Source organism: Bos javanicus, chromosome 29 (assembly GCF_032452875.1).
Source record: "Bos javanicus breed banteng chromosome 29, ARS-OSU_banteng_1.0, whole genome shotgun sequence".
Classification (NCBI taxonomy): domain Eukaryota; kingdom Metazoa; phylum Chordata; class Mammalia; order Artiodactyla; family Bovidae; genus Bos; species Bos javanicus.
The window spans coordinates 49948546-50085566 of record NC_083896.1 but is presented as its reverse complement, the minus strand read 5'-3'; the positions used below and the strand labels follow the sequence as shown (position 1 = coordinate 50085566).

General features: G+C 59.9%; 5 protein-coding genes across 25 annotated transcripts; 4 read left to right on the top strand and 1 right to left on the bottom strand.

Annotated features, from left to right (window-relative positions):
• Positions 1 to 49290: 49290 nt before the first annotated feature.
• SYT8 (synaptotagmin 8) lies at positions 49291 to 54362 on the top strand. Its single transcript, XM_061407422.1, is given in 11 exon segments — positions 49291 to 49437; positions 52012 to 52121; positions 52222 to 52388; positions 52734 to 52788; positions 52791 to 52831; positions 52942 to 53316; positions 53402 to 53507; positions 53602 to 53735; positions 53846 to 53903; positions 53906 to 54031; positions 54034 to 54362. Coding segments are annotated over 10 exon segments (1200 nt in total). The 5' UTR covers positions 49291 to 49437; positions 52012 to 52027; the 3' UTR covers positions 54078 to 54362.
• A 1775-nt stretch (positions 54363 to 56137) lies between these two features.
• On the top strand, positions 56138 to 58228 carry TNNI2 (troponin I2, fast skeletal type). Its single transcript, XM_061407423.1, has 7 exons — positions 56138 to 56160; positions 56334 to 56340; positions 56868 to 56909; positions 57001 to 57129; positions 57274 to 57363; positions 57753 to 57929; positions 58040 to 58228. The coding sequence occupies exons 1-7, from the start codon at positions 56153 to 56155 to the stop codon at positions 58133 to 58135; spliced, it is 549 nt and encodes a 182-aa protein (XP_061263407.1). The 5' UTR covers positions 56138 to 56152; the 3' UTR covers positions 58136 to 58228.
• Positions 58229 to 66944: 8716 nt separating this feature from the next.
• On the top strand, positions 66945 to 107588 carry LSP1 (lymphocyte specific protein 1). Of its 7 annotated transcripts, none has more exons than XM_061407395.1 (11): positions 66945 to 67188; positions 92511 to 92648; positions 95489 to 95659; positions 97237 to 97432; positions 97785 to 97874; positions 98079 to 98122; positions 101634 to 101715; positions 102437 to 102571; positions 102848 to 102925; positions 103034 to 103136; positions 107164 to 107588. In XM_061407395.1, exons 1-10 carry the CDS (start codon positions 67121 to 67123, stop codon positions 103121 to 103123), a joined length of 1092 nt encoding a protein of 363 aa, XP_061263379.1. In that variant the 5' UTR covers positions 66945 to 67120; the 3' UTR covers positions 103124 to 103136; positions 107164 to 107588. The 7 variants fall into 7 exon arrangements, with proteins under 7 accessions (XP_061263379.1, XP_061263380.1, XP_061263381.1 ...); XM_061407396.1 differs by lacking the exon at positions 66945 to 67188 and adding an exon at positions 79945 to 80541; XM_061407397.1 differs by lacking the exon at positions 66945 to 67188 and adding an exon at positions 83420 to 83487.
• Positions 103573 to 110180, bottom strand: PRR33 (proline rich 33). Its single transcript, XM_061407393.1, has 2 exons — positions 109835 to 110180; positions 103573 to 106231 (listed from the first exon to the last, which is right to left on the bottom strand). The coding sequence occupies exons 1-2, from the start codon at positions 109997 to 109999 to the stop codon at positions 104627 to 104629; spliced, it is 1770 nt and encodes a 589-aa protein (XP_061263377.1). The 5' UTR covers positions 110000 to 110180; the 3' UTR covers positions 103573 to 104626.
• Positions 110181 to 111762: 1582 nt separating this feature from the next.
• TNNT3 (troponin T3, fast skeletal type) lies at positions 111763 to 127463 on the top strand. Of its 15 annotated transcripts, none has more exons than XM_061407403.1 (18): positions 111763 to 111871; positions 114941 to 114973; positions 115084 to 115097; positions 115503 to 115520; positions 116617 to 116634; positions 116773 to 116814; positions 117793 to 117813; positions 118015 to 118029; positions 119539 to 119571; positions 120175 to 120193; positions 122709 to 122754; positions 123355 to 123471; positions 123589 to 123666; positions 123914 to 124027; positions 124105 to 124214; positions 124301 to 124391; positions 125283 to 125323; positions 127264 to 127463. In XM_061407403.1, the coding sequence occupies exons 2-18, from the start codon at positions 114957 to 114959 to the stop codon at positions 127316 to 127318; spliced, it is 849 nt and encodes a 282-aa protein (XP_061263387.1). In that variant the 5' UTR covers positions 111763 to 111871; positions 114941 to 114956; the 3' UTR covers positions 127319 to 127463. The 15 variants fall into 15 exon arrangements, with proteins under 15 accessions (XP_061263387.1, XP_061263386.1, XP_061263388.1 ...); XM_061407402.1 differs by lacking the exon at positions 125283 to 125323 and adding an exon at positions 125928 to 125968 and having other exon boundaries at positions 111764 to 111871; XM_061407404.1 differs by lacking the exons at positions 115503 to 115520; positions 125283 to 125323 and adding an exon at positions 125928 to 125968 and having other exon boundaries at positions 111764 to 111871.
• The last annotated feature ends 9558 nt before the right edge of the window (positions 127464 to 137021 follow it).

Below are 137021 nucleotides of genomic sequence, written 5' to 3'. Positions count from 1 at the left end.
GGCGCTGGTCAGGCAAGACAGTGAGAGGAAGTGGGCAGGTCAAGGGGGTGCCGGGCGGAGGCCCCGGAGAGACTGGGCCCGGGCTGGGTTGGGAGGGCAGGGCGGCTGGACTCGGGAGGCTCCAGGGCTGAGGGCCGGGTTCGGGGCGGCTCTGTTCTTCCACAGTCTGCTGGGCTGGGCTGGGCTGGCTCGGGCTGCTGGTTTTCGCTGCCGACTCTGTGTGTGTTGGGAAGAGTTGAGCAAGGTCTGTGGCTTCCGCTGAGTACTCATGGGCCCTCCAGGTGCCCCGCAGAGCAAAGATGGGCAGAGGGACCCACCCGAAAATCTGCACTCACCTCCACCCCACATGTGGCCGGGGCCCATCCATCAGGCAGCTGGCTGCGGCCAGCCTCCACCCACAGCCCCACCCTGGGCCAGCTTCCCCTTAGGAGGGGCCCAGCCTCCACACGCCCCAGTCCACCTGGAGATGTCCTTGGAGCAGAGCAAGGGGGTGCCCACATCGCTGACTCCTCAGGGCAGGGCCACGTGACCTCCTGGGTGGGGGCACAAGTGGAGGGGAGCCCACCCCCCAGGAGCCACGGTGTGGGCTCCCCCCTCCAGTCCCAGGGCTGCTTGCTCCTGAAACACACCATACCGCTCTTCCCAGTGCCCCCACCCACCCTTCGCCCACAGCTGTGCAGGTCCCAGTGGTGGGCAGGTGGTGGGTGGTCAGTGCCCGCCCACTCTAGGGGTGCCAGCTCCTCTGAGGTGCCCACCCCTCCCAGGCAGCCGGACAGACAGGCCCAGTGCTGCGACACCCACTGACTTTGGAGCGGTGACTCAGCAGAACAGGGCTAGTGGGCGGGGTAAGGAGGCCCCCTCTGTCCCCAGAACAATGCCCTGCTTCTTCCAGGCCAGGCTTCAGTCGCAGGGACTCTGGACGATTCTGTCATGGCCAGAGTGCAAGCTGAGGGGCCGGAAGCAGGGACCTCAGCCCCACTTGGAGACTTTCACTTTCAATCCTGGAGGGACTGGGAACTGAAGACTCTGACCCCCACTCTGAGTGGGGCCCCGGGGTGTCCTGGCCCTTCCCCAATTAACTGCCCGCGGGAGCCCGGATGAGAGCTGACGCCTCCCCAGCGCCAGCCCTCAGAGTAGGGTTCCCCAGCCTCCTGTGCCTCAGTCTCTTGTCTGTAAAGTGGGGTCATGTTGCAGACTCTGTCCTGCAAGGAGAGGGCCCAGGGCAGGGGTGTGTGTGTGTGTGTGTGTGTGTGTGTATCTATGTGGGGGGTGGGGGTGGGCAGCTCACCGTGTAACCCACCCACCTCTGTCCCCTCTGGTTTGCTAGGTTAGGGTTAGGGTTACAGGTTAGGGGTTGGGGTTAGGTTAGGGTGGGAGAGGCGGGGGCTCTGGCTAGAGCATGTGGGGCCTCTGAGCTGTGGGAACTTCACGGGGCTGTGAAGCAGAGGGCACCTGGTGTGGCCAACGTGGAGGAGGGGAAGCAGGAAGCCCAGTCAGGAGAGGAGGGGGGAGGCTGGCAGGATGGGCTGGTGGAGGGGAGAGAGGGGAGGGGCCAGGGACACCGCCCAGAAGATGCCCCCACGGAGGAGCATGTCTGAGGGCACGTGTGAGACACAGCTGCAGCCCCGTCGGGTGCCAGTGGGCAGTGGGACCCCAGGTCTGGGGTCCGAGGAGGCCCCGGCTCGGTGTGCACTGCGGGGGCAGGGACCCCCCCAAGGAGGAGCGGGAAGAGCAGAAGGAGACGGAGCGGCTGGAGAGAACTAACAGGAGCGGAGAAGGTCCTGGAAGCCAAGAGCAGGCAGCGACCACCCTGGAGCGGCTGTCAGCCTGGCCAATGCTGTGATGCCACCAGGGGCCCGGGCTGGGAGGCACCACCGAGGCTGCCTGTGTGGCCCTGGGGACGGCCAGGAGCAGCTCGGAGTGGTCCCACGGAGGGTGGAGACGCGGGGGTGTCGTCCGTCTGGGAGGGTGGCTGCAAGCTTGGGCGGGGCAGTGGCAAAGGCTGGTCCCTGGGAGAGCTCCGCAGGGAGATGGCCTCGGGTCTCAGGGGTTGAGGGGGGTGCAGGGCAGAGGCTGAGACCAGGGGCCGGCCTCCCAGGATGGGCCGGGCAGCTGGATGCTGCCCCCTGCCCCATGCCTGACTGAGTGCCCGCGGGGCCCCAGGCCTGCTGACCCCTAGCACATGACAGCCCTTCCTGTGCGGGGCAGGCCCGGCCAGCAGCTTCCTTCCCTTTCTGCTCGGGGTTCCCGCTGTCTGTGTCAGGAGCCACGTGAGGCTGCCTTGAACTCAGGTTCCGCCCTGCTCCGTCCGGGCGGAGGCAGGGGATCAGCCCATCTGCTCTGAGCAGTGCCCCCAGCGCTTGCCCACAGACCAGGCATCTCAGCCGGACGGAGGCCTGTGGTTCCTGCTGCCCCGGCAGGGCCCCTGCCCTGCCCAGGGTGCCCCTCCTTCCACCTGCTGAGACCACGGTGAGGGCGCCCCCTTGACCTGGGGTGCCCCGCTGGGGTGCAGACACAGAGCTGTTATTGCTGCGGGGCTGGGGCTTGCAGGCAGCCCAACTGACACCCAGGGCAGCAGGCCGGTGGCTTCCAGAGCGGGGACCTCTGGCCTGGGACTCAAGCTGACAGCACAGAAGTCCCGGGGACGAGGGGTCAGGAGACCAGCGTGGGGCCAGGATGGGGTCCCAGCAGACAGGGAGCAATGTGGGAGTGGTGCGGGGGTCCCAGAAGCCTCTGCCTGCAGACGAGCGGCCAGCGTCCCCACAGCCCCGCCCCTGGCTTCACCCACAGGCCCTTCCTCACCTCATCCCGTCCATACACTCGAGGATGCCCCCAGCCCCGCTCTTGCGGAAGCCCCCAGCCCTGCTGGGGTGACTATCAGGGTCCCCTCCCTCCAGAAACTATAGAGCCTCCTTGCTGTGTCCCTGGGAAGAGAGCCCCTCCTCCACGGGGACAGAGGTCCTTGCCGGGCAGAGGGCTTGGGGCCCACTCTGAGCTGCCTTTCTGGCCACCCCTCCTGCCACCTAATCCCCCACGAGGCAGCCATGCCTGTGAAGGTGAATCTTCTGTGTCAACTCGACTGGCCCCTGGGGGTCCCAGATATTTGGTTAAACATGTGTCAGGGAGGGTGTTTCTTGATGAGCTGCTTGCTGTTCAGTCGCTGAATCGTGATTGACTCTGAGCCCGTGGTCTGCAGCACACCAGGCTCCTCTGCCCTCCACTGTCTTCATGCCTGACCACTTGAGCTGGGACTTGGGTCCACACTGCCGCAGACCGGAGCCGCGCTGCCTGCTCTGGGGCCTCCAGCCCGGAGACCCTAGACACTGGGACTCAGCCTCCGTAATCGGGCGATCAATTCATTACGAGAAAGGAAGGTAGATTGGGATAGTCAGATATCCTATCGGTTCTGTGTCTGTTGAGAGCCCTGAGCTGTACAGCCTCTGGGTCCCCAGCACCTGGGGCTGTGTGACCCCATGTGGTGAGGGGACGTTGCAGACATAATCAGCAGAAGGATGCCACGCACCTGGGGCTGTGTGACCCCACGTGGTGAGGGCACGTTGCAGATATAATCAGCGGAAGAATGCCGCCATGTGGCAATGATCTTGGATGAATGGGGACGCCCTAAAGGTGATCACAAGGGTCCCACAAGAGGAGGGCAGGAGGGTCAGAGTCCGAGAGAGTCTGGAAGTCTCGACGCCGCCACCTTTGAAGATGGAGGAGGCCATCCAGGCTGCAGGCCAAGGATGCGGGACCTCTAGAAGCTGGAAAGTCAAAACGGGTTTGCCCTTGGGGCCTCCAAGAGAAGCCAGCCCGCGAGACCTGCGCTGGATGCCCTGCCCTGCTGTAAGGTGTCGGACCTGTGTTAAGCCTGACATTGGTGGTAACTGGCTCAGTCCCTGCAGCAAAGTGACCCAGAACCCCGGGCGGGTGACCAAACACCCAGTCAGCCGGGGCTTTTCCTGCTTTAAAAGCGAGAGCGTTTTCTGGAAACCGCTCAGCCCTGGGGCAGCGGGGAGGCAGTCACCCTCACTGGCCCCTCACCCGCGAGTCCACAGGCCGAGGGATGAATGCATCCCTGTGTGTTTACCACGCCAGGGCAGAAGGTGGCCCAGAAAGCTCACGTAGGGAGCATCCGGCCTCTGAGATGCTTTGAGAGATGGAGCCATGATACCATTTCACAGGCATCGGAAATTTCACCCCACAGGCCGGCAAGCCCTGTGCCTGCCCCGCTCAAGACCCAAGAAAGAGCCCAGAATCAGTGAGAGAGAGACGCGGGTGGTTTAATGGACTAGGGGTGGTCCCGGAGCGACCGGCCACATGCAGTGGGCTGTGGTGGGGAGGTTACAGGTCACATACCTGAAGCTGACGTCAGGCTGGCTCCCGGGTTAGAGGGAGACCAGCAGAGGGGCGTGACCCCCCTGCCCTTCTGACGATGGTCGCAGTCGAGATAGTCCTGGCCTGTTAGTGAGGATAGCTCAGGCCTCACTCACTGGCCCCGGGGACAAGTATGTAGACCTGCACCAATCCAGCTGTATGATCTGAAGATGAGACCAGTCCTCACTTGCTGGGGCCGGGGTCAGGTAGACCTGTAGGGATCAGACTCTATGACTAAGAGGGAAGTTCAGCGAGGTGAGTGGGTGAAAGTGAGGTGGTGACCGGTCAGCAGGAATGTACTGAGGCCAAGAGAGCGGCCATCGTGGGCAGCCCGAGCGCCCGCCATGGGAAAGGACGGAGGCTCGGACAGGTGACGTGAGGAGCTCCTGAGCGGGGGAGTCAGGACTGTCACCCCGGCGTCTGGCTCCCAGGGCTGAGCTCCCCAGGACAGAGGGGCCAGGGGCGTCTGTCCAGCCTCCGTGCCCCTCTCCCCCCACACAGGCCGGGGACAGGGCCTTCAGCCCGGAGCCCTCCTGCTGTGGTCCCCGCATCAGAAGCAGCCTCCCAGCGTCGAGTCCTCCTGCCCCTCCTTGGATGGACTCATGCTTTTGTGTTACCAGCTTTATGCCCCTTGTGATGAAGGCCAAGGGTGCTCAGAGGTTGTTCAGTGAGCGTCAGTGTGGGTTCCCTGGACGGAACCACAGCCTGTGGGCTTACAGGGTGAACACTTCCTGTCTCCCATCCTGGAGGCTGGAATCCGAGACCCAGGTGTAGGCTGGTCCTCCTGAGGCCTCCCCCCGGGCGTGCAGACGGCCGTCTCCTCCCCGCGTCCTCACAGGGTCGTCCCTCTGTGAGTGTCTGCGTCTTCGAGGACTCCAGTCCTGCGGGATTAGGGCCCAGCCCCGTGACTCCATTTTACCTTAACCCTGACTTTAAAGGCACCACCTCCAAATTGTCACTTTCTGGGGTGCTGGGGGGGTCAGGACTCCAAACGGTGACTTTTGGGGACGCGTCTCAGTCTTTCCCCATCTTTCCTCCCCCGAGGCGCCCCGCTCTGTCCTTCAGTAGATTCTTGCTACGCTCCCCTCCATGTTTCTAAATAACAGCTTGTTTCCAAATAGCAGCTATTTCTAAACAGCAGCTGGTGTTCGTGCTATTTCTGTCTGGGTCATGTGCTGACTTCCCAGGACGGAAGACAGAGCTGTGCGTTCCTCCCCGCAAGTACTCCCCTGCGCCCCTTCTCCCAGGCCCACCCGGGGCCTGCCAGTCCTCTGCTGTGCTCCCTGGACCCCCAGACTCGGGGGCTCGTCAAGGGTGACTCCGCCTCCTCCCCCTTCCCCAGCTGTCCTGTCCTCCAGAAACTCCCCGAGGACTCTAGAGTACTTGGAAACAGAGCCAAGTTCTACTTGGCTCTCCCCAGGCCTTAGGGCCGGGCCGTCCCTGCAGACCCATCCACCCCAGAGACCCTCCCCCTTGGGCCCGGGGGTGCTGGCCCCTCCGCCCTGCCCCACTCCTGTCCGCAGGTGCCACTTCCGATGCCACTCTCGCAGAAGCTTGCTCACCCTGTGAGGATGCCCTCGCGTTCCTCCTAACCGTTCCCACACGGCCTCCCCTGCAGCTGCTCGTGACCATCCAACAGGCTGCACCGTGTCCCCCTCCCCGTTTTATCTGGTGCGCTTGGGACCTGCAGGAAACCACATCTTTTTAAAAACCCTTTTACCCTTGAAATCCTTATCTTCCTTTGTTTTTCAAAAGCCTTATTTATATATTTTTTCTTTTTTTCAAAATTATTTCTAATTGCTTATGGAGCTGCACGGGGTCCTTGTTGCAGTAACGCAGCCTTCGAAGCAGCCTGTGGGATCTAGTTCCCCGACCAGGGATTGCAGCCCGGCCCCTGCAGCGGGCGTGAGGAGTCTTAGCCACTGGACCCCCAGGGAAACGCCTGTTTATTTTTTAACTGGAGTACAGCTGCTTCACAGTGCTGTGCTGCTTTCCTCTGCATAGTGAAGGAAATCAGCTCCATGTGCACTCAGATCCCCTCCCTCTTGGACCGCCCCTGCCCCGCCCTCCCACCCGCTAGGTGAGCGCAGAGCCAGCCGCTGTGTTGGACAGCAGCTCCCCTGGCTGGCTGTCTCCCTCACGGTGCTGCCTGTGCGTCAGCCCTGCTCCGTCAGTCCAGCCGTCGTCTCCGTCTCTCCTGGTGCACAAGCCTGTTCTCTTGTCTGTGTCTCTGGTCCTGCCCCAAACCACGTCTTCCAAGCGCACACCTGAGCATTTCCTTCCGCGGCTGCTCTGCGGGCCCACCTTGGGTCCCATGGTGTGACCCCACCACAAGCGTTCCACCGTCCTGAGTCCCCTCTCCCCTCCAGCCCTGCTGGCTCCAGGCCTCCCCGGGTGGCCTGGACTCCCGGCCCTGCAGACACGCTCCTGTCCCAGAGGCGGGCGGGACGGGGGTCAGCTCGGGGCCCTTCCTCTGCTCCCTCTGTTTCTGCATCATGACTTGGAGATTCAGGTGCCCGCCCGCCTCCGTTAGGGAAGGAGGTTCCTGCTGCTGCAGCAGCAAAGCCCCGTGTACCGAGCGGCCCGAAACAACCCAGATCTAGGACTTTGCGGATCTGGAGGCCAGAGGTCTGAATCGGGTTTCACTGGGCCTGAATCCAGGGGTCACAGGACCAAGCTCCCTCCGGGGATTCCAAGAGAAAACCTGGATTCTGGCACTTTCAGCTGCCGGGGGCCCCCATTACTTGGCTGGCGGCCCACCTCCACCCCTAAAGCCACCACTGGCGGCGGCCAGTCCCCAACCCACAGCAGTCAGGCAGTCACACGTTCCCCCCATTTCCGTCTTCTCTCCCTTACCCACTTGTAAGCCCCTCGTGATCACATTGCTCACTTGAGTAATCCAGATAATCCCCCATTTTGAGGTCAACTGCCCAGCAACCTCAATTCCCCTTTGTAACTGCATGCGATCACAGGCTCCGTGGGTTAGCATGTGGGTGTCTTTGGGGAGCATTGTTCTGCCCCCACGATCAATCTCATTAGTTTTAAAACATTTTTATTGAAATATCTTGGATCTACAACGCTGTGTTAGTCTCAAGTGGACAGCAAAGTGATTCGGTTGTATGGATTCTCTTCCATTGTCGATTATTGCAAGATGCTGGGTATAGTCGCCTGTGCTGTAGGTCTCTGCTGGTTATCTATTTTGCATATAGTAGTGTGCACGCTTTAATACGAAACCCTAATAAATCTGTCCCCCACCCTTTTCCCTTTGGTAGCCATAAGTTTGCTTTCGATGCCTGTGACTCTCTTTCTGTCCTAGGAATAAGTTCGTTTGTATCATTTTTTTAGATTCCACATATAAGTGATATCATACACTATACATTTGTCATATATCATATATAATAGATCATATGTTTGTCTCTTTCTCATTTGCTTCACTCAGTATGATAATCTCTGGTCGTGTCCACGTTGCTGCAAATGGCATTATTTCAGCCTTTTTTGTGTCTGAGCCGTGCTCCGCGGTGCACAGGGCACGTGTTCTGCGTATGTTCTTTGGCTGATGCTTGCTTGCGTCGTCTCCGAGTCTTGGCTTTTATGAGCAGTGCTGCCTGAACACTGGGGTGTGAACGTGTATCTTCTCAGATACGCATTTGTCCATGTCCGCCACCAGGAGTGGGACTGCTGGCCGTATGGTGATCCCATTTTTGGTTTTTTGTGGAACATCTATACTTTCTGCACAGTGACTGCACCAGCTTCCATTCCCGCCAGCGGTGCAGGAGGGCTCCTGCTTTTTGTTGACGTGTACTCCCCTATACTCGGGGCTCCCCAGGTATTGCTAGTGGCAAAGAGCCTGCCTGCCAACGCAGGGACATAAGTGATGTGGGTTCAGTCCCTGGGTCGGGGGGTCCCCTGGAGAAGGAAATGGCGACTCACTCCAGTTTTCTTGCCTGGAGACTCCCATGGACAGAGGAGCACGGTGAGCTACAGTCCTCAGGGGACAGGACTGAAGCGACTGAGCATGACTAGCCCCTATAAGAAGTTGCTGTCCTTCCGGGTAAGTGTGGCGGACCCTTGGTGGATTCCAGCTGAGGGCCGCGTCATCCGAAGCTGCGGGGACGCTTGTTGCGGGCGTTTGCGGGCACGCCTGCTCTGGGTCCTGAGTAAGTACGCAGCAGTGGGGCGGCTGTGTCAGATGCTAAGAGTGGGTAGTTTTTAAAGATGTCTTCCAGCGCTGTTTGCAAAGTGCTCGCTTCATCCTCCACGACCACTGGCCTGCGCGAGGGGTTCCGTGGCCCCACAGCCTCACAGCCCTTTTTGTGGCGTGCAGTCGTCATCTTAACTGTTCAAACAGGTGTTCGGCGGTTTCTCCTGCGGTTCCCGTTTGTATTTCCCTGATGACTCAGGAACCAGGGCATCTTCCCAAGTGCTCACCAGCCATTCCTTCTCTGTGAAGTGTTCACGCACATCTCTGCCCTGTTTCCTAGTGGGTGGTCTTATTATTGAGCAGAAAGACTTCTTTATGTATTCTGGACACAAGTCTTTGTGTTTTTGCAAAAAAAATATATGCATCGTAAGTATTTTTCCCCCCATGCCTGTGGCTTGTCTTTTCACTTCTTGAACAGTGTCTTTCAAAGAGAAGTTTAAAAAAATTAATGTCAAGTTTATTGGTTTTTGTTCCTCTTATGCTCTTTTTAACACGTTTTATTCAATAAATCTTTCCTGACCTTGAGGTCAGTAAGATTCCACCTATTTTTTTCCTACAACTTTCACTACTTTCTGTCTTGTATTAGGTCCATGAATTATTTCTCGTTTACAATGTGAGGTAAGCTGTGTTGTCTACCTTATGGCGACCTAGCTGTTCCAACACCTTCTGTCTAAAAGGCATATAATCCATTCTCTATTGAATTTCCTTGTTAGCCATGTGTGCCTGGGTTTGGTTTTGGACATTAATCTGATCCATCTACCTATGTGTCTATTTTTATACCAATATCACATGTTTGGCCTTTACTGAAGTTTATTTTAATAAACCCTACTATTTTACAGGTAGGGTAAGCTGTTCATCAGTGTTCTTTTTCAGGCTTATTTTAGTCATCTTATGTCCTTTGCATTTTCATATAAATTTTGGAATCAGCTTGTCAATTTCTACAAAAAATATTCTCCTGGAGTTTTGACTCAGATTGGGTTGAATCTGTAGATCATTTGGGGAACAACACTTATTTCACTTTTTTTTTCCTATTCATGAATACTGTATATCTCTGTTTATTTTATAATTTCTCTTAAATATTTTATGGTTTCAGAGTTCAAGTCTTGGTCCTCTTTAGTCAAATTATAATCTAAATATTTACTATTTGCTTTCTCTTGTGCTTGGCATTCTGAGACTTCCGTTTCTGGGGCTTCCCTGGTGATCCAGTGTCCTGCCCTTCCGCAGTGTCCTGCCCTTCCGACGCAGGGGGCATCCATTTCTGGGGCTTCCCTGGTGATCCAGTGTCCTGCCCTTCCGACACAGGGGGCATCCGTTTCTGGGGCTTCCCTGGTGATCCAGTGTCCTGCCCTTCCGACGCAGGGGGCACAGGTTCAGTCTCTGACTGGGGAACTAACATCCCATGTGCCCTGCGAGGCAGCCAAAAATTAAACAAAATAAAAAACCCAGCCAAACCCCTTTGATTTCCAAGTGTTCATTATTAGTGAGTGGAAATGAATCTGAATGGGGCCCTGGGAGGCTCCCAGGCAGAGAGGCCTTTCTGTTCCCCCAGTTCTTGTAGGCAAGACTCCAGTCTCCATGACCTACTTTCCCTGAGTTCGAAGTGCAGATTTGAACAGTTGATACTTGAGGGAAGAGCAGCCATGAAACCAACTGATGAGAGATAAAAGGGAGAAGAGAAGGTCATCAAGATTGGGAGACTGACCGCCTGAGAAGAGATGAATCTGTCAGTTGCCAAGTCGCGTCTGACTCTTTGACATGGACCGCACGCTTCCCTGTCCTTCACTATCTGCCAGGGTTTGCTCAGACTCCTGCCCGTCCAGGTGGTGATGCCATCCAATTGTCTCAGCCGATGAGTCAGCTCTTTGTATCAGATAGCCAAAGTATTAGAGCTTCAGCATCAGTCTTTCCAGTGAGTATTCAGAGTTGATTTCCTTCAAGATCGACTGGTTTGATCTCCTCGCAGTCCAAGGGACTCTCAAGAATCTGTGCTAGCACCACAAATAGAGAGCATTCATTCTTCGGGGCTCAGCCTTCTTTATGGTCCAACTCGCATCCATGCATGACTACTGTAAAAACCATAGCTTTGACGATGCAGACCTGTGTCAGCAAAGAGATGTCTCTGCTTTTTAATACTCTTTCTAGGTTTGTCACGGCTTTTCTTCCAAGGAGCAAACAGCATCTAATTTCATCGCTGCAGTCAGAGGGGAGCGCAAGCCCAGTTCACACACCGATCTTTTTAGACTCCACCTTTGACCCACTGTTATAAAAACCCTCACCAAGTTCTCTGGGGTTGAGACATAGTCTTTCAAGGCAGAAGCCTGGTGTGTCTCCCTTTGTCTTGAGAAGCAATAAAGCTATCCTTTTCTACTTCATCCAAAACTCTGTCTCTAGGATTTGATTCGGCACCAGTGCACAGACCGTTTCATGGCCAACAGATAGGGAGAAAGGGGAAACAGTGACAGATTTTATTTTCCAGGGCTCCAAAATCACTGCAGATGATGAATGCAGCCATGAAATTAAAAGACGCCTGCTCCTTGGAAGGAAAGCTAGGACAAAGCTAGACAGCAAAAAAACCAGAGACATCCATTTGCCGACAAAAGTCCATACAGCCAAAGCTATGGTTTTTCTAGTAATCACGTACGGATATGAGAGTTGGACCACAGGAAAGGCTGAGTGCCAAAGAATTGATGCTTTCAAACTGTGGTGTGGAGAAGACTCTTGAGAGTCCCTTGCACTGCAAGGAGGTCAAACCAGTCAATCCTAAAGGAAACCAACCCTGAACGTTCATTGGAAGGACTGATGCTGAAGTTGAAGCTTCAATACTTTGGCCACCTGATGTGAAGAGCTGACTCATTGGAAAAGACCCTGATGCTGGGAAAGATTGAGGGCAGGAGGAGAAGGGGACGACAGAGGATGAGATGGCTGGATGGCATCACTGACTCAATGGACACGAGTTCAAGCAAACTCTGGGAGGTGGTGAAGGACAGGGAATCCTGGCGTGCTGCCGTCTGTGAGATCGCAAGGAGTCGGAGACGACTCAGAGACCGAACAGTGCAACAGTGGTGTGCAGAGAGGCCGAGCTTTTGGTAACAGAGACACAGTTGATTTTTGCCTAGTGACTTTCTGTCCTAAGATCCTGCTCAATTCTCACATCAGTCCTAGTCACTCTTGTAGGATTTCTACAAAGATATTCATGTCTTCCCCTGATAAAGCCAGCTTTATTTCCTTTCCGATCTGAACGCGCTTTTCTCCTCTCCCTCACCTCACCAGCTGAAGCCCCAGGCTGCGTGGATCAGCGATGGTGTGTGCAGGCGGTCTCACCCTCCTCCTGGCCCCAGGGGGAAGCATTCAGCTTTGCACACTAAGGATGATGCTGGCTGCACATTTTTGTTGCTGCTGTTTTGGGGCCTTGGGACTTGCGGGATCTTACTTCCTGGATGAGGTATTGAACCTGGGCCTCCACGCTGAAAGTGCCGAGTCCTGAGCCCTGGACCACCAGGGAATTCCATGAGAGTTTTCCATAGATGCCTTATGGAAATTCCACAATTCTGTGGTAGAAATTCCCTTTTATTCTGTTTTTGGGATGCTTTCCTCATGCATGGAAGTTTGATTTTGTGCAATGCTTTTGGTGCACTTTTGGAGAATTGCATGGTTTTGCTTGTTGGTCTGTTAACATGGTGAATTAAACCCACTGGTTTTCAAATGTTTAAACTACCTGGCATTCCTGGGATATGCCCCACTTGGTCATAATATGGTACCCTTTTATAGATTTTGGAATTTGGTTTGCTAACCTTTTGTTGAGGTCTCTTGCCCTCGTGTTCACCATCTGCTGCTTTCTTTCCTTCCGATATGCTTACCGTTTGTGGTGTCAGGGCAACGCTGGCCTCAGAGGATGAAGCAGGAACTGCTTTCTTTCTTCTCGTCAGTTTTATGGAACTGTTGGTGTCGAGTTAGTACTACTTCTTCTTTTAATGTGTGGTAGAATCCAGCAGTGAAGACATCCGGTCCTTGAATTTTCTTTGAGGGAAGGCTTTAAACTATAGTCTCAATTCTTTGACAGATATGGGGCCGTGAGGCATATCTGTCTGTCTGTCTGTCTCTTTTTTTTGTTGTTTAATCTTTATTTAATTTATTTGACTGTGCTGGGTCTTAGCTGTGACATTTGAGGTCATTTAGTTGCAGCATATGGGATCCAGTTCCCTGAGCAGGGATACAGGAGTCTTAGCCACTGAGCCCCGGGGACGTCCCCGTCTGTACCTCTTTCCATGAGCTTCGGTGGTTGGTTCATTTCATCTGAGTAGCTGAATAGTTGGTTGTCGTTCAGCCGCTCAGACAGAACTCACTCTTTGTGACCCCAGGGCCTGCAGCGCTCCAGGCTTCCCTGTCCTTCACTATCTCCCAGAGTTTGCTCAAACTTATGTCCACTGAGTCGATAATGCTATCCAACCATCTCTTGCCCTCAATCTTTCCCGACATCAGAGTCTTTTCCAATGAGTCGGCTCTTCATATCAGGTGACCCAATTTTGTAACTTCAGCTTCAGCATCTGTTATTCCAGTGAATATTCAGGGTTGATTTCCTTTAGGATGGACTGGTTTGATCTCCTTGCAGTCCAAGGGACTCTCAAGAGTCTTCTCTAGCACCACAGTTTGAAAGCATCACTTCTTTGGCACTCAGCCTTCCTTATGGTCCAGCTCTCACATTTGTATGTGACTAAAGGAAAAATAATAGCTTTAACTAGATGGACCTTTGTTGGCAAAGTGATATCTCTGCTTTTTAATAAACTGTCTAGGTTTGTCCTAGCTTTTCTTCCAAGGAGCAAACATCTTTTAATTTCATGGCTGCAATCACCATCCACGGTGATTTTGGAGCCCAGGAAAATAGTCTGTCACTGTTTCTATTTTCCCCATTCATTTGCCATGAAGTGATGGGAACAGATGCCATAATCTTAGTTTTCTTTTCTTTTTTTGATCTTAGCTTTTTGAATGTTGAGTTTTAAGCCAGCTGTTCCACTCTCCTCTTTCACCTTCATCAAGAGTCTCTTTAGTTCCTCTTCACTTTCTGCCGTAAGGGTGGTGTCATCTGCGTGTCTTGGGTTAGTGGGTGAATGCGTTGGCATAACTTGTTCATTCTATCCTCCTTTTTGAGGTAAGAGCAGCCATTCTGGGGGGCCTAGGCCTGGCCACAAGGCTTACCCTTGAATGGGTCTCAGGAATAATGATCTAACGGGAACAAAAGCAGAAACTGTAGCCTGGCAAGAGAAGTAACAACATCAAAGAGGAAAATTCAGCTGTAAAAGCTCGGTTCTGCTTCACTGGTGACGCTGAGCATCAAGTCTCAGCCGCCAGACCTGCTGGTCCTAAAGGGGTGGAGATGACCTCCTCTGACCCTCCTGACTTCAATCACGTAAGCCTTGGACTCCGGCGGGAGACAGTGCTTTGGGAAAGGCCACCGGTGTTCTCCTTACGTGCTCTGAATAACAAACCCTTGCTTCTCTCCATCATTGGCTTGGTTGTGCCTTTTGGCTCACCAGCTACCATGAGGCCAATCCAGTTTTTCAGGCAACACCCTTATTCTTCTCATTTTTGGAGGATCTCTTGTAACCACCACTCATTCCGGATATTCCTGATGAGTTGCGTCTTCTCTCCTTTTCTGGATCCATCTGTCTAGATTGAGTTTTATCAATTTTTTTGATCCTCTAAAAAATATCAGCTTGCGCTTCATTAATTTTCTGTTTCTTACTTCATAGATTTGTACCATTTCCCCCCTTACTTGTTTTCTTCCACCTATTTTAAATTTAGCATGTTTTTCTTTTTCTCTTATTTTCTTAAAAAACTTGAACTATAGTTAATTTACAATGTTGTGTTCGTGTAAAGTGTACAGCAAATAATTTAGTTTTATATGTATATATACATTCTTGTTCTTTTCCAACCCCAGCAGCCACACACATCAAGACTTTTACAAGAAAAATAAATCTACTTCATTAACCACTGTTCCTTGGTCTTCTGTTATTTGTATTCAAAAGCAGTTCCAACCAACCTATAACTTTCTTTTCATGTGTGTCTTCTGTGAATAACGTCAATTTGGTTGTTTCAACTTAATCCGAAAGTCTGAAAGAAGAGAATGGCTATCCACTCCAGGATTCTTGCCTGGAGAATTCCATGGTCAGAGGAACCTGGCTGGCTACAGTCCATGGGTCACAAAGAGCTGGACACGACTGAGCAACTAACACTTTGACTTGAGAAATGTCTTCCTTTCTAACGTCACTGAAAGCTCCTGCTCTGTGCACTGGTGCTGAATCAAACTCCGGAGACAGGGTTTTGGGTGAAGCAGGGAAGGACAGCTCTATTGCTTTGCCAAACAAGGGGAGACTTCTACCTTTAAAAACTACATCTCAACACAAGAAAAAGTGAGAAGGTTTTTATAACAGTGGGTCACAGATGGAGTCATGGTAAATACCCTCTTCCAACACCACAAGAGACAACTCTACACGTGGACATCACCAGCTAGTCAATACCAAAATCAGATTGATTATATTATTTGCAGCCAAGGACGGAGAACTCCATACAGTCAGCAAAAACAAGACCGGGAGCTGACTGTGGCTCAGATCATGAGCTCCTTATTGCAAAATTCAGACTTAAATTGAAGAAAGTAGGGGAAAACCACTAAGCCATTCAGGTATGACCTAAATAAAATCCCCTGCGATTATACAGTAGAAGTGAGAGATAGATTCAAGGGATTAGATCTGATAGATAGAGTGCCTGGTGAACTATGGATGGAGGTTCATAACATCTCGCACAGGAGGCAGTGATCAAAACCATCCCCAAGAAAAAGAAAGTCAAGAAGGCAAGTGGTTGTCTGAGGAGGCCTTTCAAATAGCTGAGAAAAGAAGAGAAGCAAAAGGCAAAGGAGAAAAGGAAAGATATACCCATTTGAATGCAGAGTTCCAAAGAATAGCAAGGAGAGATAAGAAAGCCTTCCTCAGTGATCAGTGCAAAGAAATAGAGGAAAACAACAGAATGGGAAAGACTAGAGATCTCCTCAAGAATATTAGAGATACTAAGGGAATATTTCATGCAAAATGGGCTTAATAAAGGACAGAAATGGTATGGACCTAACAGAAGCAGAAGATATTAAGAAGAGGTGACAAGAATACACAGAAAAACTGTACAAAAAAGTTCTTAATGACTCAGATAACCACGATGGTGTGATCACTGACCTAGAGCCAGACATCCTGGAATGTGAAGTCAAGTGGGCCTTAGGAAGCATCACTATGAACAAAGCTAGTGGAGGTGATGGAATTCCAGTTGAGCTATTTCAAATCCTGAAAGATGATGCTGTGAAAGTGCTGCACTCAGTATGCCAGCAAATTTGGAAAACTCAGCAGTGGCCACAGGACTGAAAATGTCAGCTTTCATTCCAATCCCAAAGAAGGACAATGCCAAAGAATGTTCAAGCTACCACACAATTGTACTCATTTCCCATGCTAGCAAGGTAATGCTCAAAATCCTTCAAGCTAGGCTTCAATAGTATATGAACCATGAACTTCCAGATGTAAAAGCTGGATTTAGAAGTGGCAGAGGAACCAGAAATCAAATTGCTACCTGTTGGATCATAGAGAAAGCAAAGAATTCCATAAGAACATCTACTTCTGCTTCATTGACTACAAAAAAGCCTTTAACTGTGTAGATCACAACCAACTGGAAAATCCTTAAAGAGATGGGAATACCAGACCACCTGACCTGTCTCCTGAGAAACCTGTATGCCGGTCAGGAAGCAACAGTTAGAACCCACATGGAAAAATGGACTGGTTGCAAACAGGAAAAGGAGTACGTCAAGGCTGAATATTGTCACCCTGCTTATTTAACTTATAGGTCAAGCACATCATTCGAAATGCTGGGTTGGATGAAGCACAAGCTGGAATCAAGATTTCTGGGAGAAATATCAATAACCACAGATATGCAGATGAGACCACCCTAAAGGCAGAAAGCAAAGAGGAACTAAAGAGCCTCTTGATGAAAGTGAAAGAGGAAAGTGAAAAATCTGGCTTAGAACTCAACATTCAAAAATCCAAGATCACTGCATGGAGTCCCATCACTTCATGGCTAATAGATGGGGAAACAATGGAAACAGTGGGAGACTTTATTTTGGGGGGCTTCAAAATCACTGCAGATGGTGACTGCAGCCATGAAATTAAAAGATGCTTGCTCCTTGGAAGAAAAGCTGTGATAAATCCTTGTTGTTGTTCAGTTCCTCAGTTGTGTCTGACTCTTTGTGACCCCATGGACTGCAGCAGGCCAGGCTCCTCTGTCCTCCACTGTCTCCCGGAGTTTTGCTCAAACTCAGGTTTATTCAGCTGGTGGTGCTGTCCAACCACCTCATCCTCTATTGTCCCCTTCTCCTCCCGCCTTCAATCCTAGACAATTCTGACAAACCAGTGTATCCTAAAGGAAATCAATTCTGAATATTCATTGGAAGGACTGACGCTGAAGTTGAAGCTTCAATACTTTGGCCACCTGATGTGAAGAGCTGACTCATTGGAAAAGACCCTGATGCTGGAAAAGATTGAGGGCAGGAGGAGAAGGGGACGACAGAGGATGAGATGGTTGGGTGGCATCGTGGACTCAATGGACATGAGTTTGAGGAACCTTTGGGAGATACTGAAGGACAGGGGAGCGTGGTGTGCTGCAGTCCGTGGGGTTGCAAAGAGTCAGACACTACTTAAGTACTGAACAATGAGAACAACCAAATTAAATGAAAACTGTTTTAAGACCCCCAATATGGTCTCTCTCGGTAAGCACTTTGTGTGTGTTTGAAGAGGCTGCGCGTCCTGCCGTGCGGTAGAGTGCTCTGTGCAGGTCCTCGCGCTGCTTCCATCGGCAGCGGTGATCGAGCCTCTTAGCCATCCTGATTTCTGCATAGTCGTGCTCCGTATCATTGGCAGAGTTGCTCAGATCTCCTAGTATATGTTTGCAGAGTTGTCTATTTTTCAGGGCCCTAATTTTTGCTTCATGGATTGGGAATGACCGCCCACTCCAATATTCTCGCCTGGAGAGTTCCACGGACAGGGGATTGTGTGCTTTAAAGCACTGTTATTAGGGGCATTCACATTAAAGATGCTGCTCTCTTGATGAATGGACCCCCTTTATCACTATGCAATGAGCTTTTTTAAGTCTGGTGATACTCTTTGCTCAAAATGTTCTTTGTACTAAGATAATACAAGCAGCTCTGATACTTTCCCACTCGTTTACTTTTTTAAAAATCAATTTTCATTGGAGTGTAGTTGCTTTGTGATTTTGAGTTAGTCTCTCCTGTACAGCACGGTGAATCAGCACACGCACACACCCGCTCCCTTCCGGGCTCCTTTCCGGTCGGCTCGCCGTGGAGCGTCGGGTCGTCCCCGAGCTGTACAGCCGGCTCTTGTTACTTGTCTCTTACACACAGCGGTGTACACACGTCAACCTGTCTCCCAGTTCATCCCGGCTCCTCTCCCTTCGCCCTCTTGGTGACCGTATGTTTGTTCTCTGTATCTCTATTTCTGCTTTGCAAACAAGATAATCTATGCCATTTTCCTAGACTCCACACGTATGTTAATACATGGTATTTGGTGTTTTTTCTTTCTGACGTACTCGTATGATAGGCTCTAGGTCCATCCACATCTCTGCAAACGGCCCAGTTTCATTCCCTTTTGTGGCTGAGTAACAGTCCACGTGCAGGCACCGTGACTTCTTTCTCTTGAATTAGTTTCTGTTGGAGCACAAAGGTGCTGGCAGTGCCGTGTTGGCTTCTGCTGTGCAGCAAAGTGAATCAGCTACACGCGCGAGTCCACTTGTTTTTGAATTTCCTTCTTAGTGTACCGCATCTTCTTTAGCTATTATGCAGATGGACACCAGATGGCTTCCAGGTCTGGGCCACTGAAATAGTGTTGCCGTGCGCATTAGGGTGCTTGTGTCTTTTGAGTGATGTTTCTCTGGGTGTGACCCAGGCGTGGAATTGCTCGGTCACACGGCAGTTCCACTTTTAGTTTTTAAGGGGCCACCGTAGCGTTCTCCATGATGACTGTACCAGTTCACGACTGTTTTCTCCATAGAGACTGTACGTTCTCGCTAACTGTGTAGGAGGGTTCCCTTTTCTCCACAGCCTCTCCAGCATTTGTTGTTCATACATTTTTCAGAGATAGCCATTCTGACTGGTGTGAGGTGGTACCTCGTTGTAGTTTTGATTTTCATTTGTCTAATAATCTGTGATGTTGAGCATCTTTTCATGTGCCTCTTGGCCATCTGTATGTCTTCTTTGGAGAAATGTCTGTTAAGGTCTTCCTCCCATTTTGGGGTTGGGTTGTTTGTCTTTTTGATCTTGAACTGACGAGCCATTTGTATTTTTGGAGGTTAATCCCATGCCAGTTGTTTGGTTTGCAAATATTTTCTCCTATTCCAAGGGTGTCTTTTCATCTTATTTATGGTTTCCTTTCCCTGGTGGCTCAGAGATTAAAGCGTCCGCCTGCAATGTGGGAGACCTGGGTTCGATCCCTGGGTCGGGAAGATCCCCTGGAGAAGGAAATGGCAACCCACTCCAGTATTCTTGCCTGGAGAATCCCATGGATGGAGGAGCCTGGTGGGCTACAGTCCACGGGTCGCAAAGAGTCAGACACAACCGAGCGACTTCACTTTAATGAACTTTTCTCTGCAAAAGTTTTCAAGTTTAATTAGGTCTTACTCCTTTATTTTACTTTTGTCCTCATTAGGAGGCAGGTCGAAAAAGATCCTACTGTGATTTATGGCAAAGGGTGTTCTGCCTGTGTTTTCCTCTAAGAGTTTAATAATAACCGGGCTTACATTCCAAGTCTTTGATCCACTTTATCTCCATGTAGGTGTTAGACGGTGTTCTGCTTTCATTCTTTCACTGTAGCTGTCCAGTTTTCCCAGCACCGCTCACTGAAGAGACTGTCTTTTCTCCATTGTGTCTTCTTGCCTCCTTTATCTCAGATCAGGTGACCACAATACATGGGTTTATCTCCCATTCATTCACTTTTAATGTAGTAGTGTCTTATGTTTGAAGCAAGTTTCTTGTATGGAGTATATAATTGAGTCTTGATTTTCTTTTTTAATGTAACCTGACAATGTCTACCTTCTAATTAAGATTTTTAGATCATTTACATTTAATGTGATTATTAATATGGTGAATTTAAATCTATCATCTTGCTACTAGTTTTCTATTTGTTCCATATGTTCTTTCTTCTTCTTTTTCTCGTCTTCTTTTCTTTTTTTCTGCTGAATCTACTTTATTTCCTTCAATTATTTCTTAGTTATAATTCTTTGTCTTGCTATTTTGCTGGACAAGTCAGGGCTTATCTTGCGTATTTTGAATTTTTCTCTGTGTACCCCCAAGTGATGTTATGCTACTTATATGTAGTATAAGAGCTTTACGATAGCATGCGTCTCCTTGCCTCCACTCAGCTTTAGTGCTAATGGCATACATTTTACTTAAATCACATTATAAACCGTACATTATACTGTTCCAATTTTTACTTCGAACGACCAATTCTTTTTTAAAGATATTTCTGCCTCCATGTATATCATTTCTGGTACACATCATTGCTTCAGGTGGATTAGATTTCCATCTGATGCCACATTCCTCCTGCCTGAAGGATTTCTTTGAAAATTTCTTGATGTTCAGGTCTGCTGCTTAGTAATCCTTTCAGCTCTTTGAAGTCTGAAAAAAAAGGGCTTTTCTTTGCCTTCATTTTTAAAGGAATTCTTGCTGAATATAGAAATTCAGGTCTACAGCTTCTTCCAGAGCTTGCTCTCCTGTATTCTAAGTTGAATTGTCTCTGGTAATGATACCGAGCAGGACCCTGTGGGGCTCCTGGGCACAAAGACTTTCTGTGTCCCCCTCATTCCTTTGGTTATAGGAAATAGGCTTCCTGCAGCCTCCACGACCTTCCCTAAGGTCCAAGGGGCAGACTCAAGCAGTTTCTGTTTAGGGAAGGGAGGGGATGTGAATCAATGGAGAAACAGTCCAGAAAAACAGCAGTTGCACTTTGGGGCAAGGTCCTGGTTCCCCCTCGAGCGATACACCTAGGGATATCTTTGAGCTGTTTGGCTGATACCGAAAACCCCTCCAGGTGGGAGAAGTTAACTATTAACCATGGCAAGCTGCCCGCAAGCATGTAGACCCCAGGCCAGTTGGAACCTGCAGGTTAATGGCTGACGCCTACTTACCTCACCACCAACCCATCAGAGGAATGCGAGACTGTCACTGCTTTGATCTTTGCCACCAACCCCTGAGCGTGAGCCCTGACAGTGAGACCGCTCCCTGTTCCCCAGGGAGGGGCAGTTTCCGAGGCGCTAGCCTGCCGTGTTCCCTCTGGCCTGGCACAGACATAAGGCCACTCTTTCCGTTTCCTCCAAACCTCTGCTGCTATGTTCCTACTCAGCATCAGTGCGCAGAGGCCACGTTTCGGCAGCAAAGCCTACTCGCATTGTTACTTTGTCCTCCTACGTGCATTTTTCTACAGATGCTTTGAAAACTTTCCCTCTACTCCTGGCTGCTGGTTTTAATCATGAGAAATGGAGTATTTCCTGCCATATTAGTAAACAAAGGACGGTACAGTCATCGGCATTTGTAGCCACCACTGGAGAGCCCCAAGGAAACTCGGGATGTGGAAATACAGGATTCCGGTGGATGGGAAAGGAACAACTGCGGTGAGCCCGGAGTCCACGCCCCCGCATAGAAAAGTGCTAAGCTCCTCAGCTGAAATATCTGGTTTTCTTTAATTTATAAATACTTTAGGAGTTCAGAGTCCCTGCCCTTTATTGAAAACGTCTATAAACCCTCGATCATCTCCTTGTCTCCCAGGAGAAATCTCTCAGTGCACTTGAGATACTGTCTCCTGGGCTTGAAGTCCTAAAAATTCCCACTGAGCAGAACAACTCTCAGCTTTCAGGTTGTGATTGTTTTTTAAGCCATCGCGGGTCAAGGGTGTCTGGAACGCTGCTCAGTAAGGATACAGGCTGAATGGAGACACGGAGCAAGGTCAAGGTCGTCCCGGTCGGCTGGTCTGCAGGGGCCGCGGGTCTGCTCTTCTCCTGGATCTCACTCAGAGGTCTGAGAAGCGATGGAGCGGACCCTGGGCGGAGCCCTCATGCTCCAAACCCGCTTTTGTGTTTTACATGAGACCTGCTGATGGATTAGGTGAGGGTGTGTGGGGAGGGAGGTCAAGGTGTGTGGCCTGAACACCGGAAATGGTGGAACTTCCGTTTGCTGAGCTGGGAGATGCCGGAGGGGAGAGTAGGTTTGCTGGTTGGGGGCATGTAGGGTTCAGAGGGAGGCATCCCAGGGGTGATGTTGACCAGAAAACCGGATTTGTGAGTCCAGCTCAGGAAAGAGGTCTGAGGTGGACTTCAGCATTTGGGGGCCGGTGTGTCATGGAGTTTGAATCAGCTCCCTGGGGACTGAGGGTTGCCGACTCGTAAGACATGCACAAGCTAGAAATTAAGAGTTGTTTTATTCGGTGGGAATATTTAGGACTTAAGCCTGGGAGACAGCATCTCAAGTGACCCTGAGAGAGCTTCTCCGAGGAGGCAAGAGTGGGAGCCGGGTTATACAGAGGTTTTGCAACAAAGAGCAGGTAGTCTGAATGTCAAAAGTGTGTTGTTAATTACAGAAAATCTGACATCCCAAGTTAAGGAATTCAGCGCTTTTCTCAGTGTGGGAGATGCAAGCGTCTGGGCTCCCTGAAACCTCTCCTTTGATTCGCACCCCAGCTCTCCAGTGCCCGGATCTGTGCTTTCTCACCCTGAGTTCCTCAGGACTCACCAGCTCGGACATCCTTGGTTTACCAATGTGGCAGCAAATACCCTGCTTCTCAGGTGCCCAGAGCAAAGGTGGAGGCTGGGTTAAAGTGTAATTTCAAACCAGGGGACGGTGGAGTGTTGGGGGAAAGGACCACACACTACTATTTCACCCCGAGAGGGGTGGGGTGGGGAATGAGCCTGTATCTCCCCACCCCCAGTTAAATGCCAGAGGGATCCACGATTTTAACAACAATAAGCGAAACTGCGAAAGCTTCCAGTGGAGCAGAGTGGGTGAAGCTAAGGCTCTGAGGCCATCCCGGCTGAAGCAGGTGCGAGTGACCTCTGTGACCCTGTGAAGGTCACTTAGCCTCTGCACCTCCTGTGCTTGTTTAAAATGAAATGACGGCAGAGCGAGCTGGTAGCTTAAACAGGTAATAGGTGTTAAGCCCTTACAATGGCTGGCACTTACGACTCACCAGATGGGAGTGAGCTGTCGTTATCGCCATTATCCTCTCTTCTTATTGTTACTTTAGCATCTTGATGTGGGGAAGGTGTGACTAAGCATGACACTAAACCCAGAATTTGGTTGCTTTCATTAAAAAAGTTAAATTAGTTAAACATTTTTTTTCAATGTTTTATTGGGTAAAGCCCTAACTGTTGTTGTCGCTAAGTCCTGTCCGATTCTTTTTCGACTCCATGGACTGTAGCCCACAAAGCTCCTCTGTCGATGAGGTTTTCCAGGCGAGAATACTGGAGCAGGTTGCCATTTCCTTCTCCAGGGGATCCTCCCGACCCAGGAAGATCCTTGCCTTTGGCAGGCAGATTCTTTACTGCTGAGCCACCAGTGAAGCTCCAAACCCTAACGGGCCATGTCACAGGCTTCTGATGAACTCTGAATAAATAGCAGTCACAGAGAAAGACTCGTTGCTCTAATGCACGAGGAGCTCCTACAAATAATAACTTAAAAAAAGAACCTGATGTATCACAGAGTTCAAGTTCACTCCACTCACCACACCACAGGCCAGTTGAGGCAAGGGATGAACTGTATTCAGAGAGCCAGCTGACTGGGAAGACGGTAGACTAACGTCTCAGAACAGCCACCCTATTCAAGTCTGGATGTCAGGTTCTTTTATAGAACAGAGAGGCAGAACAGGTGAGGAAGCAAAGCAAAAAGGCCAGTGGTTTTGCTTGCCTTGGCCAGCATCTTGGAGGGGATGGACGTGTGTAATCCCTTCTTCTCTGCCGCCATTAACAGGTGGGCAGTGTCAGAGTGTCTCCTTGTGAGCCGGACAAAGGGACTTTAGTTTAACAGTCAGAGGGGCAGGGTTCCCGGAGGCGGGCCATTGTGTACTCTCATAGCTTATGAAGACAGCAGCCTTTTAGAGATTTCAAAAACAAAAGCCACGGAAAGCAAAGCTTAAAGTAAAAGAAACAGGGAGTCAGATTTTGCTTTTCTGTTACAAATTGAGACTCAGGGAGAGCAGCGAAAATTCAAAAGCAACGTAGTACAATTGACCCTTGAATGACGATGGGGTGGGGGTGGCGGGGGGGTGCCCTGACCCCTCTTGCAGTGGAAAATCCATGCATCACATTTTATTCCCCTAATCAATAGAATTAACTACTAATAGCCTATTGTTTATTTCCTATTTTCCAAAATCTGAAAGTATGATAACTCATTTACAGGAGACTTGGAAAACACAGGACCAATTGTCAACTTAAAGATATAATCACAGCCTGAAAGTAGAGAGGGATTTAGTTTTGTGGGAATGTTTAGGACTCCGGGAGACAGCGTCTCAGTAGCTCTGAAGAAACTGCTCCAAGGAGGCAGGGGCCGGGCGGAGGCAAGTCAGGCTATACACAAGTTTGCAACAGAGGGAGCAGGCAGTCTGAACACCAAAGATAAGGTATCAAGTTAAGAAATTTAGCATTCTGTGTGTGGGAAAATGCACGCCTCTGGGCCCCCAGCTCCTCAGCAAACACCATGAGGGGGGCAGCATCCGCTGGATCGTGTTTGGAGAGCCCTCATTCACATTTAGAGGCTGGAAATCACCAACGGCAGTGACGTTTCTTATTTATTAATACGGCAGGAGATATTTTCATTTCACTATATAATTCCACTATGTATTACAATTATTTTTTTAAGTAGATAAATTAAGATTTTTTAACTGGAATTCCCATATCAAGCTCTCAAAAATTAATAGAATGAATAGACAGAAAATTAGAAGCATGTAGCAGACCTGAAAAGCACTGTGAACAGATTCAATGTAATTAATATTTATACAATTTCACACAGGCGGAATACGAATTCTATTCAAGTTCCCATAGACGATAAACCAGGAGACATTGGGACATGTCTAGGGACATGAGACCAGGTGTAATAGCCTGCTGTTGACCGGAAACCTTATGGACAACAAAAACCGTCAGTTCCGTGTGGTGGGGGGCGGGGGGGGGATAAGGAGCTCTCACTCATTGTGCCCTCTCTGTAGTTTATACCCTGTGAACATATTATTAAGTCAAAAACAGTAAATTAAAATTTAAGCAAGTTTCAAGAAACTCCACTAACAGCCACTATAGAAAACAGTATGGGGAGTCTTCAAAAAATTAAAAATAGAGCCACCATGTGGCCCAGTGATTCCTCTCCTGGGTGTTTATCTGAAGATGATGAAGATACTAATTTAGAAAACTCAGCAGTGGCCACAGGACTGGAAAAGGTCAGTTTTCATTCCAATCCCAAAGAAAGGCAATGCCAAAGAATGCTCAAACTACCGCACAATTGCACTCATCTCACATGCTAGTAAAGTAATGCTCAAAATTCTCCAAGCCAGGCTTCAGCAATACGTGAACCATGAACTTCTGGATGTTCAAGCTGGTTTAAGAAAATGCAGAGGAACCAGAGATCAAATTGCCAACATCCGCTGGATCATCAAGCAAGAGAGTTCCAGAAAAACATCAATTTCTATTTTATTGACTATGCCAAAGCCTTTGATTGTGTGGATCACAATAAGCTGTGGAAAATTCTGAAAGATGGGAATACCAGACCACCTGACCTGCCTCTTGAGAAACCTATATGCAGGTCAGGAAGCAACAGTTAGAACTGGAAATGGAACAACAGATTGGTTCCAAATAGGAAAAGGAGTACGTCAAGGTTGTATGTTGTCACCCTGCTTATTTAACTTCTATGCAGAGTACATCATGAGAAATGCTGGGCTGGAAGGAGCACAAGCTGGAATCAAGATTGCCGGGAGAAATATCAATAACCTCAGATATGCAGATAACATCATCCTTATGGCAGAAAGTGAATCTGCCATAAAATCAAAAATTTCACTCTTGATGAAAGTGAAAGAGGAGAGTGAAAAAGTTGGCTTAAACCTCAACATTCAGAAAACTGAGATCATGGCATCTGGTCCCATTACTTCATGGGAAATAGATGTGGAAACAGTGTCAGACTTTATTTTTGGGGGCTCCAAAATCCCTGCAGATGGTGACTGCAGCCATGAAATTAAAAGACGCTTACTCCTTGGAAGGAAAGTTATGACCAACCTAGATAGCATATTCAAAAGCAGAGACATTATTTTGCCAACAAAGGTCCGTCTAGTCAAGGCTATGGTTTTTCCTGTGGTCATGTATGGATGCGAGAGTTGGACTGTGAAGAAAACTGAGCGCTGAAGAATTGATCCTTTTGAACTGTGGTGTTGGAGAAGACTCTTGAGAGTCCCTTGGACTGCAAGGAGATCCAACCAGTCCATTCTAAAGGAGATCAGCCCTGGGATTTCTTTGGAGGGAATGATGCTGAAGCTGAAACTCCAGTACTTTGGCCACCTCATGCGAAGAGTTGACTCATTGGAAAAGACTCTGATGCTGGGAGGGATTGGGGGCAGGAGGAGAAGGGGACGACAGAGGCTGAGATGGCTGGATGGCATCACCGACTCGATGGACATGAGTTTGAGTGAACTCTGGAAGTTGGTGATGAACACGGAGGCCTGGCGTGCTGCAATTTGTGGGGTCACAAAGAGTCGGACACGACTGAGCGACTGAACTGAACTGATGTACCCCGAAGTTAACGGAAACATTATTAATCATAAGTAAAGTCCGGAAGCCACTGAAGTGTCCACTGGCAGATGAATGGATGGAGGTGTGGCACACACACACACACACACACAATCGAGGACTACTCAGCCACGAAGAACCAATGTCTTGCCACTTCCAAGCATGGTTGAAGTGGAGGCCATCATCCTAAGTGAAATACGCTGTGGGAATATCCTAGGTGAAGTTAGAGACAAGCACTGCCTTGTATCACATCTATGTGGGATCCAAAAACAAGATGAACAAACAGAATTGAAGCAAGAGTCATGGATACAGACAACACACAGATAGAGAGAACAAAGCAGGCAGTTGCCAGAGTGTGTGGGGATGAGGGCAGGAGAGAAACAGGTGAAGAGACCGAACTGGCGTGAACTGTCAGTTACAAAATAGGTGAGTCACAAAAGAAAAAAGCAGTGAGTCACGAGATGAGCCGGACAGGGAATGTGTCCGTAATTATGTAATATCTCCCCGTGCTGACAGATGGTTGCTAGACTTATCTTGTGATCGTTTTGAAACATATAGAACATTGAATCACTGCATTGTGTAACAATCACACTTCAGAAACAGGCGAACAGACTCAGCGAAAGAGACTGGATTGGTGGCTACCTGAGCTACCTCAGGTTCTGAGATAAGAAGCTGCCAGGGATGTAAATACAGCATGATTAGTGTAATTGGTTCTGCTGCATGTTATACGTGAACCTTATTGAGAGCGTCAATCCTGAGTTCTCATCACAAGGACATTTTTTTATATTTCCTTCATTTTGTGTCCATATGAGATGAAGGATGTTCACTAAACTTACTGTGGTCATAACCGCACGATACGTGCAGATCAAGCTGTGCTGTACACCTTAAACTTCTACAGGGCGGTGTACAATTCTATCTCAATAAAACTGCAAGAAAAAAGTAAGCAATATTGCAACAAATTCAGTAAAGACTTCTTTAAAGATAGAAAAAATAAAGTTTTTTTTTTTTTAAATATATAATTGTATTATTTATTTACGGCTGTCCTGGGTCTTCACTGCTGTGCGTGCTTTACTCTCGCAGCGAGCAGAGGCTACTCTCTAGCTGCAGTATGCTGGCTTCTCATTGCGGAGGCTTTTCCTGCTGCGGCATGTGAGACCGAGGGTCCCAGGCTTTGGTAGTTGGGGCTCCCAGGCTCGAGAGCACAGGCTCAGTAGTTGGGGTTCATGGGCTTCGTTGCTGCACAACAGGTGGGATCTTCCTGCATCGGGGATCAAACCCGTGTCTCCTGCATTGACAGGCAGATTCTTTACCACTGAGCCACCAAGGAAGCCCTAGAACAAAGGTTTAAAATTAGGTACATAAATTTCCACCTGACGAAGCTGAAAACAAGGAGAACCAATAAAGCTGACTTTGGTAGAAGAGCTAAAGCTAAGAGCAGAAATTGACAAAAGGCAGAAAAGCGAGAGAATAGTTAAGAAGCGTATAAAATTCCCAGCTCAATTAACCAAGGGAAAGAAGAGAGAGAGTACACATTACCACGGGCTGGACTCTGAGAGAGGGTGAGGGGAGACCACCCTACGTGGGTTCCCCCTTCTTTTTTTTTTTCTTTTCTTCTTGTATTTTGGCTGCATCAAGCAGCTTGTGGGATCTTAGTTCCCCAACCAGGGATCAAACCTGGGCCCTCTGCAGTGAGAGTAGAGTCCTAGCCACTGGCCCGCCAGGGAATTCCCAGGCCTCCCCCTACTCTCTGCACACTTTCTGTGTTGTTCAGTCACTGAGTCTTGTCCGACTCTTTTTGAGCCCAGGGACTGCAGCATGCCAGGCTTCTCTATCTTCCACTATCTCCTGGAGTTTGCTCAAATTCGTGTCCATTGAGTCAGTGATGCCGAATAATAATGTCATGCTCTGTCATCCCCTTCTCCTCTTGCCCACAGTCTTTCCCAGCATCAGTCTTTTCCAATGAGTTGGCTCTTCGAGTATTCAGGGTTGATTTCCTTCAGGTTTGACTGGTTTGATCTTGCAGTCCAAGGGGCTCTCAAGAGTCTTCTCTAGCACCACAACTCAAAAGCATCAATTCTTTGGCATTCAGCCTTCTTTGAGAGCTTCTTTGAGCCTTCTTTGAAGGGCTTCTCAGGTGGCTCAGTGGTAAAGAATCTGCCTGCAATGCAGGAGATCCCTGGGTTGGGAAGATCCCCTGGAGAGGGAAATGGCAACCCACTTCAGTATTCTTTCCTGGAGAATTCCATGGACAGAGGAGTCTGGTGGGCTACGGTCCGTGGGGTCACAGAGAGTCGGACACAACCGAAGTGACTGAGCGTGCATGCACGCAGTCCAGCTCTCACATCCAAACGTCACTATTGGAAAATCCATAGCCTTGACTAAACGGGCCTTTGTTGGCAAAGTAATGCTTCTGCTTTTTAATATGCTGTCTCGGTTGGTCATAGCTTTTCTTCCAAGGAGCAAGCGTCTTTTGATTTCATGGCTGCAGTCACCGTCCACAGTGATTTTGGAGCCCCCAAAAATACAGTCTGACACTCCTACCACATTTTCCTTTTCTATTTGCCATGAAGTGATGGGACTGGATGCCATGATCTTAGTTTTTTGAGTGTTGAGTTTGAAGCCAGCTTTTTGACTCTCCCCTTTCACTCTCATCAAAAGGCTCTTTAGTTCCTCTTCGCGTTCTGCCGTAAGGGTGTGCTAGACTATTCTTCTAAGATTCTTTGTAGAGCAAACAGCCTTGAAGATAGTGCCTCCCTGTGGGGCAGAAGGCAGATTGTCAGAGGAACACAGATACTGTCTAGCTGTAGGGTTTTCTAGCAGCTCCATATAAAATACTGGGGTTTCCTAAACTTAGAGGCCTCAGCTGGGATGCAAACCTATTTCATTCAGGAAATGGTGCCAAGAAGGAAGATAAAATCTGCAGAAGGAAACAAGAAACCTAAGTGGAGAGATGAACCATCATATTCAGTAACTGGAAGTCTCAGGGGTTGTTCAGATGTCAGTTCTCTTCAAATGCATCTATAGATTTAAGACAATTCCAATAAAAATATCAGCAGAATTCTAAAACACATGGAGAGAAAAAGGAGCTAGAAAAGCCAAAATAAAAGGTAAAATAAAATAAAAGCCAAAAGGTAAAAGTTGGAGGAATCTTACGGGGGTGCCCAGACTCGCTCCAGGGCCCCTGGGACTGAGGCCACGTGGGTCTGTAATGGACGCACCCCCCCGGGGTCAGTGGGCTAGGGACACGTCCAGAGCAGACCCGTGCGGGGACAGTCGACTGAGTTTTGACAAAGACACAGAGTAAGTCAGCGGAGAAAAAATCATCTTTTCAAACAGTGGTGCTGGAAACACCAGGCACCACCTTCAACCAAAGCAAATCAACAGCTGACCTCAACTCACGCAAAGATTAAGTTAAAGTGATCGCGGACCGACATGTAGAACGTGGCACAATTTTTACACTTTTTGAAGTGTAAAGCTTTCCGAAGACAGCACAGGAGGGAAGCCTCGTGAACGTGAGTGAGGCAGATCTGAGGGTCAAAGTGTAATTTGTAAATGAAGTAAGTGTCGTGGACTTGGAGAAACCGCCGCAGACTGCGTCTCCAACAACGGATTCATATCCAGGGTCCCAGAAAGCGCTCGCATCTTAAAAAACAAACAAACAACAAAGATACCAAAGGATGCTCAACCCCGTTCCTGTCCTGAAGATCCAAGTTAAACCCTGGTGAGTCCCCACCCCTGCACACCTGTGAGAGCAGCTGAAATAGAAGAAACACAATACCAAGTGCGTGAGCTCTCACACACTGCCTAGGAGCCTGGACACTCTGAGGCTGGGATGAGATGAGGGTCAGGCTCACACAACTTGGGTGGGAACCTTTACAGCTGCATCGTCTTCATCACGAGATGCTGTAAAACTCCCAGATGCCTTTCAACATGGGAAGCAATCAGTATACTGAGATATACGCGCAAGGGGACCACCCCACTATGTAAGGAAGACCTAGTGATCCGAGGATGAACCTCAGACGCACCAGTGAGAAAAGCCAGATGCGGAAGGCGACACGTGCTGCAGGCTGGAACATTCTGGAAGTGACCAACCTGGGGCCTGAGGCCTCAGTGGGTGCTGGGGGCTAAAGAGGGAAGGATGGACGGCACACAGGATGTTGGGGACAGAATGGTCCTATCTCTGGATTTTGGTGGTGGTCATACAGCTCTTGACCAAACTCACAGAACTGCACACAAAAAAGTGCAATTGGCTGTTGTAAAATCTAAAATGCATTAAAATACGATCCACGGGCTTTACAACGTTGCCTGTCAGTCAGCCTCCAGCAGCCTTGAACCTCGCTCTCTCTCCTTCCCAACGTGTTATCAGCAAATATTCTATTTCCACTTTTTGAAAATCCCTACAGATAAGCTCTTTATTATTTTAACATTTGCTTACTTTTACCTCAGTGTTCACCAGTTAATTAACCCATCATTTCTTCTTCTTTTTTGTTTTTTACTTACTATTTTTTTTGCTTATTTCTTCAGCTGTACCAGCTCTCAGTTGTAGCACGTGGGGTCTTCTTTTCTTCTTTTTTTAGATCATTTTATTCATTTGTTTGTTTCTGGCGGTGCTGGGTCTCTGCTGCTGCGTGCACCCTCCCCCGTTCGCAGCGCACACGCTCCTGAGTGCGGCAGCTTCCCTGTGGAGCACAGGCTCAGCAGAGGTGGCACACGAGCTGAGCTGCTCTGCAGCCTGTGGGGCCTGCCCGGGTCAGGGGTCAAACCCATCGATGGTACAACGGATGAATAAACGTGGATATTCGTACAGTGAGCACTCCACAGCAGTGAAATGGATTACAGATGCAAACAGCATAATGGGGTATCAAACAGGCATCCATGGGTGTAGGATGTGTGAGCTGTGTAGACGATGTGTATCCACGTATGGACACGTGCACATATGAGTGTGCATGTGCGCACATATGTTATCTACTCACTGCACATGCATATCCAGATGCATGTGTGCTTATGTAGGCGTTTTATATATTCTGTACACCCACATGTGTGTGTACACGAGTGCACGCATACATGTACACACACGTGCATATCTGTGCACACACGTGTATGTGTCTTGTGTGCCCGAATGCACATGCATGTACGAATGTGTGCGTGTATGCATGCACATGTGTGTACACACGTGGACAGACATGTGTGCATTGCATTATGTACACATGTCTACCAACGGGCATGTATGTCAACTAAAGGGCTTGTATGTTTGTGTGCCTGTACATTCATGTATACACACGTGTGCATTTACGTGTGCATGTTGTATATGTAGTGTACGCGTGTGTGCATGTATGCACACATAAATGCACATGTATATGAAATGATCAACACTTCACAGAATCTGATGTACACAGACAGTATTTTAACAAGGCCAGTGGCTTTCCCAAGTGGATGCACAAATTAGCACAGTCCCAGCCACATATGAGCCTGTCTGAGATTCCACACCCTTCCCAGCACGTGGCGTTTTCAGGCTTAAATCATCACCAGTCTGATGAGTGTGTAATCATTCATTGTTGTAGTTGATACCACTTTTCCTTACTGCCAGTCAGCACCTTTCCATGTGTTTACTGGGAATGGTGTTGTTTAGTCGTGAAATTGTGTCTGACTCTTTGCAACCCCATGGACTGCAGCCTGCCTGGCCCCTCTGTCCATGGAATTTTCCAGGCAAGAATACTGGAATGGGTTGCCATTTCCTCTTCCAGGGGATCTTCCTGACCCAGGGATCGAACCTGTGTCTCCTGCATTGGCGGGTGGATTCTTAGTCGCTCAGTCGTGTCTGACTCTTTGCGACCCCATGAATCGCAGCACACCAGGCCTCCCTGTCCATCACCAACTCCCCATCAGGGAAGCCCGTTATTGGGAATGTGGACGTGCTACTCGACCAATATCCAGAATTATCTGCCACTGCCACCTCGGTTTTCAACAGAACTTTTCAGTATACACATGTGGAGTAGTATCTTCTCCAGAGCCATAGTCTCTTTTCAGTGTTCATGAGAAATTACTGTATCAACTTTATCAGCATAGAATTAAAATGAACACAACAGTACAACTAATTTTAGAAATGTGTACACTCGCTGAATTCTGCATTAGGACACAAAACCCCCCTTTTCTCTGTAAAATCCTCCATCCGTTCACACTGAGGTGTGACTATCGTCCTTAACGCTGCTGTCAACATGGGCTGCAGCCCCTCCCCCAGATCGCATTTTGACTTCCCTTGGATCTGCATTCAGAAGAGGGCCTGCTGGGGCGTATGGCAGCTCTAGTTTTAATTTTCAGAGGAACAGCCGTACTGTTTTTCCTAGCGGCTGCATCGGTTTACATTCCCATAGAGCTCTTCTGTTCCTTTCTTTTAAATATTTTATCTTCCACTTGACTAATTTTCTTTTGAGCTGCGCCTAATGCATACCGCATCCATCTAACTACCACTGAGGTCTTTGTATTTCCAATTCTAGAATTTTCTTTGTACGCATTTTTTGTAGTCTTCCTGCCAAGTTCCTCCATCTGGTTGTTAGATTCTTAAACATCAGAATCGAGCTCTTACTAAAGAGACGTGAACATTCCAGCACCTGAGTCCTTGTTTTTACTCCGCTTGGTTCTTGGGCCTCTGCTCTGGTCTCCTGTTTTTCTGGGCTTGCTTGTTTCTGATTTAGGAGCAGACCTGTTACACAAACATGCCGGGAGATGGTCAGAAGCGCTGGACGACGTCACTCTCCAGAGCGCGTTTCCTCCTGTGCCTGCCAGGTGAGCAGGCCGACAGGGTGGTTACAATTCACTCGAGAATGAAGTGGGTTTCAGTCTTTACGAGGCAGGTGGCTTCCAGCTCCCCTTCCCCACTCGAGCGTGGGACTCCTGGCTCCCACCCAGACCTCCTGGGTACCCACTGTCCTTCCAGCAGTGGGAGACGCAGAATGTCCCTCAATTCCTCCAACTCTCAGCTGCTGACATGGCTTTGCTGCCGCTGCTGCTGCTAAGTCGCTTCAGTTGTGTCCGACTCTGTGCGACCCCATGGACTGTAGCCCACCAGCCTCCTCCGTCCATGGAATTTTCCAGGCAAGAGTACTGGAGTGGGGTGCCATTGACATGGCTTTAGGAATGTCTAATCTAGGCCGGAAGGGACAAACATCTGCCCCCACCACGCTTATCTCCTCTCTGAATCTTAGACAAATAAATCCTCATGTCCTGCTAAGCCCCTATTGTCTTCAAAACCCTTTTTTGATCTTTTGATGTTTCCTCCAGTCGTTCTCATCAGGAGAGGTCAGACAGTACAGCCCGTCACTCCCAGAAGCCCGAGTCCTCCTCCCCTTTTTATTATGTGAAAACTATTATTATTTTCTGGGAAACTCAGAGGACTGTTTTACAAGCTCATTGTTGGGCATGTCTGACTGTTTTTACGGGGGAGATAGTGAAGCTTTCTATTCTCCAGGTCCCTGTAAACTGGATCTCTGTCTCTTTCTTAATTGCTTCCCGGAAGAAGGCAGAAAAGATGTTTACACAGTGCTGGGTCCCTTTGGGAGAAGGACAATCAGGGAGACATGCTGTCTCGGGGGGTCAGTCTGGGTGACAGGTCAGCAAGTGCGCCGGGCGCCCTTGGAGCCACTGAAAGCAAAATTTTCTCTTTTCACTTTGACCTGAGTCTGAACGCAGTCCTGCCTGCCCTCTACTTGGCCACAGGTGCCCCCGTCTGGGGATTCCTCTCCAACCCGGAGACCAGGGAAAGCCAGGCTCCCAGCACTGAGTGGAGCAGGACCTGGAGGGGCGGGGGCTCCGGTTGAGGAGCGGGGAGTCCTGACGTCTGGGCACACTGTCCCGTGGACCCTGGTGCTGGAGAGCCCGCCAAGCGCCAGTGACGGCCACAGCTGGATGGGGCTGTGGTGGGGCTCACAGGGCAAGTCCCGGAGCCCGGGGCAAGGCGAGGCAGCCTGCGGCTGAGTCACAGGCCTGTGCAGCAAGAGTGCCCGTGCTTCCCTGGGCTCTGCCCATCACTCCTGCCACGGGGCACTCGGTTCTGCTCTGCGCGGCCTCGTGGCAACAGTGCCTGGGGCCAAGCCCAAGCAGGACCAGGATGCACGTGCTCACGGCACAGCCAGCTAGTCCAGAGCCCCGTGTGTCCCGGCCGCTTGTCGCCCCCCGCCCCGGCCAGGCCCACGGGAGGGTCCCCGGGGACCAGGTAAGCGGAAGGAAGAAGCTTGTGCTCTGCTTCCCGACAGGCTGGCCGCAGCGCGCCCCAGCCACAGGTACCTTTGAAGACACTGAAGGACAGTCACCACATGGGGAGGCTGAGAGCCGTGCACCCGCCTGCCCACCTGCGTAGGGGGGGAGTGGCCCAAGCTGAGAAAATGCAGATTCCAGGGCATGGACTGGTGGTCTGGAAGGAAGAGCCCTGAAGGTGGGAGATGGGAGCCCCTGGGGAAGACGTGCGGAGGGGCCTGAGCATGGGGCCCGCTGGCGGTCAGGCAGTCCACGGCGTGGAGTGCGGGGGGTACCCTCAAGGCGCCGTGGAGGCCTGCCTGGGGACAACACGGAGGAGGAGAGGCGTGACGTCCTTAGGGATTCATGGTGTGCACCCAATCTGACACCCCGCCGCATCCGCACTAAAGGGCTTGTGAGTTCAGGAGAAAGGGTGGGGTTGGTCAGGGTCTCTAGAGAAACAGAAGCAACAGGCTAGAGAGACATAGGAGTGTTCTCGTCTTCTGACTGCTCTGCAAGGCTGGGGGGGCTTCCCTGGTGGCTCAGATGGTAAAGAATCTGCCTGCTATGTGGGAGACCCAGATTCGATCCCTGGATGGGGAAGATCCCCTGGAGGAGGAAATGGCAACCCACTCCAGTATTCTTGCCTGGAGAATCCCATGGACAGAGGAGCTTGGAGGGCTGCAGCCCATGGGGTTGCCTGGGGTCGCCCAGAGTCCTGGATGTGACTGAGCGACTAACATCACTTTCACATCACCACGAGGCTTGCAGGCTCTTAGTTCCCTCACCAGGGATTGAACCCGGGCCATCTGCAGTGGACGAGTGGAGTCCTAACCCCGGACTAGCAGGGAGGTCCGCAGAGGCCTCGGCTCAGGCCGTCACGGAGGCGGAGAAGCCCCACGGCACGCTGGGGAGCGGGGAGTGTGGGGTCACTGGGGCCACATCCGAGGGCCTGAGAAGGTGGAGGAGGGCAGCGCCTGAGGGCGGGAGAAGTCGGGCGTCCCCGCTCGAGCAGGGAGCTCGTTTCCTCTGCCCGCCTCAGGCATTCAGGGGCTGGATGACGCCGGCTGTGCTGGGAAGGGCATCTGCCTCCCGAGTCCACCCCGTCAGAGGCCGACCCCTCCCGGGACGCCCTCAGGACAGCCGGACCACGTGTTCCCAGCTCTCTGAGCCTCCCTAGGCCAGCCGAGCTGACACACATGTCAGAGAGTGGGGGCAGCTGCTGGCCGTTGTCCCCCAGGACCCCCAGGGGCTGTGTGCTACCTGGACCCACCACTCTGGGCTCGGCACAGGTCAGAGTTCTGGTCCCCAAAGGGGGCGCTTGCTTTTGCAGGCACGCCACGTGACCTTGGCATTCGACCTTCCAGGAGGCCTGCCATGCCACCCCCGCCTCCCACCCTCTGCAGCGGAAGAGCTAAGATGACTGAGTTCTGGCTGCTGGTGGCAAGCCTGCGTCCAGCAGCTTCTGGAACCTTCCCCAAGAGACAGACGTTTTGGCCTCTGCCCTCTTCTTCACCTTTGCCTGATGCTCAGAGCAGGACTCGGCCATCTTTGCCCATGGTGTGGGGGCCTCAGCCTGGGGACGACGGAGTGCTGAGGGCGGGCGCTGCCCTGTCTTCAAGAGAAACTCTTAAGCTGCCAGTGTGTTACAATTGCCACTCACGCCTGCCCCTACGCTTGCACCCTGGACCGAGGCCAGTGCCAGAGCCCGCCAAGGCCCAGCAGTGTGAGCCGGTGGAGCCCGTATCTCGCATAAACACTTCCACACCTGCAGCAGCGAGCTTGGGCGGCGGAAATGCCTGCAGTTTTAACCACACTCACTGTCACCCAGGCCTGGGGCAAAACTTCTTCTTACAAGGACCCTGGTCACACTGGGTTAGGACTCACCCATGACTTCATTTTGCCTTAATCCCCTCTTTAAAGGCCCAGCTCCAAATAGCCACATAGTCTGGGGTCGACTTCACCATGTGAACAGGGGAACAGCATTCAAACCACCGATGACTGCTCAGCACTCATGCGTGCATGCACACCCGCATACAGGCAGGGGTGAGGGGACCCCTGCACCCTCTGCCACCCCCGTCACACGCAAGGGCACAGTGGGGCGCTCACCCGGGCCGGCCTCCTGGAAGGCTGCAGACCTCTGGAAGAGGTCAGGAAGTGGTCCGGAGCTCAGCCTCTGGGGCAGCCCCCACCTTTGCCCACCCCCAGTACGGGCCCAGCCCCAGGAAGAGGGGACTGCACAGCGACAGAGATGCTGCTGTTTCAGCGTTTTATAAATCATATATGACCTTCCACTTCCTCCTTGTTTGGCTGGGCTGGGTCTTCCCTGACCAGAGACCGAACCTGGGCCCCTGCATTGGGAGCACGGAGTATCAGCCACTGAGCCACCAGGGACGTCCCAGCTGCTGCTGCTGAGTGGACCAGGGAGGCGTGGAAAGTGGCCCCCGGGGCAACCCCACCAGGTGGCAGGGGCGCCTGTGGGTGCGGGTCGGCTCCCAGCGCACCTGCCCGTGCCCCCCGCCCCAGCTCCTGGGAAGGAGACCTCCCTTCCCTGCAGACACAAGCCAACTCCTCCGTGGGCCGTCTCGGGGGGCCTGCAGAGCCCAGCCCTGGAGAAGGACAGCAGGACGGCTGGAGGCAGGGTCCCCGGCCCCCCAGCCAGGAGTTTGGGTCACCCATCTTGCCTGGTCCTTCCGGTCCTTCTTGAATCCTGCCTGCTGCCCCTCCTCCCCAAACGCTCCTCTCCTTTTCTGGGGCTCCGGGTGGCTGGGCTGCTTGTTACTTGTTGCTGGAGAGCCTCACCCCAGGCCCGGGTCCTGCGATGATCATGCTGGAGTTTTCCAAGGGCCATGGGGCCGGGAGGCTCTGAGGCCTGCCCGTGGCGGCCCAGTGGCCGGGCTGGGCGGGGGTGCACACGGCCGGCCTGAGTGAGCCTGGGAGGCCAGGGAGGCCCAGACCCTCCCTGAGCTCTGCCTTTACCGGGAAGGGCCTGCGGACAGCTGCGCTGTCTCCATCCATGAGCAGACGCAGGGCAAACCCACGTCCCCTGCTTCGGAAGGTGGATTCCTAACCACTGAACCACCCGGAAGTCCCAAGATGGCGGATTTTGTATGTATTCCACTACAATAAAAATAACTGAAAAGATATGAGTGTGCCAATTCTGTCCACTGAACAGGCCTAGAAACGATGAGCACAGCAGCAGCAGCGAGCACCCCAGGACCAGAAGTGGGAGCCCTGAACACCCGCGGAAGTCCCTCTGGGAAGGATCCAGGACCCCTGGAGAAAAGGTTGGGATGGGGCTTCTATAAGGTGAACGAGGACCTCGGGTCCTGCCTGAACGCACGGAACCTTCGAGTATCGAATCCTGCCACATCGCTGCAAAGTGGCACACGGGCAAACACGGTCCAAGGTGCGACCCCCTGCTCGCTGGTCGGGGTGACAAGTGTGACAGGCTGGACTGTGTCCCGCTAGCGTCCAGAGTGACGCTGTGAGTCAGGCTTTGACACAGCCCACGTCCTCCCCTCAGCAGAGGTAGGGTCAGTGGCTGGCTCCTGACCCCCAGGCCAGGGCAGAGGCGCAGAGGTTTTCAGAGGTCACTGAGCTGACTGAGGGCGGCTCTTCCCGGTGGGCCTGACCTGCTCAGGGAGGCCCTTCCTAAGAAGCCGAAGCATCCCTGCGAGGATAGCGTCCTTGTGTCCTAATTTAAGTTTGTGGTGATTTGTTCCAGCGCAGAAAATGCGCACGGTGGCTCCAAATGGCAGCGGTGCCGAGGCTGAGCAGCCCATCCCAGGCAATGCTTTTTTTCTGGGAAGGTCTGTGTGGTAGTTGCTCAGTCGTGTCTGACTCTTTGTGACCCCGTGGACTGAAGCCAGCCAGGCTCCTCTGTCCTTGGGATTCTCCAGGCCAGAATACTGGAGTGGGTAGCCATTCTCTTCTCCAGGGGATCGTCCTGACCCGAGGATGGAACCCAGGTCTCCTGCATTGCAGGCAGATTCTTTAGCAGCTGAGCTGCCGAGGAAGCGTTCTGTAAAGAGCCAGAGAGTAAATATCTTTGGCTTTTCTATTATCACACAACAGATGACCACAGACTTAGCAGCCAAACAACACTCGTTGTTTCGGCTTGTGTTTCTGAAGGACCGAGGTCCAGACGGGTTCTGTGCTCAGGACCACACAGGCTGAGATCACAGGGCCCCCCCCCCGCAGGCTCTGGGGCAAAGCCACCTCTGGGCCCAACCGGGTGGTTGGCAGAGTTCAGTCCTCGTGGCTGTGGGACTGAGGGTCCCCTTTCCGGGCTGGCTGTCAGCGGCGGGCCCTTTCAGCTCCTTCCAGGCCCTCTCTGTCTCAGCCTTCCTGTGGCACCTCTTGCTTTTTGACTCTCTCTGAATTCCTCTGGCACCGGCTGAAACTCGTGTGATTTAGATTAGGCCCACCCAGGTCATCTCTCAGTTTTATTTATTCATGCATTTTTTTTCCTTTTATGGCTATGCTATGCAGCATGTAGGATCTTAGTTCCCCAAGCAGGGGCTCAACACGCGCCCCCTGCATTGGAAGTGTGATGTCTCTTGTTTTTGTTTTTTTTTTTTAAAGATTCATTAATATTTATTTTTGGCTGTGCTGGGTCTTCCTTGCTGCTTGGGCTTTTCTCCAACTGCAGTGGGTGGGGCTCCTCTCCAGCCGAGGGGCACAGGCTTCTCTCGCTGGGGAGCACCGGCTCTAGGCCGTGTGGGCCTCTGTAGCTGTGGTTCCCAGGCTCTGGAACACAGGCTCAGTAATTATGGCGCACGGGCTCTGCTGCTGTGCAGCTTGTGGGATCTTCCCACACGGTGGATCGAACCCATGTCTCCTGCATTGGCAGGCGGAGGCTTTACCACTGAACCACCATGGAGGCCCAGAAGTGTGGAGTCTTAACCATCATCTCTGTATTTTAAAGTCAAATGATTAGCAGCCTTAATGACATCCTCAACCCCCCTTTTGCTAGTAACATAACCCCAGCACGACAGTGAACTCTCAAGGTATTCACCGTTCTGGGAACTAGGGCAGAAAATCTGGCCAGAAGCAGGGTTTCTTAGAATCCAGCCCACCACAGCCATCATACCACGAAAGAAGCCATGGGTGGCCTGTGGACAAGGCGTCGGGGCTGTGTTTCAATAAAAGTCTATTTGCAGAAACAGATGGCCAGCTGGATGTGGCTCTGTTGTCTGCCAGCCCGTCAGCCAAAGGTCACCAGCGGCTGCTAAAACCATGGAAACTGCTGAGGGAGCTGGGTGGCCGTCGGCTCTGGCTGACCCCATGCTGCCCGCTGGTCAGCGTCACAGAAGAGACACCCTGGTCACCACGCACCTCTGGCCCTGGCGCCACAGGACACAGCATATCTGCCTTCAAAGTAGCCTTGCCCAAAAATTTGACCTCAAATGGATCAGGGCCAACAAGAAACACGGAGCACGGAAAAATGCTGCGGTGTGATCCAGGAAATGCAGAGTACTGGAGATTCTCTAAAACAAACAGCTTTGATCTTTCAACAAGTGACTGCGAGGATTGAGGGGATGTTGTAGTCATTCAGTCATTCGGTCACTCGGTCGTGTCTGACTCTGCGACACCCTGGACTGCAGCACAGGTTCTCCCGTCCTTCACTCTCTCCTGGAGCCTGCTCAGATTCACGTCCATCGCGTCAGTGATGCCGTCCAGCCATCTCATCCTCTGCCCCTCGCTTCTCCTCCTGCCCTCAACCTTTCCCAGCATCAGGGTCAGGAGGAGAGCCGGTGCCCACCGCCTCCCGAGGGGGCCGTGGGCAGCACTTCCCTCCTCACTGGCCCCCACACAGGCGTCACACGGCAGGCGCTGCCTCTGCTTCCTGGCAGAGTGGGAGGGGGTGGCTCACTGACCGCATCCCGGGTCGCAGGTGCTCTGGTGTCCTCTGCTCTCCGTGGACACTCAGGAGAACTTCTCACCTCTCACCAGCAGAGCTTCTGTGGCCCGTGGACACCGAGTCCCATGCTCTCTGTCTCTTGGTGTCCCCTCCAGGGATGGGGGCTTGGTATTTCCTCTGCTTTGTCTCTTGCTGAGCAGGCTGGGGTCTCAGGATGGTCTTTGGTGCTCCTCCTGGCTGTACCTCAGGGCCCCGCATCCTGCCTCCTCAGCCCTCCGTGCTCTCCAGGGTGGAGAGACCCCCCCCAGAGGTTCTACCTGCTCTGATTTCAGGGCTCTAGAGGGTCTGGCTGAGTCCTGCAGCCCACTGGGCTGTTCCCCAGCATCTGGTACCTTCAGCTGATGAGGCCCAAGTATCTTTACCCAACAAAGATGTGGGGGATTTGGGGCCTAAGGGGCACCATTCTAGGGGAAGAAAGTCTCCCAGGAGAATGGCTTGGCAATTGTTACTTACTCGGGGACCCGCCCCAAGGTCATCAGCGTCCTCGTGCACAAGCTCCCAAGCCCCACACAAAAGATGGACTCAGTGAGAAGGAGGGAGGGAGGGAAGGAGGAAAGGGGAGAAAAATGGAAACATGGATGAATGGATAGATGGATGGATAGAAGGTGGATGGGTGATGATGGATGAATGGATGGGTGGATGGGTGGATGGAGGATAGAGGATGGATGGATGATGAATGGAGGATGGATCAATAGAGAATGTATGGATAGATGGGTGGCGGATGGATGGATCAATGGATGAGGGATGGATGGAGGATGGACGGAGGATGAATGGATGGATGGGTGGGGGATGGACGGAGGACAGATGGACACACACATGCACACAGAGGGTGGGGCTGACCGACTGATCAGGGTCCAAAGAGGATGAGGAGATGACAGGTGTGAGCACACAGGCAGACGCCCAGCCTGGGGGTGCGGTGGCGAACATGCAGCGGCTGGAGTGAAGTGACACGGATGCTCCCACAGCCGTTCTTACTTCTTGCCACGTGAAGTCGCTCAGTCACGTCCGACTCTGTGCAACCCCATGAACTGTAGCCTAGCAGGCTCCTCCATCCGTGGGATTTTTCAGGCAAGAACACTGGAACCTGCTTAAGTCCCAGCAGCCCTCAGAGAGGGCCACTGCTCTTCTTCCCAGTTACAGAGGGGAAAGTGGGGGTGTTCCTGGTCCCCCAGTTTGCTCCGGATCACAGGCTAGGAAGGTGAGGAAGCACACCAAGTGTTTCTAGGCACCGAGCGGAGACCCATAGAAACACAGGGGTCATGGGGGCCCCGGAGCTCAGCCAGACCCCAGGTGTGGGGACAAGATCGGGCCCATAAGTACACAGAGGCAGTACAGCACCCGCAGGAACAGCGAGGCGGGCCAGGAGTCTGGCCCCGTGGCTAGGAGCAGAGGTGGAGGCTCCAGAGCCTGGGCCCTGCCCGAGCCCTGCCCGAAAACTCTGGCCGCCCACCAGGGTCCTCTCGTGCCTGGGCCTGAGTGCCGTCCACTCTGGGGCCGGGCAGCACCCGCAGGGGACCCGCGTGTAAACATCCCGCAGAACGGTGAGGGAGCGTGGGAGCCAGTGGCCATCGCGGGGCCAAGACGCCCCTGCCCCACAAAGTGTGGCCGAGGTGGACAGTGCGGGGCAGCAGGGCACACCGCCTGGGGGTGCGGGGTCCTGGGGGCCAAGGTGGCCTCCGGACAGTCAGGTCTCGGGAGCTGCGTGTGCACACGTGGGCGTAATGTGCACCATGGGTACGGATATACATGTGTGTGTAGGTGTGCTGGGGTGTGCACTTGCCCACACATGGAGCTGGGGGCCCCCTGCACGTCCCGGGGGAAGCTGCAGGCTCCGAGGCCCCAGCGGGTGCAGGGCGGTGGTTTCAGGACCGAGGGGAAGGGCCGCTCCACAGCCTCCCAGCCGGGCCCACCAGAGCCTGAGGCCCGTGCTCCCCTCCAGCCCGCCCCGAGGTGCCCAGGCGAGCTCCCCCTTCTCTGCCTCCCCCCACCCAGCCCTTGTGTCCTCACAGCTCCTCCTGCCCATCCCATCCGTTGTTCCATCTCGCCTCGCGCCCCCCAGGGCTGCTGTTTGCCCCTCTGTCTGTGGGCCGGTGGGACGAGCTGAGATCAGGGAGATGGATCTCTTTCCCAGGTGATCCCAGACCCCCTTGGGGGCCCAGTGAGCGCACACAGAGTGTGTTTGGGGAGGGGGTGTCCAGGGTGGAGAGCTGCTCACAAGGGGCCTCAGTTAAGGCGTTCTGCACAAACCAGGCCCTCAGGTAGGGAAGCCTTTTATCTGGGAGGAGGGTTCTGTGCAGAGGGGTCTGGGATGGGGCGTCTCAAACTCAGGGTCCCGAGGCCGGCCTCTGGGAGAAGGAGGGTTAGGACAGCGGAGGGGGGCCCAGCATGAGGCCTGTGTACGGAAGGGGGCGCCCACACGCCTGCCTGCCAGGCAGCCTGCCCAGGGCTGGGCAGCAGGCTGCAGGCGGAGCTGGGCAGGCTCTGGGGAGGGAGCTGGGGTCCGGCGGGGGTAGGAGGTCAGGCCGCCTCCAGGAGCGGCCAGCGGACAGCAGGGGGAGCTTGGAACCCGGCTGATCTTAGCCCGACCACCTTGGCCCTGGCCCTGCCGTCAGGCCTCCCAGGGAAGCTGTTGATGGGCACCCCCGCTGCCCTGGGGGTGACTGCCTGGGAGGCCGAGAGCAGGCGGCATCTGTGGGAGCCCCAGGCCTTCCGGCCTCACCTGGAGACCGAGCAGGAGACCCCGGCAGGGGCCGGAGGGACCAGCTGCCCATGGGGAGGGAGGCAGGGAGACCATGGCCGGCCTCGGGGGTCCCCCGGCCCAGAGCGAGGACAGAAGGGTGGGTGGCGCCTTCCAGGGCGCCTAAAGCCCCCAGGCCCGGATCAGAGGCCCTCTCTGCAGCTGCTCCCCAGTCTCCCGCTGTGAGTCATCACGACCCGGTGGGGTCCCTGCCAGCTGCGAGATGGGCAGTCACCGCGGGCTAAGGAGGTGTCCCTGGAGGACACCCTTGCAGCAGGGGCCTCCCCGCAGCCCAGGGACTGAGAGGCCATGAAGGAGGCGGAAGTGACCTGTCTGCACGCCATCCCCAGGCCCTGTCCACACTCCCAGCTCAGGCCCAGAAATGGGGTACGGGCCTCGGGGCCCACCTGGCTGACCTCAGGGCTGCCCACCCACTGGCCGATTGGGAGGAAGGCCTCAGATGCCCCCACCGACCTCCAGACCTGAGTGAAGGGGCTCCCGTGCATATTGCCAGAAATGGGGGTGGGTCCACAGCAGCCCTGGGAGCCTGGGGAAGGGTCAGGGGCTGGCGCCCGGCCCACAGAGAGCTGGAGTGGCCTGGATGGCAGTGGTGGGGGGGGAGGCCAGGACCCTCCAACCAGGGGGATGCCTGGACCTCTGGATCCTGAGAGAGGAGACCCCCACCCAGCAGGCCTGTCCAGAGAATACACCGACCCTCACCCAGAGCTTGGATCAGGCCCTCATGTGGGGCCCTAGAAAGTGGGGCTCAGGTCCTGGCCCCCGTGGAGACTTCTGGGAAGCTAGCATGCTCCCTGACCCCCAGGAAGCCCTTGGGCAGGACATGTCACATGCACACCCCTTTACATCCTGATGTGAGGTGGGAAGAGTGGGGTCAGCCCCAACCGGGGCCTGATGGGCCCCATCCCCCTGGGGCTGTCAGCCCTAGAGCCATGGCGGGCAGTGGCCAGGGTCATGGTGGGGGCTCAGGGGTCTGTGGCCCCCAGAGGTGGCATTCCCCTGCACCCGCTCAGCCTGGGCCCCTGGGCCTGCCTGGAGGCTCCCCCCTTCCCAGGCAGGCAGTGGCGGGTGGGCCGGGGGTAGCCTGGGCAGGAAATGTCAGCTCCAAGGAGGGGTCTGGAATGCACGCTCAGCCGCTGGCAGCCCGTCCAGGACACGCACGGTGGAGGGAAGGCTCCGCTGGCCTGCTCCCAAACCGAGGGTCCACACTCTCCCTCCATGGCCATTCCCCACCCCTGCCCCCACGGCTCCCGGTGCCAGCGATACCGGGGTTTGCATTGGCTTCCAGCCAAACCCCGGAATGCGCCTGCTGGCTGCGCGGCAGCTGTTCCTGGAATTGGGGCGACAAAGCACCGCCTGTCTCGGAGTCGGGGCGGACGGGGCGAGCCCGCCCAGCGCCACGCATGAATAGGGCACAGAGCCCCGGGCCGAGAATGAATGGGCTCACAGACGCCCAGACACCCGTGAATGGGCCCCAGGCGTCCAAAGACGCAGTGGAACTTGGAACCAGCCGTGGGGCCCGGAGACCTGGGATGTGGGGTGCAAACCTCTCAGGATCCATACTGGTGAAATCCTTGGTGAAAGGAGAACAGAGCCCCCCAACACCCAGACTCATGGCACGTGGGACTCGGGCACTTGGGAGCAGGGTGCAGGGCCCTGACACCCAGGCGAGTGCTGGACACTCGCCATCAAAGGTGCCCAGAGACTCGGAGGTGCAGGGGCCGGGGCACCGCTGTCCCAGTCCCAGGGTGTAAGGCCACGGCCTTCTGTGAACAGGGTTCATGCCCCTCATGTGCTCCAGGGACGGCGGAGGGTCCAGACCCCCCAGAAGGAGCCTGGAATCCCTGGACCCTTGCACAGCAGGGAGCCGCCTGCCTGGAGTCACGGGTTAGCCCAGTGGAGACACCAGGCCAGGATGAACGGACTCACAGAGGTCCAGACATCCGTGAATGGGCACCGGGCATTCCAGTGGGATTTGGAGCCAGCCACTGGGGGCCTGAGATCTGGGACATGGGCCTCTGTGAGAGGCAGGCAGTGGGGTCCTGGGTCCCCGAGACCTTGATGAATGGAGATTCAGGCAACTGGAGATAAGGCCTTGGGAACTGGAGGATGGACGTCACCTAGCACTTCCAAGAATGGCCCGGCCGAGGGGGGGGACGATGGTGGGGACGACGGGGGGGACGACAGGGGGGACGATGGGGGGACGACGGGGGGGATGACAGTGGGGACGATGGGGGGACGACGGGGGGGATGACAGTGGGGACGATGTGGGGACGATAAGGGGGAAGATGGGGGACGATGGGGGCGGATGATGGAGGGGACGATGGAGGGTGAACAGTGAGGGGGCTGGACGGTGGGGGTGGATGGCCCAGAGGTCCTGGAGACAGGGGTGGCAGGGTACCCTTCAGGTTGATGGTTGGAGTCCTTGTTACCAAGGTGATCAAAGGAATGGGATATAGGCCACCCAGATACTCAGAAAACTGTGGGTCAGAACCTAACGGCAGGAGCCGTGGGTTCCTGGGGCCTGAGGCTTCATGGGAAGAGCGGACAGACTGCAGCTACACCCAGAGGGTGGTAGGGCGGGTGGGTGAGTGGTCTGGACTCAAAACAGAGGAAAGGGTGGGGAGAGTCAGAAAATGAGGCTCACGGTAAAAAAAGCAGTGGATGTGTCAGTCGCTCACTGGCCGACTCTTTGGGGCCCCGTGGATCACAGCCCCCGCCAGGCTCCTCTGTCCATGGGATTCTCCAGGCAGGAGTACTGGGGTGGGTCGCTGTGCCCTCCTCCAGGGGATCTTCCTAGCCCAGGGACCAAACCCAGGTTTCCTGCATTGCAAGCAGATTCTTTACCGTCTGAGCCACTAGGGAAGCCTGAGGTGACGGTACCTGGCCTGATCTATCTGGATGAACGAATAGACCGGCCGGCCTAGGTGAGCTGGTGCAGACACAGGCAAAGGTACCAGCCCCCCAAGGATGTGGAGACACACCGTGCTGAGTTCAGGCGCTGGGCTGCCAGCTGAGGCTCTGGGACAGGGCAGCCAGACCCTCCGACGGAGGAGCAGGAGACAGCGTCTCATGGGGCTGGTGTGAGTGCCCAGGACCGTGCCCACGTCGCCCGATGCCCAGCAGGCGGGCGGCCAGGTGCCCAGTGTCCTGGTGCATATGGTCAGGACGACCGGATGACAAGGAACGCATCCTGGTTCTCCAGGGAATGGGGTGAGGCCCCAGGGCTCCAAACCAGAGCCTGCCAGGACTCGCCCCCGAGGTTCCCGCAGGCTCTCGGTCTTAAAGGGACGCGGACTGGACAGTTGAGCTCTGCAGCAGACTGGGACAGGGGCCTCAGACACTCCAGTAACGGGGTAGAGGACCCAGACACTCCGACCCCTGGGGTAGAGGACCCAGACACTCCAACCCCTGGGGTAGAGGACCCAGACACCCAGACTACAGGGGTAGGACCCTGACATGTCTCTCGGGTGGCGTCCAGCTCTTGGGAAGCGTAGGTACAGCCCCGGACACCTGGCCATGTGGCGAGCACAGCCAGCATGGGAATGAATAGCGCAGAGTGGGGTCAAGGACGAGGGGGCATGCACGGGTGGGGGCTGTGAATGGGGCGCGGGGCATCCAGACCGCAGGAGCAGGGCCGCGGGGCTTGAACCGGCACTCAGGCCAATGAGAGACGTGTCTGGGGGACGGTCCAGGCACCCAGGGGGCCAACTAATGCGCACAGGCTTTCCAGGAACCAGGCGACCACGGAACAGAGAGCCCCAGTGTCCAGACCAGCAGGGAACATGCCCCCGGCACCTTGGTGTGGGAGGAGAGGCTGCCCGGAAGCGCAGAAGCTGAGTGTGTCTCCAGGAATCCCCAGGAGTGAGGAAACGATGCTCTGACGGTGGGGGTGCCCCGATGAATAGATCTCCCAAGGGAATGTGAATGGGGCCCCCAAAGCTGCAGAGGAACCATGGGTCCCAGAGGCCCTTTGGAGACGCAGCTGACGTGGGGAGGGACCGGATGCCTGGGTCACAGAGAACCCCCGTGTTCTGACATGGGTGCTGCCCTCACTGCACACGCAGCTGATGCCGGGCACAGGCTGCCTCAGTCTCCAGGAGGACGGAGTGTAGTTCACCCGATGCCCCAGGAAGCAGGGCTTGCATCCTGGGGAGACCCAGGCTCAGAGTCAGCAGCCAGGCCCTCCGCTGGAGAGGAGCTCAAGGAACCAGCTCCGCGCGATGCAGGCCTTCAGCGGAGAGGGCAGGCTCCTCGGGCGCCTGCGTGACATGTACAGGACCCCTCACACTCAGATGATGGGGTGCAGGCGTCCAGATGAAGAAGGCACAGTTAGCCCGAGTCGAGGACCATCGGGGCACCCCCAGGCTGGGACCCAGAGGATGGGCACCGGGTACCCCAGCCCACGGAGGCCCGTGGTAAGCTGAGTGCCCACCCCGCGCGGGTCGGCGAGGGTGGGGTGCACGCGTGCTGCTCCAGCACGTCTCATGGTTCCCTGCCAACAGCTCCCGGCTCCCCCACGCCGGCGACTGCCATGAGTTCCAACCTCAAACATTCCCCCAGCAACCTCAAAGGAAGCATCCCGTCCAGGAGCCCCGCCAGGGTCTCCATGTGGCTCTTGGCTGCCAAGCCGCCGTCTCGGGGCCGCGGGGCTGGCCTGGGGCTGCCAGCTCTGTTTGGTTTTCCCCTTCCTGCCCTGGAACCTCAGACGCCCGTCTGGCCGTGGAGGCGCCCAGATCCTGGGAAAGGCACAAAGGCCCTACACAGTTGGCCTGGGGAGAGCCCCTCGCGGGGCAAAGGCTGCAGGCGGCCCCGCACCCCCGCGCCCCTATCACGCCCACCCACGCACCTCGCCCCCGCAGCACAGGAGCTCCAGCAGGCCTCCTCTTGGCCCCAGAGCTGTTCCACTGCTCCTTTCGAGCCTGCATCCCCAGGTGGGACAGGCAGAGGGACCTGGACCTTATCTGGGGGAACACGTGCCCAGAAGGACATGCACGTTCCCGAGCGCCATGTGCCCCCAGAGCCACACGTGGCCAGCTGGGACACACATGTGCCCACGCCTGCACACACATCCCATCTGTGCTGTCCCCAAAGCGGCCTTGGCACCTGGGCCCAGTGTCCCGGAAGTCCTGCCCAACGAGCCCTGCAGGCTGGCTAAGCATTACCCAGCCCCACGTCCGGCCGTGGGTTGATAATGGGTTGGGAGACACCCTGACCTGGGTGGGCCTGTCGGAGCTGGACCCGGGGAGGGACCAGACCCGGAGTGACTGGACCAGATAAACTGGCCAGAGCAGAGTGGAGCTCCGATGACCCGCCCTGCTGGGCCCACTGAAGCAGGAGGCACGGAGGGTAGGGTGGAGCAGGACTTCCACCCGCCGCCTCCACAGCCAGGGCCAGAGGCTCGAATAGAGTGGCCTCCAGAAGGCTCCCCGGGCTCTGGAAACCAGCAACGGAAGGGCCGACAGGCCCGGGCAGTCCCCAGGGAGGGCGCCTGGCCCCGCTCACTTTGCTGGGTGCCAAGTGCCCCTGGGTTCGGCTCCAGCGGACCCAGAAAGTCGCTCGCCTCCAAACCCAGGCGTCCTCCTGACTAGGAACACATCCCCCGGTGTAGACAAACCTCACGCAGCCCGATCTCTGCACTGTCCCACCTGAAGGTCAGCCCAGAGGGCCACCGCCAGCCCCGGCAGGACCTCTGGGAGGACCTGCGATGCCCCAGGGGAGTCCTGCGGGTGGGGGCCTGGGAGGGGCCCTCCTCCCAAGGGAGTTTCCTGGCCCCTGAGGGCCAGCAGTTCCGGCCCTGAGGTGGGGCTCCCCGAAGCCCTGCCTCCCACACCCCGTCACCCCCCAACCCCACCCCAAGCAGAGTTTCCAGCCACTGGAGGCTGAGCAAAGCCGCGCGCTCGGGCACTGTCTTCCAGCGCCCAGGGCCGAGGGGGAGGCCGGGAGGCCAGACGTCAGGTGAGAGTGTGTGGAGGCCGGGTGGGCCTGCCGCCCCCCGAAGTCCGGGGGAATCCTGTTCTTCTGGAAGGAGATCCACAGAAACTTTGTTTCCGGGAAGAATCAAGCATTCCAGTTAGACCAAAGGTGGAGGGGTCAGTCAGCGCAGCTTCGGTAGGTGCCCGGCCCCAGGTTGACAGGGAGGCCCTCCCCCAGGGACGGCGGGCGTGCCCCACTGGGGGAGGACACAGCGTGGAGCCCAGCGTTGCTCCTGCGGGTCCCAGGGCCCGGAGTGACGGGGAAGGCTTCCTGGAGGAGGGGGCTCACTCAGGTCTCCGAGGCCAAGCAGGATGGGGAGGGGGCGGCAGTGGGAAGGTCATGGAGCAGGAGGAAAGCTTGGCAGCTGGGGGAGCAAACGGACCTGTTCCGGGAGGTGGGGAGGAGGATGCACACTGCCCGGAGGGAGAGAGCAGGGTGGCCTGCAGGGAGCCATGGAGGAGGTGGCGGGGGCTGAGACGCCGCTGAGACACCAGCCCCCGCTTCCTGGGAAAAGCGGCCTCAGCACCCGGAGGCTTTCCCCAGCAGGGCCGCAGAAGGTACACTCCAGGAGGAACTTCCTGCCTCCCGAGTGGCTGGTCGGGGGTTGGGGGGGGGCACTGCCCAGGCAGAGAGGGCATCCAGAGGCCGATGCGGGGACAGGGAGGGCTGAGCAGGGCCCATGGGGCCGCCCCTGGGCCACCTGCCCTCCTGGGGCCCCCGCGAGCGCACCCCAGGACCCCAGGCCTGGACACAGGCTGGCGGCCCAGCCCGGCCGGTGGAGCAGACGGCGCCACCTGGTGGCCGCACGCAGGCCAGAACCTTAACCACCGCGGGAACCGGGCAGTCCAGGGGGACCCTGAGCCTGCCCAGGCCTCAGGGCCCCCATCGCTCGTGGCTGGTGTGCCCAGGGGCCCGCAGTCCTCTCGGGTCCGCTCCCAGGCCCCTCTTGCGGTTCTGGGACTCCCCTTTCTTCAAATCCCGGCGGTTCGAGGTCCATGGCTCTCTGGTCAAACAGGAGGAGGACACCAGCCAAGCGGGGTGCGGGGAGGGCACACGCATGCACACTCACGAGTATGCACATGCACCCACACACACACACAGGTACACACACAGATGGGCTGACAATGACCACCAACCCCGTATTCTCAACCATGAGAATCACGAAGGAAGCTGTCTTAACCCCAGGACGCACTTTGGCTCTGACATTTCAGCAGGTAAAGGTGGGCTTTCAGCCCCACGTGGGAGCTGGGACTCCACGTCGACCGCAGGGCTGCTCCAGGGGCCTGTGGGCCTGCGGGCCTGCGGCTCTGGCCAGCCCCCCCAGGGCACTCCACCAGCCGGCACAGGAGTGGTCAGAGGGGCCGCCCGGTCCTGTGAGCACCCCGAGCGCCCCTACACTCCACCACCAGGGCCTCACCAGTGGCCCCCCAGCCAGGACCGGCTCCACAACTGTGGGGCTCACGCAGGGCTCGTGCAGCCTCTTGCTCCACACCTGAGCTCACCAAGCTGGCAGCGGCGGGAATTAGAGCAAGCCCGGCCTCCGCTCTGAGCCCCGGCTGGCCTGACGTCCCCTCCTCATGTGGGTGGCTCCCGGGGGCTGGGGCCTGCCCGCTGCGGTTGGACAGCTCTTGTGGGGACGAGACAGGTGCATTCGGGGGGAAGGGGAGACAGCCAGGCTGTGCAGCAGGACTCCCGCGGACAGGACACCCCGCTTTGACTGTGGCCCCTCCTTCAACAGGTTGGGCCGGTGCTGGCAGGGAGCGTTGAGACTGTTAGATCTCGGTGGGGCCCTCTTCCGACCTTCCCCGCACTTTGCAGCAGGGTGGGTGGGGGGCATGGTAGTGTGAGGTCCAGCTCTGATGCCTGCCTGTTCCTGGGGGGCTGGGGCTGGGCTGGGTCCTATGACGAGGCCGCCGGTGCCCCCGGAGGAGGGGAGCCCAGGACAAGCTGTTGCGGGGAGACTCTCATGGCCTGAGGTCTCAGTGTGCGGGCTGTGGAGATCCCTGTGGGGGTCCCTGTGGGCGTGCTCCTCCTGAATGGTGGGCTGTGCCGGCCCCGCCCTCCACCCCCCCAGCAGCAGAGCTGCTGAAGGGTCGGGGACAGGTAGGCGGGCAGGAATGCCGGCCGCGCCCGGCTGCACCCTGCCCTGCCTGCCCCCACCTCGCCGTGCCCCTCGCGGCACCTCCTTTGGCTCAGAGGAGCCCCTGCTGACCCTGGGGGTCCGAGCCCCACTCCCACCCCTCCTGCACCCCGTGATCCTAGCACAGCCCCGGCCCCCCGTTTGCTCTGGGGCTGGTGACCCACAATTGAACACGCTCCGCCCGTGTCACCAAACCGTGGTGGGCTCAAGGGAGCCAGGGCCCAGGGAGAGTGGCCAGGTGGGAAGGGGCTTCCTGGAGGAAGGCGGTGGAAGGCTCTCGGGAGGCCGGTGGGGGCAGGGTTGGGCTGCCCAGGCTGGGCCTGCTTGGCGGGGCTGGGGAGGGGGTGGTGGCCGGAAGGCCGGGCCCACAGGGGCGAAGCCAGCTCTTTGGCCAGGGCCCAGAGCCTCCCTCCACCTGGTGCCGCTCGGAACGCTCGCCCTGGCCACCCCAGACAGCCTCCGTGCCCGGGCAGACCGAGCTGGCTGCTGCTGGGCAGATGGGATGGTGGGCAAGGTCCCCATGGGTCACCCTCATGAGTGACCTGACCGCCCCGGCCATTTGCTCCAAGGCAGCGGGACCAGGAGATGGGGCACCCTCCAGACACCCACAGTGCCCGCACCCCGGTGGGCACCACAGCCACTCCTGGGCTCACACCGGACCTCGCTACCCCTATCCCCTGTGAGTCTGGGGGCCTGTGGGGGACAGTGCAGACGGCCCAGGGGGTGGGGGGCGGTCACTGTCCACAGTGGCATCTCAGGCCGTCTCTGCGCCACCCCAGGGCTCCGCTGGGCTCTCGTGGCCGCTGCCATCGTAGCGGGCGTCCTCCTCACATCCTGCCTGCTCTGCACTGTCTGCTGCTGCCGCCATGGGCGCCACAGGAAGAGGCCCAGAGACAAGGAGGCTGTGGTCCTGGGCACCACCGGGCTCACCACCACCACCCACCTGGTGAGAGGCGGGCACCCAGCTCCCTGTGGGCCAGGGCCGGGGCAGCTCCGCCCCCAGGGTGGTCTGGTCTGCCCAGGGCAGAGGTGGGGGCCTTCCCCGCAGGGGAGGTGACGAACAAAGGTGTGAGGGGCTCAGGCCACGGGGAGCCACAGAGGTTCCGGAGGAAGGCCGTGGCCTGAGAGGTGGATTGGGGGGCATGGCGGCCAGTCTCACAGGGCCGAGAGAAGGGTGGCCTTCTAGTGGCCTGGAGGTCTGCTCCGCCGTGGACCTGCTGCCTGCGGGGCGAGGGCTCCGATGGGCACAGGGTGCCCACACAGCGGTCAGCATTCTCGTGACGCCACTCAGGTGCAGCCGGAGTTGGGTAACGTGGCATCTGGACCTGGGGGTGCCCAGCAGTGGGGCGCCTGCAGCTGTCCCTGGAGTATGACTCTGGAAGCCAGGAGGTAAGGGGGTCCCAGAGGATGCGTGGGATTTTGGAGGGGTGACGAGTGAAGGGCGGGCGCCCAGTGCTGGGTGGCGCAGGGCTGACCGGGGAGAGGCCCCTGGCTGCTAGATCAGGGTGGGCCTCAAGCAGGCTGCGGACCTGAGGCCCGGGACCCCGGGCGGCACGGCGGACCCCTATGCCCGCCTGAGCCTGTCCCCGGACGCCGGGCGCACACATGAGACAAAGGTGCACCCTGGCACGCTGTGCCCCGTGTTCGAGGAGACCTGCTCCTTGCACGTGAGTCCGGGCTGGGCCCGGGGGGCTGGGCGGGGTGGCCGGGCGGCTCTGCCGAGCTGCCCAGGACCTCCCTGCGAGTGCTGCTCCTGGCACAGGCGCCTCTCCCAGCACGGGACGCTGGGCACGCTCAGCCTGCCACTGGGCTCCGTGGCCCTGCAGCACGTGCTAGAGCTCTGGCGCCCGCTGGGCCCACCCGCCGCGGCCGAGGTGAGCCCGCCTGCCCCCGGCTCCCACCCTCCCACCCGGCTCCGCGTGCTGGGGGGCAGCTGAGGCCCTCTCGTGCCACCCGCAGCCTGAGCAGACCGAGGAGCTCTGCTTCTCGCTCCGCTACGTGCCCGGCTCCGGCCGGCTGACCGTGGTCGTGCTGGAGGCCCGAGGCCTGAGCCCGGCGCTGGCAGGTGAGAGCTGGACCCACCGCTCCACGTGGACAGAGGAAACCCAGGGCTCAGCCCTCAGACCTGGGAGGCCCTCTGACCCCTTTCGCTCTCCCAGACCCCTACGTGAAGGTCCAGCTCCTGCTGAACCAGAGAAAGTGGAAGAAGAGAAAGACATCGGCCAGGAAGGGCACGGCCACCCCTTACTACAACGAGGCCTTCACCTTCCTCGTGCCCTTCAGCCAGATCCAGGTGGGCTGCCTGGAGGAGGGGGCGGTGGGGGGGGGCGGTACCTCACTCAGGGCCAGACTGACCACTGTCTCTCTCCCCTTCCTCCCACACCTCTGCCTGCTTCTACCCAGAGCGTGGATCTGGTGCTGGCCGTCTGGGCCCGGGGCCCACAGCTGCAGCCCCAGCCTGTCGCAAGGTGCTGCTGGACTCCCAGGCCACTGGGCAGCCCCTCCAGCACTGGGCAGACATGCTGGCCCAGGCCCGGCGGCCAGTCGCCCAGTGGCACCGCCTGCAGCCAGCCAGGGAGGTGGGCCAGGCCCGGCCTTGCAGTCCCGCCTGCGTCTGCCCTTACCCGGCTGCTGAGGGTGGCCCTGGGCCTGGGTCTCCCCGTGCGCGCTGCCCCAGGGCCCGCCGTAATAAACGCCTCCCCTCTGCATCATGTGTCCTTCCTGAACTCCGCAGGCATGGCAGGGTCAGGGGCTCCTGACACCGTCACGGCCCCTCCCGTGGACAGGGAGAGGGTCTCCTCTCGTGGCTCAGCCAGGCCTTGAGGCCTCTGACTGGCGCCTGACAGCTGAGTGAGGGCAAAGGGGCCCCTCCAGGCCCACGGGGAAGATCCAGGAGATGGGGCCCCCATCTGTGACTAGACAGTTAGAGCTGGGCCCCTGGGGACACACTGGGCAAGAGGCAGACGTTTGGGGGTGGTGACAGTGGGCGGAGGAAACCCCAATTCCTGGGGCCACCCCAGTCTCCCACAAAGCCCCCAAACTGACGACGGTGGTGCGAGGCCTCCCCTGCACGCGCAGCAGGGGGCAGTAGTCGCCTGCAGAAGCCACCCTGGGGCCTTTGGGGGCTCAGCCTGGCCCAGAAAGCGGCTCTAATCCCCACACATCTGGACGGCTTTAGCTTTCCCTGACCCTCCCCATGGCCGAGAACCCCCAGCTCGGAGGATGCCAAGTCATGGTCGTCCGGATGCCTCTGCTGGGTGGGGGCCAGGGCGGGGGGCCGCAGGCCCAGGGCTGGGGTGAGGAGGGTAGAGCTGGGCCTGCCTGAGCAGCCAGGCGGGCCCTGGGCTCCTTCGGGTCAGGGAGAGGTTCCCAGGCGGGTGGCGCCGAAATCCTGAGTTTGAAGGACATATTCCGAGCAGTGCGGGGAGCCAGCCCAGGGGCAGGGTGGTCGGGCAAGGCTGCACGTCCATCTGGGGCCTCCCGTCCTGTTCTGGGAGGAAGGTGGGATCCAGCCCCTGGAGGGCAGTCCCCCAACCCTAAGCCCAGAGCCCCTAGTGCTGCTGCAGGCCCCAGACACGGCCTCTGGTCCAGCCTGAGGCAGGGAGCACGTGAGCAGCTCTTGCCCAAGCCGCCCACTGGGCTAGAGGGGACTGTGGGCAGCAGAGTGTGAGCAGGCTGCTGTTTCCCGGGGGCCCAGAGGCCTGGGGAAGCCGAGGGGCCCCAGAGAGGACCCTGAATCTGGGCAGACGGGGCTGGGCCGGAGTGACCCCTCGGCTGACCTCTGAGCCGGCACCATGGCTGCTGAGGCCGTCACGCTGTCCTCAGGCTCCTTGCAAGATACCAGGGAGGCAACTCAAAGTCGTCACCTCGCCCTAAATAGACCAACCCAGCCTCAGCACCCCCTCCCAAGACTTCTTGGCCTGGATGGCGGCGGCGGCGGCGGCTGGGCCAGGCCAGGCGGCTGGGCAGGTGGGGAGGTCCCTGTGCCCCCATTGGTCTGAGGAGGACTCCATGCCCTTTCTGAGCGGGGGCCCAGCCCGGGGGAGGCCATTTATAGCCCTCCCCTGGACCCACCAGCCCGACTCGCCGCTGCCGGCCTGACCTCGGTCCCAGCACCACTGCCCAGACGCGAGGTGAGGCCGGCCCGGCCCGCCGAGGCCAGCACGGGCGTGTCTGGGGCGCGCTCGCAGAGGGACTTCTCCAGGGCCAGGGTGGGGGTCCGGGGTCTGAGGGCTTCTGCAGAGCAGAGGGCTGCAGGGAGATGCCTCTGGAGGGGGCTGGCGTGGCATGGGGTCCTGGACGGCACGGTGACAGCCAGGCCTCAGCTGTGGGCTGTGGGAAGGGGACTTCACAGTGTGAGGGACCCCGGGCCCTGCCGGGGGGCAGCATCTTGTGTGCACTTGGGCCAGAAGCCGAAGGAGCAGAGTTAAAAATAACCGGCGGCTCAGGCGGCCACCTGTGCTGGCCAGACCCACCCTCCCGTGGGGACAGCTGCAGCAACTCCAGGCCCGCGGGGACATTTCGGGCACACTTTCTCCTCTTACTGCCCACCCCCCCCCCGCCCTGGGGAATTCCAAGACGTGGCCCTGAAGGAGGTGGGGGTGGGGGGCGGGTTGGTGCTCTCCTGGCCCCACTGGGTATAGGGCAGGCGGGCAGGGGCCCTGACCCCCCACCTTTCTCTCCCGCAGGCTATCAGCTCAGGAGCACACGATGGGGGAGTAAGTGTAACCCTCAGCCCGCTGCCCCCAGGGCCCCCACCCCCCAGTGCTGGGTGGGGGTCTCCGCATGTCCCCACCTGGCCATCCTGTGTGCCCACCCGTCCCATCACACAGCCCCATGGCCCTAACCTCTCTTCTCTCTCCCCCACCCCCCGCCCGCCCTCTGGGGACAGTGAGGAGGTGAGTACCGGCTTTGGGGTAAAACGCTGAGGGGGTGGGACCCTCAAGTCAGGACAGGCCTGAAGCTGGAGCTCCAAGGCCCAGGGAGACTGCCTGTCACCCTGCGGGTGACACTGCCCCACCCCACCCACCAAGACACTGGCAAACAGAGGAAGTGCCTCCTCTCTGGCCCCTCCCACGGGCCAGGGGAAGTGGGGCTGCGGCCTGGTCACCGGGGAGTCGCTTCTTCTTTCTCATGGCTGCACCCCGCCCCCACCCCTGGTGCCCGAGGGTCTCCCTTGCCCTCCTCTCGCCCTCCCTGTCTGAAGTCTCTTCTCCAGACCCCAGCCCTCCCCACCAGAAGGGCTGCCCCAGCAAAGGGTCACCAATGCGGCCTCGTGTCCCGGGCTGGTGTCCGCCCACCAGGCCCAGGCCCCGCCGTACCTCGGGCAGGACGCAGGGCTGGCCGGGTGGGCAGGAAGGGGTGCGGAGTGCTGGGACCCCCCACCGGCTGGCCCTGACTGCGCCTCCTCTCCCCTGCCCTGCAGAAACGCCACAGGGCCATCACGGCCCGCAGGCAGCACCTGAAGGTAGGTGCCGGCCCGGGGAGGGCGGCCCGGGGGCTCGGCGGCCTGGCCAGCTGCGCCCCTCACCGCCCGCTGCCCGCCACCCCACCCCCAGAGCGTCATGCTGCAGATCGCGGCCACCGAGCTGGAGAAGGAGGAGGGCCGCCGGGAGGCGGAGAAGCAGAACTACCTGTCGGAGCACTGCCCGCCGTTGCACCTGCCCGGCTCCATGTCTGAAGTGCAGGTACCCAGGGCCCCCCGCATCGTGGGCCCCGTCCCCGGCCTGGCCCGGCCTCCCCCTGGGTCGGGAGGACGAGCGGGGTGGTCAGGGCGGGTGGATGCCAAGCATGGGGTCGCCTGCCCACCCACCCGCGACCTCCGCCGCCAGGAGCTCTGCAGGCAGCTGCACGCCAAGATTGACGCGGCCGAGGAGGAGAAGTATGACATGGAGATAAGGGTGCAGAAGAGCACCAAGGAGGTGAGGGCAGGGACGGCGCGTGGGCCTGGGGCGCAGGCGCCCTGATGGCTAGAGCCATCCCCGACACCCGCCTGAGCAGCGGGGAAGGCGCGTGGGCCCGGGGCGCGGGCGCCCTGACGGCGGGACCCAGGGGCGCGGGCGCCCTGACGGCGGGGAAGGCGCGTGGGGCCTGGGGCACGGCTGCCCTGGCGGCAGAACCCATCCCCGACGCCCGCCCAAGGGGCGGGGAAGGTGCGTGGGCCCGGGGCGTGGGCGCCCTGATGGCGGGGAAGGCGCATGGGGCCCGGGACGCGGGTGCCCTGGTGGCGGGACCCAGGGGCGTGGGGTGCCTTGGTGGCGGGACCCAGTCCCCGACGCCCGCCCGCCCAGCCCTGCTGCCTGCCCTGCAGCTGGAGGACATGAACCAGAAGCTGTTCGACCTGAGGGGCAAGTTCAAGCGGCCCCCACTGCGACGCGTGCGCATGTCGGCCGATGCCATGCTGAAGGCGCTGCTGGGCTCCAAGCACAAGGTGTGCATGGACCTGAGGGCTAACCTCAAGCAGGTCAAGAAGGAGGACACCGAGAAGGTAGGGTGCCCCCGCCAGCGGCGGCAGGCTCAGCCCGGGGGCCTGCCTGCAGGGCCGGACGTGGGGGTCAGGGAGGCGGGGCGCCGGCCTGAGCCCTGACGCACCTGCAGGAGCGTGACCTGCGGGACGTGGGCGACTGGAGGAAGAACATCGAGGAGAAGTCGGGCATGGAGGGCCGCAAGAAGATGTTCGAGACCGAGTCCTAGGCCCCTCACCCCGGCCACCGCCCGGCAGCCCTGCAGCCCGCGTGGGGCCCTGAGGCTGACTTGGCGCCTGTCAATAAAGGATTCCAATCCCCACGCCTGCGCCTCCCTGCCCTGGTCCGGCGCCGCCCTGGCCACAGGCCGTCCTGGGAAGGCCCTCAGACGGTGCCGGGGCTTGGCACTGGGGAGCCACACGTGGGCTTTGGGGGTCCCGGCTGCCCTGGGAGGGCCGTCTCCAGGCCAGTAGCCCTCCTCCTTCCTCCTCGCCCTTTCAGAGCGACACCCTGAGATGAGCGTGCGTCTGTTGTTGCTGTTGTCACAGAGGCCCCCTCGGGGCCCAGAGACACTGTCCTTGAGGCCCTGGTCCACGCAGGAGCCTGGGGGCCTCCCTCCCCGTGCACGCAGCCCATTCCTACCAGCTGCCCTTTCCCAGGCCCCAGGCCCCAGGCCCCCACAGGGGCTTGGGGGGCGGTCCTGGACCAGACTCCTGGGGGCCTCAAGGGGCTGGGGTCTGTCTCCCCCTGGAAACTGGTGACGGAACAAGCCGGTCCTCTCTAGGCCCAGCAGGAGGCCTGGCCCTCCTTCCTGCCTGCCCCGGCCCTGTCCACCCCCACATCAGGGACGATGACCCTGGCAGGCCCAGACAGGACTGTCACAGCAAGGCCGCCTTCAGCCTCCTCTTGAGGGATGATGGCGTGGTCCGCGAAGGCCCCGCACTCAGATCTCTGGTGGGGAGGCCAGGCTGCAGTGGTGATGGAGTGGCTGTCCACCCTGCCCTTGCCCTCGGGAGGCCCCCGTGACTGATGTGCAGGGCCCCGGAGCCTTGAGCCTCGAGGGAGGGACGTCAGCCCGCCCGAGGCCTTGGCCAGTCCTGCTGCCCGGCCCTGCTGCTGCAGTGCGGGGACCGGGCTCCGTCCTGCGAGCACCTTCCTGTGGGCCCTCCTGCTTGGCTACCCTGTGACTCGGGGCGGGCCCAGCGCTGGCACTCCCGACGGCGGGAGGCTGCTCGCCAAGTGCGGAGCCCAGCACGGGCAGGTGGCAGGCAGTGGGCTCCAGGACTGGGTGGGCTGCGGTGGCCAGAGCTCCCAGGGCGGAGGCGGTACCTGCCCCCCACCCCGCGGGGCTGAGGGCGGGGCCCCCCAGGGATGCAGCCCCCACAGGTGGGACCTACTCCGGTGGGTTTGGGGAATGATCTTCTTGCAAGCAAATGCCAAACACGAGGTTCCAGAGGGTGACTCCCTGGGCTGGGGGCAGTGGGCGTGACGTGGCGCTTGGGGCAGGGCAGTAGATTTAAGGGTGTGTGCGCTCACTTGGGTCCAACTCTGCGGGACCCGCTGGCGTGTAGCCCGCCAGGCTCCTCTGTTCACGGAATTCTCCAGGGAAGAATACTGAAGTGGGTAGCCATGCCCTCCTCCAGGGGGTCTTCTCAACCCAGGGATCGAAGCCACATCTGCATTGGAGGCAAACTCTTAACGGTCTGAGCCACCTGGGAAGCCCCCAGACTTATGAGTACAGAGGGCCACGGGAACTGAGCCAAACCGGCAGACACCCACCCAACGCAGCTTGGCTGGCCCCACACCCCTTGCGACCCCCTGAGGGTGGCACCCCTGTTGACCTCACTAGCCGTGTGGACATGGGCCCAATCCAGGAAGCACATAGTCCAGCAGCGGGCAAGTATTGAGGGCTCTGCCTTCTAGAAAGTTCTCTGCAGCGTGGAGAACGGTCGAGGCAGGATGGGAGCCGCTGTCACCCCCTGGGGGCGGGGGGAGAGCGGCTTTGGGTGCAGAGAGATTCGAGAGGCAGAGCCCCCAGGACGTGGCGGACCAGGGAGATGGGGCACCCAGGCCTGTGCCCAGAGCGGCTGTGGGGCTGGCTCTGCGGGGGGAGGACGTGGCTGCTTCCAGACAGACAGCTGGGCGCAGGGGCCCGGGCTGAAGACGGGGTCTCAGCGTCCTCAGCTCTGGGCAAGGTCCCTGGCAACGAATGGGGAGAGGCAGCGACTCCTAGAACGCCCAAGCTGGACGCTGCCCAGAAGGAGCCCCGAGGGCAGGAGGAGGGCAGCAAGACGTGCAGAGGACGTGCCCACCCGGGGGTGATGCTGGAGGTCAGGGAGGGACGCAGCCACGGCAAGTCCCGGGGGACCTGGCTCGGCTGGGCCGGGGGTCCGGGTGAGGCTGGCGGAGACTGGCTGGGTGCTCCCTGGTGGTGCGGGGTGTGTACGGGTTTGGGCCTGCAGCTTGCTCCATCCTGCCCTTGCGAGGGTGCCCAGACACCAGGGCCTCGGTCCCTACACCAGCCTCCAGGAAGTGACCAGGGCTCAGGGGCGGACGGCTGAGCCCAGGGGCCGTGGGTGCACAGAGACCCAGGACCGTCTGGGGGTCAGAAAGGAAGACGGCAGAGCGAAGACAGAGCACAGCAAGTGAGGGGAGGTGGTCGGCAGGCACGTGGTGGCCGGTCAGCGCTCGGCGGTGGACTGAGGTCGAGTCTCTGCTATGGTCAGGGGAGAGGGCTGCTCCTGTTTTAGGAAAGAGACCGTGAGTCCTCAGGAGTAGAGGAGGCTGGAAGAGGGACAGAGAGATGGCAGGTGGCGGAGCTCAGGATGCGCAGGGGCTCTGAGGGTCAGCCTTAAAACTTTTCTGCCTGCTTGAAATAATTTCTTCCCAATTAAACCGTTAAAAAAAAAAAAAAAAGTCAAACCAAGAAAACTCTTAAACAATGGCAAAATGGTTGTTCTTCAGTTGCTCTGCTGTACCTGACTCTTTGAGACCCCATGGACTGCAGCACGCCAGGCTGCCCTGTCCTTCACTGTCTCCTGGACTTTGCTCAAATTCATGTCCATCAAGTCAGTGATGCCATCCAACCATCTCGTTCTCTGTTGCCCCCTTCTCTTTCCCAGTATCAGGGTCTTTTCCAATGTGTCGGCTCTTTGCATCAGGTGACCAAAGTACTGATGCTTCAGTCCTTCCAATGAATATTCAGTATTAATTTCCTTTAGGATTGACTGGTTTGGTCTCCCTGCTGTCCAAGGGACTCTCAAAAGTCTTCTCCAACACCACAGTTTGAAAGCATCAATTGTTCGTCACTCAGCCTTCTTCATGGTCCGACTCTCACATCAGTACATGACTACTGGAAAAACCATAGCTTTGACTATATAGATCTTTGTTGAGAAAGTGATATCTCTGCTTTTTAATACCCTGTCTAGGTTTGTCTAGCTTTTCTTTCAAGGAATAAGCACCTTTCAGTTTCATGGCTGCAGTCACCATCTGCAGTGATCTTGGAGCCCAAGAAAATAAATCCGTCACCTGATGGTGGGAGGTGGGGGACCCAGACAGGGGTCTCGGGAGGGTCCCGGGCCCACCCGTCTTCAGCAGGTTGGGCGAGTGCGGTGGGCCGAGGAGACAAGGCAGGGCAGGAGGTGCCAGCCTCGGCGACAGGCGCTGCCAGGGGCCACTCGGGAGGGGACAGAGCCCTGTGGACTAGGATGGGCTGTGGCCCCTGCGTTCTCTGCACCTGAGGCAGGCTTCCCGCCCCCTTCACCTGCACCTCACCCGGCCAAGGGAAAGCAGAGGGGCGTCCACCGGGGGTCCCACGGGGCTGCACCTCCTTAGCTTAGCCCCTGGCAACCTGTCCACATCTGTCCCCCCGGCCCCCAAATACCAGCTTCATCTGCGCCCAGACCTGCTCCCCCTCCAGCTCCAGCCCTGGGCCTCCTTGTCACCCTCCTCCCTAACTTCCACTCACTCCGCCTCACAACAGCTTGGCCTCGGTTTACCCAACTATGAAATGGGTTTGCAGGTGAGTACACCTGCCTCACAGGACGGACAGTTGAGGACGGAGCTCTGACTCCTTCTGGGAGTCTTCCCAGCTTCCCCAGTCACTGCTCCATGACGCACCTGCCTCAGCGCCAGGCCGGGAGATCTCTCTGTCCTGGACTCCGCTAAGAAGCCTTCGGTGAGCCCTCGGGGCTGAGGGCACACGGTCTGGGCCATGATGACCTTGTGTAGAAGGGAGATACCCTCAGCTGGGGCAAGAGTTTGCATGCCTGCTGTCCACACTGGGCCCCCAAGGCTCTGCTCATGTCTGGCCCCCACTCCCGACCACCCCATCACCAACATCCTTGCTGGACTCCTGGCCTTCGTCCTCCGTTGTCCTGGGGGTCTGGGGAAGACCCCCAGATGGCCTTTCCTCGCTGTGAATCAAGATGTCTGGGACAAATATCAATAACCTCAGATACGAAGATGATACCACTCTAATGGTGTTACCGTGGACCCTCCACGTGGAATCCTTCACGGCCAGCCTGGGGGCCTTCCCCCTCCTCACAGCTTCTCCTTCCAGAGGTCTGCTCCTTGAGGTTCTCGTTCCGTCGCTCAGCCATGTCCAACTCTTAGGGACCCCGTGGACTGCAGCACGCCAGGCTCTCCTGTTCTCCTCTATCTCCTGGAGTTTGTTTAAACTCATGTCCATTGAGTTGGTGATGCCATCCAACCATCTCATCCTCTGCCCTCCCCTTCTCCTTTTGCCTTCAATCTTTCCCAGCATCAGGTCTTTTCCAACAGGATGTCTCTTTGCGTCAGGCGGCCAAAGTATTGGAGTTTTAGCTTCAGCATCAGTTCTTCTAATGAATGTTCAGGGTTGATTTCCAAGGGACTCTCAAGAGTTCTTCTCCACACCACAGTTTGAAAGCATCAGTTCTTCGGTGTTCGGCCTTCTTTATGGTCCAGCTCTCACATCCATACATGACTATTTGAAAAACCATAGCTTTGACTATTCAGATCTTCGTCAGCAAAGTGATGTCTCTGCTTTTCAATCACACTGTCTAGGTTTCTCATACGTTTGCTTTAAACAAGCAAGCGTCTTCTAATCTCATGGCTGCGTCTTCTAATTTCATGGCTGCAGTCACCATCTGTGGTGATTTCAAGCCCAAGAAAAGAAAACTGGCCACTGCTTCTCCCACCCTTCTATTTGCCATGAAGAGGTGGGGCTGGATGCCACGGTCTTCATTTTTTGATGTTGAGTTTTAACTCAGCTTTTTTACCCTCCTCTTTCACCCTCATCAAGACACTCTTTAGCTCTTCTTCTCTTCCTGCCATTAGAGTGGTATCATCTGCATATCTGAGGTTGTTGATATTTCTCCAGGCAATCCTGATTCCAGCTTGTGCTTCATCCAGCCCAGCATTTCACATGATGTACTCAGAATACAAGTTAAATAAGGAGGGTGACAACATACAGCCTTGATGTACTCCTTTCCTGATTTTTAACCAGTCTGTTGTTCCATGTCCAGTTCTAACTGTTACTTCTTGATCTGCATGCAGGTTTCTTAGGAGACAGATAAGGTGGTCTGTTAGTTTCATCTCTTGAAGAATTTTCCACAGTTTGTTGTGATCCACACAGTCAAAGGCCTTCTTGTAGTCAATGAAGCAGAAGTAGATGTTTTTCTGGAATTCCTGTGCTTTTTCTATTATCCAACGAATGTCGGCAATTTGATCTCTGGTTCCTCTGCCTTTTCTAAAGCTCATACATCTGGAAGTTTTGGGTTTACATACTGCTAAAGCCTAGCCTGGAGGACTTTGAGCGTGGCCTTGCTAGCACGTGAAATGAGTGCAACTGGACGGTGGTTTGAACATTCTTTGGCTTTCTGGCAATTCCAGGCTCACGGAAGCTGCCTCCCTTGCAGGGAGACCCAGCCAGGTGCCCAGGGGTCCCAGCCACACCCCTCGGCCTGACCCCCAGCCCCCATCAGGGGTCGCGTGCGTGCACAGACACCCTTATCTGCTCCCCTGTCTTCTCAATCCTCACCTGTCTCCGATGGCTCCTGTAGCCCGCCTGCCGCTCCTGGGCCCCCACCTGACCTGGCCTCTCGGTGCAACTGCTCATTGTGGACACACCCTGTCTGCCCGACGGTCATCCTCCCTGGCCTCCCTCTGGCCTGCCCCGCTCCCCGCTTGCAGACTCCCTGGCCCTTTCTGTCCCCAGGCCAGGACCCCAGGGCCCAGCTCACCTGATGTGGGAGCACGGGGTCGGGGGAGCTGCACCACCAAACCCTGAAGCCTCTCCCGAGTAAAGCCCTCCCAGCGTGCGCGAGGAAGCCTGAGAGCAGGAGGAGGTCACCGTGCAGCTGGAGACCCCGGGCCTCCCTCCGGCCTGCTCAGTGCCACCCGTCTCTCTCCCAGCATCTCCCTGCTGTGCCCACACCCACACAAACCCCACACACGCCTCTGCTGGGGTTTCTGCAGTTGGCATCCGTTCCAGATCCTCCTGAGACCCGACCTTCTCCCGCCTCCTGTCTGTGCTCACCCATGCCATGCCTGGGTCCCCAGCAGCTCCAGGAGCCCCGACTTCTCAACCCCCGTCCCCAGCCTCTCTCATGGTCTCTCCACTCCTCCCCTGCCAGCCGGTACTCCGAGGTCCTCAGAGGAGGGGCCTGGGGCCCCAGGATGAGTGCGGGCCCCCTCCCCTCCCACTGGATGGGGCTGAGAGTGAAGCACTCTCGGCGCTGAGCCCCGAGGTGTGGGGCTGTTTCTTACAGCCACTCCTTCCTTCCCTGGCTGGCACGTCCCTGAGTCAGCGTCCAGGGCACCGACAAAGGCGAAGCACAGCCCGGCAAGTCCAACAGCAAGACTCACGTCTCCAGGCCTGGAAGCCAGAATCCCAGATCCAGGTGCGGGCGGGGCTTGCCTCCTGAGGCCCCTCTCCTGGGTGTGCGGATGGCCGTCCCCTCCCCGCGTCCTCCAGGGTCGCCCTCTGAGTGTGTCTGAGCCCTGACCACCTCTTCCTACAAGGACACCGTCAGCACTCCCACCGGATCAGACCTGCATCACCGTCTTCTGCCTTGACCTGGCCCTCCGCCGACCACTTTCCTGATTTTGACCCCTGCTCCTCACTCTCCCCACCCAGTCTCTCATTCACCACCTGCGCCCCCAGCGTCTCATCACCGGGTCATTGGAGGGTGTCGTCCTGACCCTGCTTTCCCCAGGCCTCACCTGGGCCTCAGAGGCCGCCTCGTCCGTGGCCCAGCCTCCCCGGGGCAGTCTGCCTGGGCGTCCCACAGGCAGAGTCAGCGCACCTGGGCCCTTCTGCCCCCGTCTGCCTCGCCCAGACCTCCTCCCAGCCAGCCCCTCAGGACCTGCACACCTCGGCTCAGCACCTCAGGGGCTAGAGGCCTCCCTGGTACCCACCCCGCCCTCCCGCAGGACTCATTGTTGCCCCGGTCCTTCTTCGTGTCGCTGGAGACTGCGCTGGGCTGGAAGCGAGCAGGGGCTGAGCGTGGCCTCTGCCTCCTGAAGGCCCCTCTGGAGTCTGTGTGGTCGACGGCATGTCTGCTTCCTGGGTGGACCCTGAGCTCTTCCGAGGAAGGCCAGCTCTCCTCACCTGCCCCCAAGTAGGGCATAGGGGCCCTCGGACTCGGACGCTGGGTCACCAGGGGTGCCGTCTGCCTCTCGCACATGGGCTGGACCTGGCAGAGTGGAGGAGGGGGTGGAGGTGTGAGGTGGGCAGGCCCGGGGCATTTCTGCCTGGCGCTGTGAGGTTCTAGCACACGCACGCAGAAACGGGGTGAAGGGAGCAAGGGAGGCTGGAGGCATGGTCAGCAACTGGCCGGCCCCGGGACATGGGGGACAGCTGAACGCGGGGTCGGGCAGAACCTCAGGGCAGGAGCTGGACCTCAGGAGGGGAGAGGGTGGCAGAGCGAGATGCAGCCAAGGAGGAGAAACCTGGTGAGCAAGCGGATGCTGCCCCCATGGGCCCCAGAGCCCCGGGGCACCCTCGGGCGCGGCTGCCATGGGCCCCCACCTCCCAGGCGTGGAAGCAGGGTGTCTCTCACCCTCCGGCTTCAGCAAGTGTTGGGGCCTCTTTGCTGGACACACAGCAGGAGGCAGGGGTGTGAGCTCCTGGAGCGGCTCCCACACCTCCTGTCCTGGAGCCCGAAGGTGGGGACCCAGTTGTCACAGGGGCTCCTCCTGGCCCCTCCCCAGTGGCTGGTGGTTTCCTGGGGCTTTTCGGTTTGAGACGCACCACCCCCACCTCGCTTTCATCTTCAGTTGGCGTCTCCCAACAGGCCAGAGCCTGCCTCCAAGTTTCCCCTTTTTGTACAGACATCAGTCATCCTGAATTATGACCTAGTGACCTCATCTTAACTGATTGCATCTACAATGACCCTATTTCCAAATAAGGTCCCGTTCTAGGGCGCTGGCCAGCGGGACTCCAGCCTACAGGTTTGGGGACACAGTGCAACCCCTCCACAGGAGGGATCCGTTGTTTCTGGGCCTGAGAGGGTGGGGATGGGCAGAGAGGACACGCTGTGGAGGGCCCCAGGGTCTGGTGAAAGCTTGGTGGTGCGGGCCAGTCCCGAGTCCCCCAGCCACGGGGCCTGGCAGAGTCCAGGGGCAGCAGAGAGGCCCCGACAGTTGAGGAAAGTCAAGAAAACTGTGAGCAAACACGGGGGTGGGTGAGGGGGCACCTGTAGGCAGGGCAGCTCAGGCTGGGCCCCAGAAGTCTGGAGAGCAGGGAACGAGGGGTGAGCCAGCTGATGGCCCAAGGCTCAGGAAAGGGGACCATGCTCTGGGCGTGCACCCAGGAGATGCCACCCGGGGAGGTCAGCAGGCTTCACGTGGAGGCTTCGGGACCAGGCCCTGCCCTCTGCCTGGGAACAGCAGCCGTGCAGAGGTGGACTTCGAGGCCGGGACTGCGGGGGGGTGGGGGGTTCCCGTGCGGGGTCCCAGCCCCCACACCCTGCACCTGAGCCTCACCTCCGCCTCCGGGCCCTCCAGGCCCCTGCAACTTGCTTAACGCTTCCTGGTGACTCGTGTTTTTTTTCTCTTCTCCTCTTGCAGCAACAGATTAGAAAACAACACCCCAACCCCAGCCCCGATGCGCTCCAAACCTCAACCTGCAGCCGGAAGGGGGAAGTGAAACCTGGCTGGGGGTGGGGGCTCCAGGGCGGCCGCCCCAGGAAGCGCCCAGAGCTGCAGCTCACACGCACAGTGAGGACCGATGGCGGAGGCTCCCGGCCACCCCGGCTCCGAGGAGCAGCGGGAGCTGCTGGCGGAAGAAGACACAGGGTAAGGCCCGGCCGGGCCACACACACGCCCAGGCCCGCACAAGCCTTTGCATCTGCATGTTGTGGGGCTGCGCTTAACCCGAGGTCTGTGGCACCGCGGGTCCGGATGCGGCTCACAGGCTGCAGGGCGTCTTCCTGGGTCCCTGTCCCCACCCCGCCCGGGCAGCTAGATGCCTCTTCCGTCTAATGCTGCAGCTGGGCCTCGCTGGGAAAGGGGGGTTCACCCACCCGCCAGCGGGATGCGAACCGGGCTCCAGGCGGGCTGGACGCCCAGGGAAGAGCCCGGGCCTAGGGCAGGCAGGGTGGAGACTGTGAGGGCAGGAGGTGGGGTGGGTCCTGTCCAGGAGGCCTGGCCAAGAGGGGGTGCTCAGCCTCGGGAGCCTCGAAGCCTGTGCTGGGAGTCTGACCAGGCCCTCTCCCAGGCCGCCCTGCTCCGCTGGGGGTGAGGAGGCAGAGAGCACTGCCGTGTCTGAGTGTCCGGCAGGCGGGGCTTTGGGTGGGCTGTGCGTGGGCACAGCCTGAGATGGGAAGGGACGCTGGCGACCCAGGCATCTGCAGGAGGCCTTCGGGCTCTGTGGAGCACCCCCACCTGAGATGGGGGTAGGCAGGGTCCCTGGCTGTGGGGGTCTGACTGTCCTAGGGTGCAGGGGCTGCACACAGGAGTGGCCAGGGCTTGTGGGCGGACAAATGGTTGAGGCGTGGGCAGCCATGTGGAGAGAGACCACGGGCCCAGCGGGAGGATGGCAGAAAGGAAGGAGCAGAGGGAAGGGGTGAGACGCTCAAAGCCACAGGACTGAAGTGGACCTGACCAGCCACCCCCGACTTGCTCCAGAGCCACTGCGGGGGGTGGGCGAAGGGAGAGCCAGCCGGCCCACTAGGACCCCCGCTGGCCAAGCCACCATAGGCTGGGCTCCCCGCGGCCGCAGGGCTTCCTTGCAGAGTGGATGCTGCCCCCAGCTCTCCCATGGGAGGCTGGAGGCAGTGGTACCCGGTTCTACGATGATGCATTTATTGAGGAGGAAGGGATGCTGGAGCTGATGGTGAGGCGCACGCACAGGCAGGTGGAGGCGGTGCGAGGGTGTCTCCTCCCGGCCGAGTTCCAGGGGAGCCCTGGGTGGGGGCGTGGGGCTGAGTCCTGGGGGGCAGGGGCAGCTGGGGTCTGGGGGGGTCAGGGCGCACCTGCCAGCCCTGGGCTGTCAGGGTAGCCAGGGGATGCCGAGCAGGACCCGCCGCTTGCCATAGAGGAGGGGAGAGAGGCATGACCCAGGCTTGGTGCCCCAAGGAGGCAGCCCGTCCTCCTGCGGGGCCAGCACGCCGCATGGAGCAGGTGATGGGAACAGCTGTGTCCTCGCTCGGGAACGGCTCTTCACGTCAACGCCACCCGGCCCGGGCTCCCATGCGCCTCCGGCCGCCGCATGCCCATAGAAGGGCACGACTTGTGCGGCCTGGCAGGGGCCTGCCCACTTCTTGGCCCCATCCTTGACCCCTCTCCTCAGCTGTCGCACACGCGGAGGAGAGGGGGCAACGGAGGCAATGGCCACTAGCCCCGGGCTGGGCGGCTTGCCGGGGCCTGTCCCTGGGGCTCGGGGTCTGTCGGGCGCTTGGAGGGAGGACCAGTCCAGAGACACCCCCTGCCCAGGAGCTGGGTGCCCCCAACATCCACCCCCTGGCACGGTGCACGTCCTGACCTTTCAGAATGAAACTGAGACCCAGGGTGGGGGGGTGGGAGGGGCGGTTCTCGCTTCACAAGGTGACGAAGGGAAGCGGGGATTTTTCTGTCTGTGGTGACAGAGAAGTCCCCGACGCCTAGGCAGGGGACCTGCAGCTGGGAAGCCCCTCCCGGGAGCCCCCCGGAGGGCCAGGGTCTGCTGGGACAGAGAGCAGAGCTCAGAGATGGCCAAGGTCTGTCTCCCAGCCCCCACTGGCCGCCCACAGCAGAGCCATCAGGTCGGTGGGTCCAGGGCAAGCCGTCCCCTCAGACTGCTCTAGCACGAGACCGGCTGCCTCAAACCACCCCAGACACCTGGGAGCCCTCCCCGAGGCCAGGCCGGAGCACGCTGGTCCTCCCTGTGCCTGCCGCCACCCGCAGGCAGCATCCCGGGCCCCTCCCCACCTCCCCCGCATCCCCCAGCTGCAGCCCTGCGCCTCCCCTATTGGCTGGGACACAGGGTGGCCTGCAGACCCCTGCCCCTTCCCTGGCCACGCTCTTTGTCCACAAGCCATGGGACCACGTCCTTCCACCGGTGGAACCGTGTGCCACGGAGCAGCATGATCCATACCCCGGGGTGGCCACTTGCTGCCCCAGTTGCACGGCCCTCACTGCCCCACAGCCTGGCCTTCCCAGCCCTTCCGCATTCTGGAAGGTGCCGGAATCATTGCAGGGATTTTTTGAACAGGGTCCTTTGAACAGGACCCTCCTCAACCTCCCTGGCAGCCTCACTCCCTCTCCAGGCTTCCAAAGTTTCCTCTGAGCTCCCCTCCCTGGGTGGCCCCTACCCCAGGTTCCCTTTGCATCCGCCACTGCCCACAGTGGGGGCCCACGTAGAGCTTGGGTCTGTCCCCTCCTCGGGCAGGGCTGGGATAGGGTGAGCGGGTGTGTCCCTGACCCCCAGGCCACTGTCCCCCTCCAGATAGGGTGTGACCCCCACCCAGGTGACGCTGCCCCCTCACTGCTCCGTGTGCCCAGCTCAGGGGGCAGATGGGTGGCGGGGGGACAGCCTGCAGGCCCCCTCTCTGGGCCATCTGTCTCTACAGGCCCTGTCGAGCCTGCCCTCTGCACTGCAGGATCTGCAGGACAAAGGCCGCTGGTCCCCATGAGGCAGCGTGCAGTGGAGGAAGGGCCGAGCTGGCCCGGAGGCCTCGGACATGTCCGTCCGGCCAAGGGAGCCAGGGTGGGAGGGGCCCGTGGCACCGGAGAGGCCCTGGGTGGGGACCCCCAGGCATCCCACGACTGTCCCTGTCACCCACTTGCCCTCCCGGCAGGCCCAGCACCACCTGATACAGTTGGGTACACGGCCTGGAGCAGCGAGTGGCGCCAAAGCCCGCTCAGGAAGGCGGACGGCCCCCCTCAACTGCGCGGGCTGATGGGGCGGAGGGATGGGGGCCACACACTGGGGCTCCTCTCCCGGCCTCCGGCCCAGATCCGGGGGCGGCAGTCAGAGCTGGGTCAGGCCTCAGGACCCCCAGGTGGGCCTCATCTCCTCCTCCCCCAGGTCAGGGGTCTCGGGCGCCCGGAAATTTCCCAGGGGAGTGGGAAGGCTGAGCTCAGCGCAGATGATGGATGCCTTCCTTCTGCGCCTCCTCCCGCCTCCATCTGGACCCTTCACATCCCCTCCTCGGTGCGGGGGAGGGAGAGGACCTTCTCACACACTTGGGGAAGTCACTGCAGGGCCCACCCTGCAGACTTGGGAAGCCGGAAACCCTTCCCTGCCTCCCCACCCCCTTCCTGGTCCCCATCTGCCTCCTCAGAGAACAATCCTGGAGCCGCAAGGGCAGAACCAGGGGGGTCTTGGGGCCAGGATTGGCGGCCCCTGCCAGAGGGGTACCGTGGGTCAAAGCGGAGCTGGCCTCCCCCCACGCCCCCCACCCCAGCCCGCCTCTGCCGCAGCACCCCTCGCAGGGCCCAGAGCGAGGGCCAGCCCCCCGGGCAGCGGCAAGAAGCCCCCCGGGCCAGCCCTGAGCGTTGCCTTTGCCTTCCTGGGTTCTGACCCAGGGCAGGGGCTGGGTGGGCCCCAAACCCCAGGGCAGATGGCACCAACTGCTGCACCTGGCCTGGGACTTTCTGGGGTGACTGCACCCCACCCCGAGGTCTCAGTTTCCTCAAGGGCACAGTCTTCACTCACACCCTGAACCGGCCTCGTTGAGCACTGGAAACCAGGATGCTCATTGCCCAGCCAGGCAGGCCAGTGCCAGGGCCCACTTTCCACAGGCAGAGCTGAGGCTTGAGGGCTGCACCCACTGCTGGAGGGCATCTGGGCACCAGCTCTGAGCATCTGCTTTCCTGCCGGGGTCCAGGCCCCCTGAGATCCAGTGAGGAGTCAGGGGGACCCAGAGCTGGCTGGGATGCCCTCAGAGGCCCTCAGAAATCCTGCACACTGGTGCCTCCTGAGTTTTCTGGGACGTGGAGAGCCACCCCAAATACAGCACAATTCAGAAGACACCCTGGGGTCCACCCCCAAAGCAGAGATGGGGTTCAGCACCGGCAGGGAGAGCAGGTCCTCTCCAGGGCCCCCTGGAGAGGTGCCCACAGCTTCTCCCCCAGGCCCAGCCCCAGCCCTGTGCATCTCGGGGTCCTCTTTCCACTGGCTGCTCAAGGCCTTCTTGGAGAAGTGGGTGGGGAGGGGGCCTGGGCCACAAGGCCACCAGTGAGGGCAGTTCCCAAACCTCCCCAAGCCCGAGTCAGACTCGATGCCATGATGAGTGGAGATCCAGCAGGGAAGGCACAGGCGGGGTGCAGGCCCTGGGAAAGCTCAGCCAGAGGGAAGCCCCTCACACCTCCCCTCACACACGCGAGCCTGCAGGGAGGGGGCTGGGCCGGCCTGTGAGGGTGTGGAGTTTACAGGAGATAAGGGGATGGGGAAAATCGGCCTCCTCACCGGCCAGCACGGCCCTGCAGTGCCAGACACAGGCAGATAAGGGGTGGGGGGTGATGGGAGAGGAAAGCCCTGGCCCTTTCCTGGGGTCAGGCCCGTCTGTCAGCTCCCTGCCTCTGAGCCAGGAAGGTGGGAGCGGGTGGGTGGAGGAGGGAGCACTGTCTGGTCCCCTGGCTGGTGGGGAGCGGCTGTCTGGGAACCTGGGAGCTGGGTGCGCCTCGCCCCGCAGGAGCCTGGAGCAGGGCCAGAGCCGGGGGTGGGAGGACACAGTGGTCAGCAGGCAGAGCTGGCAGGGAGTTGGGGGGGTGCAGCCTCAGCCTCCCCACTGTCCCCCGGGTGAGTGAAGACTGGGAGGGTCGCTGCCTGACCCTGTGCCTGGGAGGTGGGGCCTCAGACGCTGCTCCTTTCCGTCCCCTGGGGGAAAACACAGCCCCTCACTCCAAAGGGGTCTGTGCCCCTCCGGGAGAGGACCTGCTCTGCAGACGGCTTCCCTTCTGGGTCCCAAGGCTGCCCACGCACCCTCTCCTCTTTAAAACAGAAGTGGGACTTGGGACAGATGGATCCAGCCAGTTGGTTCTAGCGGGATCTGGAAAGGGCGCGGGCCTTTCTCCTGGTCCCAGCCCCTCCCCAAAGCCCAGCCTCACGGGATTCCCACCACAGCACGCGGGCCCCTCTGCCCTTGCTGAACTGAGGCACACATGAGAGATGAGCTCCCAGGAACACTGCTGCACCGCAGTCACCCAGGGGCCACTGCCACTGAGACCACCAGCCCTGACCCCCCTTCACACTCCATCCCTCACGGACTCTCACTGTCTGGTACATCTTTTTTTAAAAAAGTTCACTGATCTGGCTTTACTGGGCTTAGTGGCAGCACGCAGGATCTTCAGTGATCATGTGAATCTTTCGTTCTGGCACACGGACTCCCCAGGCAGCACATGGGCTCCGGGGCCTGGGGCTCAGTAGCTGCAGTGTGGACTTAGTTACTCTGCAGCATGTGGGATCTTAGTCCCTGGACCCGTGACCCCCGCACTGCAAGGCGGAATCTTAACCCCTGGAGCACCAGGGAAGTCCCCGACGCACCTTTCACTGAGACACAGCTCTGTAAGCGTGCGTGTGTGTGCGTGCGTGTGTGTGTGAGAATGTCTAAACAAGAGGACAGATCCCTCCCTCCCCAGTCCCTATTTAAGTTCTGTTGTGGCACTAACCTTACTGGGGAGAGGGTATGCGCCTTTATCTTCTATAGCCACAAGTTTATGAACCACGTCTTAGTCACAGAAGAAAGAAAAAAGGATAAAAAGACTCAACAAGAGAAAAGTATAAATGAAAAGAAAGGTAGGAAGCAGGAACAACTAGCTGGTGGATGGATGAATAGATGGATAATAGGTGGACGGAGAGATGGATGGATGAGTGAGGAGTAGATGGATGGCTTGTGGGTAAAAGGATAGAGGTGTGGAGGGATGGGCAGATGGATGGGTGCATAGATGGATAATAGGAAGTAGGAACCACTAGCTGGTGGATGGATGAATAGATGGATAATAGGTGGACAGAGGGATGGATGGATGAGTGAGGAGTACATGGATGGGTGGTGGGTAAAAGGATAGAGGTGTGGATGGATGGGTGGATAGATAAGTGGTGGGTAGGTGGGTAGATGGATGGATGGATAAGTGAATGGATGAGTGAATGGGTGGATGGAAGGATGAGGGGTGGATGAATAAATGGATGATGGGTAAGCAGATGATGAGTGAATAGGTGGATGGAAGGACAGATGGACGGACGGATGAGTGAATAGGTTAATGGATGAATGAACGGCTGAGTGGATGAGTGGGGGTTGGGTAAATGGGTGGGTGGATGAACGGGTGCAGAATGGTGGGCTGGCTGGCTGGCTGGATGGTGGTTGGATGAGTGGATGAAGAGTGGGTGGATAGATGGATGTCGAGAGGAGGGATGGTGGGATGAATGGACATGTGGACGATGGGTGAATGAGGGGACGGAGAGAAGGAATAAGTGATTTATGGATGAGAGAACAGTTGGATGGGTGGGTGGATGGATGGATGGATGGATGGATGGATGGACGGATGGATGGATGGATGAGCGAATGAGTAGACTGATAAATGCATGAACGGAGGGATGTCTGGATGGATGGATGATGTGTGGATTGATTGGTGGGTAGGTAGATGGCTGGATAGCTGGATGTAAAGATGGATTGATCATGGGTGGGTGGATGGATGAATGAATAGGTGGGGAGATGGAAGTTGATTAAATGGATGGGTAAATTATGGGTGGATGGATGGGTAGATGGTGGGTGGATGAGTGTGTGGATAGATGTGTGAATGAATGGATAGGTAGATAGATGATGGGTGGATGAGTTTGCAGATAGACGTAGGAATGGCATTAGTGTATGGGTAAATAAATGTAACGTTATAGATAAATAACTGGACAGATAAATGCAGATGGATATACACAACTGGTAGATTTTTATGAGTGGCAAATTTAATTCAAATGACCGTTAGGTTTACTACTGTGGGCAAGAATCTCTAGAAGAAATGGAGTAGCCCTCATGGTCAACAAAAAAGTCTGAAATGCAGTACTTGGGTGCAATTTCAAAAATGACAGAATGATCTTGGTTCATTTCCAAGGCAAACCATTCAACATCACACTATGCCCTAACCACATCTATGCCCCAACCACATCTATGCCCCAACCACTGATGCTGAAGAAGCTGAAGTTGACCAGTTAGCACTGACACCAAGAAAAGATGTCCTTTTCTTTACAGGGGATTGGAATGCAAAAGTAGGAAGCCAAAAGATACACGGACTAACAGGCAGGTTTGATCTTCAAGTACAAAATAAAGCAGGGCAAAGGCTAACAGAATTTTGTCAAAAGAATACACTGGTCATAGCAAACACCCTTTTCCAACAACGCAAGAGACAATTCTACACATGGATATCACCAAATGGTCGATACCAAAATCAGATTGGTCATATTCTTTGCAGCCAAAAATGGAGACGTTCTCTACAGTCAGCAAAACAAGACCTCAAGTTAACTGAAGCTCAGATCATTAGCTCCTTACTGCAAAATTCAGGCTTAAATTGAAGAAAGTAAGCCATGCAGCTATGACCAATAGGTCATTCAGGATTGACCTAAACCAAATCCCTTATGATTACACAGTGGAAGTGACAAATAGATTCAAGGGATTAGATCTGATAGACCGAGTGCCTAAAGAACTATGGACAGAGGTTCATAACATTGTACAGGAGGTGGTGACCAAAATCATCCCAAAGAAACAGAAATCCAAGAAGGCAAATGGTAATCTGAGGACGCCTTACAAATAGCTGAGAAAAGAAGAGAAGCTAAAGGCAAAGGAGGAAAGGAAAGATATACCCATCTGAATGCGGAGTTCCAAAGAATAGCAAGGAGATAAGAAAGCCTTCTTCAGTGATCAGTACAAAGAAATAGAGGAAAACAACAGAATGGGAAAGACTGGAGATCTCCTCAAGAAAATTAGAGATACCAAGGGAACATTTCATGCAAAGATGGGCTCAATAAAGGACAGAATGGTATGGCCCTGACAGAAGCAGAAGATATTAAGAAGAGGTGGCAAGGATGCACAGAAAAACTGTACAAAAAAGTTCTTAACGACTCAGATAATCACGATGGTGTGATCACTTACCTAGAGTCAGACATCCTGGAGTGTGAAGTCAAGCGGGCCTTAGGAATCATCACTACGAACGAAGCTAGTGGAGGTGATGGAATTCCAGTTGAACTGTTTCAAATCCTAAAAGATGGTGTTGTTAAAGTGCTGCACTCAATATGCCATCAAATTTGAAACGCTCAGCAGCGGCCACAGGACTGGAAAGGTCAGTTTTCATTCTAGTCCCAAAGAAGGACAATGCCAAAGAATGCTCGAACTACTGGACAACCGCACTCATTTCCATGACAGTGAGGTCACGCTCAAAACCTTTCAAGCTAGGGCTGAGCATTACGTGTACTGAGAACTTCCAGATCTAAAAGCTGGGTTTAGAAATGGCAGAGGAACCAGAAATCAAATTGCTACCTGTTGGATCATAGAGAAAGCAAGGAATTCCATAAGAACATCTACTTCTGCTTCATTGACTACAAAAAAGCCTTTAACTGTGTAGATCACAACCAACTGGAAAATCCTTAAAGAGATGGGAACACCAGACCCCCTCATTTATCTCCTGAGAAACCTGTGTGCAGGTCAAGAAACAACAGTTAGAACCTTACATGGAACAGCTGATTGATTCAAAATTGGGAAAGAAGTATGTTAAGGCTGTTTATCGTCACCCTACTTATTTAACTTATTCAATTCAGTTCAGTCACTCAGTCGTGTCCGACTCTTTTCGACCCCATCGACTGCAGCATGCCAGGCTTCCCTGTCCATCACCAATTCCTGGAATTTACTCAAACTCATGTCCGTTGAGTCAGTGATGCCATCCAACCATCTCATTCTCTGTTGTCCCCTTCTCCTCCTGCCTTCAATCTTTCCCAGCATCAGGGTCTTTTCTAATGAGTTGGCTCTTCGCATCAGGTGGCCAAAGTATTGGAGTTTCAGCTTCAGCATCAGCCCTTTCAATAAATATTCAGGACTGGTGTCCTTTAGGATTGACTCGTTGGCTCTCCTTATAGTCCAAGGGACTCTCAAGAGTCTTCTCCAACACCACAGTTCAAAAGCATCAATTCTTCTGCACTCAGCTTTCTTTATGGTCCAACTTTCATATCCATACATGATAGGCAGAGTATATCATGCAAAATGCTGAGGTTGACAAATCACAGGCTGGAATCAGGATTGCTGGAAGAAATATCAATAACCTCAGATACGCAGATGACACCACCCTTATGGCAGAAAGTGAAGAGGAACTAAAGAGCCTCTTGATGAAAGTGAAAGAGGAGAGTGAAAAGTTTGGCTTAAAGCTCAGCATTCAGAAAACGAAGTTCATGGCATCTGGTCCCATCACTTCATGGGAAATAGATGGGGAAACAGTGGAAACAGTGGCAGACTTAATTTTTGGGGGCTCCAAAATCACTGCAGATGGTGATTGCAGCCACAAAATTAAAAGACACTTGCTCCTTGGAAGGAAAGTTATGACCAACCTAGATAACATATTGAAAAGTAGAGATATTACTTTGCCAACAAAGGTCCGTATAGTCAAGGCTATGGTTTTTCTAGTGGTCATGTATGGATGTGAGAGTTGGACTTTGAAGAAAGCTGAGCGCCGAAGAATTGATGCTTTTGATCCAACCACTGCATTCTGAAGGAGATCAGTCCTGGGTGTTCATTGGAAGGACTGATGCTGAAGCTGAAACTCCAGTACTTTGGCCACCTGATGCAAAGAGAAGACTCATTAGAAGACCCTGATGCAGGGAAAGATTGAAGGCAAGAGAAGGGGATGACAGAGCATGAGATGGCTGGACGGCATCACCGACTCGATGGACATGAGTTTGGGTAAACTCCGGGAGTTGACGATGGACAGGGAGGCCTGGCGTGCTGCGATTCATGGGGTCGCAGAGTCGGACACTGATGGGGAAAATAATGGATAAATATGCGTGTGTGTGGGTGCATACTCGGTCGCTCAGTTGTGTCCAGTTCTTTGCAACCCTGATGGACTGTAGCCCACCAGGCTCCTCTGCCCATGGGGTTTTCCAGGCAAGAATGCTGGGGTAGGTTGACAGTTCCTACTCCAGGGGATCATCCAGATCCAGGGACTGAATGCACACCTCCTGCATCTCCTGTACTGGCAGGTGGGTTCTTTACCACTGTGCCACCAGGGAAGCCCAAATACGTACACGAGAGGACAAACACATATGTTCTCATGCACGAGTGGATGAGGACTTGCTAGGTGGGAGGGTGGGTGGGCATACGGATGGATGGATAGGCAGATATATAAATGGAGCTACGAATGGGAAAGATAGCGAAATACTGATATTAAATGAATGTAAGTGCAATAGAATGTTTAGAGAGAGAGAAGGATGTATAACAGAATAGCAAATAGTTCACCAGCTGGGTACCAGGGCAAACGGATATACAAATTGGTGAACGCATGGATAATAGTAATTGACATATGCTCAGCAGTTATTTTGTTCAGAATGGAGGGATACCAGCTAAATGCTTCTTTTAAGGGTTTTACATGTTTACATTAAGACCTTTAAGTACATGGATGGATGGACTTATGGGGCATGGATGGATAGGTGATGGATGGATTGAGTATGGATGGGTTGATGTTGAATGGAAGATGGATGGACAGATGAATAGGTAGATGATGGATGGATGATAGATGGTGGAGGATGGATGGATGGAAGGATGATGGACGGAGGACACATGGACAGGGGGACGGACGGATGGATGGAGAGAAGCGGCGAAGCTGACGTCAGGTGCTCTGCCCTGTGGTTCCTGTTGGGACACGCCCTGGTTGTGAAACTGTGAGCCCTCGCCGCGGCATTTCAAGTTCTGCTCTTGCTATTAATCCCTCCCACCCATCAGTCCAATAAGTAATTGTGCAATTCTATTTAAGTTTCAGGGACAGGAAACTCCCACCACCCCAAGGCAGCCCTTTCCCCTGTGGAAATATTTTTCCTTCTTTTGAACCGAAATATGCTTTGGCACATTTCATTCCTGGCTGGCTGTGGCTGGGATTCCAGAACTAAGAGCAGGGGGCAAGGAGGATATGGCCAGTTGAGATGGGAACAAAACGCAAGCTTCCTTTCCCGGGGTGATCTGGCTCAGCCCGCAGCCCAGCCCTGCCGTCGCCCTCTCCCCCTTCCTCCTCGCCCCACCAGCATCTGGGGGTCTCTGCATCTCTGGCTGGGGGCTGGGACGCACAGTGGGCACAGCGGCCTCTACAGCACACCCCGCACAGTCTCCAGCCCCTCCTGGCTTGTGCAAGGGAGGCGGTGGGTCACAGGACGCAGCCTGATGCGTGGGGGCCGGTCTGAGCCCGAGGGCCCACCGCAAAGTCTCCAGCGGCCAGCACCACACCGGGTTACCGAGGACCCGTGGCCCACGTGGAGTCTCTCCGAAGGCTGCTGCTTCCTCCAACACACGGGGATTCACCCCACGTCCACCCACTCTTTGGTCTGATCCCAACCTTACTCTTCGTCCCCTCGCACATCCGCAGGAGCTCCCAGCCCCAGCAGCCCGGTGCAACCAGAGATCAGACAAGTTAGGGAGGCAGAGGCCGTGGAGTGGCGCTGGGGTGGCTGGCAGGCTCCCGGTGGGCTTGGTTCTGGCTCTGCTGGGCCCTGACCTCAGGTACCAGTCTGAGCCTTGGTCTTCCCACCTGGGGCACGGGTCTACGGTGGCATCTGCTTCTCAGGGTGGTCGAGGGCGTGGGTGAGCCCAGGGAGCTGCTGGATACGAGGCGGCCCGGCCCGGAGCTGGCCCTCGGTGACTCCCAGAGGGCGAGCTGGGTTGGGCCCTCCCCGGTCAGGCCAGTTGCCCGCTGCGCTCCGCAGTGAGTCACCAGGGGCGCCTCAGCCCAACCGGAGGAACAGTGGGCTGGGCTGCTGCTCCTGGGGCCTCGGCCAGAGCCCGGGGGGCAAGGGGGGCTGCCGGCCAGGCCACCGCGCTGACCTCGTGCCACTGGCCACTGGTGGGGAGCACGGCTGTCCCGCCCCGACGGGCGAGCCTGCAGTGGCCTCAGGAGCCTCGGTGCCCTGAGCCGCCTGGGGCCGTCTGTCAGAGGCAGGGGTGGGCAGCAGCCTCCCTACCGGGGAGCCGACGGCATTCCTGGGGTGCCCTGGCCTGCCCCTCGAGGTGATAACAGGAGCAGAGGGCTGGGAAGAAGCAAAGGGAACATGGAGACCGGGGAGGGACAGGAGGAGGGTAGGGAGGATGGACGGGAGGAGGGAGGGGGAGGAGGGAGGGAGACAGAGATTGAGAGACACCAGTGGGGAGAGAGGAGGCTGTGGGGCCAGGGGGCCGGAGGGCATCGAGCAGGAGGCGGCGGGGCCTGGCCTGGGACGGCCGGGCGGGGGGCGAGGGCAGGGAGCAGAAGGCCAGGGCCAGGCCCCGAGAGGTGGGCGAGGATGGGGGCCGGGGCACAGGGGCAGGGGGCCCCAGGAGGCGGGGGGCGGCTGGCAGGGGGGCGAGGGCAGGAGGGGGCACCAGGAGGCGGGGGGCGGCCGCCTGCCCAGCACAGGCCTCCCAGGTCTTGCTCAGGCCCCAGGCTGCCGCGTGGCGAGGGTTTCCCTCTGACATTTTTACTAGTCTCAGAAGGAGCCAGGGGATGGAGGTGGACGAGGCCGAGGCGGGTGGAGAAGGGGGCTGCGGGGGACCAACGTGAAGCAGCTGCTGAGTGTCCTGGTGCAGGAGAGAGGCCTGGAGCCCCGGAGCCCATGAGGCCGTGCAGACAGGGCCATTCGGGGTGCCTGGGGCAGCCAGCAGGCAGCCCACCCAGGTGACCCCCAGGGGCCAGAAAGGCCAGGACAGACGGATGGAGGGTCACAGACCTGCAGACAGAGAGAGGAGCAGGGAGGGGGTGTCAGAGCTGGAGACCAGCCGGCCAGACAGAGGGAGAGACAGAGCAAGAAGGGCGTCGGGTGGGTAGAGAGAGGAGGGCAGAGGGTCCCAGGGCAGGAGGAGCCAGGGCAGCGGGAAGCAGCCTCTGAAGAAGCAGCCGCAGCCTCTGGCCCCAGGGCGGGGGTCAGGCCAGGTCGCCGGGCAGCCGGGCACCCACCAGCATCATGAGCAGCTCTGCGCTCCTGAGGAGAAGTTCTAGGAAACAGGGCCGGGAGAGCCTCCTGAGGTAGGTCCCTCCGCCCAGGCCGGGGCGTGGAGGGCAGGGCAGGGTGCCCGCGGGTGCCTCCCCGGGCGCCTGCGGCTCCGACCCGTGTGTGTGGGCACCCGCCCGCCTGCCCACCGTCTCCTCCGCCGCTGTGTCCTGCCACCAGCTCCGCACCCCCTCCGGTGACAAGCATGGCCCCAGTGAGGCATCCCCCACCTCCTCTGGTCCTGCTGGCCCCGGGGACCATCAGGTCACCCCTTACTTTGTAGAGGGTGAAGCTGGACTTGGCCCCACATCCCCCGCCCTGGCCGGCCCCTGGCGCACCTGCCCTGGGGGCAGGCACCGCAGGCCGCGTGCACGCTTGGAGTCCGGGCTCCACAGGCGGAAGCCGGGTCGGTGTCCGTGGACTTGGGGCCAGCGCCCTGCCCTCTCTGAGCCTCAGTCTCCTGCTCTGCACAGTAGGGGCATCGCGGCGCCTGCCTCACAGAGTCCTGGAGAGCAAGCAGAAGCGAAGGGCCATGGGTGGGCTCAGAGCCCCTGCAGCACTGGGGCCTCGCCTCACGTCCCTGTGAGCCGCCCACAATGCCCTTCTCCTCCTCCACCCTTCCAGGCACCGAGGCCGGGGAAACGTGGCTTTCTCCACCTAGCCCGCCTCTGCTTCTCCCGAGCAGGGAGGGCCTCCCGCTTCCACAGGGCTGCTGGCCTGCTCCCCGCCTCCTGACAGCCTGTTCTCCCTGGGCAAACTGCTCGCTCCTGGGGACATGGGTGTTCCTCAGCACCCCAGGTCCACTGTGGCCCTGACTTGGGATGGGGCAGGGGCGAGGTGTGCGGGTGGGCTCCGCAGCCTCTGAGTGGAGCCGGGAACCCTGGCCCGTCCCGCTCCGGCTCACGGGGTCTCTGCAGACACAGGCATGGCTCTCTCCCCATCCCTCCTGGCCGGGCCTGAGGGCCACAAGGCCAGAGTCGGGGCCACGCAGAGTGCTTGCGTGCCAGCGGAGCTCGCCGAGCAGGCAGACCCTCGAGGGTCCGCCCCTGGCTTCACACCTGCCCGTTGCTGGCTCTGCTGGCCTCCTTGGTCCCACTCACCAGGGGCCCCTCAGGCGCGTCTCGGGGAGGACTCCTGGGCAGCTGGGAGGAGTCGCCACTGTCCTCCTGTGCCCAGCTTGCGGCCCGGGGGTGAAGGGGTGCCTGTCGGTCCTGGAGGTCCAGCAGTAACAAGCCTGTAACAAGTGGGGAAACAGGCCAGGAGGGACATTGTCCAGTGCGGTGGGGCGTGGCAGGGCCTGCCTGTATGCACACCTGTCATCCAGGTGTTGCTTTGGCTTCAGCCCCAAACCCAGTGCCAGGTCGCTGCCCCAGGCATGCCGGGGCACGCTGGAGGTGCTGCTGGAGCTTGGACGGTGCAGCGGGGCCGAGTGCACAGGCAGGCCTGGGTGTGAGCCCCACAGACCTAGACGGCGAAGGCGGGCCTGTGGGTGACCGGCCGGGGCGGGGACAGAGGGCAGCCTGCCTCTGAACCCCCTGGGAACGCCTGCCGTGGGGGGCGGGGAGGTCCCTTGTGAACGGTGGCGGAGATAGTCTGTCCACCCGGCCGATGGCACAGGCCTGCATGCCCTCTAGGCCCTGACCCAGTGCACGTGGGCCCTGATACCTGCATGCCCGTGTGGATGCCACTCCCAACTCCGAACCTAAGAGGCTTCTGGCTGGCAGGCCCTCGCCTTTGGAGGGCGACAGAACCAGACTCACAGAGGCTGCGACACCACAGGTGCCCTCACGAGTGGGCAGCCACCCGCCTCGCCAGGCGGGTCACCCTGGGCCCTCCCCCAGGACGCCTGGGAGCAAGGGGCGGGGCCGCAGAGGGCCCCGGACGTCGCTGTCACGAGCGCTGGGAGGGTGTGCTGGGCCAGCTGCGGCCAGGGTGCCGGGCAGCTGAATCCACCCGGATCCTCATTGAAGCCTGCCTTGTCCTGGCTGCGGCCGCGAGGCTGTGTAGAGAGCCAGCAGGAGGCTTCAGGCTGAGGGGCCGGGACCCCGGGGCTCACCCCCTTCCCCTGCTGTGCGCCCATGCCAAGCTCTGCCCCTTCCCAGGTGGCAGGGAGTTACCCCCAACCCTCCAACAGCCCCTGGGGGTCTCAGTGCCCGCCTCAGGCCCATCTCAGGCCTGGCCCATGCGGTAGACCGTCAGGGACAGCCAGGGTCCCTGGGCCCATGCACTTCCAGAGGACTCTTGGACTCAGGGCATCCTGTGGGCCATGCAGCCATCCAGGGCCTGGCCTTGTAAGGCAAGGCTGAGCTGATACAGGGCCGGGTGGCTCCCAGTCTGCCCAGGGAGACCCGTGGGGCGGGCTGTCCGCCGCGCTCAGCGCACATCCGTCTCGGACGCGCCGGTCATTCCCACGCCCGGCTCTCCCGCCTGAGGAAGCCTGGCCCAGGAGGCCCTGAGGGGCGGCCAGAGGGCAGGGAATGTGGCCACTGCCTGCCGAGCTGGCCCGAGGGCACTGGGAAAAGCCAGGCCTGCAAACCACAGCGTGCGCGGGGCGGGGCTGCCTCAAGCCCACTCAGGGCCCCGCGTCTGGGGGTGGGCGGCCCCTGCCCTGGCAGGGCTGGGTGCCCGGGGGGTGGTGCTGTTCCGGCTGCAGGTGGTCTGGCGTTCAGAGCGAGTCCTGTCCCAGGAGCCTGGTGAGCCAGCAGGAGGGGGTACGGGGATGGAGCAGCCCAGCCCCTGGGCAGGCAGTCAGGGCCAGAGCCCAGAGTGCCGAGGCTGAGGCCAGGCTCCAGCCCTGACCTGCAGACCAGCTGGGGTCAGAGCAGCCAGTGAGCGCGGCCAGCGTGCCGGGCACCTGGGGCTGGCACCCCGTCTCCCCGGGAGCCTCAGGAGAGCGCCTCATGGCTCCTGGGTATCAGAGATGGCCAGATGGGATGTGGACCCTGGGGGCATCTCCTGGGGCTTGGAGCAGCTCAGTGCAGGTTGGTGGGGGGGGGGGGCTGACCCCCTGTAGGTGACGGTTCAGGATAAGAGCCCCAGGCGGCCTGTGGACCGGTGGGGTGTTGGGGCCCTGGCCACGTGCAGCCACTGAGGGGGACAGACTCTGGTCCGCCCAGGAAGGCGAGGGCATGGGGCTGTGAGGGCTGGCCGCTGCCCACGACACGCGGGGCAGTTCTGAGGCCATGGAGGGGAAGCTGCAGCCAGGCGCTGTGTGCCCTGCGGTCCCAGGGCTCCTGTCCTGTTGGATGACGGGAGCAGATAGGAGCGGAGAGATGGACCAGGCAGGGTGGGGGCAGCGGGACCTCCGTGAAGACAGAGAGTGAGTGGGAACAGGAGGGGTCAGGGGGCACAGGGCCGTGAGCAAGAGGACGGGGAGGCCGCAAAGGAGGGGCCGCTTGGGGCGGGAGACGGGGTGCTCGAGGGGTCCCAGGACCCCTGGGCCAGGCAGTGTGTGTGCGAGTGCAGGAGGTGGGGGCAGCCCTGGCCAGCCGGGAAGGCGGGCGGGGCAGGCCGGCGAGAGCAGGATGGGAGTGGGGGAGCACACAGAGAAAAGCCCACCGTGCGGAGGGTGGGGGTCGGGGGCCCCTCCCGCCCTTGGGCGAGACTGCCTGGGTGCTGAATGGGGACTGTGGAGTTGGGACCCCGGCTGTGTCTCCCGGGATGGGGGGCCCCAGTGAGTCTGCGCCTCGGTTTCCTTGCCCCGTGGAGGGGTCACTTTGCCCCTCTAATGGGGCCATCCCGGCAGAGCCCCCAGATCCCGGCGGAGCCCTTGGTGGGCAGAGGGCCAGGGCAGGTCCTGCAGGCTGGTGGAGGCTGGCTCCAGGCCCCCATCTACGTGGACAGAGAGTCTGAGGCTCAGGGAGGTGGGGTCTTGTCCCTGCCCTGGGGCACAGGCCATGGGGTCTGCAGGGTCAGAGGACGCGAATCTGGGGTGGCAGGGCAAAGCGAGCATTAGGGCCAGTTCGGTGGCAAAGCCCCCCACCCCCTGAATGACCCACCCCGAGGGGTCAGGGACAAGGTGTCCTTTGAAGGAGGGGCTGGGGGCCGGGCAGAGGCTCTGGTGGCAGAGACAGCGAGGGTCCCGCTGCTCCACATGCTTGGGGCCCCAGGGCCCTGCGGGAGGGCCAAGCCGGAAGCAGACAGACAGGCGGCCCGTGCCAGGCTGTGCCTGCCCCCCAGGGGGGCAGCCGAGTTTAAACGACAGGCAGACCCCTGGACTCTGCTGAGCACATGAGCCCCTTTAGCATCGACTGCGGGCAGAGTCGTGTGTGGGGGCGTTGGGGAGTGGGAGGTGGACCCGTGGCACCAAGCAGGAGACGGGAGGGGTGGCAGAGGCTCCAGCCGGTGCCAGCCACCGGTCGCGTGTCCCGGAGCGTGCCAAAGCCTGGCCTCGTGAGCGCTCCGAGGTCTGTGCCAGGCAGTCCCAGCTGGCTTGGGAGCGTCCGGCTCTCCTGGAGGGCTGTCCAGCACCAGGAGGAGACCGGGCCGGTCCCGGGGCTGCAGCTGGAGCTGCTGCTCGGTGGGGGTGCTGGGCGGGCGGGCGGCCCCCCAGGCCCGTCCCCCGGGAAGTCGGCCCGGGCGAGGCGGTGTGTAGGCGTGGGGGTGGGCAGGGCGACTCACTGAAGGGTGGGGCGGGGGCGCCCGGGGAGGTCTCCTGGGCTGCCTCGGCCCCGGGCCAGGCCCCTGCAGCGCTGTGGTCAGTGACTCGGAGGAGAAAGGAGGGACCCAGGCGTGCGGGGCGCGGGGCAGAGGAAGGAGCAGCCTCAGCCCTGCCGCGCACCCCCAGCCCAGACGGGCAGGCTGGTGAGAGCCGACAGGGGCAGAGGCGTGGGAGCACCGTGGCACGGAGGCTGGGCACGGAGCGCATCACGAGAGGTAGGGCGTGCAGCCAGGGGAGGTGACGGGCTGGGCGCCGGGGAGCCCGGCCTGGGGGTCAGAGGGGAAGCCTGGCATCTGGAGGCTCAGGGCCCGAGTGCCCACTTCCCACTCTTGGCAGGGTCTTCCAGGGTCACGTGTGGCCAAGCTGTAGGGGTGGGTGAAGCCCCCACAGGGAAGGTCACAGACACCCTTCGACGGGAGCCTGAGCACCTGGGGTGCCCGATTCCCATCAGGACAGGACACCCTCACCATTCGGGTGTCCGGGTGGCTGGTGGGAGTCTGCCTGGCCTGCCTGGACAGCTCTAGGGACGGTGATGTGGTGGGTAGGCCTGACCTGCGGTGCCCCCACCTGCCAGCATCAGAGCCCGGACCCCCAGGAGCCGCGTGGGTCCCGGGTCTGGGGTGAAGAGTACGGCAGGAGCCTCAGGCAGCAGGACAGTGGGCAGTGGCTATTAAGAGGGGGCCGGGGTCTTGTCCAGAGTCTGGGGCCGGGGGTCTTACACCTCTGGCACTGCTGCCTCGCAGGCAGTGGGCAGCAGCCAGGCAGCCACCCCCCGGGAATGGCAAGCAGCTCCAGATGGGGGGCTGGGGCAGGAGCAGGGAGCCCCATCCACGGGGACAGAGGCCCCTCCCACAGCGCTCTCCTGGAGGGGCGAGGACCAGGGAGCAGCCCCCAGGAGGCACCAGGACTGTGCGTCCCCCGGGAGGGGTGGGCCTCCCCCTGGGCTCTGGGGAGGATGGACGGGCAGAGGCAGAGCCATGGGGGTCCTAGCTCTGAGGCCCACACCCGCCCATCTGCAGGCCCCTTGGCCGCGACCTCCGTCGTGTCTCCCGGGCACCACTGTCTACTTGCTAACCCGCCCCCTCCCAAGGGCCTCCTCCCACCATGGCCCCTTGTCCCTCCAGGCTGGGTGCAGGCACGGGGTCCTTCATCCGAGAGGATGCCCCCCTAAATGAAGCTCAGAACAGGGGTCCTCTTCTGAGGCCCTGGAGCCACGCTGTGGGGCCAACATGGGCTTTCCTGCGTCCTCTAAGGGCAGTGAGGGCATCTCACCCATCGCTGGGTCCCCAGCACCTGACTAAACAGAGTGCTGGCTAAATAGAAGGGGGGAGGGAGACCCCGGCAGGCCGGGAGAGCGGGCTGCGCTGGCTGGAGGGAGGTGATGGAGCAGGTAGCAAATGCTGGGGTGTTGTCTGGGGGTCCCGGCCGGGGCGAGAGGCCGGGGCGGTGCCGGGCAGCTGTGGTCCCCTCTCCCACCTTCCCAGGGAGACCACAGGCCCTGCAGCCTCACGCCTGCCCCATCTTCAGCTGTAAGTGGGCACTGAGTCTGCTGAGACCTCGGCAGTGGAGCCGTCCTGCCTGGAGACGGCAGAGGGGGCCCAGGTGCCAGTGGGGTAACGGTCTAGAGGAGGCGTGGGGTGGGGACTGGGCTTGGGGGGGCCCTGGGGCTGGAAGGCTAAGGCAGGGGTGACTCCTCCTTAGTTTGCCCGAGGGGCTGGCTGGAAAGTCATGCAGAAGGGGGTCCGAGGCTTTGGGGGCTCCGGGTGGGCAGGCAGCCAGGGGTCCCCCAAGCGAAAGGCCACCGTGTGCCGCCCCCTGCGGGAGGATGGAGGGTGACAGGCAGGGAGGCTCCACCTGGGCTCTGAGAGGCAGCGGTGCCCAAGGGGAGGGGCCAGTGCTGGGGTGGGCTCTGGACCGGGGGCGCTGTGGGGGGAGGGGGCCAGTGCTGGGGGGCGTCTGGACTGGGGGTGCTGGCGGGGAAGGGGCCCATCCACAGGGGCCAGTGCTGGGGGGCGTCTGGGCTGGGGGTGCTGGCGGGGAAGGGGCCAGTCCACACACTGCTCTGGCCTCGTCCCCAGGGCAGAGGGCCCTCCACTCCCTCAGGCGGGGCAGCCAAGGTCCTGGGGAGGGCAGGTCGTCTGCCTCTGTCCCTAGGCCGCCCTCGGGTGCTGTGGAAGCCCTGCAGGGCTGGCCTCTCTCCCGTGAGCTTTGGGCTCCCAGAGGTTGCAGCTGTGCCCCCCACACACCGGGGGTGCAGGCTGGGTGCCCTGGAGACGTGGCAGCCCCTCCCGCACCCACAGTCTGCACCTCTGTGGTGCCATTCTCTCTGTGGCTGCGGGGAAGCTAGTTTGCAAGCTGATGCCTCCTCCTCCAGGGAGGCTTCCCAGATGTGACCTGCCCACGGGGCCAAGAGGACATGCTGTGGGTGGGGTCGTGGTGGGAAGCCCGGACCCATGAGGGCACTTCAGCCTCCTTCTTGGGGACAGGGTCTGCCATAGTGCCAGCCGTGAGGAGCGGGAGCTGGGCCCGCCTGGCCAGGGCTGTCCTCAGTTCTCACCTTGCCAAGTGGGGTCAACATCCCTTTTCACAGCTGGGGAGCTGGAGACTGGGCCTGGGGTCTGGCTTGGGAGGAGGGTCAGAGAGGCAGAGTTACAGCTCCTCCCCAGGGGCCGGCAGCTGCCCCTCCTGAGGCGGCCTGGGCCCTCCCCACCCCCCGGGGGGGCAACAGCCCACCTTCCGCACCCCTGAGGCCTCCCCGGTCACCCCAAGGGCGGCAACAGGCTGCCCACCTCCTGTCCCCTGCTCGGAACCCTCGGTATCCCTGGGCCCACAACTTAGCCTCTGCACTCAATCTTGCCTGGACCCCCCGCGGCCCCCCGCCCCTGAGTCCTGCTCCAGGTCTTGCCCCCCAGTGCTGGGGGCACAGCCGTGGGGAGAGTCAGGAAGAGCTGGCACCCTGCACCCCAGCAGAGGGGGCACCCCGAGGCCCCCAGTGGCGGCTGGTGTTGCCAGCTGGGCCTCAGCTGTGGACAGCAGGCCCTGGAGGTGCCCGTGGGGCGGGCGGGGCCGGAGGGAGGGTGGCAGGAGGGGCTCTGCCTGCGGTCACCAGGAGCTTGGCACCCCCAGCTTATCGCTCTCTGGTTCCTCCGGCCGCCGTAGGGGCTGCTTATCCCCGGGTAGGCCGGGGCACCCCATCTGCCTCCCTCCCCACTGCCCTGTCTCTCTGAGATCCCGGAGGCCCCCAGGCCTGCCTTGGCGACCCCCAGGCTGACCCCTCCCGGGTTCCCGCGTCCCCCCTCCGGGGGCCTCTGGACGCCTGCCCCTTTGCCTTGTAGTCCTTCCGCCTTCCACCCGCCAGCTCCCCACCACGTCTGCCCCTTCCTCGCAGCCCAGCTGGGCCTCCTTCCCAAATGCTGGTCTGACACCGCCTGTGCCGCTGTGGGCTCACCTGACTCTCCCCAGGGGACAAGGGCACCGCCCCCCAGGCACAACCCCCACCCCCCTGCCCCAGCCTGGCCACTCAGCTCTCCCGTCCCCCCCCATCTCTGCTTTTCCCTCAGCCTCCGGGGCCTGCTCTCAGACCCCTGCTCTCATCCTCCAGACCCAAGCGCAAGGCCACCTGCTGAGTGTCCCTGAGCAGGGCTCGGGGCTGGCCCTGTGGGGTGCCTCCCAGGTCTAAGGCGCAGCACAGACACACCAGGAAGGTGCTGCTGGGGGTGGGGGGTGGGCCAGGAGGGGCTGGACCCGCACCAGGGTGGTCAGGAGGGTGGGGGCCCAGTGACCCGCCGCTCCATGCCAGCCCCCACCGGGGCAGTCGCCCTCACCGTGTGCCACCACGTGCTCGGGGCTCCCGCGTGCTCCGGGCTCAGCCCTCACGCTGCCGCGGCACCCTGGGCCCCCGCGGACCCTCCCTGAGCTACACCCAGGGAGCGGCTCCCCTCGGGTCATGGGGCGCAGGTGCTGCCCAGCCTCCCGCCCCGTCCCGAGCCCCCCGGCTGGCCCCGCCCCTCCTCTGGACCATCTGGCTGGGGGCGCGTGCAGCCCCCCAGCCTGGAAGCGGGCTGAGTGGCCTCCGAGTCCTTCCACCTCTGTCACTTGCACGCATGGGCTCTGCGGTCACTTGAGGCACCAGTTGCTCTGCGGCATCCACCTGGGCGAACGAAAGCCCGGGGAAGGGGGTCACTTGACGGGACCGGATGCCTTGGTGGTCACAGGCACACAGGCTGACCATCCCAGCTCCCCAGGATTCCCACCCGTGGTGTCCAGGGGACAGTGGTCAGGCGGGTACTTTGCGGGTCTCTAGAAGGAAAGGCCCCCCACGTCAGCCTGGCCCAGCCTGGCCATTGTCCCTTGAGCCCCGGGGCCCCAGGCCCCCAGCTAAGCCCCTGGGCCTTCCCAGGACTCTGAGCTGAGCTTTAGGGCCCAGAGATGGGCGGAAGGTGGGGGGCAGACAGGAGCTGCCTGCAGGGGGCAGAGCTGAGACAGGACCGAGGCTTGACTGCCTTCTGGAGCCGCCAGGCAGGCCGGGGAGACCAGAGCAGGCCTGGCAGCGCCGGAGCCTGGTGGAGACCAGGGGGCTTCGGAGGAAGGGGAGGAGGGGCCCCCAAGGTGGTGGACGTGGCCAGCGGGGGCAGCTGCTGGACTTGGGGACCCCCGCTGAGAACGGGGCCTGTACACGCTCATGCGCCTGGAGGGGCGAGGCTGCTTAGTGGAGCGTGACCGGGCTGGGGAGCGGAGCCCCGTTCCGCGGCCCCTGGGGCTGAGCCCTGGGCGCGCCCGGAGCCAGAGCAGACGCAGGAAGGAGATAATTGCGTTTGTGCAGGAACACCAAATCCCTCGCAGCTGCGCGCGGGCCGAGCCAGGGCCACGGGCGGCCGCGCCAGCATCCTGACAGCTCCGCCTGGCGTGCCAAGGGGTCTGGGCCGCCGGCCGGGGGCGCCTTCCCAGGCCAGAGGCCCCCACCCCACCCCAGGAGAGCCGCCCCCCTCTCAGTTCCCAGAATGCGGCCCAGCTGCGGAACAGCGAGGGGGTGAGGTCATGGGAGGGGCCCGGGCCCCATGACTCACATCCTGGGGTGGAGGGAGGGGGGCCGGAGGGAAGGGGCCCGCGCCACGGGTCAGGGCCCGGGGCAGCACGGCCTCTCCCCCAGCAGGGGCTGTGGGGAGCCCCCGAGCCCCCTGCCCTGCGTCCCCCGGTCTGTCCCTGCCCGAGGGCTGGGGAGTCACGTGCGGACCGCCGGGAGCAGGGCTGACCTTCGGAGGGGCCTCTTCTCAGGAGCGCAGTTCTCAGAAAACATGCCTTGGCCTCGGGCCAGGGCCGTTGTCAGGACGATGGCGGGAACAGTAAACATGCTCTGGGGCACCCTGGCTGGGCTGGGGGGCCCGGCCTGCCACCTGGCTCTCACCTGGTTCTTGGGCCTGGGTCTTGTGGCACGTGGACCCCGGCGTGGGGTGCTGGGACCCACGTGGGCCCGAGGGTCCGGCTTAGGAGGAGGTGCGTGCACCCACTGTGTGCCTTCCTGCCGTGTGTGCACGTGTGTGTGTGTGGCAGACAGGCCCGTCGTGCTGGCGGGCCTGGGACCAGGATGGGGCACGGGCGGCGTGGGGCCTGGTGGCCAGGACACATGGCCCGGCTGTGGGTGAGCAGTCTGCGTGGCCTCTGCACTTAGCTGTGCCGGCGAAGGGTTCCTGAGGCTCGGGGAGGGGGCTGGAGTTACAGCCTGAGAGAGGCCCCACCTTGGTGCATTCAGCCCCCCACCGGGGCCCACGCACACACATTCAGCCCCACACGAACACACCATGGGTGCGTGTGCGCAGCAGCCAGGGGGCCCATGGCTGGTCTCGCCCCTCCGAGGAGCACCCCAGCCCCAGCGCCTCCAGGAGGGGTCTATGGACACCTCTCCATCCCACGGCCGGGGGCCCGGCCCCGCTCGCCTCCCACCCTCAGCCTGGGGACTGTGGGTGCTCACGGGAGGGAGGACCCCTGGACCCCGGCCCCCCATCCTCAGGATCACCCAGGCTCTTCCCCCTGACAGGACGCGGCCCCCAGCCCCCGCCGAGGGCCTGGGGCGGGAGGCTGGCTCTGCTGGCCGTGTGATGGGGCCAGGTGTGGGGGATTAGGGGCTCCCTGGAGCTCAGGGGGGGAGTCGAAGGCACTTCGAGGCGCGGGGGTAGGCGGGCGGGGGGCGCTGAGGTCTGAGCGGGAGGCTGGTTTGCACGGCTGGGGTCCCCTGCGGCTGCCGCGGGGGGGAGTGGGCCTGGAGCTGGGGCTGTGGAGGGGCCTGGCTTTTGTCTAGGAAGCTCCGGGGAGACCTAGGAGAGATTAGATCATGTGTTGGCAGGCCTGCCGAGACCACAGAGCCGGCCCACCCTGGCCAGGGGACGGGGCCCTGAAGGAGCGGGCTGTGGGGTCAGGCGGGGGACACAGCAGGGAGGCGCTGAGACCCTGGCTTGGGAGACCCAGGACCCTCCTCTCGGGTTCTGGGGGAGCCAGGGCCGGCAGGCTGGGTGCCTTCTAGGTGCCAGCAACTCGAGAGCTGCTGGGCCAGGCCCGGGGTGGCCAGGCCCCAGGCCCCCAGTCTCAGGCCTCCTTGTGTAGCCTGGGTGAGGGACCCTGGGAACACGGGCTCAGCAGGCCTGCGGGAGGAAGCTCTCCGGGGCCTGGCTCCGCGTGGGCCTCAGTTTCTCATGGACAGCGCGGTCTGGAGTGAGCCTGCACCGGGGCCTGAGGTAGAGGGTGGCCCTGAGTGGGCTGAGGGGTTCAGGCCCCAGCTGAGGGCAGCCCCTCCCAGATCCTTTAATAGGGCCTCCCTCTCCCGATGCCTTTTACTCATGGTTGGGGGGGGCAGGAATGATCGCCCCCTGCCCAAGAGGGTCTCCTGAGGGGCTGGGCTGCCTCTGACCTGACCCGCCCAGGCTACCAGTGCCTGACTGACCGAGGCTATGGCCACTTGACTCAGGGAGAAGGAGGGACACCAGCTGTCCAGCGGCCACAGCCAGCTCTTTGCACCTCGGCTGGAGGTGAGGTGCCACCAGGCCCTGCCTGGAGCCAGAGCTGCACTGGCCAGTGTCCGGCTGTGATGAGGGCCAGGGAGCCATGCTGCTGACAGGGGCAGAGGGCCTGTCCCCGTCCCTGGGGCTCCCCAGGCCCATCTGACTGTAGACCCGTCATCACCAGGAGGCACGTGGACGTCCAGAGGCCAGCTCCACTAGCCGAAGGCACCTTCCTGACCCTCTCTCGTGGTCTCCGCTTTAGAAATGGGGAAACTGAGGCCTCGAGGGTCCCCAGCGGGCCTGCTTGGGTGGGAGGCGGGGGCCCCCAGTTGACCCCTTCTCGTGCCCCCAGGCTCGCCGCTCAGTGGAGTGTGGAGGATGAGGAGGAGGCCGCCTGTGAGCAGCACCGGCGCGACACGGAGCGGCAGCTTCGGGCTCAAGACGAAGACGAAGGAAGCCCGTCCCCGGAGCAGTCGGAGCAGGAGAAGCTGTGAGCCACCCCCCACCAGCTCACCCGTCCTGCCCTGCTGGGCAGAGGGGGCTTCTGGGCATTAGGACCCCCCCAGGGCTGGAGACCCCAGATCAGAGGGGACAAGGAGGCAGGGGGAGGGCTGCCCTGGAACCTGGGCACGGTGGGGATGTCCTCGGGGTGAGGGTCACTGCAGTGCCGGGGGCCAGGGAGCACTGCTGCACGTGGGCCGCTGCCCCCTCCCCACCAGCCTCCCGGGGCCCTGACTCAGCCCCCGTCCCCCTGCGTGGTCCCCCTGCTTGGACCGATTCTGAGCGCAGCTGTGGGGCCCTGGGCCCCGAGCCCCCTGCCCCACTCCTCGCAGCCAGTGACTCACAGAGGCCACGTCCAAGTTGGCGGCCGAGGCCGGCTCGTCCCCTCCCGGGGCCCGGGAGGCCGCTGTGGCTGGGCTGGGCTGTTTTTCCAATAATGTCCCCCCCTCCTCCTGGCCCTGTTTCGTTCCATTTTCTCTGAGTCAGCAGCTATGGGTGGGGTGGTGTGTTGTAGCGGTCAAGGCCCTTCGAGCCAGGTCCCGTCCTAGCAGGCAGAGACCACCGTGGCCGGGGACTCCAGCCTGAAGCAGGGAACAGGGTGCGGGGCTCACCCTGCTGCCCAGGGAAGCAGCCTGGTGCCAGACCCTGCTGGCTCAGCTGAGGGAGCAGAGGGGGGCTCCTCACCCATACTTGGAGACCCCAGGCTGAGGGGGGAGGCCCGGCCCAGCACTCGGGGAGCCCCAGACTGATGGGGGAGGCCGGCCCAACACTCGGGGAGCCCCAGACTGATGGGAGAGGCCCGGCTCAGCACTCGGGGAGCCCCAGACTAATGGGGGAGGCTCAGCCCAGCACTCGGGGAGCCCCAGACTGGTGGGGGAGGCCCAGCCCAACACTCGGGGAGCCCCAGACTGATGGGGGAGGCCGGCCCAGCACTCGGGGAGCCCCAGACTGATGGGGGAGGCTCAGCCCAGCACTCGGGGTGCCCCAGACTGGTGGGGGAGGCCCGGCCCAGCACTTGGGGAGCCCCAGACTGATGGGGGAGGCCAGCCCAACACTCGGGGAGCCCCAGACTGGTGGGGGAGGCCCAGCCCAGCACTCGGGGAGCCCCAGACTGATGGGGGAGGCTCAGCCCAGCACTCGGGGAGCCCCAGACTGGTGGGGGAGGCCCAGCCCAGCACTCGGGGAGCCCCAGACTGGTGGGGGAGGCCCGGCCCAGCACTCGGGGAGCCCCAGACTGATGGGGGAGGCCAGCCCAGCACTCGGGGAGCCCCAGACTGGTGGGGGAGGCCCAGCCCAACACTCGGGGAGCCCCAGACTGATGGGGGAGGCCGGCCCAGCACTCGGGGAGCCCCAGACTGGTGGGGGAGGCCCGGCCCAGCACTCGGGGAGCCCCAGACTGATGGGGGAGGCCAGCCCAGCACTCGGGGAGCCCCAGACTGGTGGGGGAGGCCCAGCCCAACACTCGGGGAGCCCCAGACTGATGGGGGAGGCCGGCCCAGCACTCGGGGAGCCCCAGACTGATGGGGGAGGCTCAGCCCAGCACTCGGGGAGCCCCAGACTGGTGGGGGAGGCCCGGCCCAGCACTCGGGGAGCCCCAGACTGATGGGGGAGGCCAGCCCAGCACTCGGGGAGCCCCAGACTGGTGGGGGAGGCCCAGCCCAACACTCGGGGAGCCCCAGACTGATGGGGGAGGCCGGCCCAGCACTCGGGGAGCCCCAGACTGGTGGGGGAGGCCTGGCCCAGCACTCGGGGAGCCCCAGACTGATGGGGGAGGCCAGCCCAGCACTCGGGGAGCCCCAGACTGGTGGGGGAGGCCCAGCCCAACACTCGGGGAGCCCCAGACTGATGGGGGAGGCCGGCCCAGCACTCGGGGAGCCCCAGACTGATGGGGGAGGCTCAGCCCAGCACTCGGGGAGCCCCAGACTGGTGGGGGAGGCCCGGCCCAGCACTCGGGGAGCCCCAGACTGATGGGGGAGGCCAGCCCAACACTCGGGGAGCCCCAGACTGGTGGGGGAGGCCCAGCCCAGCACTCGGGGAGCCCCAGACTGGTGGGGGAGGCCGGCCCAACACTCGGGGAGCCCCAGACTGATGGGAGAGGCCCGGCTCAGCACTCGGGGAGCCCCAGACTAATGGGGGAGGCTCAGCCCAGCACTCGGGGAGCCCCAGACTGATGGGGGAGGCTCAGCCCAGCACTCGGGGAGCCCCAGACTGGTGGGGGAGGCCCGGCCCAGCACTCGGGGAGCCCCAGACTGATGGGGGAGGCCCAGCCCAGCACTCGGGGAGCCCCAGACTGATGGGGGAGGCCCGGCCCAGCACTCGGGGAGCCCCAGACTGGTGGGGGAGGCCCGGCCCAGCACTCGGGGAGCCCCAGACTGATGGGGGAGGCCAGCCCAGCACTCGGGGAGCCCCAGACTGGTGGGGGAGGCCCAGCCCAACACTCGGGGAGCCCCAGACTGATGGGGGAGGCCGGCCCAGCACTCGGGGAGCCCCAGACTGATGGGGGAGGCTCAGCCCAGCACTCGGGGAGCCCCAGACTGGTGGGGGAGGCCCGGCCCAGCACTCGGGGAGCCCCAGACTGATGGGGGAGGCCAGCCCAACACTCGGGGAGCCCCAGACTGGTGGGGGAGGCTGGCCCAGCACTCGGGGAGCCCCAGACTGATGGGGGAGGCTCAGCCCAGCACTCGGGGAGCCCCAGACTGGTGGGGGAGGCCCGGCCCAGCAGTGGAGTGCTGCGTCTGTGCAGACGGGGTCTCCCACGCTTGGCGCCCAGGGTTTGAGAGCCCCCGGCCCACTTTCAGCCCGGCCCTGAGACCCTGCTTGCTCTTCCAGCCTCAGCCCGCAGCCCTCGGAGGCTCCTGAGCTGGACGAGGATGAGGGCTTTGGCGACTGGTCCCAGAAGCCAGAGCAGCAACGGCAGCAGCACTGGGGGGCTGGGGAGGCCCCGGATGCTGGGGACCCCTCTCGGGGCGAGAGTCTGGAGGGGACGCAGGAGGACGACAGGCAAGTGGGGGTCACAGCCTGGGGGCGGCGGGCTCCCTCCAGCCCCCTTACCTGCGTCTGGCCTGTGCCCTCTGCACCCCTCCCCAGCAGCCCCCCAAAACGCCCCTGCGGCTGTGGGGGCAGGAGGAGGAAGAGAGAGAGACGGGGGCGGCGGGTGGGGCTCACTCCGGGCTCCCAGGGCCCCGGCCCGTCCAGACCAGCTGCGGCCCGATCAGCACGTGTGCAGCCCGCTGACGTCAGGGAGGCCCCGCGCCCCCGGGCCCCTTCCTCCCTGGGGGCGGCGCGCTCTGTTCCCACGGAGGGGAGCAGGTATTTCCAGATGTTCGAGGCGGCCTGGGGGACAAGCTTTCCAGATGCACAGACGCTGAACCGGGGCCGGCGGGGGAAGGGGGCCTCGCCCCCACCCGCCTCAGGGGGCTCTGAGCCGGGCTCCAGGCCCTTGGCCGTGGCCAGGGCCCAGATGGGCTTGGAAGCTCCATGCTTGGGGCCCTGGCCCCCTCCCCGGGCCATCTCCGGTCCCCCCCACCCCGAGGTCCCTAAGAGCCCGAGCTCTCACTAAGACCACCCCCCACCATCACTCAGTCACCCCTTTTCCTCCTGCAAGCGGCCCCCACACCCAGAGCTGGCTGCCTGGCGGGGCCCTGGTCCTGCTGTGGCCCTCTGGCCAGGACCACCCTCCAGGCCTCGGTTCCCCTCATCTCTGCGAGTTGGGGAGCACCCTGCATTTCTGAGCTGGGGTCGGGGGCAGCAGGGAGGCCCACCTCCACTGCTCTTGGAGTGGTCGCCAGCTCCCTTTGTCCCTGGCTGCCTGGCCACCAGCAGGGGGCACTATGGCTCTTCTGTGGACCCTCCTGGGCGCCAGGCCTCCCTGCCCCCCGCACCTGCCTGGCCGCCCGCAGCCGGGGCTGAATGGGCCTCTGTGAGCCTGCTGCTGGCTCCGACCCCGGCGCACCTTGGGTGGTGGGTCTGGGTCTTGGCTGGCACAAACACCAAGGGGCCTGAAATCATGGAAAATGCGAGAATTTCCCATCTTCTTCTCCAGGTTCAGTCCCGCTCAAATGCAGACCCGCATGGGCTGCCAGCGGCTGGCCTCCCCTGCCCCCAGCCAGCCGTGTCCGGCCCGCTCCTCTGGGCTGTGGTCCCAGCTGTGACCCCAGTTCTTTCCTCGTCTACCACTGCACCAGCCCCCAAACCCCCCTCAGACCCCTCCTCAGGCCCACTGGATGCCCAGGCCTGTCGCCCCCACACAGAGCAGGCAGGAGCAGGGACCCCGCCTAGGCCGACCAGGCGGACGCTGACAAGCAGGACACAGGCCCGGCCTGGGGCCTGGGAGTAGCCTCAGTGAGCCAGTGGCCCTCTGTCCATGCGGCAGTGGTCACTGGTCACCACGGGGCAGGCGCTGAGGTCCTTGGCCTCACTTCCCCAAAGACACCAGGGTCTTGGGATTCCTTGGCACTCGGCTGGTCTGAGGGTCCCGACTTACAGACGGGGAAACCAAGGCTCGGACCTGGGGAGGCCCTCAAAACAAACCATCGGATGACATCTGACTGATCGGATTGCCTCCCCCACAACCACAGGCCCCGCCAGTGCACCTCTGGGAGCCAGGGTGGTGACAAGCTGAGTCCAGCTGAGGTCTGTCTGGAGGAGCTGCATCTGAGCCCTGACTCAGAGCCCCAGGAGGGGCTGGCACCAGAGGCTTCAGAGCCCAGCGGGCCCCAGGAGCCCATGCAGGGCAGCCCAGGGCTGGCGGAGACCAAGGAGGCAGAGGCACAGGTGTGGGGGCTCCCACAGGTCTGGGTGGCACTCTGGCCCCGGGCTGATTCTTTCTCTGCTGTCCGCATGCCCTGTGGGCCTCACGGGACGGCCCAGAGGGAGCCATCACCCCGCCTGCAGACAACAGCCCCTGCAGCCCTAGAAGGCGGTGGGGCTGGGGACCGTGGGATGGAGCAGCACCTTCCTGGACTCACCAGCTCCTGTGGCAGAGAACTCAGAACCAGAGCATGTCAGGGCGGGAGAGGACCTGAGGAGGCCCAGGGAGGGGCAGTGTCCACCGGGGCCCTGGGGGGGCAGGAGCGGGGGCGAGGGGGCGGTGGTCCAGCCCTAACCCCGGACGTTCTGCTCCCAGCACCAGAGCTGCCGGCAGCCCAGGACACCCAGCCCCCTGGTCTTGGAGGGGACCGAAGTGGGCTCGCCTCCCCTGAGCCCCAGTACCAAAGTAGGTTAAGCACCAATGCCTTGCCTTCTGTCCTGCACAGGCTGCTGAATCCCTGCCATGCGGTGTTTGGCAGGGCCTGTGATGGGCATAAGCTGGGCCGTGGGACTGGGAGGGGGGCGCGGCACGCAGGGGGAGCAGCTGCGGGGCGGGGGCTCTGGGCCCCGCTCCGGCTTCAGAGGCTCCATCTCCGCCTGCCCTCCACAGCTCAGTGACAGGACCGAGTCCCTGAACCGCTCCATTAAGAAGAGGTATGTCTGGCTGCTTCCTAGGCAGGACCCAGTGTTCTCCAGGGGAAGAAGGACCCAGGGTTCTTCAAGGGGAGGCAGGACCTAGGGTTCTCCAGGGGAGCAGGGCCCAGGGGTTCTCCAGGGGAGCAGGGCCCAGGGTTCTCCAGGGGAAGAAGGACCCAGTGTTCTCCAGGAGAGGCAGGACCCAGGGTTCTCCAAGGGGAGGCAGGACCCAGGGTTCTCCAGGGGAGCAGGACCCAGGGTTCTCCAGGGGAAGAAGGACCTAATGTTCTCCAGGAGAGGCAGGACCTAGGGTTCTCCAGGGGAGCAGGACCCAGGGTTCTCCAAGGGGAGGCAGGACCCAGGGTTCTCCAGGGGAGCAGGACCCAGGGTTCTCCAGGGGAGCAGGACCCAGTGTTCTCCAGGGGAGGCAGGACCCAGGGTTCTCCAGGGGAAGAAGGACCCAATGTTCTCCATGGGAAGGCAGGACCCAGGGTTCTCCAGGGGAAGCAGGCCGCAGGGTTCTCCAGGGGAGCAGGACCCAGTGTTCTCCAGGGGAGGCAGGACCCAGGGTTCTCCAGGGGAAGAAGGACCCAGGGTTCTTCAAGGGGAGGCAGGACCTAGGGTTCTCCAGGGGAGCAGGGCCCAGGGGAGGCAGGGCCCAGGGTTCTCCAGGGGAGGCAGGACCCAGGGTTCTCCAGGGGAGGCAGGACCCAGGGTTCTCCAGGGGAGGCAGGACCCAGGGTTCTCCAGGGGAAGAAGGACCCAGGGTTCTTCAAGGGGAGGCAGGACCTAGGGTTCTCCAGGGGAGCAGGGCCCAGGGGTTCTCCAGGGGAGCAGGGCCCAGGGTTCTCCAGGGGAAGAAGGACCCAGTGTTCTCCAGGAGAGGCAGGACCCAGGGTTCTCCAAGGGGAGGCAGGACCCAGGGTTCTCCAGGGGAGCAGGACCCAGGGTTCTCCAGGGGAAGAAGGACCTAATGTTCTCCAGGAGAGGCAGGACCTAGGGTTCTCCAGGGGAGCAGGACCCAGGGTTCTCCAAGGGGAGGCAGGACCCAGGGTTCTCCAGGGGAGCAGGACCCAGGGTTCTCCAGGGGAGGCAGGACCCAGGGTTCTCCAGTTCTCCAGGGGAAGCAGGCCGCAGGGTTCTCCAGGGGTTCTCCAGGGGAGGCAGGACCCAGGGTTCTCCAGGGGAAGAAGGACCCAGGGTTCTTCAAGGGGAGGCAGGACCTAGGGTTCTCCAGGGGAGCAGGGCCCAGGGGTTCTCCAGGGGAGCAGGGCCCAGGGTTCTCCAGGGGAAGAAGGACCCAGTGTTCTCCAGGAGAGGCAGGACCCAGGGTTCTCCAAGGGGAGGCAGGACCCAGGGTTCTCCAGGGGAGCAGGACCCAGGGTTCTCCAGGGGAAGAAGGACCTAATGTTCTCCAGGAGAGGCAGGACCTAGGGTTCTCCAGGGGAGCAGGACCCAGGGTTCTCCAAGGGGAGGCAGGACCCAGGGTTCTCCAGGGGAGCAGGACCCAGGGTTCTCCAGGGGAGGCAGGACCCAGTGTTCTCCAGGGGAAGAAGGACCCAGGGTTCTTCAAGGGGAGGCAGGACCTAGGGTTCTCCAGGGGAGCAGGGCCCAGGGGTTCTCCAGGGGAGCAGGGCCCAGGGTTCTCCAGGGGAAGAAGGACCCAGTGTTCTCCAGGAGAGGCAGGACCCAGGGTTCTCCAAGGGGAGGCAGGACCCAGGGTTCTCAGGGGAGCAGGACTCAGGGTTCTCCAGGGGAAGAAGGACCTAATGTTCTCCAGGGAGCAGGACCTTTCTCCAGGGAGCAGGACCCAGGGTTCTCCAGGGGAGCAGGACCCAGGGTTCTCCAGGGGAAGAAGGACCCAGGGTTCTTCAAGGGGAGGCAGGACCTAGGGTCCTCCAGGGGAGCAGGGCCCAGGGGTTCTCCAGGGGAGCAGGGCCCAGGGTTCTCCAGGGGAAGAAGGACCCAGTGTTCTCCAGGAGAGGCAGGACCCAGGGTTCTCCAAGGGGAGGCAGGACCCAGGGTTCTCCAGGGGAGCAGGACCCAGGGTTCTCCAGGGGAAGAAGGACCTAATGTTCTCCAGGAGAGGCAGGACCTAGGGTTCTCCAGGGGAGCAGGACCCAGGGTTCTCCAAGGGGAGGCAGGACCCAGGGTTCTCCAGGGGAGCAGGACCCAGGGTTCTCCAGGGGAGCAGGACCCAGTGTTCTCCAGGGGAGGCAGGACCCAGGGTTCTCCAGGGGAAGCCAGGCCCCAGGGTTCTCCAGGGGCACAGGACCCAGAGTTCTCCAGGGGAAGGCAGGACCCAGGGTTCTCCAGGGGAAGCCAGGCCCCAGAGTTCTCCAGGGGCACAGGACCCAGTGTTCTCCAGGGGAAGCAAGCCCCAGAGTTCTCCAAGGGAAGGCAGGACCCAGGGTTCTCCAAGGGGAGGCAGGCCCCAGGGTTCTCCAGGGGAAGCAGGCCCCAGGGTTCTCTCCAGAGGAAGCAGAACCCAGGGTTCTCTCGAAGGGAAGGCAGGCCCCAGGGTTCTCCAAGGGAAGCAGGACCCAGTGTTCTCCAAGGGGAGGCAGAACCCAGGGTTCTCCAGGGGAAGCAGGCCCCAGGGTTCTCTCCAGAGGAAGCAGAACCCAGGGTTCTGTCGAAGGGAAGGCAGGCCCCAGGGTTCTCCAAGGGAAGCAGGACCCAGTGTTCTCCAAGGGGAGGCAGAACCCAGGGTTCTCCAGGGGAAGCAGGACCCAGGGTTCTCCAGGGGAAGCCAGGCCCCAGGGTCCTCCAGGGGAGCAGGACCCAGGGTTCTCCAAGGGGAGGCAGGACCTAAGGTTCTCCAGGGGGAGCAGGACCCAGGGTTCTCCAGGGGAAGCAGGCCCAAGAGTTCTCCAGGGGAAGAAGGATGCAGTGTTCTCCAGGGGAAGAAGGACCCAGTGTTCTCCAAGGGGAGGCAGGCTCCAGGGTTCTCCAAGGGGAGGCAGGACCCAGGGTTCTCCAGGGGAAGCAGGCCCCAGGGTTCTCCAGGGGAAGCAGGCCCCAGGGTTCTCTCCAGAGGAAGCAGAACCCAGGGTTCTCTCAAAGGGAAGGCAGGCCCCAGGGTTCTCCAAGGGAAGCAGGACCCAGTGTTCTCCAAGGGGAGGCAGAACCCAGGGTTCTCCAGGGGAAGCAGGACCCAGGGTTCTCCAGGGGAAGCCAGGCCCCAGGGTCCTCCAGGGGAGCAGGACCCAGGGTTCTCCAAGGGGAGGCAGGACCTAAGGTTCTCCAGGGGGAGCAGGACCCAGGGTTCTCCAGGGGAAGCAGGCCCCAGAGTTCTCCAGGGGAAGAAGGATGCAGTGTTCTCCAGGGGAAGAAGGACCCAGTGTTCTCCAAGGGAAGGCAGGCTCCAGGGTTCTCCAGGGGAGCAGGACCCAGGGTTCTCCAGGGGAAGGCTGAAGAGGGGGTCCATGAGGTGGAGATCTGGGGCCTGAGAGAGCTGTGGCGGCTGCTCAGGGTGAGGCCCAGAAGCTGAGTGAGGGCTCCTGGGCAAGACCCTTCTCTCCTCCAGTAACAGCGTGAGGAAGTCCCAGCCGGCCCTGCCCATCTCCAAGATTGATGAGCGGCTGGAGCAGTACACCCAGGCCGTCGAGGTGGGTACAGGCGCCCGCACTTTCTGCTGAGCCCTTGCTCCATCCAGCCAGAGTCCCTCCACTGATCCTACAGCCCCCAGCCAAATAACACCCTTTTATTCAACTAACCATCTTTCATCCGACCAACACTACTCCACCCTTCCACATTCTTCCATCTAGCCCTTTATCCATCCAACCAAGGTTCCTCCATTGATCCTATCCCCACCCCCACCACCCCCATCCAACTAACACGTTGTTTATTCAACTCTCTCTTCCATCCAATCTACACCACTCCTTGCAATCAACACCCCTTTATCCAACCAATGACCCTCCAGCCAACCAATGCCACTGTGTCCAACCAACACTTTTCCATTCAAGCGATGGCCCTCCATGTTCCTCTATCCAACCAACACCTCTCCATGTAACCAATGTCCCTCCTCTAATTCCACACCCCTCTATCCAACTAACACCCTTCCATACAATCTGCTCCCCTCCACCCAACCAATCCCCCTGCATTCAGCCACTGTCTTTCCACCCAATTTCTTTGTTCAATGGACGTTCTTCTATGCAACCAACGCCACTCACCCCGACCCACACACCTCCATACAACCTGTATACCCTTTCACCCAACTAACTCCCATCCACCCAACCATCACTGCATCCACCAAGGCCCTTCCGTTCAAGCCCTGCTCCTCCAACCCCATGCCCGAGCAGAGCAAGGATGGTCCTGTCTCCTCTGCAGATCGCAGGCAGGACCCCCAAGCTCACCCGCCAGCCCTCCATCGAGCTGCCCAGCATGGCTGTGGCGAGCACTAAGAGCCGCTGGGAGACGGGAGAGGTGCAGGCTCAGTCGGCCGCCAAGTCCGCCCCCTGCAAGGTAGGCGTCCATCCTGGGGCGGAGCCGGGCCCCCTCGGCACAGCAAGCGCGGGCCGTCCGGGCTGAAGAGCGGGCTGCAGGGCCCGTGGTGGCCGGCCTGGTCCCTGGGGAGGGCTGGGGGCGCGGCTTCCGGGCCTCCTCCGTGGGCGCTCCCCGCAAGGGGGCACGTGGGCCGGCCCTGCGGCCCTGGACCTGCGAGGCCGGCGGGTGACGTGCCCGGGGCTCCCAGTTCCCCCAGCGGGGGCCCGCAGCGACGCGGCTTCCTTCTGCCCCAAGGATATTGTGGCCGGAGACATGAGCAAGCGGGATCTCTGGGAGCAGAAAGGAGGCCCCAAGACTTCGTCTACGGTCAAGGTGCGTCGGAAGGCGGCAGACGCAGGGGGCGGGTCCAGTGGGTGGGCTGGGAGAGCGGCTGTCTCCCTCCGCGGCTCTCACCTTGGCCCCGGGCCTTCTTCCTGGCAGAGCACCCCGTCTGGGAAGAGGTACAAGTTTGTGGCCGCCGGGCACGGGAAGTACGAGAAGGTGCTTGTGGACGAGGGCTCGGCGCCCTAGGCCCCTCTGTCTGGTGAGTCCGCAGCAGCGGCCCACGTGTGATGTGTTGTGCCTGAAATTTGCCTCCCGGGCGCCTGGTGGCAGAAGCCAGGAGGAGGCTCCTGAGGGCAGAGCGCCCGGCTCAGGGCCGGCCGGAGCCTGCCCCTCTGGTCCCCCTGCCCACCCCCGTCCTGGGGTCCTGCCCCGCTCCCCCTGACAAAGCTCTGACTCCCTTCTGGGAGGAGCCATGATGCCCTGTCTGCACCGCTTGGGCAGGCGAGGCCTTCCAGGGCACTGCAGGGCGAGCGTGGCCGGAAGGGGAGTCCTGGAGGCTCGGTTCCCGCCCATCAGTGGGCTCAGGGTCTCGGAGGGGCCAGAACCTTGGGCGCTCCCTGTTATCTCAGTGGGAGCTGCTCCTGTGGCTACCGCCCGCCCCATCGCCTGGTGGAGGCAGAAAGACAACCGCAGCGTGGTCATGCACACTTTTATTAGTGGCCTGGGTCCCAGGATCCATGTACAGCTCCCGTCACGTCCCCCTGCCAACCACCTCCTTCCCTGCCGAGTCCTGCCCACAGCACCTCCGTGTTTCTCCCCCACTGCTGGTCAGAGCCCCAGTGGTCCTGAGTCAGACCCCCTCTGAGGGCACAGTGCAGGCCCCACGGCTGTATGAGGCCCTGGGCCCCCTTCCCCACCTGTCCAGGCCACGGCTGGTCCTCGCTGCTGGGCCAGGCTGCTCTCCCCCAGTCTCCTCATCCAGCCTCGAGGCTGAGACCCACCTCCTGTCTCATCAGCAAATCCTCCCTGAACTCGGCCCTCAGTCTGGGGGAGCAGAAGCCACAGCACAGGGCGGCAGTGAGGGGCCGGCTCCCCCCCCGGGCCTCGACCTGCTCCCAGCGCTGGCCAGGGCCCTGTCCTCGGGCGGCACAGCCGCCAGGGCAGCCCACGGAGGTGACCCCGCCCAAGCCCAAGCCCCCAGCCACTACCCACCCCCACGGAGATGCAAGTCTCCCCCACTTTCTAGGCAGAAGGGAGCGGCCCCAGAGTCCTTGTCCCGGCACGTGTCAGGACTCACCACCCGGAGCTCCCGGGGTTAAACCCAGCCCAGCTCCCTGGAGCCGGGCAGACCCTCCTGAGCAGCCATGGCCCCTCCAGGCTCTGCTGGTGACCGCCCCCTGCAGCCCCTGCCCCAAGCCCTGTGCAGACGCCCAGGCTGGCCCTGCCCTGCGAGGTTACTCAGACAACCCTGACCTCGAGGCGGCCTCCTGAACTGTCTGCCTCCCCAGAAGTTCACTCCCAAAGCCCCCACACTCTACCGCAAAGCAGACCTCTCTCTGCTCCTCTGCACCATCCAAACCCGCCTCCTGCTTAACCCCCTTCTCCCGCTGTGGTCCTTCCTGCTCCCGTCCGCCCCACCGCCCCTCCGGACCCCCAGGCCGCCGGGTTCTTCTCTTGAACAGCTTCAGTTTCCCAGCTGGACACTCAGCCCCTCTTGTCCACCCCACAGCCCTGGGGTCACCCAGCTGTTCAGTGGAGCCTCCAGCCAGCCGCCGTCCGGTTGAAGTTCTTGGGCTGGGGGTTCAGGACCAGGACCGGGGAGGTCACAGGATGGGGTCGGGCAGCCACCTCCTGCAGCTTCCGGGCGTTGAAGCGAGGCCGGTAAAGGAAGGGCAGGCGCCTGAGACCGGCCAGGGTGCACACCCCAGCTCCAGGCCCCGCCTGGCCACTGCGGGACTCGGCCACGGACACGCGGTAGAGCACCGCGTCCCACATCTTGGAGGCCCGGGAGGCGGGGGGCCGGGGCTCCAGGCTGGCAAGGGTGGTCTCGCCCTGGTCCACCTGCCCCGGGCTGGGCTCCGGCCCTGGGAACTTGGGCTCCTCCAGCTCCTCCAATAGCTGCTTCTTGAGGCGCATCCAGCCGCTGAGCTGGGGCCTGGCTGCGGCTCTGGGGGCCGGGCAGGGGTGGGGGCCTGCCAGCGGGGCGGGGGGCGAGGCCCCGCGGGAGCTGGAGACTCTCTCAGCCTCAGTGGCAGGGCCAGCTGTGGGGGGCTCCTCCAGGCGCCCGGGTTCGGGGGTCCCAGAGCCTGGCCTGAAAGGTGAGGGTCCCGGCGAGCGGTAGGTGGGGGTGATGGGCACCACCACCCGGGTGCCAGCCTCCCTGGGCACCGAGGCCTGCAGGCCAGAGGGAGGCCTGGGCACTGGGGATGCCGCAGGCCAGGGACTGGCCACCTGCGTCCCAGTGGGCAATGGGCGGATGTGGGCCACGGGGATCAGGGGCTGAGCCCCGGGAGGGCAGGGGGCCATGTGCTGATCCTGGGGGGCTGCCGGGGGGGGCTCGGGGGTCCCGCCCTGCGGGGATGGCACCAGTCGGACATGCACTTGGCTGACGTGGCTGCCCCTCACTGCAGGGGCCACTACCTGGGTGAAGCCGCTGGGGCACCGCGCGGGTTCCGGGGCCAGGGCTGTGAGCTGGGGGCCCGTGGCCCTGAAGTGGGAAGCCAGGCTCCTGCGCTGGGCTAGGCTGAAGGAGAACGTGGACCTCTGTGTGGGGGAGGCTACGTGGTGGATGACAGGGGTCGGGGGGCAGCGGGGTGTGGCGGCCACAGCCACTGGGGCCTCGGCAGGGTGTGGGGCCTCAGCCGGATGGTGGGCGTCAGTGGGGTGCGGGGTATCAGAGGGACGCATGGCCTCTGCTGGACGCGGGACCTCCACCGGATGCGGGGCCTCCAGGGGATGCAGGGCTTCGGCCAGACGTGGGGCCTCTGTGGGATGCAGGGCGTTGGCTGGGCGTGGGGCCTCCCTGGGATGCAGGGCCTCGGTGGGGCGTGGAGCCTCGGTGGGGCGCGGGAGCTCAGCTGGACGCGGGGCCTCCATGGGACGTGGGCTTGGGGCCTCCTGGTCACGGCTGGCCTCGCTCACGGGGGACAGGGAGGTGCGGAAAGCCCCGGGCGGAGCGGGGGGCCCGCCCCCGCCCATCCTCTTCCGGGCCGCCTTCCTCAGGAGCTTCTGCAGGCGCAGGTTGTCCTTTCCCGGCTTGGGCAGCAGAGGTGGTGGTGGTCCAGGGGGCCCCGGGCGGCACGGCCCAGCCGTCCCAGGGGCCACGGAGGCAGCTGAGATGAACATCACTGCTCCCTGGGGCGGGAAGGAGGAGGCGGTGATCCCAGCCCTCTGCCCGCAGGTCCCGCCCCTGAGGGGGGCACACGGCCCCCTCGTCTGCAGGGGGCCCCCAGGTGCACTCTAGGCGGCATGTGTGCAGTATCCATCAAGGGGGCGGCCCCAACATCACCCCCAGACTAGAAGTGAGCCCACCGCGGCCCAAGGTGCCTGGTGGGCACGCAGAGGGGCCGGGCCGGGAGACCCACGGGCGGGCGCTAAGCTGGGGCACGTGCTGGGCCGGCCGCCCGCAGAGGCAGGAGGGGCGGCCGCCCACAACCGTGAGAGCCGCCTCGCCGTCGCCGGGCTGACCACAGGCGCGTCCGCTGCGAGCCGCGGCGAGGTGGCGGCCAGCGGCCGGGAGGCAGGGGCAGCGTCCCGAGCGGTCGGCTGGGCGGAGGCGGGAGCTGCTCCCGCCGAGCTCCGGCTAAACGGGATGTTCCCGCAGGCCTCCCGGCGGGCTGGTCCCGGCCAAGCCACCCGCCCTGCTTTGTGGGCGCCACGTGCTCACAGGGACGTTGACGGATGGCGCCCGGGCAGAGCGGGGGCCACTGGCTGGGAAGGGGGAGGCCAGGGCTGCGGCCGCAGAGCCTCTCTGTCAGGCAGGAGCTGGGGGGCCCGGGAAGGGGTCTGCTCCTGGCTGCTGCCTGCAACTGGAGGACTAGGACCTCCTAGGGAAGAGCGGGGTGCCCAGGCCGAGTCCTTCCACCCTGCACCCTGAGCAGGGTCCAGGCGGCAACGTCGGGAGCCAGCCTCCAAGTTGGAAGGGGACCAGGGAGGCTGCTCCTGGCAGCCGGAGGGGTTGGAAGAGCGGCCCCCAGAGAGAGGCTGCAGGCTGCAGCGGGCAGGGTGGTGGGCCCTCCTGGGCTGCGCCTGACGCCCCCCCCCACACCTCCCCATGTGTGTTTCAGCTTTCCCAGGAGCAGGGCACAGGCAGCAGCAGGTCCTGCTTCCCCGTCCGCACGCCCAGGGGAGAACCCGGCCAGATCCGCCCCCTGCCCCCCGAACCCGACCTTGCCGAAGAAGCTGCTTCTCACGCCTGCCTTCGCCCCGAAACCCTGGCAGCTCTTGCTGCGGGGCCCTCCGACCTCGCCCTCCAACATGGCACTCACTGCCCCCCACAGTTCCAGGAGGAGAGGAACTCTGGCTGTTGGTTGGTGAAGGGACGCCCTCCAGAGAAGCCGCAAGCTCCCAGGGAAGGCGCCGTCAGTGCTGGGAGCGGCCACGTGCCGGGGTCTCCAGGTCAAGAGCCACAACCCCTGCCCTGCCTGCATTGCCCCCCGCCCCCCGCTGGCAGCCCCTCCACCCTGTCCAGTAAAGCTTCCATGTATCTCCACGTGCTGGCTCTCTGGGCTCACTGACGGGGGCGGGGAGGGAGCATGGCTGTCTGGAAGGGCCATCCACCTTGCCCAGTGGTGGGGTCCAAGCCTCTTGTCTTCCTTCAGACTTGGACCCTGTCCTGTCCAGTAGCCTTCTGCGCGTGGGGCTCTGGGGTCTGAGGGGTGTGGCGGCCAAAGTCAGGGTGCAGCTGACCGTGGGCTCAGTCCTCCTCCGGCGCATCTGTGGCGCTTGCCCCCAGAGTCTGCAGCCCCCGAGACCGGGCACATGCCACTGCGCCCCTAGGCTCGGCCTCCTCTGAGGACGAGACGTTCCTTAGGGTTATCCCCATCCCGGTACCCAGGAGATTTGGTGGATAGGTGGATGATGGATGGTGGATGATGGACGGATGGAGGGTTAAGACGCATGGACAGATGGAGGGATGGATAGATAGGTGGAGGGAGCGATGGAGGGAGGGATGGATGGAAGGAGGGTTAAGGTTGACAGACCGATGGATGGGGAGGGAAGGAGAGGTAGGTGAGTGGATGAATGGATGGATGGAGGGTCAAGGTTGATGGACAGATGGAGGGATGGATGGATGGATGGATGGATGGATGCATGGGGAGGGAGGGAGAGGTCAGTGGGTGGATGAATGGATGGATGGAGGGTCAAGGTTGATGGACAGATAGATAGAAGGAGGAGGGGATGGGTAGGCAGATGGACTGGTATGGAAACGAGAGGTGAGGCCTCCTTGGGTGATGGATGGCTGGATAAAGAGCAGGTGGAGGGCGGGCCTATAGAAGGATGAGAGGTAGATGGCAAAAACACCACTGTGCAGAGTAGACGGCAGAAGAGACAAGACAGTCAGACCATGCCTGCTTCAGGGGCACCGGCGGGGAGGACGGGCGGGCGGGTAGACGGATGGGTGGGCGATGGGAGGCGGGAGTGAAGGAGGGAGGGGAGCAGAAGGCGACTGTGGCGTGAGCGGGCACCGAGTGCATGGATGGGCGGGGGTGGGGTGCGGCTGGGGCTGTCCTTCCGGGCCCGTGCCCGCCCCCCGGCCTGCATGCGGGCCCACCGCGGGGCCCTGCTGCCCTCCGTGTCAGGGGAGCCCCTTTGAAGAGCAGGCCCCCTGGCCCTCTGGCGTCCCAGGCCTGGGTCTGCTCAGAGCCCGTTTTCTGAGGTCTCCTGAAGGGGAGCACAGATACGGGCGGGCCAGGAGGGCTAGAACCTGGGCACGTCACATGGCCTGTCGCCCATGGCCCCTCCGAGAGGGCGTCCAGGGCTGTGCCCACCAGCTGGGGGGGCATCTCCCAGGGAAGGAGGGCTTCTCGTCCACCCGGCTGGATGGGACGTTACGAGGGCCACAGGCAGAGGCGGCCCCCTTGGTCACTGGTCAGCGAGTGGGGCCCCGAGGGCCAAGGGGTGGGCAGGGCGGGGCAGGAGAAGCAGCCGGCCACTCAGCCCACACTCAGCCCAGCCCCTCTCAGGGTCCTGGCCTCAGGGGCAGGAATCCAGGGCTTGTCTCCTCTGCTGCGGCAGCATTGTCAGGGCCTGGCCACCGCAGCGGTCAAGAGGCTCGGAGGGGCCGCCACCCGGTGTCCGGCCTCTGCCCTCCATCTTGACTGCCTCAGTGGCCCCCCAGGCAGCCCCCTGCTCCCCAGCTCTGAGCACGGAGTGCCAGCCCCACACAGCGCAAACCAGCGACCCACTACAGAGCCCGCAGAAGCGCTCGGGGTATGTGGAGGTGGCCACCCAGGCTGGGAAGGGCTCACCCCGAAGTGCTGTGTCAGCGGCTTCTATCTGGGGCCTGGCAGGGCCTGAGCCCATGGGCTGGGCCGACTGGGAGCTCAGACTGGCACTGGAGTGGGCACCCAGGTCAGCTCAGGGCTACCAGGCGAGGTTCAAGGTCTCTGGGCCCCACCATCCCCAACCATGCACATGGGGGGCCCTTGCCCTCCCCCACACAGCTGGAGGCCAACCCTGCAGGAACCTGAGGGGGAACAGGCCCCCCACAGCCTCCTCCCTGCTCCGTGGCTCAGCTCAGCTTTGCTTGCTTGAGAAGCCCACCCCAGCCCACCCTACTCTGTCCCTGGGCCGAGGCCCTGCCCCGTCAGCCCTCAAACTCTTCCTGGGGTTCAGTCAATCCCTTGCTGCAGCCCTGCGCTGGGCTGCCCAGTCCGTGCCTCCAGCCCAGGTCCCCAGGCCCAGGGGGAGCCCAGCCCTGCCCCCTCCTCCTGGCCTGGCACATGGGGTGTGGGTTACCTGTTGCAGGCCCTGGGCAGCCGGCGGCCGTACAGCAGCACCCGCTCGACGCCGTCCTGCAGTACCCCCGGCCTGGCGCCCCAAGAGGGAGGTCGCCGATACCCAAAATAAAACCTGCCGCGTCCCTCTGACCTCAGCGCCCGCTCTCTGGCGCTGCCTGCTCATGGGCGCGCTCCTGCCAAGGCCAAGGCCGCTGAGCGGGCAGCCACCCTCCTCTGCTGGCCGAGCAGGGTCACTGCAGGGCCGAGGAGTGCCCACCTGCGGGTAAAGACGCCCCAGGCCTGGGCGAGGTGTGGCCAGCCGCTCCGGGCACCGGCGGCCGGTGGGGCCAGACGCACACGAGCCCCTACTGTGCTCACCCCAGCGTCTCCCTGCATCTGTGTCCAGGGGGATGGGGTCACTGTCAGCAGAGCATGGGGTGCCCGCCTGAGAAGGGCTATCAGCCCCCACCATGGGGAGCAGATGGGGCAGGGGGCCCCCAAGAGCAGCCCAGGGCTCTCATTCAGATGTGTCTTTACAGCTGAGCCTGCTGGACATAGAGTTGGTCAGCATTATCCCAGGGTCAGCGCTGTGTGTGGCCTGTCCCAGGATCCGGGCTGGAGGAGGGGTTCAGAGTCCCTGCGAGGGAGGCAGGACAACCCGGCGCCTCTGCTTCGGGGGCTCCCCACCCCCAGGGGCTCTTGGGGGGCGGACAGGATGGGGGCTCCATCCACCCCCTGGCTGAGGATGGCGGGCCCACCCTGCCTGTCTCGAGCCCCACGGCCTTATCTCCGGCTTGCAGAAATTGGATGAGGTGCTGAGGGAAACCTTCCAGAAGGCTTGGGGGACCGGAGCAGGGCGCAGAGCCAGGGGGCTCCAGGGCTGGGGTGTGAGGGCGGCCGTCCTGACACCCCTGGCCCTCAGCCTCCGGAGGACAGGACCCTCATCTGAGTCTGCTGGGGACCACCCCCCGGCCTGGCCCCTGGCCCACCAGCCTCGGCTCTGGGTCAGGCCAGCATCCTCGGAGCAACCACGGCCCCACCGAGCCTCTTGGATCTTTCAGACCCCTCTCCCCTGCTCTGCATCTCGGCTCCCCTACCCAAGGGGCAGACCCAGAGGAGCATGTGGCCTCACTGGCCCACGAGGGACCGTGGGAGGCTGTGGGCACGACGTCTGCCGACTGGACGGTGCCGCCTGGAGTCGTGAGGAGAGAAACAGCGGGCTCCACGGGCGAGTGGTGTAGCCCGCCGTGGGCAGCACGCGGAGCCCAGCCTGTGGGCAGGAGACCCGCAGGATCTGGACCCCGAGGTGGGAGCTCCTGGGCCGACTGCAGAGATGTGGCCCCTGGCACCGGGAGGTGCCAGACCCCGTGCGTCAGACTCGGGCGAGCATCTCGCTCGCCTGCTGATGCTGTGTGTTCTCAGCGCGTCACCCAGGGGACCTGGTCTGGCCACTAAATGGGCTCCAACCCACTGGGGGCCTGGCCGAGGACTCAGGCCCTCCATTCCACGAGGGTGCGGAGACCTCAGGCCGGCCCCTCCGACGAGGAGGCTGGGTGGGCCCGGGGCCTGGCTGGACAGACAGCAGACCCCCTTCCTGAGAGGACCCCCTCTCTGGGCAACTCCTTGGAGGGAGGGGCAGCTGCCTGGGAAGTCAGGGCCCCAGCCCTGGGGACTCCAATCCAGCCAGGCCCAAGGAGAGTCCTTGGCTGCCTCCTCAGAGCCACCCAACACCTTCTTCACCCTCCTCAGCCCATCAAGAATGTGCCCGCTGTCGGGGGAGTAAAAATAGAAGCTGACACTTGGCGGGGGAGGAGGGCGCCCCCGACTCTTCCGACGCAGCCCCCTCCTTGGGCCTCCTCTGCTATTCCCATACTTGGTCGGGGGCCTTGGGGCACGGCCCTGTCCGCCCGCACGCGCCCGGCCACCGAGCCCGGCCAATGGGCTGCCAGGCAAGATCGAATGTCACTATAACTCGAGGGCGCGCGGCCGGCGGGCAGTGCCTGAGCCGGTCCTGTCCACAGCGAGCTCCTGCCCGTCTCTCCAGACCCAGCCGCAGGTCAGTAGAACCACGGGCAGCCCCGGGCCTGGGCCGGCCTGCTGTGTGCTGGCGGCCTGGGGTCCCCGGACACGGACACCACGCCTTCCAGCCTCTCCACTCTAAGCACAGCATCTCAGAGACACCAGGAAGCCACCCCGGGGTCTCGAGGGTCTGGGATGTGGGCACTGTGGGGTCACATTCACTGAACACTGGATGTAGAAGAAGCTGTTTTATACCCAAGCACAGGATCTGGGGAGGGCCAAGAGGGAGGAAGAAAGGGGACCCCTGGAAGGCCCAGGGGGCAGTCCCCAGGCAGACAGCTAGAGAGAGCTGAGGATGTGGGTTGAAGAGGCAAGAAAGGGGCTTTGTCCAGGCTTCAAGGCCACCCGCTGCGCTGGGGCCACTGCTGCCCAGTTGGCCTTGGCCAGCGTTTCCTCGGGGGCTCAGGCTCTCGGCCCAGCGGCCACTGCCCCCGACGCCGCCATCCGTAAAGACGAAGACGAGGGTGGGGCTTGTGTGATGCCCTGCAGAGCAGGTCTGTGCAAGTGGGCGGCTGGGACCCCTGCAGCCCGGGAGTCAGTGTCCAGTGGCCAAGGCCAGGAGTGGACAGGACGGGAGGAGCAGGGCAGCCGGCAGAGGGAGGAGCGGGCAGCCGGCATCTGTTCCGCCCGCCTGCCTCGGCCTGGGCAGAGAAGCACGTGCTCCCAGGAGCCCCGGCCCGAGCTCCCCAGCCCCGGCGCCCCCACCGCCTTTCCTGTGCCCCCTGGGGCTGGGGCCCAGCCATCCTCCTGACGTCATGGGACGGGGCGCCCTCGCTAGGCAGCAACCTTTCTGGTGCCCTCGACCATTCTGGGAGGAGATGGCTGGGGAGCCACAGCCACACGGGACCGCGGGGGCCCGGGGGTCATGGAAGAGGGTCAGGGTCCCACGGCGAGCGAGCGGCAGGGCCTCCTGGCTCCCCGCCCACCCCCACCCCCCCCCCCTTGTCACTTGGGAAGGAAGGAAGGAGGAGGGGTCCCCGAGGAGCAGTGACCTCAGAGGCTGTTTGCACAATGGCCCCTCTGAGGGCAGGACATGAAATGGACAGCTGGTTTCCTTCTCAGCTGTCGAAATGCCACCCTGCCCCCAAGCACACCCCACCCCGGGCCCCTCCCCAGCGGCAGGGGATGGGGGGTACGGAGGAGCCGCGGTGTCACCCCCAGGGCTTCACTGGGCAGAGCAGCAGGGGCCCCGAGGGCCCTCAGTTTCCCTGTTTGGAGGGTGGGCACCCTGCCTGGGGTGCAGGACGGAGTCCTCCGGCCCAGAAGACAAGAGGGCGCAGGGCCTGCAGGGGAGCTGACTGAGGGGTGGGCGGGCCAAGACCTGAGCCGGTGGATGTTCGCAGCCCCCCTCCCAACATCTTGGGTTTCTGGGCAGAGGTGTCTTGGCTAATCTGGGTGCCTATTTCTGGACGCCTCAGCTGCCACTGACTCCTTAAAAATAACCCACCCTGGACGCCAGCCATGACCACCCCTCTCAAGGCGGTGACAGGTGTCAGGCGCTGCCAGGGGGAGAGGTGGGCACAGCCAGGGCATGACGGCAGCCTGGGTGGGGCGGGGGCCCAGCACCCAGGGACAGGGCTCATGGAGGGCCGTGGGAGCAGTGTGCTGGAGGAAGCAGGAGGCTGTGACTTGAGGGGGCAGCAGAGCCCCAGGAAGGGAGAACAGGCTGGGAAAGCGCCGCTTGGCTTCCTGGAGGGGGTTAGCAGAGACCCATCCGCTGGTTAATTTTGCATGGAGCTTAAATTGCTTTGGGAAAATTAACATTCTTGACAGAGGCTTCGGAAAACTGTTCCCACCTTAGCAATGCGATGTAAATGCATTTTTCGATGATGAACTGGTGTTTTTCTTATACAAAGCTCCCGGGGGGACCAGAACTATTGTCTTCAAGTGGGCTGTAGCGTGTTGTCATGAACTCTGTTTTTCAAAACCCCGGGCCAACATTCTGATGCAGCTGCCCCGAGTGTTCCCAGGCCCTGGCTGCCTCAGGCCTGCACGGAGGCCAGCTCACGGAGAGATGGTCCCCGAGCGCGCTGGCCCAGAGCCGGCCGCACCTGGATGCACACAGCCAGGCCCGGGCAAGAGCTTCTTTGCAGACGTTGACAAATTCAAGAGCGTCTTTGGGGCCTGGGAAAGCAGGCTGAGAAGGAACGGGGTTGTTCGCTCAGTTCTCAGAAGGCATGTGGGCCTGACAGGGGCGCCAGGCTGGGGAGGGGTGGCTGCGTGGACATTCAGAAACAAACCAGACCCATCCCGGTGAGCTCAGGGCTCAGTCTGCTGGGGCAACAGGAGATGGGAGGGAATGGATGCCTAGTACTCTCTCGTGATTTTGAAAAGGGCTCTGCAGAGGGCCGTGAGGGAACCCAAGGAATCCCTGGGTGCCCCCATCAGAGGACGTAGCATCCTCATGGGAAACCGTGAGTGGGAGAAGGCAGCATGGCTCATTCCCGCGGAGTGGGCCTTGTAGGGACGGCAGGCGGGCAGGCCAGGGAAGGTCCACGTGGCCCATTCTGAGGAGCCAAGCTCTGCAATTCAGAGGCTGCCTGGGAGCCCCCTCCTCTCCCGCCCCACCATCTAGACCGAAGAGCAGAGACCGCCAAGAGGGAGGTTTTGAGCAACCTCAGCAGGGCCTCGCTGGGGCCCGGAGCTGCCAGGAAGGGCCCCCCGCCCCAGCCTGCTCAGCCGCGTGCTTTCTGGATGATCCTCCTTGGGGAACGCTGCAGAGAGCATGTCGGCCCAGCCACCACCTCCCAGCTCCCGCCCAGCTCCAGGATTCCAGGCAGCAGGCCGGAGCCAGGCCCGGAAGGGGGGCGGAGGGGGATCGGATCTGGGGCGAAGAGGGCTGGGGGCCTGGGGCCTCGGAGGAAGCAAGGCAGCCTGCCGAGGAGGCCCTGCGCGGGTGCAGCCCGCCCAGGCCAGGGAGCTGGCCCTCGACCCCTGTGCAAGGATGGCCCCCCACAGTTGGCTTGCTGAGCCCACCCCCACATTCCTGCATCTCGAGACCCAGGCAACTCCTCACTCACACCCTGTCTCCCCCTACCCCCTGCAGAAAGCACCCAGCCGCCATGTCGGACGAGGAAGTGTGAGTATCCGCCAGCTTCAAGACCCCCGGGCCTCGTGTGCTCAGAGGCCAGAGGAGACCCCCCCTCCCTGCAAAGAACTGACCCCTCACCACTCCCCTTCTCCCCACAGCGAGCACGTGGAGGGTAAGTGTGGACGCCAGACTCTCTCTGCATCGGCTCTAAACAGAAAGCCGAGGTGGGACGGGGCTCTCCACCTGCAGCCAGCGCCTGGCCCGGGGAGCCCCCCGGAAGCCGCGGGCATGTGGATGCCCCTCTGCAAGCAGGCCCCCACCCCTGCCCCTGCACCTCTTTTCAGAGGACAGATCCCCAGCCCATGGACACCCTGCCCCGTGACACCCTGCTTGCAGAGGGGAGACCGCGCTCCCACTGCAGGACCAGGCCTTCGAGGCTCAGAGCCCTGCCCACGAGCCTCTGCGTCTTCGCGGTCCTCCCCTGACAGGGGGTGAAGGGCAGGCTGGCCCCCGCCTCTGTCCAGGCTGGCCCCCCGCCCTCTAACCGCTTCCTCTCCTTTGTTCTACCCCCTTGCAGAAGAGTACGAGGAGGAAGGTAACAGAGGTGACCCCCAGGCGCCCTCGCACCCCAGGCCCCCGCCCAGCTCACCCATTAACCGTCCACCTCCGTGGTCATTAATCCCCACCTCCTGCACCCCTAACAGCCGCCTCTTCCCTCCATTGAGAGGCGGTCATTAATTGTTCATTAATACTCCTGCATTATTATGTATCACTTATACGTAATAATCTCACGGTAGCCCTGGTGTGTGAGGTTAGCTGGGATTTGGTCATGAAGACACTAACAGCAAGCCTGGTGTGCGCCCACCTGCCTCTCTCTCTGCCTCTCTGTGTCTCTCTGTCTCTCTGTCCCTGTCTCTCCCAGCTCTCCCCCTCTCCCTCCCTCTGGGAATGGGGACCCCAGGTGGGTCAGGAGGCCCCTCCCGGTGGGTCGAGCCCCTGCAGGCGGGGAGCCCAGCCCCGGGAAGAGTGTGCGGGGTGGTCCGCAGGCCCGATGGGCACCCCTGGGCCTTGCTCTGCCGCGGCCAGGCTCTCTTGAGCTCCATTGGGCCGGCTCTCCTGTGGGGTGTTCTGAGCGCTGGGTTTTGAAACTATTTTGAAAACACTTGGCTACCCTAACAACACGAGCAAAACTCTTCTTTTTTCTGCTGAAAAGGTGGAGAGACTTCTTTCTGAGAGGGAACCACAGTCCCGGGCGGTGCCCTCCCAGGGGAAGTCGATGGGTCGTGTGGGCAGGTCCCCCAAGTGGGCTTCTCCAATGCCTGCCTCTGCCGCCCGCCGCCGGGCCCCCTGAGGATGCCAGCCCACACCCGTCTGGGTTTTCCCCTAACACCTGTCCCCACCTCTGAGACCTTCAGGGTCTGTTACTTAGCGAAACCCTCCGGAGTACAGACACCTCACTCCAGCACCCGCTCCCCAAGGAAAGGGGAGGGCGGGACCCCCAGGACCCGGAGCAGGCTGCGCTGCAGAGGCCCTGCGGGCCTGCGATGTCTGCCAGCCTCTCTGGTGCCTGGAGCGCCCACTGCCCGCGATCCCCCTCCCTGGGGCTCCTCCCTTCCCGGCCGCCCCGTGCTTGGCCCCTAACGACTGTCTCATTCCTCTCTCCCTTCTGCTCCCTTTGGTTCCCACTGCAGAAGAGGCCCAGGAGGAAGGTAAGTGGGGTCCAAGACCCCGGCCCCCAGCCACCCGCCAACCTTCTGTCCCGTGACTCCGCGTGCCCCACCCTCTAAGGGCGTGCAGTGCGCTGCCGGCCTAACCTCTCCTCTCTCCTTCCACCCCTGCACACCCAGCGCCCCCCCCGCCTGCAGAAGTCCCTGAGGTCCACGAGGAAGGTACGTGGACGCAGGACTTCTGGGCCCCATGTGGGGCCCGGGGCTGGCTGTGGCACAGCAGGCCGGGGAGGGGGCGGTGAGGTGCCAGCCAGCCAAGGGGCCCCCACATGTGGCCCCCACGTAACCCACTAACCACGGCCAATGCTTGACCAGAGTGGGCCGGCCCCCCGAAGGGCCAGCACTGACCCCCCGACATGGGCCCAGGCGCCCCCTAGCCCAGGAAGGGTGGGTCAGTGAGGAGACCGCTGGACCAAATGAGACCTAGCTGTCCTGGGGGCATCCCTGAGGCCTGCCTCCTGCCCCAAGCTGGGTACCTGAGAGTCCTCGGCACCTGACCCCTCCACGGGGGTCTCGGGGCAGCCCAGGGCGATGGTGGAAAAGCCCCTGCAGTCTGTGCCCCCAGCCAGGCAGCAGTGCCCTGCACGGGCCCCCTCTAGCCTGCCCCAGGGAGCTCCCTCCCGGGTCAGGGGCGGGACTGGGGAGTGGGAGGGTTGGGAACCCTGGGGTTGGCACAGCAGACAGGGCAGCTGAGAGCTGGTACCCAACACTCAGGCTCCTCCGTGGGCACAGAGAGAAAAGGCAACGGGTGCCCCGGCCTTGGGCCGGTAGGAAGCTTCCCTTCCAGGCCCTGGGGGACCACCCTCCAGGCCACAGCCCTGCGCCCATGGAAGTCCTCGGGGGCCTGAAGGAGGTGGGAAGTGGCACGGGGCGGGGTGGCCAAGCGAGGCAGGACCCCAGTGGCCCCTCAAGCAACAGGCGTGCCCTGAGATAAGCGAAGCCCGGGGGCAGGCAGGGACAGGACGGGGGGCGCTGCCCCGGCCAACATTGACCTTGTCTCGCTCACTCCCCGCACGCTCCCCACCCCTGGGCCTCGGCCACTGACCCTCCCGTGGCGACCGGCTGTTTCCATTAACCCGGGATCCTTTCTCCTTTGACCTCTGACCCACGCGTTGCCTCTTGTTCCATGGCCCTCCTTAGTCCATGAAGTTCATGAACCAGGTATGTGCCATGACTTCAGTCCCGTGTGGGTGCGTGTGCACACGGGGTGTGTGTGGGTGTGAGCCGCAGCCTGGCCGACAAGGAACAAGAGGGGCCACATAACCCACTCACCTGCTTGCCCACCGCCCGCCCTCAGCCTCTGCCTGAGGTTCACAGTGGTTCTCTCTCCCCCGCCCCACCCCCCCGGTGCTGCTTCTACAGAGGAAGTCCAAGAAGGTACGCTCGCTCCCCATCCCCTGCTGAGGCCTGAGCACCCCTGCGCCTGCCTGACCCTCCCCGCTGCCGTCCGGAGGGCTGGGGCCTGGTGGGACGCTTAGGCCAGGGATGGGGAGGGTGGCTGACAGAGGGTGTCAGACGGCTGACAGGCAGCGAGCGTTCAGGGCTGAGGGGGTGAGGCTCCGCCCGGGGTCACCGCAGGAAGGTGGGGTGGCCAGGCCCGAAGGGCCTGACAGAGGGGTGCTGGGAGGATGGTACTGGGGTCCATTGGGACCCCCTGGACCCACCAGGCTAGGTGGAGAAGGGCAGAGGGGGAGAGGCAGGGCCCCAGACAGCAAGGAAGGCAGAGCGGAGAAGTCGTGGCGAGGAGGGAACGGTGGGAAGGAAAGTGGGGTGAAGCAGAAAGTCAGGCTGAGGCTGAGGTGGGGGCCCACGGGCCTGGAAGCGCCGGGGCCCCCTGGGTGGAGCCATCGGGGCCCAAGTCAGAGCCCCCCGCCTTCACATGGCCCTCGCGGGGCTGCAGAGGGCCTCCTCACGGGGCCTGCACCCAGAGCACAGGCTCCAAACTGTCTCCCCTCCAGGGGCCTTGGGGGGACCCCCTGCAAGACAAGGGGCCGGCGGGGCCCGAGGGCCGGGAGGCCACCAGGCCACCCTGGAACCAGGCCTGGGGCTGACAGACCAACAGACAGGCAGGCTGGGGATGCCAGCTCGCGTCCTGCTTGCCCGCCGGCCGGGAGCTTTGCCGCCTGGCGCTTTGCCGCCCCCGCTCCTCGCCCCCCTCCCAGTCCCCCACCAGGTGCCGGGGGGTGGGGGGCATTGACGCCAGGCCCACCTGGAAGCCAAGCAGCCCCAGTAGGCGCAGGAGGCTGTGCAAGTGCAGGCCGGTTGCTAAGCAACCTAGGGATCCGCGCGCTTAGGAAGGGGATGCAAGGGAGACCCTGACCACAGCCCACCCGCCCTGGCCAGGCCTCCAAGACGGGGCACCGGCAGCTCAACGTGGACCGCCCTGTCCTCGCCACCAAAGGCCCAGGAGCAGGGGCGGGTGCCTGGCCCGCAGGGCCGAGCTGATCCAGGCTCCTGCGCCCCTCGGGGCTGAGCCTCAGCGCTCTCGTCCCCTCGGCTTGGGACCTCAACTAGCCAGGCTTCCGCAGGTCTGAGGCCCCAGTCTTGACCAGCATCAGGGTCGAGGTGTGTCATAGCTTTTCTTCCAGGGAGGCCACCCCCAGTGGAAAGGCTTAAGGAAGCCCGCAGCCAGCACCCACGGGCCCCCAGCGGCCCCTCCAGCTACCGCTGGCCTTCTGGGGCTGGGGGTCTCCCGGGCATCCTGGCCCCGCAGTTAGCTCTCGCAGACCCTCCCAGACAGAAGCCCTGCAGCCCTCAGCGGGCTCACCGACGGGGCCCAGGTCAGCATCCACCCAGGGGAAGCGGGTCCGGGCGTGCCCGGCTGCCCGCCCCCAGCCCGCGCCCGCGCCCCGCCGCTTTTTCTTGCATGTGCGCTTCCGCCCGAAGACGCGGAGCAGGAGGACTGGGAGGACCAGGCAGGTAAGGCCAGGCCCCTGGCCGCACGCGGTGCCCGCGTGGAGTCTGGACAGACCCTGGCAGAGAGGCCCGCCCGCCCGCCCGGGGTCTGTCTCGAGGGCTCTCCGTGCCTCTGCTCGGCCGCCTGCCCACCCGCCCGTCCTGCTCGTCTGACGCCGGGGCCTCCAAGGGCCAGGCCTTGCTGCTTCGAGCTGCGTCTGCCACGGGACTTAGCTCTGTAATGTCCTGAGCTTCCGCCCCACACTGACACTCGGGGGTCAGCAGGGGCCCAGCGGGCACGTCAGGAGGCGGGCAGGAAGGCGCTTCCTCCACCCGGCCCCCAACCTCAGTCTTGTCTCTGCCCCGAGGGTGTGGCACCCCGGGACCCCGTCTCTCCTCTCCACTTGCCCTGCCCTGGGCCCTGCACCCACTCTCCTCCTCAGAGCCCACAGGGGCTCCCGCGTATGGGCCCTGGGGGGGCAAGTCCCCAGCCCCTGGCGGGCAGGGAGGGCAGGTTCACTGTAGGGGGCCCCGGTCAGGCGCGCGGGGACCTGTGGGCTGAGCGAGCTGCCCTCTCACCTGGTCTCTCGGTCTCCTCTCTCCCCCTGACGCCACCCTGCTGACCAGAGGAGAAGCCGAGACCCAGGTGAGTGCAGGGCTGGGCCGGGCGAGGGGGGCCTGTGAGGCCTGGCACTCGGACGGGGCCCGGTCCCGCGAGAGAGGCCGTGAAGCTCGTTATGCCCTGGGGACCCAAACCCTCGAGGGGCCACAGCCACTCGTTTGCTCCTAAATTCGGGGTCCTGGATTCAGGGTGAGGCTCGCCCAGGGAACGGGGTCTCAGGGCAGCTGGTGCACTCCTCCGGGGCAGGCTTCACCCTGGGGACGGTAGGGATGGACTCTGGAGGTCCAGTCCATGCCCAGACCATGCAGACTAGAAAGGATGGCTTCCTGCAGGAGGAGGCCCTGGGCGAAGGAAGAGAGGGGGCAGGAAGTCGGGGGAGTTGGGCACAGAGAGGGAGGCCCCGTGGAGCCCCTGTGGCCCTTTCCGGTGCCCAGCCTCCTGGCCACACTGCCCCCCGCATCTCCCGGGGCCCTCGATGTGAGCAGTGGGGTGCTGGCAGGGAGGCTCTCGGCCTTGAAACCCGCCTGGGAACAAAGCCTTGACCGGAGCCCCAATCCTCCCCTTCGTGGGGACCTTGAGCCCCCGGGGGAAGCTTCGACCTCGTTCAAAGAGGCTTTCTCTCGCTCATTTGTCTCGCGTGCTAGTGGTTCAGAGGTTTCTTGTTTTAATCTGGCGTTCCTGATTTTCTGTTTCTGATAAGTACATGTGAGCCCACGGCCCTCTGTACGTGCTTCACCCCCCGTCCTCGGGGGACACGCGCCTCCCCTGCTCTGCAGGGGAAGGCGTGTCAGCGCCTCTGAGCGCAGGCCAAGTGCTCGCTCCCACTTAGGGGAGCCCTGCGGACTCTCCACAGAGGACTGGAAATATGTGAATGTGTAGCCAGCCCATTTCCATCCGTTACACTTTATTTTTCAGCAATTTTAAAGAAAGCTGCCGGGTCACAAGATATTTTCTAGTTTTAAAAAAATGTTTGTGTTTTCATTATGAAAATAAAACACCTCATTAAGGAAAATTTGGAAAATACGTAAAAGTCCAGTGAAAAAAAAAATCATCTATAACTCTCCTACCCCGCCAGCCAGACTGCGGAAAAGAGGAGAAAGAAATAAAAAGGCTTATTTCTTCCTACTCTTTTTCCATGCATAGGACTCGGAAAAAAGGATTGAAACTCTGAGCTGTTTTTCAAACATCGTCTTGTCTATACAGACTTGAATTCTGCTTTTCTAAAATACAGCGCTGTTCCTAAGTATTTTTCCATGTTTTTACATAGTCTTCTTAAATATTTTGAATGGCCACATAATATTCCATCAATTGGACAAACCATAATTTTCCTAACCATTCCTCTATTGCAGGATATTAAGGCTTTCCCCAATATTTTACTATCATAAATAACGCTGGGTGGAAAGCATTTTCTGTCTTTCGGGTTATTTCCCTAGGCCGCATTCCCAGAATGGAATTACTGGGTCAAAGAGTAGGAACGTTCTTAAGGCTTTTGATGTCCTCTGCCAAAAGGCTTCCACGAGGGCGGCCAGCGCGGTCTCCACACCGCATGCCCGGGCCCGCGACGTGCCTGCACACGGAGCCTCTGACGGGTGGATGAGAAACGGCCTCTCTGGCTTGTTTTCGTTCACATTCCTTTGATGGCTCGGGAGCCTCTCCCACGTGTGTTGACTGGTGGTCTTTCTTCTCGGGGAGCTGCTAGCGTTCACCCTCTGCCCATTTATCTAACGGCGGGGGCGTCTCTATGTTTTCTTAATCATCGGTTTGCATAAGGATATAAGTCTTCTCTGTATTTGCTGAAAATATTTTTCTAGTCTGGTTTTCCCCCCCTTCCACGCTGTGCCTTTTTCCATAAGTTTTTCATTTGTATGGACTCCTCTGGCCATCTTTGCCTGAGTGGGACCTTGTGAGCTCAGAAAATCGCTTCCCTCGCCAGCATGCCGATCCACGTTCAGTCCCACTCTCTTCTTTTTTGAAGAAGCTCTTGTTTCTCTTGTGGATTTAACTCTTTGCTCAGTCTGAGATGTATGGGGGGAGAGGGAGGGCCATGGCCGTCCCGGCCGGAGGGATTCAAGAGGGATCTCATTTCTCCTCCGCATGGTGTGCGTTCTGCCCAGCACTCCCTCCTCTGGGTCCCCAGAAAGAGAGGTCAAAGAGTGACCAGAGAAACGCAAAGGGTCAGCCGAGATGGCCGTTCCTGACCGCAGAGGCCAAAGACCCGGGAACGGTCTATGGTGGCCGCCTTGCCTTCTTTTGTTTGAGAAAGAGAGCAAGGGTGAGCAGGGCTGAAACAGCCCTTGAGAGGCCCAGGAGTGGGCAAGACAGAAGGACACCAAGAGGCTGTAAACTTCTAGAAGGGTCAAGCCACTCTGGGGACTGTGGGCTATATATTTGATAAGAACAAGATCAGGCCATATGCCCTCAACTGGGTGCCAGGATGAAGGGCAGGAGGGCCAGCCTGGGGCCAGGCCAGGTTGGGTCTAGTCAACCATCATGGTGGGGACCTGCTCACTGTACTCATGAGACCCTCTCTCTTCTTCAGACTCACTGCTCCTAAGATCCCGGAAGGGGAGAAAGTCGACTTCGATGTAAGTTTACGGGACCCAGGTTTACACAGTCTCCCCAGAACCCCAGCCTTCAGCTCCAGGCTAAGCCTGAGAAGGTCACATCCTCTAGAGCAGCCAGAACTGGGGCTTCCTAGTTCCACGCAATCCTGCTGTGATTCATTCCCGGATCAGAGGGAACTCGTCTGGGAATAACACCTTTCTTCCTTCCTCCCCACTCATCCATCTCCCCATGTCCCCATCTCTCCCCATCCATCCAACCACCCACCCAACTATCCATCATCGATCTGTGCCTCCTCCCATCTGTCCATCCACTCATCCATCCACTCCCATCTACTCGCTCATCATCCCCCACTCACTGTTACACCCATTCACCCACCCCTCCATCTATGTATCCATCAGACTGCCTCGTTCCCCAATTTCCTCTCTGTCCAACCCACCCAGGCATCTCTGGGCTTAACAATGAGGCCAAGTCAGAGGTAGTCCATAGGGGTGCTCACTGACCTCAGGGCTCTGCATGGCCTGGACTCAGCCACAAGGAGGGGCACCACTCGACCCCGTGGCTGAGGGAGCGGGCAGCCCAAAGTTCGAGAGGAGGGCGGGTGTGATGGGCCGTCCCCACAGGACATCCAGAAGAAGCGCCAGAACAAAGACCTCATGGAGCTCCAGGCTCTCATCGACAGCCACTTTGAGGCTCGGAAGAAGGAGGAGGAGGAGCTGGTTGCCCTCAAGGAGAGAATCGTGAGTCCAGTCCTGCGGAGTCCAGTCCTGTGCCCTGGGCGGAGGGCAGGCTGGTGGATGTGGCCGGGGGTCCAGGGGAGGGCCAGGCCAGGCTGACCCGCTCCCCTCCGGCCTCAGGAGAAACGCCGAGCAGAGAGAGCCGAGCAGCAGAGGATCCGGGCGGAGAAGGAGCGGGAACGCCAGAACAGACTGGCGGTGAGGCAGCCCCCCGCCCAGCCTGGCCCCCTGCCCGGCCCCCAGGCTCCCGGGCCTCCCCATTTCTGACATTCCCCTCGACACTGGCCTAGGAACCCAGACCATCAGCCAAGTTCCCCCCGCCCCGCAGAACCCCTGTGAGAGGGCAGACCCAACAGGGACCGGGACCTTCCAGAAGGTTCCCAGCCCAAGCAGGTCCTCGACCGCTGCGCTGAGGTCTTGGTTGGGGGTGGGGGTGTCCCCGCAGGAGGAGAAGGCCCGGCGGGAGGAGGAAGACGCCAAGAGGAGGGCTGAGGACGACCTGAAGAAGAAGAAGGCCCTGTCCTCCATGGGCGCCAACTACAGCAGCTACCTGGCCAAGGTGAGCACGGGCGCGGGGCCACGCTGCCCACCGCGGCCCGGGGCCGGCTCGACGCGCCCCCTTCCGCGTCCCCGCAGGCAGACCAGAAGAGAGGCAAGAAGCAGACGGCCCGGGAGATGAAGAAGAAGGTCCTGGCCGAGCGGAGGAAGCCCCTCAACATCGACCACCTCAGCGAGGACAAGCTCAGGTGAGGGTCCACCGGGGCAGGGGGTGGCGCCCAGACCCTCCTGCCGGGGCTGACCCGCCAGCCCCTCACCCACGGCTGCCCCCCAGGGACAAGGCCAAGGAGCTCTGGGACACCCTGTACCAGCTGGAGACCGACAAGTTCGAGTACGGGGAGAAGCTGAAGCGCCAGAAATACGACGTGAGTGTGGTGTCCTTGGCCTCACCCGCTGGTGGGCACCGAGTCCCCGGACCCCGACCGAGGCCTCTGCCCTGCGGGGGGCCCTGCCCAGGCTGGCCTCACGTCAGCACGGCGCTCAGGGCCAGCGGGGGGTGCGGTGGGGCAGAGTGCCCTTGTTTCGGGGCAGGGGTCTGGAGACCTGATGTCCTGAGCCCACCAGGGGGGCACTGAGTTCCTCTGGGGAGGGGGTTCTGCCTCACCCAGCCTCCTCTGCAAACCCAAGTTCCAGCCAGGCCAGCCCTGGGGACTCAGAGCTGGGGAGCAGGCCTGGCCGGTGCCTCCTCCACCCTGGGCTCACAGCTCAGGTCGGCAACCCTGGGTAGACAACTGCCTTGGAGTCAGCACAGGCCGGGGGTGGGGCTGGGTATGGACCCTGATGATAGACCTGCGACAGACCCTTCCCTCCAGCCTCCGGTGTCCCCTGAGGAGGACCGTCCACTCTCAGGGCCCCTCTCCCACTGGCCCCTGAGACAGGGGGTGTGGGTGACCAGTGTTGACAGCTGGAGGAGTTCTGTCTCCTTCTCAGGAGCCTGGGGTCTTTGGGTGGGTTGCCTGGTCCTCCTGCACTTCAATTTCCCCACCTCCCTCTGGGGAAAGACCCTCCCCCAGGGGACCAGGTGAGGGGCACCACTCTCTGTGCCAGTGCTCCCAGCTGGCTCTGGAAATGGGCTTCAGAGGGTCCAGACTGGCCGCACTCGTGCTGAGCCAGGAGAGCAGGCCCTGACACAGTGTGCACAGTGGTCCCTGGGAGCTTGGAGAGCCTCGAGGGCCTCGGACCAGGCTGGCCCCGACACACAGGGTACCGAAGCCTTGGCCACCCACCCCGCCCCCTAACCATCTCGGTCTTTCTAGATCATGAACGTCCGGGCCAGAGTGGAGATGCTGGCCAAGTTGTAAGTCGCCGGGGTCCCCCCGGACCAGGCTCTAGTGTTCATGCACGGCGGGCCTTGCGCATGGCGGAAACCTGGGTCGTTGAGGGTGTCGGCGGCAGCGGGCACGGAGACCCTGGAGGACGTCCCTGGGTCCTCCCGCCCGCCTCCTCCCCCTTGCCTGCCACCTGGGGGCTTCCGAGGCTGACCCGCTGCCCTTCGTCGGCAGCAGAGGCTGGCCCTTGCCTCCTGAGCCTCCCCCGGGCGGTCAGCAGGAGGGAGCAGCTGGGCCAGGGAGTGAGATGGCCACGGGGCTCTGAGCTCCAGCGGCCAGGCGGGGGCTGTACTTGCGAGCCCACCTCCGACCCGTGCCCCTGCCCCACATCCCACAGAGGTGGGCAGGTAAGTGGCCAGCTCTGGCGCTGTGCTGTGTCATGGCCCAGGTGTCCAGCTCAGTCCACCAAGAGTAAGTCAGAGACACAAGTCTAAGCTCCTCCAGACCAAAGGAGCCAGGACACAGTAAGAGCACTGAGGCCTTCCAGGGCCGCCGAGGGGCCTGCGGGCAGGAGGCCATCATGCAGCCTGGCCCTGTGCAGATGTACAGGTAAGTCCCCTGTGTTGTTTGCAGATCACCAACCTCAGGAGCCGCATCGACCAGGCCCAGAAGCAGTGAGTAGCCCTGCCCGCCCCATGCTCTGCACCAGGCACGCAGCCTCACGGGGTCGGCTGCCACTGCCCCCAGGGGCCCGGAGATGTTAGCCTGTGCTGGTGGCAGGCGGCCCTCAGCAGAGCAGTAACAGGACTAACCAGCCGGTCCCTTGGGCCAGCATGTTGGGCCCTGTACCCCGGACCTGCAGCCTCCTGTCTCCCCCATCCCCAGGGTGACCTGCGCAGGGACTCAGCAGCCCCTGCACAGCCTGGCGTGAGACCCCTGGTCTGGGGTTGATGAGCCTGCTGGGTCCATGGGACCCTTTGCAGCAGCTGTCAGGAAGGGCTGGAGAGCGTGGGCCCAGGTGCCGCCTGCTGGGGTTCAGTGCCCGAGACTGGAGGCTGAGCTGGGGCCACCCCAAGGGCTGCAGAGAGGGCTGGCAAAAGCGCACGCCCTCCGCCCCGGGCTCTGTGGTGTGAGGCCGGGGTTCTTACGGGTCACTTGGCTAGGTGTCTGTGTGTGCATGAGCGTGCAAGTGTGTGCATGTGTGTGGTCCAAAGGGCTCTCAGGCTGGCTTCCGCTGAGGGACCCGGGCTGTGAGCAGGGTCCTCAGAGCCAGGCTTCCCGCTGAAGCCTTGGGAGCCGCAGGGCCCATTCCAGCCTGAAGCTGCCCATGAAGAGCGCGGATGACCGCCCCCTGGCGGCCTGGCTCCCCGCCAGCTCCTGGCTGCCTGCTGCGCACAGGGCTCAGACAGATGGGGTGGGCTCCTGAGGACCCCCGTCGCCCGAGGTCCTGTTCTCACTGGTGACCGAGGGGCTGAGATTCTAGAACAAGACGGAGGCCTCCCAGGTCCCGAGTCTGTCAGGCTGGACTGCTGGCCTGGAGTGAGGAACCGGAGCCGCCCGCTGCCCCTGCCCATCCTGGCCGGGGGGTGGGGGGCCCGGCTCTTTTCAGGCCAGAGTTACGGGGAGAAAGGCGGCCACCAGCAGGGACAGCTGCCCGGGCAGGCTCGGGTCGGCCTGACATGAGGCCCCGTGCCCTGAGTCCCTCAGGTGGGGAAGGGAGGGAGAGGGGCCCAGCTCTTGCCAGCACCCCCTTAACCTCACTAATGCCCCCGGTACAAAGTCACCCAGGCCCGCGTGGGCAGGCACAGGTGAGTCACTGTGGCTGGACCAGGGCTGGGGATGCCGCTGGGCTGCTAGGGCTGGGCTGGGCCGAGCTGCCAGGGTCTGGGGTCTGCTGGGGGCTGGGGAAGGGGTCGGCTAGGGTCCCAGACTCCCTCATGCTCAAGACCAACTTGCTTCCCATTTACAGCAGCAAGAAGGCCGGGACCGCGCCCAAGGGCAAAGTCGGCGGGCGCTGGAAGTAGAGCGGCCAAGGAGGTTCCCAGAGGCAGAGGCCCTCAGCCCGGGGGTCCACGCAGCGGCGCCCGGCCCCCAGGGGCTCCCCGCGTCCCTGTCCTCACTGCGTCCATGCTCTGGGGCCTGCGAATAAAGCGAGCAGGCTCCCCTCCACTGCGTGTGCGCTGGCTCATCAGTGGGGCCTGCGGGTGGGCAGGGCGTCGTGGGGGCTGCTCTGCAGCTTGGGGACCCAAGGGATCCAGGTGCTGACCTAGGGGTTGGCCCAGGAGACCCCCGGCGGTGGTCTTCTACGCCCCAGAGAGCCCCAGGTGCCCAGGGGCTCTGCCAGCAGCTTCCGCTTGTGTCAGCAGACCATCGCCCTGTCCCCACCCCGCGTGCGAGCCCACTCTGCTGGCCCCCAGCCCCCCCGGGTCTGCTCTGAAGCCAGTGTGGGGCAACAGAGCTTGGCTTTTGCAGAGCATCCAGAAGGCAGGCCTGGGGCACGAACGTCCCCCAGAAACAGGGCAGAAGGGAGCCTGGAGCAGGGGATGTGCACACGGCCCCAGGGAGGGGGGAGAGCACATCTCAGGGAGAAGTCGTGGCAACACAGACCGTTCTTTCTATATTATACGAGAACAGAGTGCTCCCTGTGTAATAAGTCTGAAAGGCCTGACCAAGTAGAATTACGGAAAATATAAATCACAAAAATTGGATCAAGACACAGAGCCTTGCTCAGCCAAGTATTCACGGAGGAAGCTGCCGAGCCCGGATGGCCCCCTGGGAGGGCTCTGCGGAGTGGAGGGAAGTGGGGAGCATCCCGGCTCAGGCTGCTGCGGGGCGCCAGGCCCCCGACAATGAGCTCGCCCACCCGGATGGTACGTGCCCATACACAGCGTGCACCCCAACACACACACACACGTCCACAGACCCTTGGGCACCCCACCCCCGCACGACAGGGCTACGTGCAGTTGATGTGAATACTCTGCGCCCGGCCACTGCGCCCTCCTGCAGCGGGGGACTCGAGGGTGAGCAGCACCTCCATGTAACAAACAGCGAGGTCCCCCGAGCCCAGCACTGTCCCTCCACGTCGCACAGGAACGACGGGACGAGAGCTGCCCTGGGGGGAGGCAGGCAGCACACGGGGGCGGGGGGTTCAGCTCACGGAATCGCGTAGGTTCAGAACAACGTGAGCTGAGTCACAGATGGTGGGAACACTGGGGAGGAAGAAGTCGGGGACGGGAGCAGGAGAGTTTCAAGCACATCTAGGGGTCAGGGAGTCAGGAAGATGGAAGGCGTGGGGGTGGGTGTGAGAGCTCCGAACAGAAGAATTAGGCCCGACTGAAGGACGCCGACCGGCCACCGTCCCTCTGAAGGAGAGTGTGCGTGGGAAACATGGCAGGAGCAGGCTATAGACGGGGCTTTGCAGCAGCTTCAGGCTCTAACGGATGTCTCAGCGAACAGTCAGCCCTCTGCAGCCAGTCAGAACCGATGGCTGGCAGCTTATGAGCGTAGGTTTAGAAATGCAAAAATGCACTCTGAATAGTTGATGGATCCCAGAGGAGATGGGGAAGACACTTAGGAAGCACCTTAGAGCACCGTCACAGAACAGATCCTGCCGACTCGGGACCTACAGTGAGAGGTCGGGCCCGACATCTTCTGTTAGAAAAGGGAGGGGAAGAGCCACGTTTGCAGTGGGTTAAACGGCTTCCCGGTGGCCCAAGTGGTAAAGAACATGTTCACAATGCGGGAGATCTGGGTTTGATCCCTGGGCTGGGAAGATCCCCTAGAGAAGGGACTGGCAGCCCACTCCAGTGCTCTTGCCTGGAGAATCCCATGGACAGAGGAGCCTGGCGGGCCACAGTCCACGGGGTTGCAACGAGTCAGACACGGCTGAGCGACTAACCCTGAAACGTCACAGCCAAGAAGTTAGCAACCGAACAAAACACAAAACCCGAGGAGGAGAGAAGCATGGATGCGAGTAAGGAAGACAGAAGAAGGCAGTAAAATAGACAAGGTCACCAGGGAACGTCAGCAAAGTGAAAACCTGGCTCTTCTGAAGGAGGCTGATAAAATGTCTGGTGTGAAAACCGAGACGATCAGGCAGGAAAGGGAGAAGGCACAGACCACGCTGAAACAAAGAGGGAGCATGTGGCAGACGTGGCAGAGCAGTCTATGATGCCTTTTCTGTGATACAATATTTGAAAATGAGATACAATGGTCAGTTTCCAGGGGAGACAAACTTATTTCATTGAGGCTTGAAACTTGAATAGGCTGATTTCACGTTAAAAATGTTGAGCCAGTGATGAAATCCCTCCCCACCAAAAGCTTTAGAAAACTACACCATGACCAAGGGGGAATCCCCTTGAATGCAAACATAATTTTATACTAGAAAACTGAGCAATATGACAATTTATGACACACAGACATAAACCACTCAAAGGCTGGGAAGAAAACTGGGTGCTCCGGGGCACGGTCCACGGCTCCTTAGTCAACCTAGAAGGCAACTTCCTCACCTTGAGGAAGGCGTCTTCCAAAACCCTACAGCAAATCATCCTAATAGTGGACGCTTGGAAGATCACCCTGAGGATCAGGAGTAAGGCAGGAATGTCAGCTTCCCTGTTTTCTTGCCTACTAATCCCTGCAGAGAAATGACCGTTCATCACAATCAGATAACTGTCTATAAAGAAAACCAAGGAAAACTGCTATTTTAAGTTGTGGATGTGACTGGTGATGGAAGTAAAGTCCAATGCTATAAAGATCAATATTGCATAGGAACCTGGAATGTTAGCCCCATGAATCAAGGTAAATTGGAAGTGGTCAAACGAGGAGACGGCAAGAGTGAACATTGACATTTTAGGAATCTAAATTTAGTGAACTAAAATGGTCTGGGATGGGTGAATTTAGATGACCATTATATCTACTACTGTGGACAGGAATCCCTCAGAAGAAATGGAGTAGCCCTTATGGTCAACAAAAGAGTCCAAAATGCAGTACTTGGGTGCAGTCCCAAAAATGACAGAATGATCTCTGTTCGTTTCCAAAGCAAACCATTCAATATCACAGTAATCCAAGTCTATGCCCCAACCAGTAATGCTGAAAAAGCTGAAGTTGAATGGTTCTATGAAGATATAGAAGACCTTCTAGAACTAACATCAAAAAAGATGTCCTTTTCATCATAGGGGACTGAAATGCAAAAGTAGGAAGTCAAGAGATACCTGGAATAATAAGCAAGTTTGACCTTGGAGTACAGAATGAAGCAGGGCAAAGGGTAACAGAGTTTTGCCAACAGAATGCACTGGTCACAGCAAACACCTCCTGCCAAAAACACAAGAGGCAACTCTACACACGGACGTCACCAGATGGTCAGCACCAAAATAGATTGATTATATTCTTTGCAGCCAAAGATGGAGAAGCTCTACAAAGACAAGCAAAAACAAGCTGACTGTGGCTCATTTCCGATCATGAACTCCTTATGCAAAATTCAGACTTAAATTGAAGAAAGTAGGGAAAACCACCAGGCCATTCAGGTGTGACCTAAATCAAATCCCTTATGGTTATAGAATGGAAGAGACAAATAGATTCAATTATCAGATTAGATCTAATAGAGTGCCTGAAGAATTATGGACGGAGGTTTGTGACATTATACAGCAGGCGGTGATCAAAGCCATCCCCAAGAAAAAGAAATGCAAAAAGGCAAAATGGTTGTCTGAGGAGGCCTTACAAGTAGTTGAGAAAAGAAGAGAAGTGAAGGGCAAAGGAACTCTGAATGCAGAGTTCCAAAGTATAGCAAGGAGAGATAAGAAAGCCTTCCTAAGTAATTATTGCAAAGAAATAGAGGAAAACAGTACAATGAGAAAGACTAGAACTCTCTTCAAGAAAACTGGAGATGCCAAGGAAACATTGCATGCAAAGATGGGCTCAATAAAGGACAGAAACTGTATGGACCTAACAGAAGCAAAAGAGATTAAGAACAGGTGGCAAGAATGCAAAGAAGCACTATACAGGAAAGATCTTAATGACCCAGATAACCACGACGGTGTGATCACTCACCTAGAGCCAGACATCCTGGAGTTCAAAGTCAAGTGGGCCTTAGGAAGCATCACTACGAACAAAGCTAGAGGAGATGATGGAATCCCAGTTAAGCAATTTCAAATCCTAAAAGATGATGCTGTGAAAGTGCTGCACTTAATATACCATCAAATTGGGAAAACTCAGCAGTAGTCGCAGGACTGGAAAAGGTCAGTTTTCTTTCCAGTCCCAAAGAAAGACAATGCCAAAGAATGTTCACACTACCACATAACTGCACTCATCTCACACGCTAGCAAAGTAATGCTTAAAATTCTCCAAGCCAGGCTTCAACAGTACGTGAATCATGAACTTCCAGATGTTCAAGCTGGATTTAGGGGAAAAAAAAAAGAGGAACCAGAAATCAAATTGACAATATCCATTGCATCATAGAAAAAGCAAGAGAGTTCCAGAAAGACATCTACTTCTGCTTCATTGACTACACTAAAGCCTTTGACTGTGTGGATCACACAAACTGTGGAAAATACTTCAAGAGACAGGAATACTAGACCACCTGACCTGCCTCCTGAGGTCAGGAAGCAACAGTTAGAACTGGACATGGAACAACAGACTGGTTCCAAACTGGGAAAGGAGGACGTCAAGGCTGTATATTGTCACCCTGCTTATTTAACTTATATGCAGAGTACATCATGTGAAATGCCAGGCTGGAATGAGGATTGCAGGAAGAAATATCAATAACCTCAGATACGCAGATGACACTGCCCTTATGGCAGAAAGCAAAGAGGAAGTAAAGAGCCTCTTGATGAAGGTGAAAGAGGAGAGTGAAAAAGCTGGCTCAAAACTCAACATTCAGGAAGCTAAGATCATGGCATCTGGTCCCATCACTTCCTGGCAAATAGATGGGGAAACAAAGGAAACAGTAACAGACTTTATTTTCTTGGGCTCCAAAATCACTGAATGTGGTGACTGTAGCCATGAAATATAAAGACACTTGCTCCTTGGAAGAAAAGCTATGACAAAGCTAGACAGCATGTTAAAAAGCAGAGTCATTACTTTGCCGACAAAGGTCCATATAGTCAAAGCTATGGCTTTTTCAGTAGTCACGTATGGATATGATATTTGGACCATAAAGAAGACTGAACACTGAAGAATTGATGCTTTTGAAATGTGGTGTTGGAGAAGACTCTTGAGAGTCCCTTGGACTGAAAGACGATACTAGTCAATCCTAAAGGGAATCAATGCTTAATAATTGTTAGATGAACCGATGCTGAAGCCGAAGCTCCAATACTTTGGCCACCTGATGTGAAGAACTGACTCATTGGAAAAGCTCCCGATGCTGGAAAGATTGAGGGCAGGAGAAGGGGATGACAGAAGATGAGACGGTTGGATGGCATCACTGATTCAATGGACGTGAGTATGAGCAAGCTCTGGGAGTTGGTGAAGGACAGGGGAGCCTGGTGTGCCGCAGTCCATGGGGCCGCAGAGAGTTGGACACAACTGAGTGACCGAGCAACAACAAGTTTTAGAATTTAGGGTTAGGATGTGTGTCAGTGAGCACAGGAAAGAAAAATTGAACGTTAATAACAGGAGGTAAGGTTCCCAGATGTCATTTAGAACAGAAATGTAAGAAACACAATAAGAATAAATCTAACAAAAGACACACAAGATAGAGGGGTAACAGAATCCCTTTGTTGAAAAGTATCGCAGACGATCAACATCCCTGGAAAGGTCACCCCTGCTCGACGAGAGGAAGATGCAGTATCTTTAAAATGTTCATTATCCCTAAATTAATATGTGAATTCAGGGCAACTCACCCACATTCCAATATGGATTCCCAGATAAACCGACATTAATTCTAAAATTCCTGTGGAAGGAAATAGGGCCTGGCCATCAGAAGACTGAGGTCGGGGGAATCTTTCCTACCAGCTACGCTTCCGTGTAAAGCTGGGTCCTCTAAGCCGGTGGAGTGGGTGTTCCTCGATGGACACAGAAGTGTGGAGCCCCACACACAGGGAAACCTGATGGGCGGGACAGGCGTGGTAGCAGAAGGAATGGGGACAGGATGGGCCGTGTGGGCTGAAACAGGAACCTGCAACAGATGATCTGTGACTTTCAGTTTTATTTGGGGGTTACTAAGGACTGGGGGCCCACGTGGCTCAGTGGTAAAGAATCAGCCCGAGAATGCAGGAGACGTGGGTTGGATCCCTGGGTCGGGAAGATCCCCTGGAGTAGGAAATGGCAACCCCCTCCAGTATTCTTGCCTGGGAAATCCCAGGGGTGGAGGAGCCTTGTGGGCTACAGTCCATGGTTTGAGAGTCGGACACAACTGAGCGTGCACGGTTGTACGTGTGTACACACACCTCGCACACACAGCCTGAGCAGCAGCCTCGCGGCAGCTCTGAGGAGCTGGTCCCAAGTGCTGGGGGTTGGCGATCAGTAGAGCCGTGATTTTGTCCAAGGGTCCCTGCAGCCAAGCTCCTGTCTTGGTAGAATGTTGCTGAAGGTCATGAGGAACAGGTATCTGAGTTAACAATTCTAGTGCTTCTCTAAGTATGAGGAGACGCAAGAATCCGGGTTCATAAATTTTCTCCTGAAAATGTCTAACTAACTGAGGGCCTGTTCTGCCTGTTTCCCCAGAGCACAGAGTGTCTCGTTCCTGGTCTCTGCATTGAATTCCTTCCAGGGTGTGTTGTAGGTGGGACTGGGTGGTGGGCAACATTCTTCTCAGCTGAAACAGCCGCACACCCACTGGGAGCAAACCCAAATACCAGCACTGCCCTCCCTCGTGGTGGTTTGCGTTCAGTCACTGCCTCGCGTCTGACTCGCTGTGACCCCGTGGACCGCAGCACAGCAGGCTCCCCTGTCCCTCACCATCTCCCAGAGCTTGCTCAAAGTCACGTCCACTGGGTCAGTGATGCCATCCAACCGTCTCATCCTCTGTCGCCCCTTCTCCTTCTGCCCTCAATGTTTCCCAGAATCAGGGACTTTTCCAGTGAGTTGGCTCTTCTCATCAGGTGGCCAGAGTCCTGGCGCCTCAGCATCAGTCCTTCCAATGAACATTCGGGACTGATGTCCTTCAGGATTGATGGGTTTCAATCCTGGTCACCGAAAGCTCTACATCTAATAAAGAAGACATTTGAACTTTTAAGAAAAAAGTATAGGAGAATCACCAGGAAGCTCAACTGTCAAGGAAAATGTCTTAAACAGGCACAAACTCCACAAACCGTAAGACAAAAGATCAATACATTCAACAAGAATAAGGTTTAAAAAAATAAACTTCTCTGCATTTAAAGACACCGCAAATGAAAACGCAAGGCATCTCTTGGGAGGAGGTATTTGTAACACACACACCGGTGATGAAGAATTAGTGTTCAGTGTGTACAGTAGGTCTGCCTCTGGATTCAACCTGCCTCAGATCGAAAATACTCAGGAAAGAACATTCCAGGAAGTTCTCAAAAGCAAAGTTTGCATCGCCGCATGTCAGCAGCTATTTATGTCCTATTTACAGCTAGTCACACAACATGTACCTTGAGTTGTTGCTGTTGCTGTGGTTCAGTCACTAAGTCGTGTCTGACACTTTGCAACCCTGCCAGGCTCCTGTGTCCATGGGATTTCCCAGGCAAGAATGATGGAGTGGGTTGCCATTTCCTTCTGCAGGGGATCTTCTCTACCATGGGTTCGAACCTGTGTCTTGCACATCCCCTGCACTGGCAGGGGGGTCCTTTACCACTGAGCCACCAGGGAAGCCCTTCCCATTGAATTCGGTATTATAAATAATGTAGAGATGATCTGCAGAACATGGGAGCATGTAGGTAGGGTGTGTGCAGACGTGTCACTGGTTTATATAAGGGACTTAACCATCCCTGCATTTTGATATCTGTGGGGTCTCAGAACCAATCCCCCTCACACACCGAGGACCGCTCTGCAAGAACTTGAGGACACTGTCAGGAAGGCAAGCAACTGCACAGAAAAGTGGGCCAAATTGGGAGTAGTCAGCCACAGAAAAGAGACCCTGAGCGATCACAGCAAGTGGAAAATCAAATATAGATGAGCACCGATGTCAGCTCAGACCAGCGAGATGAGCAGAACACAGATGCCAGGGAGGGGAAGGAACGAACGCGATCCATCAGTGCAGAGGGAGTGCTGGACGGAGGGGCTCCTCTAACGTGATACCTGACTGAGGCAAAGGCCAGCACTGGCTGCAGACGCGCCTGGATGAAAAATCAGCGCGCACAGAACACTCTGTCTCCGCGTCACACCTGCTGATGACTTAGGCTGACAGAAATATGCGCACCATCTGCCATGGGCATGGAAAGGAATTCCGACCAAACAGAGGACTATAGCCCAGAAGGCAGCCTCTCGGGTGACGCTGACAGACCGCTGCCCGGAAGCGTGTTTTTCAGCCCCGTTTTATGTCTTCTCAGAACAAAGAACATCAAACGAGTCAGGGGTACATTCCTTCAAGGTTTCGAGCAAAAACAGACCAGCACGCACGCAGTGAGTCAGGACGGCCTTGGCGCCTGGGAAGGCGGTCTTATCACCAAAGGAGCGCCGGCGTGGGCATCCCCGGGAAGGAAGTGCTTGTCTTTATCTGTAACATGGACATTCTTTACCTCTGGTCAATACGCCCTTTTCTCGAATGATTAAAGCAGATGCGCGGTGCCTGTGGCATAGGCCACAAACAGGCCGTTGTGACTGAGCATAAAGTTTAAACTGAGTCGTGCATAAGCCGGAATCATTTCTCCCAACCCTGAATACGCCAAAATTACTTTCATTATTTCTCTCCTTGGATCGTACATGTCTCAGCAGAAAGCATCAGTAACCAAGTATTTGCCCCTTGATGGCAGGACGCTCACTGTCCACCCTGGTCCATCCTGCCCCCACGTTAGGCCTCTTTGTCCATTTCCATGTGTGTAGAGATTTGCTTAGCTACCCGCGTAGGGTGGACACTAATCAGCCTCAGCAAACAAGCAAAGAGTCTTGCTAATGGGGAAACATTTCACAGGCTATGCATTTTATCAACCACGCTGAACGGTCACATAAACATTTAGCAGTAGACTTGTGTCATGAACGGATTGACAGGAAAAGACTGATAAATACATGTTATGAAAATAATAATTATCTATAAAGCAGACTGGGAAAAAATTGCTCATGCCTGCAAAGAGCCAGCTAAGCAGGTCATTTAAGGGGTCAGTTTTTCTTACATCTTGGGAAATTCCTTCTAGGCGAGTCTCAGCTGCTCCGGAGGTAAATGTAACAAGAAGTTTTCTCCGTAGCACAGACGCCCCCCATCCTGCCAGCATCCAGGGCAGCCCTGTTATCTAATATGACCCGGGCGAGGGAGTGGAAGGATGTCTGTTTTGCTTCAATGCTTTTTGCAGCCTCCTCAGCTATTTGACCAGTGGTGCCTGATGGGTTTCTGATCATGTTTACACACATTCCTGTGTTAGGAATTCGTTTTTCTAAGAGACTTTGCCACCACTGTCTTGGTATCCTGCTGACACAGATCTCTTGACTCTGTAATGGGGAGAGTGAGGAGGACCGCTTATTTCCTTGTGTATTGACAGTGGGGGAACTTAATAAGCCAGTGGCCATAAATCTGTTTGCCAGCTGTTGAGATGTTTATGTGCCCATCCTTGGCAAGGTGGATCATTTCCAGCACCACACGTGAAACAGAACCCTGGGAAATGAGCGTGATTCCTCCCC

What these genes read in the sequence shown, in the direction of transcription:
- TNNI2 (XM_061407423.1), top strand. An exon ending in GCTCCATGTCTGAAGTGCAG is followed by an intron (nt 57,130 to 57,273) that starts GTACCCAGGGCC and finishes CTCCGCCGCCAG; the next exon opens with GAGCTCTGCAGGCAGCTGCA. An exon ending in AGAAGGAGGACACCGAGAAG is followed by an intron (nt 57,930 to 58,039) that starts GTAGGGTGCCCC and finishes ACGCACCTGCAG; the next exon opens with GAGCGTGACCTGCGGGACGT.
- PRR33 (XM_061407393.1), bottom strand. Translation starts at nt 109,999, where the DNA reads ATGAGCAGGCAGCGCCAGAGAGCGGGCGCTGAGGTCAGAGGGACGCGG. An exon ending in CTGCCCAGGGCCTGCAACAG is followed by an intron (nt 106,232 to 109,834) that starts GTAACCCACACC and finishes TTCCCGCCCCAG; the next exon opens with GGAGCAGTGATGTTCATCTC.
- TNNT3 (XM_061407403.1), top strand. An exon ending in GGGAGAAAGTCGACTTCGAT is followed by an intron (nt 122,755 to 123,354) that starts GTAAGTTTACGG and finishes CCGTCCCCACAG; the next exon opens with GACATCCAGAAGAAGCGCCA. An exon ending in TTGCCCTCAAGGAGAGAATC is followed by an intron (nt 123,472 to 123,588) that starts GTGAGTCCAGTC and finishes CTCCGGCCTCAG; the next exon opens with GAGAAACGCCGAGCAGAGAG.
- LSP1 (XM_061407394.1), top strand. Translation starts at nt 83,689, where the DNA reads ATGGAGGGGAAGCTGCAGCCAGGCGCTGTGTGCCCTGCGGTCCCAGGG. An exon ending in CCAAGGAGGCAGAGGCACAG is followed by an intron (nt 97,433 to 97,784) that starts GTGTGGGGGCTC and finishes TTCTGCTCCCAG; the next exon opens with CACCAGAGCTGCCGGCAGCC. An exon ending in AGACTTCGTCTACGGTCAAG is followed by an intron (nt 102,926 to 103,033) that starts GTGCGTCGGAAG and finishes TCTTCCTGGCAG; the next exon opens with AGCACCCCGTCTGGGAAGAG.